Source organism: Ischnura elegans, chromosome 6 (assembly GCF_921293095.1).
Source record: "Ischnura elegans chromosome 6, ioIscEleg1.1, whole genome shotgun sequence".
NCBI lineage: Eukaryota > Metazoa > Arthropoda > Insecta > Odonata > Coenagrionidae > Ischnura > Ischnura elegans.
The window spans coordinates 88,737,412-88,881,590 of record NC_060251.1 but is presented as its reverse complement, the minus strand read 5'-3'; the positions used below and the strand labels follow the sequence as shown (position 1 = coordinate 88,881,590).

At 38.9% G+C, this 144,179-nt stretch overlaps 2 protein-coding genes across 4 annotated transcripts; both read right to left on the bottom strand.

Moving 5' to 3' along the window:
• Positions 1-23,452: 23,452 nt before the first annotated feature.
• LOC124161133 (carbohydrate sulfotransferase 11-like) lies at positions 23,453-96,636 on the bottom strand. Of its 3 annotated transcripts, none has more exons than XM_046537362.1 (6): positions 94,920-96,636; positions 49,910-50,394; positions 37,084-37,354; positions 36,380-36,469; positions 30,041-30,309; positions 23,453-25,427 (listed from the first exon to the last, which is right to left on the bottom strand). In XM_046537362.1, the coding sequence occupies exons 2-6, from the start codon at positions 50,276-50,278 to the stop codon at positions 24,975-24,977; spliced, it is 1,452 nt and encodes a 483-aa protein (XP_046393318.1). In that variant the 5' UTR covers positions 50,279-50,394; positions 94,920-96,636; the 3' UTR covers positions 23,453-24,974. The 3 variants fall into 3 exon arrangements, with proteins under 3 accessions (XP_046393318.1, XP_046393319.1, XP_046393320.1); XM_046537363.1 differs by having other exon boundaries at positions 94,924-96,636; XM_046537364.1 differs by lacking the exon at positions 36,380-36,469.
• A 34,067-nt stretch (positions 96,637-130,703) lies between these two features.
• LOC124161131 lies at positions 130,704-135,556 on the bottom strand. The gene is made up of 2 exons (XM_046537361.1): positions 135,490-135,556; positions 130,704-133,512 (listed from the first exon to the last, which is right to left on the bottom strand). The coding sequence occupies exons 1-2, from the start codon at positions 135,490-135,492 to the stop codon at positions 130,798-130,800; spliced, it is 2,718 nt and encodes a 905-aa protein (XP_046393317.1). The 5' UTR covers positions 135,493-135,556; the 3' UTR covers positions 130,704-130,797.
• Between the last annotated feature and the right edge of the window lie 8,623 nt (positions 135,557-144,179).

Below are 144,179 nucleotides of genomic sequence, written 5' to 3'. Positions count from 1 at the left end.
GAGAGAGAACTAAGCGGGGAGGGGATGTTGAAAATAGTGTTAGAGGGTTGAATGTTATAGGTAAACGAGGGAGAGGAAGGAAAAGATAGGATTATTAGATAGAATGAAAGGGAATAGGGCTTATTGAGAATTGGAGAGGGAAGACCATGAAGAGAGGAGAAACTGCCATAATACTTCGTAAGTACCCCATGGAAACCAACCTTATTCGGTGGAGTAGTTTTTATAAATAATAATGATAATGCAGATAGGGAGTAGATATAGATATCACCTCACATGTATATGAGTACGTCAAACTAGGTCGCTAATTCCTTCTCAATGACATAATTTCGTTTAGAGCTACAAACACATTAAAATGTGTGAGTGAAGGCACTATGCATGCAGGAGTGCTCTCATGCATTGGTAATAAGTTATCATCTATGGGTGCTTGCTTGGCTATGAGCTCGTCAAACCATAGTGCTCATGAATACGCTGCGATGATGGAGAGGCCAATTCATCAGCATTGGAACAGTCACATCCACATCGAGAAATCGTCTACATAAATGGTTCTCTAGTTGCAAAATAGTAGCATTTGCATTGGAACATTCGTTGAACAACATGAACCATCAATAGGTATGATCGAATGCTGAAGTTTCGTAATAATCCACAATCGCATATAAATGTGAACGAAATTCCGTCATTTCTGTAAATGAAATGCAACTTCCTATATGGGCTATTTCACCTCAATTCAACAAACGTATGTCCCTTACGGGTCTCAGATCTCAATGATAATTTCTGCATGGATCTATATCCGTCTAGCAAGCAATAACCCGAGACCGTTTTAAGATAAAAAAATATTTTGTGCGTTTTATTCGCGTCTTCATTTTTTCGCTCTTTGCCGAAAAAAATGTGCATACAAACGTATAATTCTTTCTAATTCTCCGCCAAATCGTCGTAGAGCAACGATTTATAGCTTAATCAAAAACTAAGACTTTCCGTAAGACACTAAGAGTAAAAAAATTCATTAAATTCCATTTCTTATTATTTTTATACTATAAGGTTTAAAATTTGTCAATTAACTTTTCTCAAATAATTCATTTCAGCATTAGCAAACACTATTATTTTATAATTACGACGTATATGATTTACAAATATAAAATTTGGGTCAACTCATTAATGGATTTTTATAAAACATTTAAACATATACTTTTTTCTCCCACGCAGTGTTCATTCTCCTCTATTGAAAATACATAACGTAGGCTTGAATTGCAATGCATTAGCTTTAAGCAAAGTCATAAATCGTGACAAATATTTGATCGGTAAATGTTATTGCTTTTTTTATGGAGAGAACGACATCCTCGCATTACAAAGCTTTTTTAAATTAAATTTAACCCATTCTTGGTTTTTCTATTCTACCACTACGGCGATTTCCGTCTCTTTGCTTTTCTTTTAAGTTAGAGGAGCAATATATACATTTCCTTAGATGAAAAGTTTAGAAATATTTTTTACATATAGCATACGTAACTTTGATATTATCTTTCTTTTCTACACCGCGGAAACTGAAATCTACCTTTCGGCTACATTAAAAAAATCAAAAAATGGGTAATATTTCAGTATTTATCGTTCTACCTTTTTCGCGCCGACAGTAGTAAAGTAATTAGCTGTCATTGTAACCTGATCGCAACCGTAAACTCAAATTATCCATTTTCTCTATTCAAGAGGTAAATGACCTAATTAAGGCGTGTTTTTCATTAGATCGTGCAGTAACGGCATAATATTTTCAAATTAAATGGAAAAGAAGGGGAAGTTGATTGATTACCTCGTTGTATGTGCTGATATCTGGGGAAAAATGGAAGTTCGCGAGAACTGGCGAGGAATTAATGCACGGAAAAATTAACTACAGATCAACATATTTGGCACTAATTGCAATTTTCTTAGATATAAGACCGTCACAATATTAAGTTTAATTAAAATTTCAATCACCCAATTATTAATAATTTATTTTTTGGGAAAAACTTGAGCAGGTTGAGCAGTTCAACCATTTAGGCAGTACGTTGGAGGAAAACGGATACAGTAGTAAGGACATTAGGAAGGGAATTGCATTAGCAAAGGAGGCGTTCATGAACAGGAAGGAGCTCCTGAGAGGATCGTTATGCAAGAGTTTAAAGAAAAGGTGAAGAGTTTGATCTGGAGTGTAGCTCTCTACGGTGCGGAAACGTGGAAGAAGACGAGAGAAGATTGGAGGCATTCGAGATGTGGGTATGGAGAAGAATGGAGAAGGTGAAATGGACGGAGAGGAAAAGGAACGAGGAAGTGCTGAATATGGTTGGCGAGGAGAGGAAGGTGAAACGAATGAAACGAAAAAGATGATGTACGGAGGAGACAGAATGTATGGATGGAGCGAATACTTAGCGGGGAGGGGATGTTGAAAAAAGTGTTAGAGGGTAGAATGTTAGGGAAACGAGGGAGGGGAAGGAAAAGAATAGAATTTTTAGATAGATTGAAAGGGAGTAGGCCTTACAGTGAATGGAAGAAGGCAGTGCTGGAAAGGGATGGGAAGCTCCCAGATCACTTCTTTAGTACTCCATGGAAACCTACCTCAATCGTTAGAATGCTATAATAATAATAATAATTTTTTGGGTAAATATATTAACTCGTCACGACACTAAATTCGTAAATGCATCCTCACCCGTGATTGTATATCCGTATGCGCTTGATGGATGTGCTGGTAACGCTACTATGTTTGTAACATAGTGTCTTCGCAAAAAAATTGTATTTTCAAACATTCATATGAATATGTGCGCGTTAATTTCTCATAGTTGAAATTGACGAGCTTATTCTTAATCGAGAGTGAACATGATCAGGAGAGTACCACTTTCCGCACATTACATAATTAATGTAGGCAATGAGAGACACCAGTCCTTAAGTGTGGCGGTGCTGTACGGACCCAAAATTAGCATAAAATGGGTATTGGAATTTACAAAACTCATTTAATTATCATATAATTGTAAGTGCTAAACATTCATGCTCATGAATACGAAAAATTAGGATTCAACTTCACATTTAATCTAAATATTCTAGACAGGTCATTAACTTTGTAGGCATCTCCTCACGCTGCCAATCATTTTCATCTATACTCTCATTAAAATGAAGTCGTCGCCGGGACTTTAGCCTTAAAACGTGTCTGTTTTCCACCATTTCGTACCAGTGGGATAGCCAGGAATTTTTTTCGGAGCGGTCCAAAATCAGGTTGTAAACTTTTTGAAAGACAGACAGGTTGTAAACTTCTACTATGTAGACGGTTTTTTACTAATTTTAACACCGGGTCTCAGATTTCAATGATAATTTCTGCATGGATCTATATCCGTCTAGCAAGAAATAACCCGAGACCGTTTTACGATTAAAAATATTTCGTGCGTTTTATTCGCGTCTTCATTTTTTCGCTTTTTGCCGAAAAAAATGTGCATACAAACGTATAATTCTTTCTAATTCTCCGCCAAATCGTCGCAGAGCAACGATGAAAGACAAGTCGTCTTCCGAAACGTCGGCTTGCATAAAAGCTTTAACCTGGATGCAAACCCGAGAAATATTTGTCAGAATTTTAACACTTTTCACAATTTAAAAACTACATTTGTCAAAAAAATTTATAAATTCATTGATTTCAATATTTTTTTTCTTTAGTGAAGGAAAATAATTGAGTTTTTCTATTTCGGGGTGGGTTGGGACCCCCCAGGACCTCCCCTCTCGCTGCACTACTGTATCGCACCGATCTACATTTGAATAGTGATGAACACGTCCCGCCATCTTTTCCAGCTTTGTGTGGGGATGTGTCCTTGCAGTGCTGATTGACTTTAGCATAAAGCTACATGTGAATGTTCTCATAATTCGCATGAATGACGAAACAAATGACAAAAGGCTACGGAAGGTTAGATGAACAGGAGAGTAGAAGCCTCTAAAAGCATTCGAGAGGATGATGGATACGCATTCCAATGATACAGCGATAGACGCAGGGGTATCACTCTCCTGTGTAACTAATGGTGCATGAACCCAACGTTGTTGCACCTTTGCATGAACTCCATTGCATTGCACGGCATAGTAGGGGGAAGAATGGAAAATATATTCGAAGCTTCAAATAGAACATGGAATATTTAAATTATGTAGCATGAAATTACAGCATTCATCTCATTGGACATGGGCAGGCTATGTCAGAATACCGTCCTCGCAAATGATTCCACATGATATATTACCATACTAAACGACTCTTTGATAAAAATAATCAAGTCAAGCCACCGTTTATTCAAAAACCTTTTAATACTATGATTTATCTACAGTAATGTGCATGAAAATATGCTAGTCAAACAGCACGACACATTCGTATGCATCAGTGGCGTAGTCAGGAATTTCGTTCGGGGGGGGTCCAAAACCAGGGGGGAAATTTTTTTTAAAACAGGGTACTAAGTAATGGGTTTGAAACTAATTTTAATACTTTTCATAATCGGAAAAACATCATTTGTTAAAGAAAATTCTTTAAAACTCATGATTTTTCAATATTTTGTTTTATTTTATGAAAGAAATTAATTGTTTTTATATTTCGGGGGGGGGGGGGGTCCGGACCCCTCGGACCCCCCCTGGCTACGCCACTGTTCCCATGTTCCCATTTTAAAGTTTCGCAATGATCTCCACTCAAATGGGAAGGTGAGTTTCAACTTATCATGTTTGTAAATGGAGAGTGCATATTCCAAATGTGTGAATATGGGAGTAGGTACTGCAGCTAAGGACCTCTCATTTTGCAGTCGACCACTAAATGCACTGTCACCCGCCAGGCATTTGAGTTAATTTCTAGAGTTTCCACACGCGACGCTGATGGTAGATTGATCCGAATTTCATGTAAAAAAAACTTTAATTAGAGCTGATTATGGAAATTTATATTTGAAATGATGTAATCCATTGAAATCATAACTTCATTGTGAAAAGTCACACCACTTCATCGAATCTTTATCGAATTTCCCTTCTTTATCGATACCTTTCGTCCCTCGGCTGTTTCTGTTGAACAAATCTCCCAGATACTCTTTCTACCTCTTCACTTTGTCCAAGTATCAATCATTAGTCTACAATTTCGGTCACCTAAGGAATTATCTACATCTTTCATTGAATTGCTTCCTCACTATCGCATCGGTGACTTCTACTTTTCACGTGCGAGATTTAACTGTACGTCCTCACAAATATTCTTTATCCACATTTCTCTTACCTACCTCGCTCATCGACCAATTTCATTCTTATTCTCTTTTAACCATTCTAATATTCCTCTGTTTTTACATTCGTTTACTTTCTTCTTCCTTCAATGAGATCTAAGACTTCCTGCGTGATCCATATTTTTTTCGCGACTAGTCTTCTGCTAAGAACCTCTTCAGCTGCTGACTTCAGTCCACTTCTAAAAGCCGCTATACACGGTGAATGATCATGCTGAATGAAATAATTTGCCGTGAATGACGGAAAAATTCGCGAATGAACCGTGATGCGCATGATCATTCAGTGAAAATTAGAACATGTTCTATTTTGCACGCATGATACTGTGGATGGTCACGTGATCATTCAGCATGTTCATTCACCGTTTATAGCGGCCTTGATATTTTCCAGCTCTCTTCCGCTGATTTCTTGGTCACATAATTTCCTAAGTTGTCCTCTCTTAGCTTCTTAAAATGCCCTAAGATGATTATTCTCCTTCCATTTCTTAGCAAACCAGACGTTTTTTTAACCGAGTTCTTCTGGACTGATTATCAGAATTTATGTTCAAGATGATGTAATCCATTGCAATCATATCATTATTGTAAAAATCCACAGCAATTAAAATATTTCATTGCAAACATTTAAAAAAATTGGATCGCTTTGCACTCATCACCGCGCTGCGGAAATTTTTAAATTAAAATGTGGCAATATAAATCAAGGTTCAACGGCATAGAATGGCGCCTTCACCGTGAAAAATTTCACTTGCCTCAATAGATGGAGACTAGTTGTTTCATGGTGCCGAAACGCGCCGGAACGCTTCTCCAGGCATTGGTTAACAAAAGACATAATACTAAAAGAACACTTTTATCAATGTTGGTGCCTAAAAATTTCTAATATATACATTCGTAATCAAAATAAAAGTTGTAAAAAAACGTAAATAATAACTTGTAATAAAAAACATGCACACTTCTAAAAAACAAAGTTGTAGATATATGAGATGAGATGCAGTGGCGCAGCGAGGGGGAGTTTTGTGGGATAACCCCCCCCCCCCCCCCCCCAGAGCTCAGAGAAATATTTAAGTTTAATCCCTTTTACTTAATTGGATCAGTATTACTTAAAGAATAGTGCTAGGATTAACCAAATAGCCCTCAGAAAGACGTAAAACAACTGCAAAACCCCGCAACTTCTGCTTACCCTGGCGGTTATGCAATACCCCCACACCCTTAAGTATTGGGTGCGCCTAAACCTCCCACCCCCAGCATTAATTCTTAGCTGCGCCCCTGATGAGATGTATTTTATTGCTGCTCATTTATCAATGTCTAAAGGAGCAATGAGTTCACGACAAATATTTTTTATTATTGCTATTAAAATAGATTTCGGCTTCATGAGCACAAGCCAATAAGATAGTAAATATGAGTGCAATCTCCTACAGCAAAGGCGTGTTTTTGTCAAAAATTTGCGACCGTAATCAACTCATTTCCGCCCACCGTAGCCTACTGTCTGTATATTACCGGCAAGTATCATAAAAGTAAATAGGTAATGGTATTGTATGGATTATTTTTTCTTTCCCCCATCCAAAAATATTTCGTCCCAGATTATCAGCAGGATAATCAAAAGGATTACTGATCCTTTCTATCAATGTCACTCGTAGAAATTGAACAACATTAGAGTCGGACCTCGCTACCCCCCAGTTTAGCTGTACGGCTACTGGTCATTCTGAAGAAACAAGTTGATGTAACACCAACATATTTCACTGCATAACCATAAAGTCGACTATAGGAGCAACGTAATTAAACCTCTTCTCAATCGCAAGCAGGTAGTATTCTGGGCGGAAATAGGTTAAGTATCTTTGCAACAATTTTTTATATATGAGCACTGGAATGGAGATCCCGTCTTCACGAGCGCATTTCTACGCGTTGGCGAGCACGAACGCTTTATGGAAGCTCATATTTCCTTGCATTCCAATCTGACTGACAGAAAGGGAGACAATGAGAGAGTCACCATTCCCTTTTGTGCCGGTGGTGTTGCATGCACCCAAGGTTGCTGCACCCGTCACGTGACTCTCGCACGCGCCCTAGGGCACGGCTCGAGGGGCGGAGGGGGGGTTAGGCGGGGGTGGAGGGAGGGGGGGAGGGAGAGAGGCGCGCGCAGTCGGATAATCAATGACACGAATTCCCCACACACGAGGAACACACACACAGAGCAGAGGGAGAAGAGGGGCCGTAATTAAAGGCGTCGTGTTTCCGCCAATTAGGCACGAACTCCCTATTTCCTCCATCCTCCAGCTGGAGGAGGTTGTAACGGCCGACCCTAGGGCGGCTGAGAAGAGATCGGGTTTTGAGAGGCCGGGACACGCCTCTCCCACCGTGACGGCAACATGCCGAGATGCCAATTTTTGAAAGATTTTCGCCCAAGCCTTGAGGAAACTTGAGATAACATACTAATGAGCCGGACCTTTCCTCCTAAATCGTTTTTCGGTGGACTCCATGCTACCAAGTCCAAGCAGTGGTGGATCAAGGTTTGTACCAAGGGGGAGGGTGAATTGGGAGTCTGGGGAATTCAGGAATTTTGGTTAACTTTTTTCTTCTTATCTTGACCTTCTTAAATTAATGGTTAAACAGTTCTTGGAGTATAGGTCCAATGTATATGATGCAAAAAAGTTCCTGATGATAGTTTAAAATAAACTGAAACGGTGGCTACAACTTTTTTGCATCATATACATTGGACCTATACTCCAATAACTATTTAACCATTAATTTAAGAAGGTCAAGATAATAAGAAATAAAATTAATTATCTAATCAACCAAGTAGGAAAATTAATCATCACTTTCATATCACCGTCATCTCATTCTACAATATAGAAGTACAAGGAGAAGAATCCGAAGAAGTAGCTGCATAACAACATAAAACCTTAACCGATTTTTTTGGACGTCGAGAGTTGAAAATTTAAGCGGTAATCCAAGAGGAAACTTAGAACATATTGAAGCCATGATGATAGTTTAAAATAAACTGAAACGTTGGCTACAACGTTTTTGCATCATATATATTGGGCCTATACTCCAAGAACTATTCGACCAGGAATTTTGGTTGTTTGGTAATTTCAAAGATCAAAAACAGATATTTTAAGCCAATTCTTTGACAAAAAAGACAAAAAATAAGCCCTTAGTATAAAAGTTATTTAGTTCCTAATCTTAGGAAAATTTAACGGAAAAATAAAACTAAATAATTTTGAGTTAAATGGCAAACTGGTTAAAGTTAGCCTCTGAAAACTGCATTTAAAGCACTATCCAAAACTAAAATTTATTTAAGCTTTTGATGTTTTTTTCATTGTTTTTGAATTTTCAGATTTTTTATTTTTTCGGAAAATAACCATTTACGTTGGAGAGGCCAGCCTCACCCTCCCCCTCTCCTAAACTTCGCCCATGGTACTATGTTACAAAAACAAAATAAATGACATAAAATATGCAGTGGCCCTTCAGAACATATTTCTCAAGAGGCTGACAAATGAAAAGGCCAACCACTCTCAAAATGGAAACGAAAAATGTTACCAACGCCTATTGTCTCACAAAAATGTGTTAATTGATAAAGAAACCGGAAACGGGAATGACAAGTTTCCCTTATTCAAAATGCAAGAATAGCTATCTTAAGATCCACTGAAAAAGTTTTTTTTAGGATGTTTCATTACTAACCCCGGTTAAATAATCTAATTACTGATTTATGAAAAACTATATATTTTAAGTCTTAGGAGTCTTAAACTACTCTCCTACCTAATAATGATAATAATAATAATACACCAACTGTAAAAAATGTGGATGAAGCTTCTGTCATTGTAAAGAACTCTAATTTATTTCGTGACTCAATGGAAAAAATTCTAATTGACGTTGTCAACTGGCTTCTCTAAGTCTAAAAAGCAACGAATGCCGGGTTGCTCTTTTCTATTTTCTTCTCTATGATTTATGATTCGAAAAGACTGTAGATGAGGTATTTTATCCTACATTCAAGGCCGTTTATCCTGAATTTTAGATTAGCTCCGCTTGAATATCGTAAATTCTGGATGCCTCGTTCATCCGAAAGTACTGCCGTATAAAATTCTGATCTTAAAGTTGGGGCTCCAATGCCATATTTATCGACTACTCCTTTTCCAATAGCTTTCGTTCTTCGACTGTTTCTGTGGAATTACTCCCCCAGATATTCTTTCCATCTCTCTTTAGCTCCGTTTTCAATCATTGATCTACCATTTTGGTTCCTTAGGAAATCACATGTTTCATGGAAGTGGTTCCTCACTATCAAATCGGTGAGTTTTACTTTTCCATTCACAAACTTTTTCTAGACGTCTTCATAAATATTCTTCAATAACGTTTCCCCAGCCTTTTTCGCTTAACAACAAATCTCGTCTCTTGCCCTCTTTTAACCATTGTCCTTCCACTGTTTTCACATTTGTGTACTTCCTTCTTTTTTTAATGAGATTTAAGACGTTCAGCGAGATCCATAAATTTTTCTTGACGACTATTCTTCTGCCAATAATTTCTTCAACTGCTGTCTTCAGTCCACTTCTAATATTTTCCCAGCTCTCTTCCACTTTTCTTGGTGATGTATTTTCCCTTTCTATTTTCCCTAGCTTCTTGAAATACTATTTGATGTTTTCTCTCCTTCAATTTCTCAACCTGCCAGATGTTATTTAGCGATTTATTCAGTTTCTTTTTTAATTTTCAGGTGGCAATTCATTTCACTAAGTTATGACCAGTGTCGATAGTATTATTGGGGTAGCTTTTGCAGTCGTTCACATATTTCCTGAATCTTTTTTTTTTACTGGAATGCACTCGATTTTGGAAACCTCTTAGGTCTCTTGGCATTTTCCACGTCTTTCATCTTTTTGACTTGGGATTATTTAATAGTGTTTAGTTAGAATACCCAGATATTCTTATAGCACAATCAATCCGCTCTTTATTTCATCACAACGGACAGTTTGACCAAAATACTTACTTGTTATTTTAAAAATTTCCGATGACATAACCATTTACCGTATACAAAGAAAAGGAAGTAAAATATTATAGCTGTGATGTAAACAGGTTAAGTAAAAAGCTCTTCCAGGCATTACATTCCGCTACGAGAAGAAATTGACAAAGCGAGGCACTCAAGTAACAATGCTAAATCCCTTTCCCTATCTCCTCCGAAAACTTCTTTTCATAAATTTTAGGTGGAATTTCATCATCGCTTCGTTATGACCATTGTCGACATCAACACCGGGGTAGCTTCTGTAGTCCTTCACCTTGATCCTGAATATTTGTTACAGGAATGTCGTCAAAGGTTTGGATGAAGCGAGTACTTAGCGGGGAGGGGATGTTGAAAATGGTGTTGGAAGGTAGAATGTTGGGGAAACGAGGGAGGGGAAGGAAAAGAATAGGATTGTAAGGTAGATTGAAAGGGAGTAGGCCTTACAGTGAATTGAAGAAGACAGCGCTGGAAGGAAAGAGAGGCTCCCAGATCACTTCTTTAGTACTCCATGGAAACCTACCTTAAGCGGTAGATTACTATAATAATAATAATAATAATAATAATAGTCGTTAATTTGGAATCATCTTAGGAATCCTGACATTGTCCACGTGTATCTTCTTCGCATGGGATTTTTGAATAGTGTGTTTCGACTACGGGATGGATTATTATTAAAGTATTCTACCGATCAAGGTAGGTCTCCATGGAGTTCTTACGAAGCATTCTGGCAGCCTCCCCTTCCTTCATGTACTTCCTTCTTCAATTCTCAATAAGTCCTACCTCCTTTATTTTATATCTAAAAATCCTATTCTCTTCCTCCCTCTCCCTTGTTTACCTAACATTTTACCCTCTTGTACTATCTTGAACTCGGGGCGAATAAGTAAAAAAATATATATTGTTGTAATATTGATACAGGTTTTCAAGTTTTTCCACGCATTTATTTCCGCCCCGAGAAATATATGGAACAAGTAAAGAGAGATGTGAAAGAGAAGAATTACGTAGGTGTGAAAAGATTAGCTGATAGGAGAACTGAGTGGAGAGCTGCGTCAAACCAATCCTAGGATTGTTGACCAGTGATTATGATGATGATGAGAAGAAATGGCAGATCGGGGCACCCTAGAAGCAATGCTTCTTCCCTTATCCTATCTCCCCTAAAAAATCTCAACTTTCTCCACCTTTTGTCCTCGCAGTGCCTAAAGAGTAACTTTAAAACTTATCTCTTAATTGTTTATCTGGGAACGAATGCATTCAGAATAGTTTTTTCCATTTAAAATTTTTCTCCAAAAACGCGCTACGTTTTTGAACACGAAAACTTTTAGGACGATCGCATTGGTTTGAATTTGGAATGAAAAATCTCTAATATACTCATTTTAGTATCAATTAGCGGCGCCAAATGATATGGCAGGTGTAAAAAATTCACAATGTAACGGGAAATAAAATTTAAAAAAATATAAGGTGGCATCGATACCCTTGGAGGGATTGGATTCTTGGAGATAATATTCAAGTGGTCATTGTTTGAAGGGAAGTTACCACTAGCCTGGAAAATTGCAAGCGCTAAACCGATATTTAAAAAGGGAAACAGACGTGACCCAAACAACTCTCGTACAATTTCATTAACGACGATTATAGGCAACATACTTCATATACAGTTACTTCATATTTGGAGCATATCGTCGTTAGCAATATCATGACTTTCTTGGACTGTCGTAACTTCCTCCATGACTGTCAGCACGGCTTCTGAAAAGGTAGATCATGCGGAACACAGCTCGCGCTCTTTCTTCACGACGTTCTCCAATCCGGTGATTCGAAAAGATCGCGGGTCTGCATCCCACCTGTATAGGTAACCTCTAACCGGGGCACGGTTGTTTGCGGTTGGTCAATGGTAATTTTTACAAACCCTTCTATGTTAAGGCCAAAAAGTGCTGCGTTTGAGGTGAAGGAAATATATAAATACTTACATAAATAATTTGACGCATTATTTCTAGATTTTAAGAAAGCTTTCGACAAGGTGCCCCGCAACAAACTTTTATACAAATTACAGTCATGAGCCCTTACACCCCCCTGCCACACGCCTCTTTAGGCAGATTGCGGGGTGGTACGTAGATGTAGATACAGATTATCAAGTTCTACCGCGCGTAACGTTTCACTCCGAGAAGAAATTGGCAAAGAGAGGAACCCGAGAGGCAATGCTTCTTCCCTTTCCTAATCTCCTCTGAAAACTCTCGACTCCTCCCCATATTAATCCGTCTCATATCTTTTGATGTATTTCATTCGTTATCGCTCGAGACGCCCCCTTTTCAATCCGATCCTCAATCACGCCGAGAAGACGTCAGTTGCCTCATTATTCCCCGCCAAGATTCTCGCCACTCCCGTGAGAACCAATTTTCCCCAAGATCTTTTGTTTATCCCCGTCATCAAGAATTTGGCTGCTGATCTCTCATCTCAATTCGCTTAACCTCCACTCGTAAATAGTACCTTCACATTAATTGCTATATATTACTTGTCTTATCCAATTTCCTCTATCTCTATAAGTGAAAAATCATAAAATTCGAAGCCAAAATATAGAGGATCAATGTTAACTGTCAGTATAAGAATTAATAAATAATATAGTATTTCTTAGAGTTTAGGTCGTTTATAAAATAAGTTTCAGCCAACGTTTCGATTGTGTATCGTTCTTTTCTCTGTATTTTATATTGTTCACACTTTTTCTTACATAGCCCTGAAGATGATTTTAAATAATAAATCGAAACGTTGGCTGAAACTTATTTTATAAATGACCTAAACTCCAAGAAATACTATATTATATATTAAACAAGGTCAAGAAAAGGGAGAAAAAAAAATAATTATATAAGAATTAATGCACTGCAGGAGAGGCATTTAAAAAAAGCATATTTACCCTTACTAAGGATAGTTAAATGTCTTATTTCTATTTGAGATTAAATAAGATACAGCATCACGCGGTCCCTTTCGAGTTTCAGACGATGCCTCACAACAAAGTGTTATTGACAGATCGTGGACTGTGATGAAAGATAATTTTTTCCTACCTTCAATTATAATTTTCACGCCATCAAATTCGCCCATATTAATATCTTCATTTGCACTGATCTATGTAACTGATCTTATATACATTAATGATGACATCTGGGTAACACTGTCTGTACGCCCGTAGAGATAAATTAAGAGAGATGTTTTGTCGAACGGATAGATATGGGAATTCGTTTTTCCCCCGAACCATAAAGGACTTTAATAAACGCTAGTCGCAACCTCGTTAGAGCACTTCTTTTTTTATAGTTGTAAAAGGCTGGTGTCCTAACACCCCCTGCCACACGCCTTTTAGGCGGCTCGCGGGGTATTATGTAGATGTAGATCTATTTTGATTTTTGGCGTTTACGAACAGAAAGAAAAATTCTATCGTAATTTATCCTGTCCATGTTACTATTCCACTATTTTTCCATTCAACAACTACTCTCTTACTATTTTCTATTTTTCTGTACTTTCCTTATGCATGTGACATCGCATTCGCAATTATTCGCCTCAAAACCTTCAGTTGTCAATTACTTTTTTTCTCTTTGAGCTCACTATTTTAATATTAACCAGTAATTACCTGCTTTCGTTTCCAAACATTAGCTCGTTGTTTCAAATGCGATATTTACATTCTATTAGCTCAATTAATCTGCTCTTTACCCTCTTACTACGCACAGCTTAGCATAAATATTTAGCCAACAAAGTTATTTCTATAATCCCGAAATTGTAATCATTTACCATTTACAAAGAACTGTAGTATTCAGAACAGAAGATAAAATTTGCTCGAAGACAATTCAGAGGCATTTTTTCACCACAAAAAGGGCATTTCCTTCCCATTTTAATCTCTAAAAAACTCAAAATAACCTTTCATTGATAAATATTTGACTTGATTTCAGATTAAAATAAAAAATACAATGGAAAATATGTATGGTTAATTCTTCTTCATCTCAAGATAATTAATCAGCAGACATTAATTATAGGCGTACATTTCAAGAAATACGTCTGCTGTATAATAATATAATTTTCAGTTGAAGCACACAATTATAAATTTTATGAAAATGAATTCGAAGGCCGATACTTTTTGCATTTACACTGTGATAATTGCATGAAATACATCGCCCTATTTTCCAGGTGTAACTTTTATTTTCCAAGTCAACATGTTTCACTGTACTCCAGTTCTTATGATGCACTTCTGGTGTTGCTATATTGCAGTGAATTATATAGAATTGGTAAATAAAATTAACTTGTAGAAATAGTGGACATTATTTCATAAGTCACACGACACTATATTTTAATTTCGCGTACCACTTGGATCGCTTTGCCGGCAGTGACACGGGTGGGGACTCAAAAAAAACTATTTAGATGAGCGGTGGGCGGCCAACACCTTCCTCACTCCAAGAACATATCTGCCGTTATTTTTGGCCTGAATTTCATATTTTCTGGTTAATTAGTTGTTAGAAAACAACATTAGCAACTTACGTGAATCATTCTTCTTTATGATGCTGTCATCTGTCAGGAAGCACTGAACTAGTTGAAATAACGGCATTTCATTTGGCCAAGCGGTGAAAAATTTTCAAACTTATTGTATACAATACACCAGGGCAGTGGAGGTTATTGTAACCATGGAGTTATTATTGGGCGCTTTCCATTCATGCGACTCACGCGTCGACTTGTGTCGACTCGCGGTAACTGTTTATAACTCTCCAATTCCTGCGCGTAATCGTTTTTTGACTAGTGTCACAACAGTCGGCGACACACATAGAATGGAACACGAAAACCGCGACGCAAGTCGACTTGTGTCGATGTATGTCAATGAATGGAAAGCACCTATTGTAGTCGACTTATGTTAGTAGTGACACATTTAGTGGCCTACTGGAGAATCTTTTATTGTGATATCCGTGGTCCCTTGACTCACAACTCTACTTCCATGTTTACGACTTTGACGGAAGCCTACCACACCCGTTTTATGGATAAGCACCCGGTTTATAGCTAAGTCTTGGTTTATTGGAATAGAGGATTCTCTTGCCGGCCTCTAGCTATGTTGCCAATCACCGCGCATTTAAAGGGTTCGAATTATCAGGACTGTAATACTACTACAGCTATTGTTAGGGTAGTCGACCAAAATTTATGTTCAAGATGATGCGATTTATCAAATTTACAACTTTTCAGTGCTGTTCCTCATAATACCTAACATTATATAGAAACATTCGAAACTCCATAGAGGAAAAATCATTCCGAAACCGGAATTCGATCCCGGATCTTTCACTTTCCAGCCGAGTGCTTTAGCCAGTAAATCTACCGAGGCGTCAATCTCCTCCGTGAAAATATGTGGACTTAATCGGGCAACTGTGGACCGGCTAGTCGCATAATATGCTCAGCGCTCCGGATCATCCTCTATGGTGAGTCCGCAAATTTCCACTGAACGGATGGATGCATCGGTTGGCCTAACTCAGGGTGTCCAGCCAATCAAAGCAGAAAGATTCATGCATATTTCCGTTTTTTCAGGGAAATTTTACATAATTCATGGTTAATCTAATGTGATTACAGCGATAGATAAAAATTAACAAACACTCAAAATTACTTCAACACTAAAAATATTATGTTTATGTATTTAGAAGGACAAGGAATAGGTTAGTTAACACTTATTGTACTTAAAATTTAAATTTATCCAATGAAAGCCATGAAGCTGTTTCGACCTCATAGGTAGATGTAGACGTCAACTGTCATTCTCTTCATCGTGATGTTGTATCTTACATAGGTCAAGAGTTGCTAGACATTTCGATTCTGTTGTCTCGTCTAACATTCCACGTTTTGGCTGTAAAATTTCTATAAAGCTGCTGCATTTAAAACAAGATGGACTGGGAGCTCCTCTATACTCCTCTTAAGAGAATATTCTACTGTAATATTCGTGGATTGGATCACTGCGGTAATACGGTTCACCGTTGAAGCTAGAAATCTTATGAAAGTTGATTTACAACATTTTTTTTCAATGCTCTATGATAGAAAGAATTTTAATTCGGAAAATTCTTCGACGCGATCTCAATGGTAACTTATCCCAACAATGCAAAAAATGTTATTTTTATTTTCAAGGGAGCAACTAAGAAAAACGAAATATACAATTATGCAATTCATCCTATATCTGTTTTCAGGTTTAATCCTTCCATGGGAATCACCACATCCGGTTTACAACCACGAATGAATTGAATGACTGAACTAATTTTGTGAAAAAACGAGAGCTAAGAATGTGAGACTTCAGATAGAAGTAGGCGGGCAAAAACTTAAGCTGATAGAGCAATTCAACTATTTGGGGAGCTTATTAATGGAAAACGGATATAGCAGTAGGGATATCAAGAAGAGAATTGCGTTAGGAAGGCTTTCATGAACAGGAAGGTGATTTTGAGAGGATCGTTAAGTAAGAGCTTAGAGAAAAGGCTAGTGAAGAGTCTCATCTGGAGCGTAGCGTATTATGGTGCGGGCACGTGGGCGATCAGAAAGGAGGAAGAGATGTGGGTGTAGAGGAGTGTGGAGAAGGTGAAGTGGACGGAGAGGAAGAGGAACGACAAAGTGATCGACATGGTGGGTGAGGAGAGGCAGGTTGTGGACGAGGTACGGAGGAGACAGAAGGTGTGGATGGAGCGAGTACTTAGCGTGGAGGGGAAGTTGAAAACAGTGTTAGAAGGTGGTATGTTAGTTAAACGAGGAAGAGGAAGGAAGAGAATAGGATTTTTTAGATAGAATGAAAATGAATGGGCCTTATAGTGAATTGAAGAGCTTGAAGGAAGGAGGTGCTGCCAAAATACTTCTTAAATACGCCAAGCAAACCAACCTTAATTACACCTTCATTAATACTTCAATAATACAGTACAATCTCTGTTATTCAGCCTTGTGGTAATCCGACACGTCCATGAATCCGGCGAGCAGGGCTAGTTACCTCCCTTCGGCTAATAAAATATCGACAGTATTGTAGAAAATATTTTTCTATTCATTGTATTTGTTTTTTATGATGTAATGTGTTCGTCGGTTCATAATTAGCATAACGTTTTTGGTATGTGACCCACTGAATACGGAAAGGAAATGTTATTTGCAGAATCAAAGTGGTGTCCACGATTTATTCTGCCGTTATCGATCATAATCGTTATTGTTAACTTGTTTATCTACCCTGACTCACCTCCTAAGCATTAGGGAGAGTTGGCGTCACTATACGTATTTAATTGCGAAATAATAATACCTTAAAAATATTTTCGTGCATTGTGCTTGTTTCGTATACGTTTCCAATAATTCAGCGTTTTCCTTAATTCGGCAATTCCACGTCTGCATATGTGTCCAATTACCGATGTGGCATTGTAATAGCATAGCGAATCGTAAGTGGTGTTTCCCCAGAAGCGCCACGTCGATGGTATCGGAAGAACGGAATCGTTTGGCACGGTGCAGGGGGCGTTGTCGTGTGTAGCACGCTCGTTTCGTGCAAGTTTTACTTGCTGCGGTAAGAGCTGTCCGGTGGTCAGAAAGCCTCTAGTTTGCTCGGAGAGACCGCAATCGTCGCCAGAAACTTCAAAGCCAATTCACAAGTGAGAGCTCAAACATCCAAAGCCACGATTTTGAAATTCTGCCTGTCGGTTCGAGGCGGACTTCAAAGCCAGGTTAAGGTAATTGGTCAATAAAACGGAGTAATCCATCGTTGAAGTTAGGGATCTCATGAGTGTTTATTTTATCAACACTTTTTTTCGGTACACACACTATGAAAGAGAATTTTTAAATTATTAGAAAAAACCTTTGAATCGGAAAATCTTTAACGCGAGCTAATCGTTAATTTTTGCCAACAATGTTAAAAAAAAATTTTCAAGGAAACAACGAGAAAAAAAACTAATTATAAAGTACTCACATGTTATTGTGTCAGTCAGCTTCTTTACATGGCATACGTTAGTTTGCTTTTGAGCGCTACATACCTAGTGAATTTCTACTTCTACTATATTCTCAAAAGGCTACAACTGATACTAATATGAGAATATTAAATACTTTATACTCCAAATGGAAACGTATACGATCTTCTTAAAACTGTTGACAGTTTGAAAATTTTTGAAATTGAGAAAATCTATTCTTTTCCAAATCAAAAATATGAAGAGATGTGACGTAAGGTAACTCTTAGTGAAAATGATAGCTCAGGATATAATCCATTAACGCTGACGCTGAATAAAATATTAGTACAGGAAATAACTTATTGGGGATCGTACTACTTGTTTAAATGCATAGATATTTTTGACCCGGAGTGAGTGAAAAGTGCATGATTGGAATTACATACAGTAATGTGGTGCTGGACATGGTGGGTGAGGAGAGGCAGCATTTAAATGAGATACAGATTACACAGAAGGTTTGGATGGAGGGAGTAATTAGCGGGTAGGGGATGTTGGAAACGGTGTTAGAGGATAAAATGCTAGGTAAAAAAGGGAGGGGAAGGAAGAATAATAAATAAGATAAAGAGAAGAAATGGATTTTTAGATAGATTGAAAGGGAGTAGGCCTTACAGTGAATTGCAGAAGGCAGTGCTCAAAGGAAAAGGAGGGTAGAATGTTAGGTAAACGATGGAGGGGAAGGAAAAGAATAGGATGTTTAGATAGAATGAAAGGGAGCAGGCCTTATAATTAATATAAGAGGGATGTGCCTGATGGAAGGGGAGGCTCCCAGAATTCTTCTTAAGTACTCCATGGAAACCTACTTTATCTTTAGAATACTTTAATAATAGTAATGTAGTAATTTGTATGATAAAATGCTCAGAAGCCATGGAAGCAAAGGTGTATATCTTGAGGTTTGAAATTAAAGCAGCTAAGGCATTGTATTTTGAGGAGGCGACCGACATTGGAGAGCATTGGCGCCATCAGGGAAGGGTTGGGAAAGAAGGGTGGAGAAAAACCCGGCGTCGGCCTGCTCATAACGAAAGGTGTCAATGGGATCACGGCTTAACGTCCCATTCAACAGACGGAGTGCAGTTCATAAAGTGCCATAAAAAAACACTCACGAAGGAATGGGGTCTCTTAAAAACGTACGCCCCCGCAAGGATTTGAAACCGTACCCACATGATGGGAAGTCAGCACTCCAGCCACCACACTAACCCGATCCACCTGAAATGATCGATTCAACAAAAGCTACACTAGAACTAAATCACCAGATAGATTGAAAGGGAGTAGGCCTCACAGTGAAGGGAAGAAACAGTGCTGGAAGGAAAGGGAGGCTCCCAGATTACATCTTTAGCACTCCATGGAAACCTACCTTAATCGGTAGACTGCTATAATATAATAATCCAGCGGTGATACATCGTAAAAAATAATAACAGCGCGTTTTACACGCCTAACAGTCATCTCTAGGTTACAATGCAACGGGTGTGTAGGCATTTGTAACCCAAGCATGACTTCCAACTTCGACCTCAAACCAGTGGATTGCATAGCATCTGGTTCTCATAAATAAACATGTTCAGTTAAATCTGATGAATTTAGTAGTAAAAATAACAAACCTATTGTGCAAAATAGGTTATTCATATGATTTAACTCTGAGAAAGTAAATTATTTCCAATGAAGCTTGGTCTAATAAATATTGCCTACTTTTAATAAAATCATCCATGTCCCATAAATTCAGCCGTTATTATCAAATAATGTGTTCATGAGAACAAATTCAGTAAATTCTAGTATATCTACTGTATTAACACTAGAACTACCGATGGAGTCATTTTGACTCCTCGCGATTTTTATTTCTCTCCCCTGACTATAATTTTCCGAATTCCGGCCTGCGATTCCGTGACTTTTATTCATTTTTGACACAAAATAAGGCTTTGCGATCAAAATAGTTCTAGAAAGTAAAATAGTACACATTTTTCAAAATTTACCTTTAACTACCAAACGGAGTCATTTTGACTCCCTAATGTATTTTGCTTGTCTTTTCGCCAAATAGTAATATTTGTTCAAGAGTTTATTTCTTCTTATGTAAATAATTAATTCAAATCTATCGATGGCTTAAATATATAATTATTTCGCTTTTAGGCCAATATTTGCGAGACTTTGAAGGCATTTCTAATTTTACGGGTCCGTCTTTGGAACTACAAACCATATGAATGTCCTCATATCATTTTATCTTGCGATAAAGTGGTGAATATGCCATTCATATTGAGTATTTTCAAATTCATGGGTTAAGAAGCCGTCGTGTCTGCCCATCCTCCCTTACCCCTCCCTTCTCCCCACCTGTAAGACTCGCACACACAATACTGTATACACCGTATTGTGCTGCAGTGCTTTTATTTCAGCCTTGACTACGTGGAAGTTGATTTTCAAACCTGAAGAAGTACCTTTGTATCCTTCCATTGACATAATGATGAACCAGGGAAATAAATCAGTAGAATGAAATAAAGTTACTGTCCTAGCATTGTCGGCTCTGACAGCGCTGGCTGTCGCGCGTCGTACAGGAAATCCGTGCGCTGTCCTTTGCATTAGTGAATCCAGTGAACTCTCGAGTGGACTGTAGAACTGTTGTGAAGTAAGGCTTCCATTTTTTCTGACTGGCAGTATGACCAGAAGAAGTAGGCTAAAGCGTGAATAAGTCCTTTCTATGCTGCATTCTATACCGGAAGGTGAATCGGAATGCGAAAAGGAAGAACATTTCGTCTCTGACGAAGTCGAAGATTTTATCCCTCAAAACGTTTCTAGCTAGTCTGAAGATTCAGACAAAACACGTGCGAAGGATATGCAGTAATTTACATTTACTTTCCCTTTCATAAGGAGTTACAAAACAAAGATATTATATACGATTATTTATTATTATTTATGCGATGTAAAATTGTGGAAGTACGCAAGCAAAATTATGAAGACTTTACTCTTTCCGATGGGGAGCTAGATGTATGAATACTATTCATTGAATAGCCATATTTTATATATCTCTCTATTGCAAGTATTTGGTCAAATGACTGGGGAATACCATTTTCTAAAATGAACGACTGGGAACCGGTTTGTAAAAATTTTGCACTATCTAAGATTTGATGAGAAATCAAATCGATTCCAGCAGCTCAAAGCTGTCAAGTTTGCCGTCTTTTCAATAGTGTAGGATAGATTCACAGATAATTACATTGATTGTTACAAACCTGATCCGTACATCACGGTTGTTGAACAAATTTTCCCCAGTAAAATCAGGTGTATTTCACTCATTACATTCCTCCTATGCCGGACATATACGGCCATGAATATTGGCTAGCTGTTGACAAGGATAGCAAATTTCTTGGAAATGCCTTCCCTTATGATGGAAAAGATAATTCACTTCATGCAGATTGCCGTTTAGTAATACTGAAAATAATGCAACCGTTTCTGAAAAAATGGAAAATTTTACTGTAGATAATTACATTACCTTAGTCAAACTCGCTGAACAGCAAAAAAGCTAGGGTACTAGTGTTGTGGGAGAGGTAAATAAATAGAAGAGAAGTACCAAAAGAAATGAAATCACAAATATACCACAAGAGCATATACTCAACGATGGCCTATCCACTCGTTGGAAAATACTTCCGACTTAGTAGGTATTCATGGATAGTGTACAAGGAGACTAGGTTCCAAAAACATTTCGCGCAAGACGCTTTTGAAAAAGCTCGATACAGAGTTGGCTAATACTCATATTAGATCTCGACAAAAGCGTGGCATGTCCAATGCTGCATATTCTTCTAACGGGATTCTGCAAAAAAAATATTTCCAGGCAAAACCAAGGAGCAAAAAGAATCGATCTGTTGTGAATTGTATGACCTGCCAAAAATCTTTGTGTGAGCAATTAAAATGAACGACAGTTCTTGAACTGTAAAACATCTTAGCCAAATGCGTGGCTTATCAAATGCAATTTTTACTGTATTTAATTATCTTCCCAACTTCCATTAAGCCTAGGTAATATTTTTAATCATTCAAACATGATTATAATGTGTTGAAATGTCTATGTTTGCTGTTTAATCCAATTCCTCTGAAAAAATCCTATTAAAACAACATAGCATGTAGGAAAAAGAATTTCAAAGCAATACTGTCGAATCTCGAATTTAAAAAGAAATATATAATTTTTTGTTAAAACCACGTCTGAAATATTTCAATAATAAACAAAATCGATAAACTAAAGCAATGTATGAATAAAAACAGAGATAAACTGGAAAAATAAACAATTATAAGGTAGGAGTCAAAATGACTCCATTTGGTAGTTCTAGGAGGGGTGTCATGTCCGGTATTTCTAGTGTTAAATGACGAAAATCCATGTACAGCCATGCAAATGGAACAGCACACGGATATATGAATAGACAAAGAAATTTCCGATGCACCAATGACGTGAGAAAACAATATTTATATTGTATGGCAATTAAACCGTAAAAAAAATACGACAAAAAAGTACTTCGCAACCTAAAAGTTGCTTTGAAAGTGGCTTTAGTTGAAAATTTGAACCTTTTCAAATTCGTTGGTGGTGGTTATCATCATGAAATTAATCACAAACTTGAGGGTAAACTGTTCTCGGGATTCCCACCGGATTAATATTTCCATGAAGGCCTACGTTTCAAGCTTCGAGTCTGGGCTCATCATCAGGGCTGAATGCTATTTTATTTGTTTGTGGTCGCTAAGTCTCATTGCTAAAATAATTTTAGTCAATTAAAATGTTTTAAAAAAACCAAAAAATGTAAAGCCAGTTAGCAAACACAAACAAATAAAACAGCATTCGGCCCTGAGGATGAGCCCCAAGTCGGAGCTTGAAACATTATTACGGATTATTACGGGCTATTACGGATAAATTAACTCGGTGGGGATCCCGAGAAGAGTTTACCCACATCATTCACCGGGAAAACATCAAATCATAAATCACAAACTTGTTAATGGTACTGGCATAGACTGAATAAATGTGAAAGGAGATGGCAAAAAAAGGAATATCGAAGAAATACAGCATGAAAGTAGAAAACGATAAACATAGTGGTTTGACCACGCCATGAGGATAGGCAATCACGTGAGAAACATAATGCAGTAGAAAATCGAAGAAAAAGTTCCAGGATAAGATGAAGAGATAGGTAAAATGGGCAAGTCTGTAAGAATATTGGGAAAATAACCACAGGGAAGAGAAGGAATCACACGAACAGGAATAAATGGAATGAATTTACCAATCCCAGGACGGTTGAGCTTATATATATCATTTCAACGAATCCCAAAACAAGTGGAGTAAAACGAGTCATTTTGAATAAAACTTGCTGGACCATGTCTTATCCACTTTATTGTAAAAATCAAACAATTAATTACGATTGATATAATAACAATTATTTATGCAATTATTGGTGTATTCACGAACAATATGAGCCGTTACGCCCCAAAAGTTCAGCCTTCCCTCCCAACATTTTCGGGCTTCAGATTTTTCCGCAGAGCTGGAAAAAAATGGATGTCATTTATTGAATCGAATCACAGGCGAATTTCCTGACAATACTTCGTACATCAGTCCTCCTCTCGTAATGCCATTAGGCAAGTGCACACAGTCGTGTGTAATCACAACGATAGGGCACAAACAGAAGGCACAAAGCAGGTGAAAAAACTTCACTTCTTGAACCATGAGCCACCTTAAATATACTATATATAGCGCCTTACATTCCAAGAGAAATGGTATCGTTAATATTCCACCGTAAAGAAAATACCGGATATATTAATTCCAATTCTTCACTATCCATGAGAGGAACATGCCTATTTAAGATCTCCTTGCAAGTTTCATAGGCGAATGAAAATACTCGATGGAAAAAATTACAAAATATGAATGCTAACTATATTTTATCACTGATGACGATATCTCATAAATCCTGAATGGAAAAAGAGGCCTATTGTGTAGCTATTGATGCTCATGAAATCAAATGTTAGGGAAGGTGCTTTAATATGCAAGCAGGTGAGTGATTTATATTCTGATATCTTTGTATTAATTATATGAAAGTCACTATATTAAGGCGTATGATCAAAAAGGACGACACAACCTAAATAAATACGTAATACTGAATATCCTGCAGAACGTAAATAGATACATAAATGGCTTACATATTTTGGTACCATTACGTTACACTAGTTACTTATTTAGTGTAAATGCATGTCTATTTTTATCACTTTGTACAAATCTGTTGTACTGAGATAATGCTAAGTCATACTTTGATACAAAGCACTCATTTATTTCATTAAAGCTATCTTCTTTGGGGTTATAATTGATTATTAGGCTTAATTTTTTTGATGTAATAAACTTACTCTCAGTTCACTCATATACATTAATGTGTACGAAAAAATGCTAGAATCATCTGCAATCTTCATGCAAGCGAGTGGGAGTGATACTAAGTGGAGAAATAACTTAGCTAAACGTACTATAACTGAACGATAGTCTTATTGTTTTAATACTTTCTGGGACCCTTCCCTAAAACTTGGCGCAGTGTTCTTAATTTACGTTACGGTTAACCCCTAAATAAAGTTAAATTACGCACCTGAATGCATGAATGAGAGTTACGAGTTCGCATGGACGATGGAATATACAAAATCAGGTCAAGGTGTCTTGGCACCGAGACCCAAAGTCCCAAAAATAACAACAAGAACAACAGCAAATAAAAATGCTAGCGTATAGAGCTTGCACTCCAAAACGAATAGGATGATGCGTTGACTCCTCATAACAGACAACCCTAATTATTTCGGAAAAAAATACAAAGTTACGCCATCCGCGGGCAGAAACTGTTAGTGCCACTTGAAAAACGAAAAGAACCATCAGGATGGTAGCATGTTGTAGTACTTGGACACGTCGTATCCAAACATTAAGAAGTCGATCTTGTAAATGTCGTACAGGGAATCTATCTGCTCCTTGTTGAGGGTTTGGAAGTATCTCGGCAGTACATCCTCCGTCCGTGCACCAATGGCGGCGTTGACGGCTTCCCTGGGTCTGTTGGACATGTCGAGGGCACCTGCTTTGCGGCCCAGGGCACCACCAATCCCGGACTTCTCGATGATATACGCCTCGTCCCTGGCCAGGGTCTCCATCTTGGCGACCACGCTGAAGTTGACGGCGCAAGGGGTACAGAAACGGTAGTATGGGGCCCAGTGTTCGTCGAACCCGGGTATTCCGCTGTAGCCACCGTCTTTGACTCCCTTGGCGTTGTTGGCGGACTCGATGACCCACGAGGCGAACTCAGAGAACGTTGGACTTTTCTCGTTGTTCAGACTCTGTAAAAAAAAGAGTAAAAAATTTTACAGGGCATGCCGGTTGATAGGAAATGGGGATGAGTCGATTACAAATACCGATTATAGATTCACCGATTATCGGACACGGAATCGAAATCGATAATCGATTTCCTACGGTCGATTCCGATTCCATCTATTTCATGAGGATAAATATTTTGAACATAGACTATAAACTTGGGTCAAGAATATTACAAAAGAGGATCCTCAAATCGGACTCTTAAATGTGTTGTTTTACCGCGCATTTAAATGGGTTTACAGTAGTCGCCACTCGCGTCACTGACAGACAAATTGATCGAAGGTTCACGGTGAAATTACGGATATTAATTTAAATTTACTTACATCATTGTTTCATATATCAAATTCATTACTTTTCAATGCAATTCCTCGCAATTACAAACATTATAGTGCGAAATAATTGGAAAAAAGTGGATCGCGTTGCACTCATCACCTCTGACTGACATTTTGACGCTGACATTTTTGAAAACCGATTAAAATGCGACGGAGGTTGCAACAGAAATCAGCCTTCTATGGGATAGGAAAGGGCCTTTCTCTATACAGTCCCCTTGACTTGGGCATTAAGATGGTCACACACGTGAATGGGGGCGTTGGCAGCCTAGCCCGCGTGAGCATATCCTCCGCTGTGAACACACCTAAGCGGCCACGTCTGTGTATTATTCCATTTAATTCTTAAATTTTAATGACAGAAATGCTCCATATAAATATCCCATATGTTAGTAGGAATAGTAACCTATTGGATAGGATCGGGAGTCGATTTGAAAGAATCGGAAAAAAGTGAAATCCACTCATCCCTAATAGGAATACACACGATTTTCCCCAATAAAGCGACTTCCCAATTCACGTGGGTTTTTTTCCGGTTTCCCTCACGACTTGGGTGAAAGCATCTCGGAAGAAAAAAAGTTACAGATTGTTTTGATTTATACCATTTCTGCTACAACCTCACAAACAATGTAAAACCCATGTAAATTGGGAATCCGATTTATTGGGGAAAATTGTGTGTATTTTATTAGGGATGAATCGATTCCACTTTTTTTCCGATTCTTTCAAATCGACTCCCGATCCTATCCAATAGATTCCTATTCCTACTAACAGGTGGGATATTTATCTGAGTTTTTTAATTGATTCTTCGTTGCAAAATAACCCTGATGAAGGTATACAGATACAACAAAACGTTGGCAAAAATTTTCATTGAAAATCTTGAAGACCTTAACTTCAAGACATTAATCAATGTATAATAAATAACTATAATGAGATAAGCACGGAAGGTAAATATTTCCTCTAACGGGGCCCTTACTGCGTATATATAAAACCACCTCACTATGTAAATATTCATGTAAACATGTAAAGATAGAAATCTCTTTTGACTTGAATTGGTCCGAAACATTCCATAAATACGCAATAATGGACGCTAAAATGTAAGAAAGATACATACAAAAAGTATACATTTCTCGGAATTCCGCGCGGGTAATATTTTGTTAGCGGAATCCCGATAAAAGTTTATACATTCTGTTCGCCGGGAAAGTGTAAAATCTTAAATGCATATTAAAAGATTAAAACGCATATATGATCGTCTATTTTTGAAATTGAACCAGAAAACACTAAAATTATAAATATTTACCACGAATTTTGAGAGTAGATTTAAAATTATGCATATTAATCTCAGTTTCAACGCATGAAAACAGGCGGTTATGACTTAGTTAGCAGTGACAGGGATAATGAAAGAGGATGTGTACTCAAGATTAGTTCAATAGGGAAATATCATCTTAAAATTTGATTTTTGGACCTATAAGTTGCATATCTTCATGTAAACAATGGCCAAATACAAATGACAAGAGGACCAATTACATAGACTGCTTTTTGGCCCAAATGACTGGAAAAATAACTTCGAGGGATTACTTTACTTGGAAATTTGGCGACCACCCCCCCAAATTTGAAAAATGACATGCCTGGAAATACATTTTACATCATTTTGGAACTAAAAATTTTACTTTTAGCATGTGCATTAAAATTTAACTTTAAGCAGATGCAGTTATTAAATGTCAAAACAAGACATTAGCTTCAAATATTTTTTTTATTTCTCTGAGGCTTTGGGGGGGGGGGGGGGGAATTGGGGGAATAATAGATTGAGGGAATTTTAGAATTGCACTTGAGCATGACACGACACAAGACAAACAAGCACGACTTTTCCTCAACGATTCCAATATAACGCTGCAAGTAGGCATACATATTTGCTAGGGAAAGGAAAAAAAACCCTTGCGGAAAGACCCGTCATAAAACGCGCGACCCTCCTCGGCGGGGATTGAAAAGGGAGGGTAAGGACAGAGAGTATAGGTTTCTGACTTACCCAGAAACTGTTTATTTCTCTCTCTTTCGCATACCGACTTAATCCCTTGACAATACTTCAATATCCGAAGCATACTGCTTTAACGCAGAATGGTTGGGACAAAAATCTAATCCTTACGAGTCAAGTCGTATAGTCAAGTCGATCGATCCATTATCCTGGTAATAGTGTTTTAGGTCAATACTGACAATGTGCCATGCTTCAAATGACGATTTTTAAGAACTGATTATTAAAAAAAATTGATAAATAGACCGCAATTACCGAACCTCAGGGTCCCGCTTCGCGTAGCTCAGACTGGACGCGCGATCGAAAAAACCATACTCTCATTTCCTTGGCCGCAAACTTTTTTCCAAGATTTCTTCGGAATATTCTTGAGAAATTTCTGCTTCACACTGTGATGTAAATTTCCCGTTTACCATATTTCGTAAACGAAAGATAATGTCTACTTTATTTAAAATTTCAGGCGAAAAATGGGTACGCCATTAGGTGTGTATTGTCAAACCATGCAGATGTGAACCAAAACCTTCAAAAATCATGAAAACTATAGCCTAAGGGGGCCTTCACAGTTCGGAGTTGCGTTGACGCCGCGGCTAGCGAGCCAATCAGAGCCCGTATTTGAGAATTGATGACGTCACGTCTCCAGCTCGCTGCGTCGTCGCAGAAAAACTGAACCTGTCGGATTTCTCTGCGTCAAGGCGGCAGTACGCCGACGATTTCGAATTGGTGTTTGTAACTGGGTATACAAATATGCAAGATTAGCTCTAATGGGAGTGGCAAATGCTATTTATTTCATTATTTACTATTATTTTGAAATGTTCAGCTTAGATATTTCGCATCTTTCCTAAACATAAGACAAATGTTAACCCTAAATTAGATTACAATCACTGAGGAGCATAGATTAGCGTAACTCATACCCGTAAATGGTATCAAAAGCTAAATACAGCGTGAGAGGTGCTTTTTGGTAGCTAAGGTAGTTAAAATTCCATTTTATATCCAATAATTGTGCCCTCGTGATCTACTCAGTTAGAGCTATTTAGATAACATGACTAGGACAATCTGTTTGAACAATAGATATCATTAATAAATATTCCTGATAACATTCCACGCTACTCATGTTCATTGAGTGTATGTAATTAGCTATTTTTCGAATATTCCGAGTTAGGAAATAAAATTTAAAGGCCTTAATAATGCATAGGCAAGGGCCATCACTACTTGCATTATTATCGACTTTATGGTCGCCATATTAACTTCAAATGCTATTTATAGTTAAGAAGAACATTTTATGAGATGAAATTGGGTAAACATGCAGAAAACAACAAATTCATTATGCGTTTGGTTCGAAATCATAAGATGATATGTTCACAGGCCGATTTTTAGGAGCCGACGCTTTTTGCCTTTCATTTGTTTTCGCAACGCAGACCTGTGAAGGGCTCCAACTTGCTGCGATGAGTTAGCTCCGCCCCCAAGTACGCAACGCCGAGCTATGAAGGCACCCTAAGCATCTTGTCAAAGGAATATTGTATTTTTATTCCATAAAAACCATACAACTGCAACACCACTCGTTTAAGTTCAAAGATTTTCGGAGAAAACGTTTGGCGTTTTGTTTGAAAACGTTCGACGAAAACGCGCGCGTTTTTGAAAGTTTGGTCATGTTTGAGCTGCTGTATCTCAGCAACGGATCAAATTTATGTAAAATGGCATGCAAATCCATAATTAGCCGTAATTTATGGCTATTTATGCAAAGTTTTAAGTCTCTATCTCAAAAAAGCTATTTTGAACCTTTGTCCGGCTTTTTCCGATTTCAGACCACTGTGCGACGCGTCGAAAAACAGTGCCCGCCATTTTATATCTGCACGGCAAGAATTTATCAAAGGTATTCGTTAAGATTACAGAAATCAAAAGAAAAAAAAATGCCATAATTACAGATTATATAGTTTTTTATTCCATAAGAATCCACCTTTTATGTTCGCCATGTACTTCATTTGGAAGATTTTCAGATAAAATTGAAGACGGACATTTTTATGGATATTTGCTCATGTTTGAGCCTCTGTATGTCATTGAGGGGTAAGAACTATGTAAAATCAAGTACACATCCATAAAGTTCAATCATTATTGATTTAACATGCGAAATTTCAAATTTATGACTCAAATAAAGCCATTTTGTAATTTTGTCCGGCTTTTTCCGATTTCCGCCCACTGTGCGACGGTTCCAAAGACCAAAAATAAAAACACTCACCCGATGCGTCCCTGGAGCGGGGGACGTTTTGAACCGAAACTTGGAGATCATTTCCCGGGCCATCTTCCGGTAGAATTTGTGCCGGAAGCCCTCGATCTTGTTCCGGTATGCGGACAGCAGTCTTTCGAATGGGTCTCTCACGATGAGGAAGGACAGGGAGTGCGGCAGAGCTGCCTTCAACTGTTCAACCGACGGCCGCGGAAACCGCTCTCGTGCCAGGGCCAGCGGAGATTTCCTGGATCGGCGGAGATACTGCTCCTTGTAGCCGCCTGGAGAGATGGAAGGCATACGGTTTCAGTGGACGCAAACATAGCTACAGCTGGCCTTTTTTTTACTATATTTCCAAGTATAGAGGACTATGTTCCAGCATCAGCAAAAATGAAAATCTAAGAAATAACCTCGAGAGAAATAGGAAAAGTTTAGTAAAAAAATCTAGAAGCCACTGTTCATTTTGCAACTAACAAGTCCGTAAGTTCTGTAAGTTCACAAAAGGGTTATTTTTTTCAACTATGATCGATCCATCCCATAGGTATATTTTACAGTAAGAACGTGGGTCACAGTTCTACCCAATTTGCTGCTTCTGCGTGTAAGTTTACAATTTGACTTGGAAACTAACATCTGCTTATCTCTTTTGCACTGAACTCAAAATGGTCGAGGGTTAGTGAAGAACCTTTTTAAGGAATTGGCAACGATACGTCTGAGAAACTTACACCAGTGTGATTACTCTTTCAACGTCTGCAAAGAGACAAATTACTCGCGGGAAAGTTCTTCAATTGGTTTTTGAGAATGAAATTCACTGGCTCAAACCAAAAATAGTTAAAGAATAAGAATGGTAGAAAACTGGAAAGAACAAAATTACTACGGTTCCATAATCACCATAGGGAAATCGAAACCACAATTCCTTCGATTTCCAGCTCGTCCTCATAAAAGAAAAATAATTGAAAGATAGTGCGAAAAATCCACAGAGGAAAAATCATTCGCCTTGAGCGGGATTCGAACCCGGATCCCTCGATTTAGCTACCGAGGCGTCATTCTCCCCTGTGGAAATTTGTGGACTATACCGGACAGTTCGGGCTTCGCTCTCCGGCTGTGGCGCCATGCGCACGACCTAGACTGCTAGTCGCAGCATATGCTCAGCAGTCCCTACCACCTTGTCCGGTATAGTGCACAAATTTCCACAGGGGAGAATGACGCCTCGGTAGCTTAACTGGCTAAAGCACTCGGCCGGAAATCGAGGGATCAGGGTTCGCATCCCGGTCAAGGCGAATTATTTTTCCTCTGTGGATTTTTCGCACTATTTGTGCATTGCGGGTGACTCCGTAAAAAGTTATCACCGTGGCTTGTCCCGGTATACTTAAATAATTGAAAGATAGCTTAAATACAGCTATTGCCCATGATAAAAATCATGTATACACTTCACTCAATCCGTGGCAATAAAACTCTAACGTTAATCGGTCTCGTCTCCACCAAGAGTTTTGCCACAAGTTGAAAAAATAACCCCCATATTTTGGTTACTGTGTTCAGGTATTTGCCATGAACGGCAGTCTGATGTATATTTGCTTAGTTGCACCATTAAAGTAAATAGTCCACACTCCGAGATCAAAAATAAATTTTTAGGCATAATGTGCGCAATTCATTGTGAAAATTAGTTTAATTCGTGCATACTAAGTACTAAAACAAACTTTAGATCAAAATCGGGACAAAAATTCACTGGAGTGCATTCTTTAAAAATGAAAATCAATGCCAAAAATGTCATGCGGAAAAATTCATTGACTCTCTTTCCCATTCCTTCTTCAAATAAAGTTCACAATCAAGCACCATGCCCGGCAGTATTCCTGTGAAAGGGCAAGAGAGGCATTCCGAAGGTCTTCCTCGAGCTAATTCTAATCAATCCACCACCCATGGAGACTTCGCCAATAGGGTGGTTTCCTATCATTTTTTTATTGCCTAAATCGAAAGATTATTACTCCTGGAGTACGTATTTCACGCTTTTAGATTTTTAAATGACGATATCTATTTTTCGCGACTAAATGAAAAGTGAAAAATTTCAAGCACGCGAAAACGCGAAGCGTAAGTAGGAATGATGGGAAAAAGTCCGTGCGACGCATTTCTGGTTCCCCCTCCCGCCTTGTGAGGTGATCTTGATCGAGGCTCTGAGCGCTGATAGGACGCAGGATGCTAGCGGGTAGCTGAGTACCTTGCTGGCTGGTAGCGCTTGGCTTAAAAAAGGTTTATTAATACCTTATCAAACGAAGAAAACTTTCCGACCTTAGCCAGTTTTAATAGGTGATTGTTAAGACATGTTTACCTGAGCTCTGTGCCTCATGCATGCATTGGTAACCTCAGACGATGTATAACTCCTATCCTCTCGTGTAGAAACTAGGTCTCTGTGACGTCACGTGGAGTGGAATCGCATGGGCGCCGATCTGGCCTTTTTCAAATGAGGATAAAATTTGACCCTTGCCATTCGTCTAAACCGGTATTTCAAAAACCAAATAATTTGTGTATTATGAATACACTAATGGTGGGTAAGGAATCGCAATCAATACCTTTCGTTTTCTTTGATGAAGGAAACTACCCTATTATCAATTTGCACAAATAGACAACTTTCTACTCGACATTACTTCTCAAAAAAGAGTTTAATATCTTTTGCTAAGAATCTTATAATTCCAAAGAATTACTATGCATTCGAATCATCTGTCAAATTTTTCTCTTATTAAAATTCAGGAATCAACAGCAAACTCATCGACTGTTTTTGCTCAATAATATTAAATTGATCTACCAGTATCTTACGACGATTTTGCCAGATGAAAACATTAGAACTTAGTTCCATTGCCCAGCACTCCGATTCTGAAAGTATGAGCAATATATAATTATCCATTATTTTCTCGCTTACAAAGCAAAATCTAATTATCGAGCCATAGGAGGATATGCAGTCAAATTTTCTTCCCAGAATAACGTTCATTGATATACAGAGAGGTATATGTTATGCCGGCGTATGCGTATGCGCCTTTATCGTTAACTGAGAAAGGGTGGTAAAGGAAAGAATAGGAACAAGCTAGGGTGTTCAGTAGAACTGATACATTATGCTTCGTGTCAATCTTAAACAGCACCTTAATATATTATCTGTAGTAGAATGGTTCATAGAGGATAAACATTAACCTATAAGCTAATATTCTGACGCATCCATCGAATTCAAACTGCACATTCGGATGAAACTGGGCTAGCTCATTCCAGAGTACGAATTCATGAGTGCCATCACGCATACATGATGTACATCTCCATTACGAAATTCGCAGCAAGAAGGATCATTAGGTCGAACATTTTTTTGTTAACAAAAGCGAAAACAGTTTCCTCTTCGAGCTTTTTTTTCGCTCTAGCGAGCCGAGTGCCTAATTTATTTAACCTTACAGTCTACCCGCCCTCTACAGTCTTTAGACCTCTCCTCCTCTCCCCAAACTCCTCTCTTCTCAGTCTCATGCCCTAATTATCCAATTATTCTCAATGGCCTGGAGGCAGCGTGCGACTCCCTTAACGACTACAGCTTCTATTATCAGGCCTGCTGCCAAGGATAAGCTGCCCCGCGCGCGCGCGCGGAGGGATGCGGGACAAAGGATTCCGGGAGAAAGAAAGAACTCCATCCAATAGAGTTCGAGACAAAAGACGTACGGAGAGGAAGGAGCGCTTCATCACATATTAATGCCCATCGCGAACGGACAGACGAGACGGAGGGAAGCTTGCATGAACTACTCGCTGTGAAACTCGCGAGAGGTAGTCCCAGCGAAACCAATCAGGGACTGCCGGAGGTGGAAAACACTCAGAAAAACCATGGCGATAGATTTTCCAGTCATTGTTATGAGCCATCTTTTTCCGACGAGATACGTAATATGAATTCCATGACCAAAACCATTACTAGTCTTTCAGGTATTCAACGATTTATGATAGTTTTGCATGCTACATTATGTTTTTGTGACCTTAACGTTAACTAAGAAAGGATAATCAAGGTTGGATGAGGAACAAGCTAGAGTGATCAGTAGAACTGATACATTATGTTCCATGTCAACCTATCTTAAACAATAAATTTCTTTATTATTTATAGCAGAGCGGTTCGAAGTAGATAAAAATTTGTCTAAAAGTTTATCTTCAAGTAATAAATAAAGGTACTGTTTAAGAAAGGTAATTTGGCATGAAACATAACATATCATTTCTTCTGATCATCCTCGCTTAGCATTCTGTTGAATCTAAATTGCGCATTCGGGTCAAATTCAACGACCTTACTCCAGAACAGGTGTTTATCCAACGGTGTGTTTACAAATCACTCCGGCCTGTCCCCCTCACGACGTTAAATTTTCTTCGTCAGTCCGGCATATTCTTCATTCTATTCATGATCCCGATTTCCCATCTCCCTGTCCCCATGATTACTCAACATTCTTCCCTCTATAACGGTATTCAGCATTGCCTTTGCATGGCATGACACTATCTATCCGGTGGAAATGAAAGTTCACATGGAATAAAACGCACCAATTTACCCAGAAATAAAACCTCCATTTACGATCCTCAATTACTTTTGGGTGTCTCTGGCTTACGGTCTATCATCGATATCTTCAGCAGAATCAATGATGGCCCTTACGGTAACACTCACTTATTGTAATCTCTCACAAACACATTGTCTTACATACATATTATTTGATGAAAGTTTTACCGGGGAAGAGAAATTCACTATGAAAGTATCCCTAGGCTTCACCAAGAGACTAATCCGGAACTCCGATTGAATTTATTGAGCCCGTTCCGTTACACCCCAGGTGAAATTCAGACACGCTTCGAAATACCAATGTCGTCTCATTTGTGTGAATAACTCCATTGGTGCTAGCCTGTTTCTTTCAGTACTTTGAAACATCAAAATTATACTGAACAGTACCATGGCCACCCCTTATAAGGACACTATCACCGCATTGGACTTTTTTTCAGTCCTTTCATTTGTTTTACAAATATTATTCTCTCTTAATAGGCTTGTTCTCCATCCTTTCCATCCAGTTAATATACACACTTCATTCTTGCTTCATATTCCATGATAATACAATGAAATCAAACACTCATATATCTATAGAAATATAAGATATTGTTCTTCGCTGTTTTGAACTTCGGAATAAACATTAACTGCATTTCTAATTTCACGATGACAATCTAAACTCTGTCAATTTCATTGAGTTGCATCATTCATCACGCCAAGTCACCGCGCAGCCCCAGTAATAGGACAAGAGAAATATAAAGAAATATGTGGTTTTGATGCTGATATTTTCATGGAATCCATTAAAAATTAAAAGCTTTTACAACTCCATTGACAGCCTCAAACGGTCTCTTAAATGCGAGTCCTCTATTCAATAGAAATTATTTTCACAATTGAAATAAATGATATCGCTACCGTACGTTGAATAATGACATGAATAACGTCCGTTCATCAGTGACCTTTCTTGTCAAGTTCAGGTCTAGCTGAGGTCCGGCTAAGTGACGTCCAGCTTTAAAATTCTGGAAGCACATCCAAAAGCCATCATGGTTGCTCTCTCTTATTCTACGTTCAAGAAATATAGAACAATACTATGAAATATCTCGGGGCTATCTGTGCACTAGGTTCAATATGCTAAATTTTCGCTACTTCAATTCAACAAGTGCGTAATCGAATAGCGTTATAATACCAAATTTTGGTGCGGATGACTTATATGAGCCTCGTAAAGTAAGCCTTGATCCTATCGATGCGTATATTATAGCGGTCACCGTAGAATGTTATAGTGGCGATTTCACTAGATGCAGATAGCAGGCAAAGGCAATGCAACAAGTTAGTAATAAAGAATTAATTACAAACTAAATTTATAGTACTCAGTCACCACTACACAGACAAGCAAATGTTAACCCAAGGCACAACCTTGAACAAAACAGAAACCTAACGCTGAACTCAATATTACGAAAAATAACGATAAAGAATAAGATATCTGCAAAATAAAATAAAAATCTTCAAACCAAACAGGCAATGAGAGTTAGTCGATCATTCACACCACAAAAGTAGCTACAAGACACTACAACATGAAAATAAGATAAAAAAAACCTTGTAAAGACCAAGACGGTTCCCGAAAATAGTTCACGCAGCACCTCCCATTAAGTGGAACACGAAATCATAAAAGTACGAATAAAAAAATGCGAGTTCTCAACGGTAAATCCTTTAAAACTATCAGACATATAGATGTTGATATCATGTAGCCTGCGAACTGCGGTCAAAAAGATAAAACGAGTCAAGAGAAGAGTTGTAGATGGATGGCATTGGGAAAAAAGGCTTTTGAGACTCACCGAACATTTTGAGGAAATTTGTCCACAGTTCACTCCTCGGCTTCCCTCCCTTCCTCCTCGAAGACGGTGGAGGAGTCACCAACGAGTCCCCTTAAAGTAACATTGACATCACCTATTACATGCACCAGCACAATGACTTAAAAAATAAATAAAAGATTTATGGAAAGAAATAACGACAAACAAACAAGTGGATGCCTGACATATTATCATGCCAAATTACAGCGTAAACTACAGTTACAGGAATTTTCAATCATCATCCAAGCAAGGTAACACAAACAATCACTGATAAATAAAAAAAAATCAAAGATTAAAATAACAGTTAACAACGTTAGTGATAGTCAAAACATTAAACTAAGTAAAACTACAGAAAAACTGAACAAATAAAAGGCAACGTTGTCACTCAAATGATTGTTAGTGTTCTCATACGAAAATTTTTAAACATAATTGATATAAAGATTGATTAATAGTAAAACTACGACAGCAAATAAACAAATGACAAACTAAACCACTACAGTTTAGCACACACACCAAAATCAAAACGATGCTTTCTCGTCGCGGAGTCGCCGAACGTAAAGTAAGTTGCGTTCAAATTTTTTTCGAATAAAAGGGCCATCAAGATGGCTGGTGAAACAAAAGTTATACTAGGTGAACAGGTAAAAGATGCAGCAGATGGATCGAAAATGGCTCTTGAGCAAGTAACATACCGAGGAGGTTGAAGTTGTACATCCACGAGGACGACGCTGCCTTGAATATGTTGCACCAGACGAGGTGATGGTGTTCGTCGACGAAGAATTCCCACGCGTTGGGCTCCACTTTCGAGGTGCCGTCGTCGGACACGAGGCCGCTGGAGCGGCACACCTGCCACACCCGCGCCCGGCGCCGTGCCATCTCCTCCTCCATCTCTCCGCGTTGCCCGGCCGCACCCGCGAAGAGCGACAAAGCGTGGTGGCGAATGTCGGACCCATCATCCGACACCTGGTATCGGAGAACAAAAAGACGACGGGTGTTGATGTTACCAACTTGGTGCGTGTGCCGGATTCAACATATTCTTCGGTCATCTCAGAAGGGACACAAAGAGGGATACAAAGAGATAGGATGTGAAAAGATTAATGAGGACAATGAAGCTCTACAAATCAGAGGATGGACATTGGAAAAGCTGACCGTAAAAGACTTGTAGCCTTAGAGGACTGGTGCTGGCAGCAAACGCTGAAGATCAAAACATTTTCCTTTTCAGTTTTCAGCAAAGATTGAATGTAAAATTTTCTCTGTTGGACATGGTATAGACCATTTATCATGATTCCGCTTAGAGGATACACAAAGATGAGGAAACATTTATGTGGTCAATGTATTCTACAAATCAGAACTGAGGGCCATTGGAAAAGCTGACAGTAAAAGTGTTGGGACCTTAGTTGGTGCTGGCAGCGAGTGTTGAAAATCAAATGTACGGATAGAGTAAGATACGAGGAAGTGAAGCGAAGAATAGGCGAATAGAGGGAACAGCTTTGACTAAAGGACGTGCTAGATAAGACATATTATAATATGTAGCAAATACGCGAGATACATCGTCGAGTGAAAAGTTTATTGAAATTTCCCCATAGGAGCCCCGAGGAGACCAAGTAATAAGTACTTGGCGCAGATAAAGAATGGCAAAGGAAGAAGAATATCTGAAACCGAAATAACTAGTACGGGGAAGGGAAAAATATAACATAGTCGTGATCTTCGGACTGCAATGCCATTAATGAATTATTATTATAGTATTCTACCGATTAAGGTAGGTTTCCATGGAGTACGCAAGAAGTGATCTGGGAGCCTCCCTTTCCTTCCAGCACTGCCTTCTTTAACTCACAGTAAGGCCTACTCTCTTTCAATCTATCTAGAAATCCTATTCTTTTCCTTCCCCTCCCTCGTTTCCCTAACATTCTACCCTCTAACACCATTTTCAACATCCCCTCACCGCTAAGCACTAACTCCATCCATACCTTCTGTCTCCTCCGTATCTCATCTAAAAGCTGTCTCTCCTCGCCAACCATATCCAGCACTTCGTCATTCCTTTTCCTCTCCGTCCATTTCACCCTCTCCATTCTTCTCCATACCCACATCTCGAATGCCTCCAATCTTCTCTCGTCTTCCTTCCTCAGTGTCCACGTTTCCGCACCGTAGAGAGCTACACTCCAGATCAAACTCTTCACTAACCTTTTCTTTAAACTCTTACATAACGATCCTCTTAGAAGCTCCTTCCTGTTCATGAACGCCTCCTTCGCTAATGCAATTCTCTTCCTGATGTCCTTACTACTGTATCCATTTTCCTCTAACGTACTGCCTAAATAGTTGAATTGCTCAACCTGCTCAAGTTTTTCACCACCCAACTTTATCTTAAGTCTCACATTCCTCGCTCGTGATGCTTTACAAAACCGCATTACCTTAGTTTTCTTGTGATTAATCCTCATCCCATACTCCTCGCAGCGCTCGTATAACGCATCCACTAGAGCCTGAAGCCCCCTCGCTGACTGGCTAATCAGCGCCTGATCATCCGCGAATCTCACTGATTTGAACATCATTCCTCCCACTTTTATTCCAGCTTCTAACTCATCCCACGCTTCCCTTACCATCTCCTCAGCGTACACGTTAAAGAGCAGCGGCGATAGAGGACAGCCTTGCCTCACACCTCGGCCAATGCTTGCCCACCCAGATTCTCCGTCCGCTACCCTCACTTGTGCAGTCTGGGCCATATACAGATTACGAATCAGTCGTCTATCCCTCCAATCTACACCTATTCTCTTGAGAATATCCATTAACTTTACCCAGTTCACCCTATCAAACGCTTTCTCAAAATCCACGAAACACGCATATACGTCCTGGTCATATTCTACGTTCCTCTCGACGAGGGACCTCATTATTGCTATTGCATCACGAGTTGACTTCCCTTTTCTGAAACCAAATTGATCTTCGCCCAAATATTCGTTTGCCCTCGCCTCCATTCGTCTGTTCAATATCCTCAGCACCACTTTCGCCGCATGCGATATTAAGCTGATAGTCCTATAATCTCCGCATTCCACAGCTTTCTTCTTTTTCGGAAGCGGAATTAAAACAGTCTTCACGAAATCTTCCGGCCAATATCCCTCCTCATAGATCCTGCGCACTAGTTCGAAAAACCTTTTCTTGCCTTCCCTCCCTAGATTCTTCAGAAGCTCACACGGGATATTGTCCACGCCGACTGCTTTCCTAGCCTTCATATCACGAAGTGCTCTCTCTATTTCCGAATCTAATATCTCCGGCCCAAGATTATCCTCCTCCACTGCACTTTCCTCCTCTAGAGTCAGTCTCTCTGGTCTGTTTATTCCGTCATACAGGTCCTCCACGTATTCCTTCCATCTACTCTGTACCTCTTCTCGCTCGGTTAGCATCCTTCCATCTTTAGCCTTAATTTTAGACATGGGTTGTCCTCTTTTACCGCCCGATAGCGACTTAACTTTGGCGTACAACGCGCCTACTTCTCCATCCTTCTGGAACTTTTCCATTTCCTCACACTGTCTTTTCCACCAAGCCTCCCTTGCCCTCTTAGTTTCACGTCGTAATCGATTATTCAATTCCCTATACATTCTTTTGCCCTGTTCTGTGTCCACGTTCTTCCACTTCCTCCTCTCCTCCATTTCATTTACCATTGCCTCCGTTATCCACGGCTTCTTTATCCTTCTACTGTCAACGTAACCAATTGACTTCTCCGCCGCTTTGACTATTCCCGTTTTTATATTATCCCATCTTTCCTCTACCGTCTTGGTACTTTCAATCTCCCGTATACTAGTGTCAACTAGTTCCTGATATTCTCTCCTCATACTTCCCTTCAGTGCTTCTACATTCCATTTCCTCACCCTCCTGCCTTTCATGAGCCTTTTGAATCTTAAATTGCATTTCATAAGTACTAAATTGTGGTCTGAATCCGCATCTGCTGCTGGGAAGCTGCGCGAGTTTTTCACACTATTCCTAAACCTCTGTCTTACCATAATGTAGTCTATTTGATATCTCCCCACATCCCCTGGACTTTTCCATGTGTACCTTCGCCCTTTATGATGTTTGAACCACGTGTTTGTGATGAATAACTTGTTTCTCTTGCAAAATTCTGCTACTTTCTCGCCCCTGTCGTTTCGAATTCCTAATCCAAATTCTCCTATTTCGTTTCCATCCCTACCTTCCCCGACTGACGCGTTCCAGTCCCCCATCACTATAGGAGACCTAATTCGCAGCTACTAATTAACTACTATCCTCCTATATCAGTGACTGGGTTTAAGGGAAAATTTATACTGTAGATGAATAACTACTGACTTTTTTTATTTATAACTGTTTTAAAAATTATAGGACCTAGGTCGCCGTCTATATTTTTTTCAAGACTTAATATTTTTTAGAAGACTTAATTCGCAGAACCTAAAAAAATAATACCCTCCCACATCAATGACTGGGTTTAAAGGAAAAATTAATACCATACATGAATATTTCTTCACCTCTTTATATTAATTATTGCATTTAATTTCCTTGAAATTACAGGAGATAGGTCACCATCTAGAGTTATTTTAATGAACCAATACCCTTACTAAAGTTTCGCAATTAACTTTTACAGTGCAACTTTAGCAATGAGCAAATAAATGAGAAATAGTAAAGTATAGAATAATGAAAAAGCTATTCTATTTCATTGGTCATTCCACACGCTGAAGAAAACTGAGCTTACGCGAAGAAGCCAAAGTATCTGTTGAAGATAAATTCCCAGGAGATAGCCAATTCAAACGAAATCACACCAGTGAGAGCCAGATTGACGCTAGTGTTATTTTAATGAACCAATACTCTTGCTAAAGTTTCGCAATAAACTTTTACAGAGCAAATTTGGTAATGAGCAAATAAATGAGAAATAGTAAAGTTTCAAGTAAATATTCCAGGGGGGTAAGTGTAATTTATTTTGGAGATAATAGCAGATAACGGTTGGTGGGGTACACAATATTTTTGTAACAAAGAGATACATGCAAATGAAAAAGCTCTTCTATTTTCATGGTCATTCCACACGCGGAAGAAAACTGAGCTTACGCGAAGAAGCCAAAGTAACCGTTAAAGATAAATTTCCAGGAGGTAGCCAATTCAAACGAAATTACGCCAGTGAGAGCCAGATTGATTCTGCCACTTCCTCATCGTTCCTCAACCTCTCTTCAGAGGCTTGCCAAGTTCACGGTTTTGTAAATACTAGATCAAGACGGAGTACGAGCTTCGCGGCCTTGTGTTCAATCTCCTTTCGCAGCCTGACTCAAACTCGTAAAATCCACGCCTTGAACGATTACAGCTGTCTCGGGGTCCATTCACAATACGGCGATAATTAAAGAATGCAGCTTAACTTTTCTCCTCCATCAATGGCAGGACGACGAACTCGACATCCTCTGTCAACTTTCACGTCTGTAAGATCATCGAACCGTTCTCCCCCGTCCAGAAAAACGCTTAGTTTAGGGCTAAGTGAAATCAATTCTTCCTCCAGTTATGGAATGTGTGCACTTATAAAACGGACGCAACTCCAATGAGCAACGCTCTATACATTAGTTTTATCAGAAAACCTATCCATAGTGTTAAATAAATTAAGAGGATTTCATGAACAAAATAAGCGTGGAAGTAATTATTTCGACACTTTTTCTGAAAATATTCTTAGAAAAGTTGGTTTGATACGTATTGGTGTATACCACCAAACTGATCCACTACCGATATGATATTGCCACACTGAGTGTCTACACCTTGCCAATCGTCAATCAAGTAGTTTACTGAAATACAAGGCAAAGAAATACCAATACAAAAAGCCACGATATTTGGCATGCATCTGGAGAGGATAGAGAAATTAAAAGTAGAATTAAGGAAAGAGTTGGTGTGATGGCTTGAGTGCTGGCTCCCTATCCAGTCGGTCCGGGCTCAAATCCCTGTGGTGACAGAGTTTTTCAGAGACTGCCCGAACCCTAATTGATTACCGTGTAGAGGACTCTTCAAGCGCAGCACTCCGTCCGTCGGATGGGACGTTAGGCGTGGCTCCCTTGGCGCCTTTCTTTAAGAGTAAGCTAATGCCGACACCGGGTTTCTCTCCACCCTTCTCTCCCTCCCTTTCCCTCATGACGAAAATGACGTAAGCTGTTGGTTGCCTTCTCCAAGTAACATAACATGCCAAGTATTATTTAGAGTATATAGAAAAACACACGTTACTAAAAAATTTAAAATTTACCAAATAAATTTTAAGTAGCGACTGTTTGAATCAAAGATCAATTGAGGCCCCTAGAATCCATGGGGGATGAGTGCAATTTATTTTGGAGATAATAGCAGATAACGGTTGGTGGGGTACACAATATTGTTGTAACAAAGAGAAACATCCAAATCAATTAATCTATATGTATATGCTTATTAGTGATTCAGTTTTATCCCTTTGCCACAACATTATAGTGTACCCCACCAACTATTATCTATATTTATCTGCAAAAAAAATGCACTCAGCCCCCCTGGCTCATAGTGTCCTTAATTGACACTGGGAGTTAAGCTCTTAGCTTAGAGATCACTTCTTCTTTTGCAAAGGCCAAGAACTCTACGAGAGGCATTCCATGCACCTTTCGCTAATGAACAAAAATGGGAGACGCTTCCTTCTACCATCGCTTGATTACTGTTTAGCACCAATTACCCACCAGCAGCATTAGGAGATAATGACCTCCTCAGAGGCGGTACTACATCCCTCGTTATCATTAGAGCCGCCAAGAAGCGAGGGGAGGAACCGCATCTACCCCATACGAAGAAGAAGGGTGAAGATCCGCTGAAGTACCTCTATGGAGACAACAGCCTCCGATTCTAATCCACACTCCCTCAGTGCTGGAAACCGACGTTTGATTTTTCATTTATTTATTAAATTATTCAAAACCAGCCACTTTGGCCTTGACATGGAATATTAAACTTAAAATTTACAGCTTAAACATATATTATTATTATTATTATGGTTATTTTTTTATATTTTCACAGCATTTTTGCTGCTTTTAGGCGAGGTACGGGTATCACCAAGTACTCTCGTCTCTTTACTCTGTTTTGAAAAATTTTCTGACAATTCGGCAAGTATTTAAATTGCTGCTTTTTGTATTGTAATAAACAAGTTTTCCGGCTGTCCAATAGTTTGAAGACCTTGATGGAGTGAATGAGGCACTACTCCTGTGGCGGAGATAATGATACATATTATGTGTACTTTATCTGATGTCCACAATCTCTTAATTTCATTTTTAAGTTCTTCATACTTTTCCATTTTGCTGGTGTAGGCTGTGGTGATATTATGCGAATTAGGTACGGCAATGTCTATCAAGTACGTTTCATTGTGAGTTTTATCTTGTACTACTAGATCAGGTCTATTGCTATGGACTGTTTTATCGGTAATAATTGAACGGTCATAATAAATCTTACAGTGGTCGTTTTCAAGGATGGTTTTAGGTGTGTACTTATTTATTATTATTATTATTAAAGTATACTACCTATTAAGGTAGCTTTCCATGGAGTGCTAAAGAAGAATTCCGAGAGCCTTCCCTTCCATCGTGCACTTCCCTCTTCAATTCACAATAAGATCAAATCACTTTCATTATACCTAAAAATACTATTCTTCTCCTTCCTTTCCCTCGTTTAACTAACATTCTTCCCACGTTTCTGCACCGTAAAGCGCTGCACTCTTCACGAACCTTTTCTTTAAATTCTTGCATAGCGAGCCTCTCAGAAGCTCCTTCCTGTTCATGAACGCCTCCTTTTCAAATGCAATTTGCTTCCTGTTGTCCATACTATTGTATCCGTTTTCCTCTAATGTGCTGCAGCTATTATTTATTTTAACGGGTTATACGGAGGATTTGGCTGGCTCGAGTACTGACTGCTATAGGATGCTGGAAATCGTTTGATGGAAGAATGATCGATGACGAAGATAGTGGGGTTTCTATAGAATGAAAGGGAATCGCCCTTGTTGTGACTACTAGAGGAAGGTTCAATTTGGGAAGGGAATCAGGCAAGGGTGATTTAAAATATGCTCGATGTACAACCACCTTCAACGGTAAAAAACTGTAATGAAGAAAATCCCGACCTATCGAGTGTAAGTACTTATTCTTTCATGAACCGAGCGGTTTCAGGGGTAATCGTGTGAAATATTTCCATGGTGGGTGGGTGGGTTTCCTATAAACACATCTAAACTATATAAATAGAAAAATTAAGATTCAGGAGGCTTTTCAAAGCTGCCTCTTGACTGCTCCGAATAGCGTTGAGAGATCCAAGGAAGGGTTGGTAGATGAAATGGTGTTGAACAGGGTAGGAAGTCTGTAAAAAGCCTATCTCTGAGATAGAAAAATACGGAAATTAGGTTGGTATGGTAGTTGGTCATTAGGAAAGTCGCGGTTGGGAATGTGGAGTGAAAAGAATGGGAGTATTTCACAAAATCGGTACTTACCAATTAAGGTATTGTAAATGACAGAAAGATCAAAAATATTCCTCTGGGTGGATAGTGGTACCAATGATAGAGCAGACATAATTTCAGAGCGAAAAGAATTACGTATGAGAGGAACGCGGTGTTGGACAACTTAAATGAGGAAATTAACTGGACGTTCAAGAGTCTTAAGGTTGGAGGGACAGGCAGTGAATTAGATAACTAAGCAGTATTCGAGGATTGAGGATTGGTTGTGTAAGCAATACGAATACAGGTCAATTATATTTCTAGAAACTAACTTGGGGTCGAAATTTAGCACTTTTCACAATATTTGCTCACTTTTCAGGTAGTAGTAACACTATGAGCGTGCATAAAAGGACGGGGTAGTACTTCTGCCAGAATCGCAGAACTCCTAAGGGTGCTTATTGATAAATACCATACTGCGTGATAAAAATAACTTTCATTTAAAGTATTATGAATAAAAATTGAGATAATATATTTTTAGTCTACATTTTTCATCGATCGAACACCAATTTTATTTGAGGAAAACAATCAAGACTCACCTTGGATTCGAACAATCAAAATTATCGCCACCATATCACTAGAAGAAGTGAATATGAAAAGTAAGCGAGGATAAAGTAAGGAATGCATTAACTACGGGGCAAATTGCAGTGCTCATTGTTGGTAATTCATTAATTCCTTCTTTCATTGAATATGAAGTATACGTTGAAAATAAAACATTTTTACGAGAGGAAATACAGGAATCCCCCCAAAAAGGCCATTTTAATGGAATTAATGAAGTCTAAAACTTGCGATAAATTGGAAGACATAAAATTCAATCTCCCCGTCACTAACTATACCTGTTTCTATCACATATCCAAACATAGCAGCGTGGAATAATATGCCTTAGACTGAGATGACAATCGAAAATATTCAATGCATATGGATGTGAATAGGACGGTGAGAATCGAATAAAAACATCATTAGTCCAACTGCTACAAATAAAACTGACTACCCTCATTTTAAATGGGCGTTTTCGAAGTCAATTTGTCACCGAAATTGCAACTGGATTCATTAAATGAACTTCAGTCACCGAAAGAGTGCTACCAGGACTTTAATGTACCTTCTCGTCATTTGACAGCAAGAAGATGCAATTAATCATCCATTTAAGACTTAATAAGGAGCCGTAAATCACAGACATTTTCACAGTAGTCTTCTCCATCCCAATTTCTAAGTTGATATCGAATTTCATTGAGGATGACTCGAAAGGATAGAATAGAATATATATTTATTATGCTCTGGGAAAAAAACCCTTGGAGCAAAAACACAATTTACAATAAAATGGCTCATCAAAGCAAAAAGTTCATGAAAAATGTCAAGTAAAGTTGTTTGATACACACATGTAAAAAAAAGAAATAACACGTAACAAGGATTGAAATTTGACATCATAGGCAGACAGAATATGTAGGCTGTATTTTTCTTGGGAGTTTATTTTAGCTCTCCACTGAGTAAATCCATGTATAATTTAATTTTAAAAGCATGGATGGAGACCTTCTGTCTAAGATCCTCAGGGAGAGAATTCCAAAATTTTGATCCCGTTACCAGAAATTATTTCTGGTAGATATTAGTACGTAGAGTTTGAAAAGTTTGCGTTGATCTATTTGTTTAAAATTCGTTTTATCTACCAAAGCTCATCTTCATCATTAGCCATAGTGACAATTTTTGTATAAATTTAAGTTTTACATTTAATTAAATTGTATCGTGATAATTTTATTAGGATTAAATAAAATAATTAGTTTTGCATTAATAGCTTGTGTAACTAGATTAAAATACTCAGCATGGCTACTATAAATTAGATTAATTCAAGTCTAACGATTATTAAAAAAAGAGTTCATAGATGGAAAAGGAATATAATTACACGTCCCTTTTTAATTAACTTCGTCACGTAACTTCCGGAGGAAAGTCAACAAAGTTCATAAATATACCACAATGTGAAGGAAATAAATTACTAGAAACGACGGTATTACTAACACTGGCTCGAAAATTTCCCTCATAATGTGGCGTTAATTACTGTTTGCACGTCATTAGCAAACCCTGTAAAATTATACTCTTTCCGCGCGCCTAACGAGAAATTTACTCCATTAAGCTGCACCAAATATTTCGCGTCACAAATATTTACGAGACAAACATGTTTTTTGTTGATTTTCTCCCATAATTTAATTTCCGAATATGAAAACGCTGCGCGATGCATTCCATTTAAATTATTCAAAGCATTTTGGAGGGATTGGCGAATTGCGCGGCAGGTATACTGGAAACGGTCAGCAAATTGAAAACCCTCCTCGTCCTAAGGGTTAACATTCTATGGGGCTTTGGCAATATCTCTAGCCTCACCGCCGCCTCGATCAATAGTGACAAACAAGGAAATGAGAGCCCTTGCCAAAAAATTTGCGTCCCCTCCTACTATTAGGCTTCTTCGTTTGAAACGTTAACCGCAGAGTCCAACATTAAAGACAAAGTCTTCGTTTTTTCGTAATCAGAAATCAAGAGGTTTTTATTTTACGTTGTGATTTTCGTAGACTTATTGACATTTTTTCATGGAAAACCTTTATCAAAATCATGATTAGCAATTCCTCCAATTTTTACATACATTTAATAAAATTAATCAGAATCTGTATTGGCATTGACAATAATTTAATTTTTTAACTCGATATTAAATCAAATTCCATATAATTGTAAGAATTAAGCATAAAAAACTGTTCATTATTTATAATACTACTTCTAGTAAACTAATACTACTTCCCAGTTCATCTCAAGAAGGAATTATGACGTGAATGCACTTTTCAGCAGCCTCCAATAAAATGTTTACGTCAGTATAAAAATACTAAAAAGTGCGTGGTACGATTTAAAATGAAAACTATGATTATTTTCCTTGGTAATCCGGCGTCGAAAAATGGAGGGATGAGGATTTTGAGGGACACTAAAAACAAATCTTTTGTTTCTTGACCAAAGGCAGCCATTGAATTATCAAACTTCTCTAAAATAATTATGCGTGATGTTGCCATTTTCCTGCTACCAAATAACTCATAAATAATTAGGTATTTTAAGACTAAGACAATAACGTAAGAAAAATAGACTCAACCCTCAGTTATTTCCAGTCATTTCCATTATTTCAGCCAAGATCTTCAGATTCGCCATGTGGCTATACACGAGTAACGAATTATTATCCTGTTATGATGGATTTTGCTTGAAAGAAATTCCTCACGCGATTGTATCTGTAGAATCAAGACATACCATCAAAACTTTCAGATCGCCCCATCGCAATAGAAGAAAGGGTGATCACTCCCTCAGTATCGTAGGAAAAGGCGCCGGGACAGACTGGCGCCTTTCTATGCGTAGCTATAGCTGGAATTTCAATTCAGGTCTTCGCGTGACCTCAAGCACATTGTTATTCATGGAAATGAATGCACGTAATGCTGAGTTATAACGGAAGTAAACTCATTATCGCTAATACATTTTAGACTTGACATAACTAGTTTTACAGTTAGATAGGATGTCTACATCATAATTAGGTAATCCACAGATAATTAAATACCAAAAACGTTAATAAGAATATTGTGAAAAATTTCATTTTTATGGTCAAGATTATATTACGTATGTATTTAGCAGAATCTTTTTAAACAAAACGGCTCCTTTTATGAGTTTTGTTGTAGCTGTGCAGAGACTCTTAAGAGGCTCCCTTAGCTCTCTTTTTTTCTGCACATCTCAAAATAGAGTGAATTTCTTATATGATTAATTACCAAAACAGAAAACCTTGTACGTAACTCATGTAAGATAAGATCATATTTGGTACTCCGCCTTAAGTAAAGAGCTAACAAATTTTTGTAGCAACCAACACTTCAATGAATGGGGACTTGTCGGGGAGTTTCGCCAAACTCTACACGCAAAAAAATCAATAATCAAGAGGATACCTATAAAATGATAGATATATAATTACAGATAGATAATTTTGAGATATACCGCAAATAAAATAAATCAATCATCCGCCAAATTTCCGCACATATTGGGATCGATAACTGTCCAAATATTAACAAAAATACCCAAAATTAATCGAAAACTTCCCGAGTTATTTTAATTAGAAACCAACGTGAATGTGTGAAACATTAACAAAGTTATTTTTTCATTGTAATTAGGTGCCTGTCTTTAAACCTCTAAGTGCCAGCAACTTGGAATGATACTGGCGAGAAATGCCAAAGGTATTCAAGTAAAATGTATCACCGACGAGAAAAAAATCTATTATTTTATTTTTTGGCGCGTCAACGTGCTGATTTTTTTATTTTTCCCCTGTAATACTGATTTTCAACGGCATAATTAATCGTGATTGTATTATTCAAGTTTTTATCTGCGACATACTCATTAATTTGAACAACAAAATATCTCCAACCCGATATTTCGGCTTCGGTGCCGGCTGGTTAAATTTATCGCCTGCCAAAAAAGAGGTCACGGGTTCGACTCCCGCCTGAGTAGGTTGCCTCTTTCTAGGACATGTCTGTTCGAGCACACGAAGTTGTTAAATTTATTAAACACCCTCATGACAAATGGCCAATATGTACTGTATTCGGTGGTATGGGAATAAAATAAAAATTAAAAAAAATAGATTTTCTTTTTTCGCTTGTCTTGACCTCTTTTAATTAATGATCAAAAATTCCTGGAATAAAGGTAATATAATGCAAAAAGTTTTTTGCCAACGTTTCGGTTTATTTAAATATTTATTTTAAAACGTTTCGGTTTATTTTCATTCATAGCCCTGAGGTTTTAAAATTTTAAAAAATAAACCGTAAAAATAAAAGGTTTTAAAATAAACCGAAACGTTGAAAAAAAAAAAATTTTGCATTATATGACCAATACTCCAGGAATTTTTGATGATTAAATAAAAAATTTCGCTTCGTAGCACTTTTCGGTAGAGAAGCAAAAGCCGATATATCCGCCCATGGCACTGAGAGGGTTGAAGCAGATGAAAGAATGGACAACAAAGATATGGGCAACTCAAATTTTCAACAAAACCTCATTTACCACCAGCGGTGATTTTCACTCACTCTGTGATTGGAAGCACTTGATAGGTTATCGCGCACGGCAGCCAGGTTACGCGTCCGGTTGCCGTGCACGAAGGCCGCCAGGGGCAGTGGCGGCGTCTGGTGCAGGAGTTGTGGGTGCACGAGGACGCAATAGGCGCCCGTCGCGAGCAGCACCAGAGCCAACAGGCGGTGCCGGGGCGGAGGCACCACGCAGCAGCGGAGCCGGAGGGCCCGCACCACGGATCCGCCGCAGCACCACTTGGGCCCCTTCTTGACCGACACGGTCCTCTTGAGACAGCGGTCCGCCTTGATCAGAGGCACCCGGATGTCACCGCCGCCCACGATGTTAGGACCTGCGGGGCCCATCATGTAAGCTCGGCCTCCCTCCATGCCTTGGGGTCGAGGGAACAAGGAGCTGGCGGAAGGCGAAGCACACTGATCGCTAATGCATCATTTCATCGGTCTCACTATTCTTGTAGTTTGGGCGGAGAAGAGAACTTGAGGACCTGGAATTGAATAACGAGAGATAATTTTAATTCAATGCAAATATAAACTTAATTTTAGGTCACCACGGTGATTCGAATGTAAAAATGTTTCGTTAAACTAAACATCTACAACAGTGCGATGGTGTTTGGCGTAACATGGTGAAACTCCTTCATGATGCACAAAGGTTAAGAAAAGACTTAGCTGTTTCACAAAATAAAATATATTTGCGACCGGTTTCGATACAGCGTATCATCATCTGCCAGCCAGATGATGATACGCTGTATCGAAACCGGTCGCAAATATATTTTATTTTGTGAAACAGCTAAGTCTTTTCTTAACCTTTGTGCATCTACAACAGTGACAAGGTACACCTGGTCAGATCGTTGTGCACTTCAGTTTACAAACAAATACTGCCACTTATTGCAGTATTATAAAGAGCCGGTGTATTTTAAATGCACATATTCCACAAATACTCTTATGTAGCACTGAAATGCAGTGAGTACCGATTCATTCACTACGAGATATTACAGGCATTGAGCGACAATGTATACAGGGTGTCCCATTTTAAGTTCCCACCCCGAATATCTCGAAATCTAAGCAAAATGAGAAAAAATGTTTCAGACAAAAGTTAAAGGGTTTAGAGGGGGACATACGATGGTGACTTTGAAAATGACCTTGAAGTCGATTTTCAAGGTCAAAGAGGGGGTAACTTCCATTTCTTAAATAGAAACCCATATTTTTTATTGCAGGATCGTATTCTACGGAAAAAAATACAAACTTCTTGTTCGAAACTTTTTATTGAAAAATGTATTTTTCCAGAGTTTTCTCACAAATTTCGCTCATCTTCGCGCAAATCTGGCCCCCACCGATCTGGTTCATTGGGTTCAATTTCATGAGCAGGGGGCTACGGGAGGAACCGTCGCGGATCGCGCCGCTCCCGGAACAGAGAAAAACACGGTAGTTTCACAGCAACCTAGAATCGGGTATTAGTTTTTGTGGTAAAATAATAGTCTAGATGTTCTCGTGGTCGCAATTTTCTTTGGTGAAATATTTATTCAGGTGTTACCTTCGTCGTTTCGAACTACTATCGTCACAAAAAAGGTAGAAGCTGAACTTTAAGCAAGAGCATAAAATCGTATCGAAGTTCGATAGGGTCTCGTCATATTTCTGTTTACTAATTGTTTATTCAACTACAACAATGAATCATGGAACATTGTTTAAAAGTAAACATTTAGCTTCTACGGTCGAAAGAGTGAATAGGAACACGAGAAAAACAATGGAAACAGCGAAACGGTCGTCTCCTTCATCTCGTCACGGGAAAAATATTTGATTGGTGATTTTCGTAGTAATTTTTATAGACAGAGCAACGTCTTCGCATTACGAACAGCTTTTTAAAATTAAATGTTACCCATTCCTTTATTTGAAAAATGGCAGAAAGGTAGATTTCAATTTCCGAGGTGTGGAGATGAAAATGAATATCGCAGTTGCATATGAAATATGTAAAAAAAAGTTCTAAACTTTTCATGTAAGGAAATGTTTATACGGCTGCTGAAAAATATTAACACTTTTTCCTGAAAAGAAGTGCATAAAATAACTTGTAACTTATTTGAAGTAGGCAAAATACAGTTCTGAGATTGGTCTCTTAAATTGTCCTGATGGGGTTTGTACGGTCACCATTCTCACTAAACAGTGTGAACCTGGGTGAATTTCTTTAATTATTGCAACCTTACAAATCATTGGTGGCACATAGTCTTCCTTCATTACACAAACATTGCTCTTCTTACTTAAAATAAACCAAAAAGGCGAAAAAGGTCTTTTTAGTATGGATAGCCGAGAGGTGATTTCCGTCTTTCTGGTTTATTTTAAAAAAGAGGAATTATAAAAATTTCCTTACATGAAAAGTTTAGAACTTTTTTTTACATATTTCATATGCAACTGCGATATTCATTTTCATCTCCACACCTCGGAAATTGAAATCTACCTTTCTGCCATTTTTCAAATAAAGGAATGGGTAACATTTAATTTTAAAAAGCTGTTCGTAATGCGAAGACGTTGCTCTGTCTATAAAAATTACTACGAAAATCACCAATCAAATATTTTTCCCGTGACGAGATGAAGGAGACGACCGTTTCGCTGTTTCCATTGTTTTTCGCGTGTTCCTATTCACTAGTGATGGGTCGATCATGAACGATTCGATCAAAAAGATTGAATCACTAGGTGAATCAAATGACTCATGATTCATTTCGTTAAACAAGTCGATCATCAATCATCAATCACTCCGACTTCCGGTTTCATATCAATCATCTCGGTTTCCGGTTTGATTCAAAATTTGGAACGACCGATGCATGAACATACGTATGTTCATGGACTGATGCTTAATCTCTTTTCGTCAGGGCAGAAATAGTTGTGATAAAATTAAATACTATGTTATGAAGAACTGAATACTTGTGTAATCTTTTTCTTAAATGTTTTCCAGCAGTTATCAGTATTAATAACACCAATACACGTAAAAGGAAAATATTAAGATGACTCCTGTAGGAGAACGTTAAGAAGTAGAAGTTAAAGCTGGTTATATTTTATTGTGCCGTTCATAAAATTATCCTGCAGATCAGATTCATGCATTGTGTGGTGTATTTTGTGTTATATTTTGATCAACTATAGTTAGAAATTATTTTATTAGTGTTAAGAAACTGTGGCAGTTTCGCCTTCCCAAATATTTTCATGACACTGCTTCCTTCATTTTTTCAATCTAATTTACTCATCTAGGAATTCACAATTAAAATAGTATATGAAATGATAATATGGATAGCAATCAGCGTTACCAATGCTCTTCGCAGATGAGGCAGTATTTATTCGATTATTCAAAGTGATTTATTACATCCATTGATTGAGTCTTTTCGATCTTGATTCCTTTTGAGTCTTTTCGATCATGATTCCTTTTGAGTCTTTTCAATCATGACTCCTTTGAGTCTTTTCGATCTTGATTCCTTTGAGTCTTTTCGATCTTGATTCATTTGAGTCTTTTCGATCATAATGATTGAATCAATTGATTGAATCATTTATGTGACTCGAGTCAAAATGATTGAATCACTAAAATGATCGACTTTGCCCATCACTACTATTCACTCTTTCGACCGTAGAAGCTAAATGTTTACTTTTAAACAATGTTCCATGATTCATTGTTGTAGTTGAATAAACAATTAGTAAACAGAAATATGACGAGACCCTATCGAACTTCGATACGATTTTATGCTCTTGCTTAAAGTTCAGCTTCTACCTTTTTTGTGACGATAGTAGTTCGAAACGACGAAGGTAACACCTGAATAAATATTTCACCAAAGAAAATTGCGACCACGAGAACATCTAGACTATTATTTTACCACAAAAACTAATACCCGATTCTAGGTTGCTGTGAAACTACCGTGTTTTTCTCTGTTCCGGGAGCGGCGCGATCCGCGACGGTTCCTCCCGTAGCCCCCTGCTCATGAAATTGAACCCAATGAACCAGATCGGTGGGGGCCAGATTTGCGCGAAGATGAGCGAAATTTGTGAGAAAACTCTGGAAAAATACATTTTTCAATAAAAAGTTTCGAACAAGAAGTTTGTATTTTTTTCCGTAGAATACGATCCTGCAATAAAAAATATGGGTTTCTATTTAAGAAATGGAAGTTACCCCCTCTTTGACCTTGAAAATCGACTTCAAGGTCATTTTCAAAGTCACCATCGTATGTCCCCCTCTAAACCCTTTAACTTTTGTCTGAAACATTTTTTCTCATTTTGCTTAGATTTCGAGATATTCGGGGTGGGAACTTAAAATGGGACACCCTGTATAAACTAAACACCCAGACAATTGTCGCCGGTCAAAATTACTAAAAATTGAAGAATTTTCTCAGACCATCACGACAAGCTAAATTGCATTCATTGAAAACGAAGGAAATCATACTAAGTAGTAGAATTCATTTTCAAGTTTGTGCAAATTTCACCTAAATCCCCTGGCGAAAATTTCACTCTCGCAAAAAAATTGTTTGGTAGCAAATCTATAACTTCGAAAGAAGTACCTACTATCAAAGAGCAGTCACCCTTATGACTCACAAAAACATGATCCTGGTGCACAATGTAGATAAAATATGCTGCGTTTGATTTAGAATATTTAATCCATTACAAATGTGTAATATCACATGAAGCAAAAACGTTTTCAGTGCCTTAATTGCAGTTATTACAAGATATCTACCAGTCTCAACACAGTGAAATTACCATAACTTTCCAGTGTTACGTATTCAAAACATACAATTAATAAAATTTAAGCTTTTTATTGCCTATTTTTAGCACCATTAAGCCTTAAAACTATGATACTATGAGTGGTATAGTAAAAACTATTTGGAGAGTAAAAGTGAAATGACATATACACATTGAGATAGGTAAAACTTTGGCTTATTTTAACGTTATACATGAAATTAAACATCAACAAAAATAGCCAAATATGCTATGTAATCAAAAGCACAACTTATAAAATAAAGAATCAAGTCGTGAATTGGCTTAAACTTTAAATACCACCTACATTAGAATATAAAATATTTGAGGACATCACAAGAGGATAACATTCTTTGTTATAACTTGGGCATGGTTCTACGGGACGAAGTTAGAGCTGTGGAAATTGTTTTACGCTTCTAAAAGTTTTTACGGGCCGCATGATTATTTACCGCTCCTTGGTGACCCCCCGACGTAGTTCATGGCTCTACTGAATTAAAAAAGGGGAATTGTTACAGAATCTGAGATATATTTGAACATCTAAGCCTCTAGTGCGCTCTGTAGACTCACCAAACAACTTGAAGAGAACAAACGACACGACGGGGCTTCGCATTCGAGATCATTGTTCCATTTCTTTTTACAACATCCTCTTCTCTCGGCGGCGCGGCCGTAAACATTTTTCACGGTCGACTTCCTGAGCGGCTTCCATATCCGAGTTGCACGCGGAACGATTCCGTAAAAAAAGACCCATAAGGAAAACGACAGTCCGACACTACGTCCTAATCTGTATAAATTGAATACCACTGTCTCGGTGCACAGAGCAGAGTTTATAGTTAAGACTCTTCTTTTGCTCGCTCTGGTCACTCCGCCAGTTCAAAGAATTTTCGCCACCGCTTTTTCCTTATGGATCGTTTTATTTCGGTGGTACGAATCTACTTAAATTGAATCCTAGGAATACCAAACAATTCTTGGCTTCAAGGCTTTCTGACTGTCACAAGGTGTGGACTAATGACTGACACGATGACATTGGTGTAATTAACAAGCTTCTCCGTGATGTTAAAGTTCCTCATTACCGTCGAATGCTGACCTCCCGCAAAAAGAAGAATAGAGACAAATGGCAACACTGTAAAATATAGAAAATGTAGCGTTTCGACACTTTTTGCCACGGATTTCAGATGATTTTAGAGGGGGTTAACTCCTCGACGTTCAAATTCCTCATTACCAACGATTTTTTGACCCCCAAATGCCTCCAAAAAGTAGATGGATAGAGGCTGTTGGTAACACAGTAATAGATAGAAAATTTAGCATTTAGACAATTTTTTCTAGGGTTTCAGGCACATTTATCTATTAATTCTTTCGCATATTGTCTCGTTCGCCCCAAACATTTGTATGAGTTAGTCCATTAGTGATCGGAAGTGGGTTTTTATAGCGTATAGAGTAGAAGCTTCCTGTGAGTGCAATTATTAAAGTGAGGCCTTTGAGTGCGTGTACCTGTATTTTATAATTTACATTCAACATAAACCGCATGATTTTAAGTATAAATTCGAAAACGTTTGGGAAATGAAAAACATTACGACAAATAATTATCCTCCGCTTCTACATGACGCACATGTCACGGCAACTTCCTGCATTATTGTTGCCTACAATTTTGGAAATGTTTGTAATACTCTCACTCGGTTCCTTAAGAATTAATTCATTCTGTTTGAACTCTGAGACCATGTACATCATTATCGAAATAGTTTTTCTACTTCTGCAACTTTTGAAGGTAAAATTAGCCTTTGCGTATTCTGAAGCGAAGTTTTTATTGACAGTAGATAAATACATTTCACTCTAGCACAGATATACGATTGGATATAAGTACTAACCTGTGGAGATAGACGGTTGAAATAAAAGCACTTAAAATATCATCCAGAATCTCATGCTCATCTCTCGTCAAAATTACTGAGATTGGTTTAACGCACTTCTGCACTTAATATTCTCTCTGAGTATTTCATAGTCGCAAAAACTTTTCTCTCACTATTTGCACATAAAATTGCACCCTTACCAACTCAATCATTCGACCCATAGGTTTTCGATGCCTCCGCTGCACAAACGCTCCACAATCCCCCACCGAATCAAATGCGCTCATCTAGCGAGCACGAGCTCAAGGGGTTAAGGATCAAAATTTGCTCCATTTTTACGTCTGCTCAACAGTTTTTCAGAAATGCAACACTTTTCCGCCAATTAGAGCCGCGCGCCACACCTCTGACAGCGAGATGGTCGCTGGTAGGTCGCATTCACAGTCAGCTGATAAGTCCTGCGCCCCTCATATCCTTACGCTCCCCTCGCGCCTACCCTAACGAGAGTCGGCAAAAGAAAAGAGGAGTCAAATACTATTATGTTGACGTTTTCCACACCGTGCGTATGCTGTAGTTTATCCCTTAAAATGACTGCAGCACTGTTCTTCGAATCTAATATATGATAAAAAAAGAAATTTTCAGGTTGAAAATCCCAAAAAATATGATAGACTGAGAATCTTAGATATGAAAACAGCTAGTTACCTGTATTAAAGCTTGCCTAATCAATTGAAAATGCTTTAATTATGCTCTCTAATCCCCTCTCCCCAACGCAGTCATGAGCAATCTCAAAAGTGGCCCGCCCACTGGCAGTTTCAGTGAGTTGTGGAATCCGTAATGTTGTTTTTCTTTTGCCAATCGGCCATGAGATTTATAAAAACGATTTAATGACGTAATATGCAAAATAATATTAAAATTACTTCATTCAACGAATGGGAAAAAAATTCCTTCAGTATTCAGTAAATTCAGTATCCATATACATCGTACATATATACTAAATTCTAGAAATTGCACTCCTTTCCCTTGGCTTCTAGGGTCCTCAAAGAGCTTAGAGGAAGAGGCGACCTCACGGAGGGTCAAACTTCGAAACAGCGCAGGGGGTCAACCCTCGAAGAGGGATGATGGGGGGGTAGCTACAGTGCAGACATAGAGAGGACCTTAAAAGAGGAGAGAGGAGGTCTTTGAAGGCGAGGACAGAGAGGTTGGGTGCTACTCCCACTTGTGGAGTCTGGGAGACACCCTTCCCTCCAAGCAAGAAGGAATCGATGCGGCCAATCGGGGGTCGGGAGAGGACGGGTCTCCGGAGCAGTTGAGTGGTCTGGGAGGTGGTGGGTGGGAGAGGGGGGTGGGACGCTGAAATCAGCGTTTACGGAATAGCGATGGACACGTGTTGGCTTGGGAAAACCAGGAGACTCTCACGGGGAAGTGGGCTGAAGTGGAAAAGGTCACATCGTGTGGAGTTTTTAGAAGGTGGGTGCAATGCGGTGGTGTGAGAGGGAAGATAGGAATGAAAAAACTATATACATTCTTTAAGAATTCAACAAAACAATAAGCAGATACTTCCGAAGCTGTGGTCATCATTTATCTTCGGTTTCTCAAACTGAGAATTTAATGTTGCATATGGTCTGGGAGATCGTTCAATATAGAACGATTAATCTTCGCAACTATTTTGAATTTTCCGTTGAAATATTTAACTGGCGCAAATATTCGATGCTTGATCGAAAACTTTCCATTTACCGAATCATGATTTTCTATTTTTCGAATGTTAATTTTCGATTTACCACATTTTAAATTTATATTTATGCAAACTATACGTCGATGGAGTCGAAAATATATCAACATTAAGAAAAAGTTCACTGAAATGATGCCTAGTCACCCGGATTAAGAAATAGTGACGAATTTCAGGATTTTATCATACCCGGGAAAAAATTCAGATTACGATTGGTAGAATTTTCAGAAACATGTCAAAATAATATCAAATGTTAGTGAGTTGGTAAAATATGAAATCAGTAGTGTCAAATTTACATATGGAATTGTGAGAGGTAATCTGAGCTAAGAAATTATTGAAAACATCTCTAAGTAATGAAATTACTATATTCATCAAAGAAAAGTTAAGGACTTTAAGACAAGGTGGCCCGATAGCAGTAGAATTATTTGAAAAGAATAAATCTCGCATTCATTCCATGTGCGAAGCCTAAGAAGCATTTGCTAACGCTTTCATGGAATTTAATCCAACTGTAATTTCTGATTTATCGATAAACTAAATCAATCGAGTTGAAAATACCACCAGTCGTAAGTAGTGGCAGGGAAGTATAGCCTAATCAGAACTCATTTAACAAAACACGACGTCTGAATACAACTAGAGCACGATGTTGTTTTCAACTTGGGAAAATATGAAACAAGATTACTTTATTCCGTCGAGAAATGATGAAAATTTAGCTTGCAGGACTTAATGACGTGTGACGGTAAGTAAAATATTGCGTAGCCTAATCTCGCGGAATTTACCAAAACACGGCATCTGAGTAAAACTTAGACCGCGATATTGTTTTGAACAAGCGAAAATGTAAGAGTTCGGCTAGTTTATTCCGTCGATAAATGAGGAAAATTTAGATTTCAGGAGCAAAAAGGTTTCTCGGGTTTTCGACCGGGTAATTTGCTCCAGGTCTTCCAAGGGGGAAAAGCGGAGGAAAAGGTTTTGAATTCTCCACGAAGGATATTGCTTTCCGAGTTCAAATCTCAACAATAAGAGACAAGGGAGACATTACCCGGCTTAAAACCCGAGAAAACTTTCTACACTCGATACGCCGGGAGAATATTATATCTCACATAGATTACAGGACATTAAGACAAGGTGGATCGAACGTTAGTAAAATATTTTATTGCCTAATAACGTGGAATTTAGCAATTTTTTCCTGCTCCCTCCTCTAGGCATGATAGATAACATCGTAGCAGCTGCGGCGGGACTCGCTTGTAATTTCTATTTGACCTGATGTTGACGCTAAGCGTCGAAACTTGTCGTTATTATTAATAAACCAGTGGACAGTACAATAATTTATATCATTTTACTTAGCAAAACACGGTGCCTGATTAAAAAACTAAAACGCGAATTTCTTTTTGTACAAGCGAAAATGTGAAAATTTGACTACTTTATTCCGCTGACAAATGAATAATATTTAGCATTCATGACTTTATGATGTGCGATCGTTAGTAAAATACTGTATTGCTTAATAACACGGAATTTAAGCAAAACACACGGCATCAGAGTAAAACTAGAGCGCGATATTATTTTTAATTGCTGAAACGTGTAAATTCGACTACTTAATTCCGTCGAGAAATGAATAAAATTTAGCTTTCAGGACTTAATAACGTGCGATCGTCAATAAAATTTTGTTTTGCCCAATCATGCAAAATTTATCAAAACACGGCATCTGAGTAAAACTAGAACGCGATATTGTTTTTAACAAGCCAATATGTTCGGCTACTTTATTCCATCGAGAAATGATGAAAATTTAGCTTTCAGGACTTTATGCCGTGCAATCGTTAGTAAAATATTGTATTGCCTAGTCACACGGAATTCAGCAAAACACGGCATCTGAGTGAAACTAGAACGCGATATCGTTTTTAACTACCTAGCCAAAACGTGAGAGTTCGACTACTTTAATCCGACGAGAAATTAGTAAAATTAAGCTTTCGGGAGCAGAAAGATTTATTGGGTTTTCCACCGGGTTGAATTTGTAGGAGACTACGGAGGCATTACCCGATGGAAAACTGAGAAACCTTTCTGCATCTGACACGCCGGGAGAATCTTAGATCTAACAATGTTTTGAGGACTTTATGACGAGGGAGATCGATCGCTAGAGAAAGAAAAGCAGAAAAAGTTGGCTTACACCCCACCTGGATAGAGCGACGGACGACCCTTGAGACGAAGAAGCCTGGTGTTTGGTGGGCGGGGTGTCGTAGGGGCGGAAGTGTCAAGCTCCTCTCTCACGACCCATCCCGAGACTGCGGTATTCGGGAGCGCGCGACTTGCCTTCAACTTTTCCAAAAAGTTTACCTCCCCCTCCCCCCTCTCACCCGGCCACGCCTCTAAGGAAGAATAATAAAACAACCTCGCAAGCCGGGGCCCATAAAATTCAATTACCTCCTCCAAGAGTTTCAAGGGAGCACGCAGGATAGTTTTCTCTCCCCATTCATTCTCTTAAGTTGTTGAAAAAAAATAACTTTCACGGGTCGAACGCATTGAAAAGCGGGGGGAAAAAAAGTTTTGAATTCCCCACGAACGATATCGCTTTCCGAGCTCAAATCTCCACAGTGGCTATATAATGAATGTTCTGTTTTCTTGTGCACTTAACCGACAATTCAAAATAATCCCCAATGTGATAAATATTCAGTGCGAGAAATATATAATTTGAATAACATGAATTATTTACGGTTTCCACAATTTTTCAAAATCTGGCAATGGTGACGATTTTGCACTTCAATACTCGAACTTCTTAATACAATTCTCATCCGAAATAATACGAATAGGCGAAGGGCAGCATTCCACGAAAGCATAGCATAGATGGCAGACTGTGCACATAAAAATGACGAACTAGACAAAATAAGATTTACAAAATGAAAAATAAAATAGATAAAATAGCGTACAAGAGTAAACTTTCAGCAGACTTTCCTGACTGCGCAAACCCTTGAGGAGCATGCCTAGAAGAGCCTAACCTTCACGGAACAACAGAAAGAGGCTTCAAATACATGAGAAGGGTATTTCATCTTAATGAGAATTTAAAAAAGTATCCTTACCTCGAAATTTATTTACTGAATAAAAATTAGGCGCTGCAGGATTATAGCTTTGCAAAGTCAGCTAAAAATAAAAAAACTACCTCACACTAACTTGGCACTTATGTAATTAATGACTATAGCAGTATAAAATTTCTCCCAACTGCAATAACAAGATATGTAGCAACGCCACATTTAAATAATTGGACTAATATTATTTTAACACTCCTTTACAATGAAGGAAAAGAGTAAATCATGCTGTAAAAACATCTTTAAAACTGAGTTTTTGAATCAAGAACAATTCGAGTGTTTAAGATGAACTAAAGCATTGGCTGTATTTTAAAATAATACATCTAAACAGGATATCAATTTTTCCATAAATGACTTCAGCACGATCTTTTCCCTACATCCAGAGATAACAAATGCCATTCACTAATGAAACGTATCCCCCAGAATATATCCATTTTTTCGATCATAATTATTTTACCAATCGGCAGCGCAAACGCGTATATACTTCTACTAGGCTGCTCCATTACTATGTTGAACCTAGGAAAAAGAAAAAACTTCCACGGAATGATTTATCGCACAACCATGGGTTCATTGAGCACTCATCATCAGCAGTTCATCTTTTTTTCTAGTTGGTTGAACAGGAATTTTACATTCCACATATTTACGCCAGATACCATCTTATACTCTGAAAGTATACCTTTCTATGTGTTACTTTATCAATCTATTCTATTATCAACCATCTTTTCCATCTAGTTTATAAATATTGTCTATCTTATATGCTTTATTATCGCTCAATGATACCCTTCAACCATCAGCTCTTATTTTATCCGATGATGGTCGTATTTAGAAGTTTCACTATTACTAGCTATAATCATCGTATGGGCCAAAAATATAGGAGTATATATGAAAGTGTGGTATTAACTCAAGTAAACACCCTTACCATTAACTCTGAGTTATAAATACTCGAGTACCTATTTAACATACTTTTTATAGCTACTAATGCATTCTCAGATCATTCCTGTTTTTAAGCTTTAACATCATTCACGTGTAATCAAAAGCTTATTCTCCTCCGGCGAAACAAAATATTGACGAGTTAGGTTAACTGGAGGGGAGGTTGACGATGATGCGCTCCTCCACGGAGGACGCGGAGGCCAAGAGGAGGAAGAAACTATTACCATAAAGCAAAGAAACGCGGAGAACGAGTCAACATGATATCGCCCCGGGCTGGAAGGATTTCAATTTGGGCCATTTATTGGATTTCGCGTTGCCAGCCAGCACACTGGCCCGTTTTTTCATCTCCTCGAGGAGGACAAAGGATTTTTAAAAAATATGATCTAATCTCATACCAAGGAATCTACTTATTCTTTGAAAATATTTTCCTGCTACCCTGGAGGCACCAAATACCCATTAACTCACTAATAGTAGACTCCGCGGTTTGCGGCAATATTTTAGCAGGGAAAATAAGATCACATGAAACTAGATTAAGGCCAAAAGAGACTCCAAAACTGATATTACATCTAAATGACGACGATAACTTTCCACCGATCAATATGCCCGCAAGCAGTTGAACTTCCCCTTAAAAATGAATTGATTAAGAGTGATAGAGGTTTATCCTGATATACAAATAAGATGCGGTAGAAATTGAGTTGATAACATATAAAAAGAATATTTTCCTCTGAGCAGATTGAGCAGTGAAAATATAAATTACTTTCAAGCAGCGACACTGATTGAGCACAATCATGATCAACCCACGGTGGTGTTGGGAGTCAATCACCACTGGTTAACTCAAAAGTTGCAATTTTTCTATGATCCGAAAATACATGATTTTTATGTAGTATAGATTATATATGGGCATTACAAAAATACGCAGGAGCGAATGAATGCTGCGTTGCCACGTCTTGCACGGGAAACTTTGCTTCCTGTTGACCGGCACTGGCCCGGCTAAGCCCCGTGTGGCAACATGACATTAGTAGAAGTTATTAACATTCACAAATATCAATATTTTTATAAATTATGGATCAAAGAAAATTTTCAAGTAAATTAAAAAGTGTTTCTATCAATTTTATTTTTTTCGGGGTAAACTGCAGGACTAGTTAGTACTTACACATTTTCGTTATTTTACAACAAAATGTGCGTTCTAAAAATACGCAAAAGCCATTTTATTAATATACATTAATATTTGCAACTGATTGTGGAAGATAAATTCTTTAGACGTAGAATTTTTCCCTAGGTTGAGTTACAAAGTTTATGAAGTTGACAAAACGGCTAATTTTATGGTGCGCGGAGTCATTTATTGCACGCGCCTGTCTACATTTTTGAAATTTTCATAAAAAAATCAGAATTGAAAATAAAATATACTTTAAAATTATGTATTGTTCATTATTATGGCATGCACTGAAGTCCAGATATAAAATTGCAAAGAACAGCGGCACATCATTTTGACGCCGACAGTAGGATTGGTTTGACGCAGCTCTCCACTCAATTCTCCTTTCAGATAATCTTTTCACACACACAAAATCTTCTCTTTCACATCCTTTTCCTGTTCCATATATTTTGTTAGAGGTCTTCCTCTTTCGTTCAACTTGCCTTCCACTTGTCCCTCGACGATTGTCTTCATCAGGCAATCATGTATCAAGATGTGGCCCATATGGTTGTTCCGTCTTCATATTAAGGTTTTCATGAGACTTCTCTTCTCACCAACTCTTCTCAGGACTTTCCCATAACTATCTTGGTCGATTCATTGGATGCTCATCCTACTTCTGTAGCACCACATTTCGAAGGCCTCTATCCTTGCTTTTTCCTCTGCTGTCATTGTCCATGCCTCACTTCCATATAGGATCATACTCCAAATGTAGGTTCTTATAAACTGTTTCCTTACTTCAAGTTTCCCGCTGTAAGCAGATCTCTCTTTCGGTGGAATGCTCTCTTCGCTTGGGCCATTCTGCTGACAATTTCTTTCTTGCTTTTCCCGTCGCTAGTGATCCTGCTCCCCAAGTAACAGTATTCATCCACCTCCACCACTGTTCGCTTCCCTAAAATAGGCAGTGAAAAACGGATAAAAGAGCTACGCGAAAAATTAAAGTTGTGATTTGATGATTAAGATTCAACATCTATGGCCTCCGTGAGATCAATGGCGCGAGTATTTTCGAGAAATCAATATTAAAGAGAAGCATATCAGAGCAGAGGAACCCGTGTAGCTGGTGACTGAATAAATAGTATTGTTTTCAAATAATTGATATTTGCGTCTAATTGCATGTTGTCCCATTTATTTTTGACGTAGATATCACATTTCCTCTCCATAATAATCTCTCTATAATTCTTATTATACATCCCTTCAATTAGAGGTGTAACCATTAATTGAAAACGACTCTAAGATTATGATAATATAAAAATAGTTTTGTATGAAAAGGTATGTGTAACAGGCGAGGGGGAGTAAATCAATTAAAATTGGGTGATCCATAACAAAAATAGCAATATCATCGAATAACTTATCCGGAAGAATTTCCAATTTTCATTCCAACCAAGGAGCAAATATATCTTTATCTTTGCCCCTTTGTTAGAATGATGAAAAAAGGTAGCGTAAAATTACTAAAATTATTAAAATCACAAAAGATTCTAAAAACATTTATCGCCAAACTTCATAAAATAGACCTTTGATCTAAACAAACTAATGAACAACAAGTATGCAGCATAAATTATATAAACTTGTAATTTATGTGATATCTTTTCAATGAAAATGTTTTCATTAATAGCCATACAGCACATTGATAATAACTAATTCGTCATTATATGGCTTTATAATGAATAATTACAGCCGATAGATTTACTTTGAATTGATTGAAACTGAGGGGAAATTGCTTCAGGCAAGTTCAACAAGCACATTTCGCTGCCTCTAGAAATCCACTCTCATGGTATTTCCATCAACAACGCCCAATCTTAGAATTTTAATGTTAAAATTATTTTCATCTAAATGATATTCATATTTTATTTTTTTGAAAATATATATAATTTTTTTCTATTTGATCTAAGTATTTCTTATAGAGCTTGGCGAGGAGTAAAACCATGCCTAAGACTTTACATCTATTGCCTCTACCAGTATTCTCAGCTTATTTTTTATGTTAAATATTATCTAAAAGGTTGGCTGCTAATATAGCTCAAATAAAAATATAGCTCAATGGCTGATTTATAACCTTAATAATGAAAAATGACGAATACAATTTTTCAAAAAGCAAAGTATGAATTTGTGATGAACATATAGTATTAGGATTCAAATCCAAAAGGAAAAGGTTTTTGGCAAAGGAATCAGAACTACGAAAAGAAAAACAGAACTAAAAGTGACCTAAATTAAATATTTACTCAAAAGGTAAACGCCATGCAAAAAATGATTCAGTGATTATAAGTTTCTCTATAATAACGCAAGTTCCCCGATGGCTATCGCGGATCCAAAATCATAGCCAGTGGGTCGGATATGAATTGCAATTGTTTTTCACATTCGATGCTCTCTGAACGTTTCAAATACAACCACACAACGTAGAAGGCTAGGGATCTGATATGCCACACCAATTAGGCAAAGTTTGAGGAGATCTTGGTAAGTGGAAGCGAGATTGTTATGACCGTATATCAAAAACTTCACAATAGCGCTTTCTTTGTAAATATAAGCCAAATGAACTCAAATTGACCTATGCTACTCTCTATAGGGCATCTTTCACGTAATAGCTTACATTAAAGCCACTAGGTCGAAGCACTTGCCTATAGTTCCTTGTGTTCCTAGGCGAAACGTCAAATAATGTGAACCATTTGACCCGTTGAAAATTGTGAAAATTGTGACTTCAGAACAATCCACTCACTACGGACATTATTTTATTGTTATCTCTAAGAGAGGGAGGTTAAATACGCAATCAAGATGTATGAGAGTGCTATAGAATTTGACGCAAACATTTAATTATAATAGAATATTCATTGCATGGGTAACTTCCTCCAATTAATCTTGAGCCATAAAATGACCATCGCCGCCATACCAGGGACAGCAAATGAAAATAAAAAAACTATATTTCTTTTTAATTTTCAATTTCTACGCACACTCCTTCGAGATCTTTTCATTTGTTTGGTGCTAAAGGTTAAATTTTTGAGCGCGTGAAAGCAAAGGTAAGGTCCTAAATATTAGGGAAAATGAAAAGGAATAACTCTCTCACACGTTTTTTAATAACGGAAAGCATGGGAAATATGCTTTTCGGAGATTCTCGCACTGCCCTACAGTTCCGAAAAATTTCTACGATCTCAATTTTTTTGGTCGGAACCGAAGGAAAGGGCAATACCCATCCCTTCCTTACCCCCCTTATCCCCCTCAGTACTCGTATCTCAGCGGACACGGACCCCCAAGGGGGGGGGGGGGGGTCTCCAAATGAACAAAGCGGGGTGAAAGGGAGGTAGGGAGTCTCAATGCGACCTTTGTCTCAATGTCGGCGGTTGGGAGAATTAATCCCCAGAGACTGAATTCGAAAAAAAAAACACGCATTCGAAAGGCGCGCGATATTTTTCGCACGTGAGGCACGCAATTCCTAATGAAATTCTGCCTGATTAAAAAACAGAAAGACCCTCTGTGACCGGGGAATTAAAAATTCGGACCTTTCACCCCCTTGGAGGCGGCGCATGGTCAGGTCAACTGACCGGTCGGTCGGGAAAATTCCCACTGGATGCCAGCTTCTAACACGATATAAAAGTACCTTACACGCATGAAATAACACAAGTCGAGCCCAAAAGAATTCGTTCATTTTAGCAACTGCTCACAAAAATTTTTTCCTCATTATCTAGGAAGATATTTTTCAGAGCAATTCGACAATATATAAGTTTTGATGAATTTAATTTTTATTATCTGTCAACTTGTATAGCATGTGACATGATGGGGTGGAAGTTATAACTTACAATAGGAAACAATTTTTTAACGCATTTTCTGTTGACTTCATTTTTTGATCTGCTTCGGCGTAAAATAGGCAAGCTGATTTCATTACGGTAGTTATCTTCTACCGCATCGAGTGTTCTCACTATTACTTGTGTGATTATGACCACACTCTGCTTGATTGAGCATCGATCACAAGAGGTATCATTGCCCTCCAATCGGCTGACATTAACCTTATGGGAATGGCGCCGTAGGGGGCCAGCGACAGGTGCATAGATGCCTGATTATGCAGGAAATACTAAACATAGACGCAGGCAGGCAGTACAAAATTTGCTTCGTGGAGAGCTTCAGTGTTGAACGGGTCTGTATACCGTAGGGTAGCGCACGGGCCGGCCAGCTACCTGACTCGGTCCATTCCTCCCCTAGCCCTCGCGGCTCAGGTAGCTGGCGGGTCTGTGTGCGTATATATGTCTACGGTATACAGACTATAGTTAATATTTGATTTTCAATCAACGTGAATTGATACACCATTCATTCATCGGTAATAAATCGGTATGGGCAGCATATAAGGCATATTTTCCTTTGAATTCATTCATATGCACATTTTGTGTGACATATGATACAAAAAAGGGTATCGTGTAGTTTAAAAAGTTGACGTGATGAATAAAAACTGCGGTCATTTTCTTATCTAAGGAGCTTAGTCAAAAGCAAGTCTCAGATCTATGAAAATAAATTGGTTATTCCCCAATGTTATTATTAAAGTATTCTACCGATTAAGGCAGGTTTCCATGGAGTACTTAAGAAGCATTTTGAGATCCTTCCTTTCTTCGAGCTCTTCCCTCTTCAATTCATTATAAGGCTTACTCCCTTTCATTCTATTTAAAAATCCTATTCTTTTCCTTCCTTTCCCTCGTTTACCCGACATTTTACCCTCTTACACGGTTTTCAACATCCCCTTCCTGCTAAGTAGTCCCTCCATCCATACCTTCTGTCTCCTCCATATGTAACCTAGATGCTGCTTATCCACACACACTATATCCAGCACTTCGTCGTTCAAAGTTACAAATATTAGTTTAGTTATAGGTATTAATTTAATTTAATTTAATTTAATTTAATTATACTTGGAAAATAATTTAGGGGAAATATTTTAATTTATAATTTAGCTAATAAATTCAGAAACGCAGAAACTTATAACTTGAAGTTGAAGTAAAACTTAGTTTTAAGTTCGTAAGCACGGCAAAAAGAATGGAAAATTAGTTATTCCTTGTGATCTATCCGTGTCTTTACTTTTCAAACAACGTTTCTTCGACCTGAGCATGCATTTCGACTTGAAGAAGCCCGGCAGAAATGGCCATCTTGACCCGCCTGATTACCCGAGAAGACTTCACCAAAAATATCCGCCGGAAAATCAAATCTTTCATTTCCAGTAATAGTGATGAAACAAAGAGAACTTTTCTGTTGGAATATTTTATGACAAAAGTAGCCTACCATGGACGCGTACATGCTTTCATAGATTTATCGTCCGCAGAAAAAAAATCATGAAGCGAAAGAAATTCTACTATATTCATCAGCTAGTAAACCCGCTCCGTTTCACACCTGGGGCTACGAACAATATTTCACTGACATCGATTTTTTTAACTTATGTACCATAAGATAAAGTCCTTCCAACTCGAATGACGTATTCCGTGTACCGGTGACGGTGATGTATAGGAATATTTGGATGTGACCTTTCTGCTCGTAAAATTTATCGGATGGATGAGTCCGTGACGGAAGGAAATTATGAGGGTCGCGCTGGAAAAGTTTTCCGAAAATACGTTGCCGCGGGCATTACGTATCCTTCACCATGTACCAACCCGGCGTTCTAAATACATAACCCTTGGAACGAAACGTCCCAGCATTTCTCAGAATCTGGAGAGACCATGTAAACACTCCCACACGCCGGATGCCTTCCGGCCAAACAAGCTCTGACCAACATGTCACCACGGCAATCGATACGCGAAATCCTCGACGGATAGGGTAAACTCCAAAGAGAAAAATGAATTTTAAAGCGAACACAAAATTCAGTAGAAGATAACGCGATATAGTATACCAAACGTATAATCTTGTATTTAAACGGGAAAACGGGAAAAAAAAAGACACTGAAAAAAAAGAAGCAGGTTTCATGAGTGTAAAGAAGACCCAAAGAGTTCCCTAAGTATTAGGGGCACCCGGCTGTTTTATTTCAAAGTTTAAACTCCTGAATCAATGCAAAGCGATTGATCCCAATGAAATCTTCGTCCATCATGAAGTAGTTAGCATTTAGAATGTGTAACATTGGTTATTATAATGAGTACTATTGAATAGCAATATATATTTATTGAAGGGTGGACCACCCTTCACATTTTTGCCTCGCGTATTTTGATACATTGACAATTTCACTCGGTATAAGGTCGAAGACCTAGAAGGTTACCGAATTAAACTTTTGTCATCATGTCCGCCATGGACACCAAAAAGAGGGTCAAGCCTCCATTCAAGATCCGCGGGAACAAATGCCGCACTACAACATGGTTCGTACATTTCTTACTAAGTTTTTATCTCTGCGTAGCATCATTGTCTTCTACACATTCCTAGGGGTATTTAAGTAGGAAAGATTAGTTTAATCAACAGGATTTACTTTAAAATACTATGTTGTATTAGGCGAATCTTTGCTTCTAATGCAGGCATAAAACATTAAAAATGATCAGTTATATGGTTGCAAGTTAAGTGCGGGAAAGTGTCTGACAGGATCCCGATTGAAACTGTGGTCAGCATATCAAAATGTGCACGGCAGGAATCTGAAAGATGGTCAACCTTTCGATAGTATTTTGCTTAATGCTATCATAAACAGCGTTACACTTTCAATAGGCTAACGATTTATTCACAGATAGTAATTAAAGGGAAAATCCTTTTTATAATTGTATCCAGTGCAATATGCTGGTGAATGAAGGTAATTAACTTCTGAATGAGTCATCGTTTTTCAAATGGAAGCATATTTGGATATTAATGAATTAGAGTATCAAAAAATAATTAATAAATTTGCATGAAGCGCTTGTATACTTCGTATTACAATTAATATTTTCATAACACACCTGATTCCCAAAATACTACATTCCTGTGATCACATAAATTGCAGTCATAAATCTCATCCGGCAGGCTATTTCTGTTTTAGGCTATCATTAGACACGAGAATAAAATAAATCTCGACTTATTTTTATTTATTACGGCAATGCTTTATCAATTAGGCGAAGAAAAGATCACGGAAAATAATTTTTCGTACGCACTCAATTGCTCTCCGACACCTTAGAAAGATATTTTCTCTCATAACACAAGCTTCTTCCGCTTAAAAATGATGATGTATCAAAACGAGATGCACAAAAGAGCTCCCATTCATCTAGAGATATTGTCACATCTTAGTATTGGTATAAGTCTCGAAAAAGACTTCGACATGGTTGACCCGAAAACCACGGAGAGAACTGCAATCCAGAACTTCGAAATCCTCAAGTAGGTTTTCACATAATCCCTAAAACCACTAAGATTCTGTAAAATTTACTTTTCACAGAAAAAACAATTTGCTTCATCAAAGCTTTTCTGAGAACAATAATTTTTGGTTAAAAACGTTCGTTTCCGTCGATTTAAAATTAAGACATTTCCAAAAAAAGGATGCACCACATGTTAATTGCGGCAGAAATAACTTCACCAACTCTTTACGGCTATTTTGAGCCGCCATAAAATAAAAGAGATTGCAGAGTTAAGTAACTCGTTTCCTCAGACAGGGGCGTATCCAACATTTCGAGCGTGGTATTCGGGGAACCACTTTTATACGGCAGCCGAAAAACTTTTTAAAGCCCAATCCGCGGCAATCGCATTAGACAATGTCTGCCTCGGGGACTCCTTTAACCCCTTTCATTTGGTTGCCACCGCGACGAAAATCTCCCTTCCCCCAACCACCAGGGCGCGCTCTACCTCACACCCTCAACACCCCAGCGACATCTGCGTCGTAACGAACGCCATTTACATGCTAATTTCAATTCTTTTTCCCTCCGCAGGAGCACACGGGCATGTACGTGTGTGTTTGTGCAAGCCGAAAGGAAGCATTTTCCCCTCTCCGAGACTCAATTTTCAACTCCAGTTTCTCCGCCTGGAAAGCCCCCTTCCTACCTCTCTCTCTCTCTCTCTGGAATTCCAGACAGCCTTAAAATCCACGAACAAAAACCGCGAGCAACCCTTCGACGAGCTGTATTTCGAGTGCTTCCAGCGTACTCTGCGCTCCCCTTACCCCGGTATCTCACCGTAAAAACCACCGACCAATATATATATTTTTTTCTTTTTCGTACGCCATTTTTTTGTTTTTTTTTTTCTTCCAGCGTAGTCTACGCTCCCCTTACCCTGGTATCTCACCGTAAAAACCACCGACCAATATATTTTTTGTTCTTTTTCGTTCGCCATTTTTTGTTTTTTTATCAACTTTTTTTTTCCTCCCGGTCGTCACGCAAAGTAATTACCGGGCACCAATTTTACTGCGTTCGTGTTCTTTATTATTTTCTTTTTCCTTTCTACACACGGACTCGCGTTTTCAAAAATTGATTTGTTCCATCGGCGCGGAAAGTGGAAAACACGCGGAAAAGGTGGCGAGGCTGCGAGGGGGCTCAGGAACCGGAAGTCGAGCTCCAAACGTGCATTCGCGGCGTTTAGGCATTTGAAAATTTCATCCTCGCGAACGCCGAGGCCGACGCATCGATATCCCGAGCAGATAATCGAAATAAAAGGTCGGATGGAGCTGATCCTAATTAGACGATGAAGTCTATTTTAAACGGAATTTTAATATTTCTTGATAAAAGATTTCGCGGCTCATGGTGATTAAAGAGAGTAGGGGTGCCGACTTACAAAAAGTATTGGGGGGGCCCAAACCAGGGATCTTGCCCCGGGGAATTTTATAAGCATTGAGTTTAAAGTTTTTTGAGAATTTTAGAAGAGTCATATCATCAACATTAGAACCCTGATAACTCGAATCTCGATATCTGGACACTCAGAGGAAAATCGACAAGCCTGACACATTTTTTTCTCACACCCATAACGTATTTTTGAGAGGGCTCGGGCCCCCTCAGGCCCCATGGAGTCGGAAAGAGAATTCGGGTGTATCACGCGGGATGTATCGGAATTGCCCGGAATTCGTGAGCAACTGCTGGCCACTTCTTCAAGGAAATGGTGCTGGAGTTTTGTTCTGCTGCCTTTTTATTTCAGGTGGGCGGAGGGGGTGAGGACCTCACCTCCTCCGCCCGGTGAGGTGTGAGGACTGGAGGGGGAAGATGAAGAAATGTTGTGGATGACTGGGTTCCATTTATTACTAATTCTCAATCCGGCATCTCTGTTATAATCATTTTTGTTTTTCTTTATCTCTATGGCTTCGCGGATGAGTCGGGTTTTGAAATATTTCACCCTCACGATAATTCTAGAATTTCAAAAATTTATCGCGTATCCCGTGGCTTCGTGCTCCGCTACGGCTTACTTCGTAGAGTAACACATTCAAATGGCCCGCTTATGCTCTTCTTTAAATATATTTTCAGGGCTCAAGGAATATCCGCGGACAACTCAGCCGCGTACCTTTACACAGTCAACCGCAAAGTTACCTGAAGTGCGAAAATTCTACAGAGGAAAAATTATTTGCTTTGACCGGGATTCGAACCAGGATCTCCCGATGCGTAGCAAGGTTTCCCGGTTGTCTTTCGCGTCGATTCATCTTCATGACGACAGTTTCGCCGGCGTTGCAGCTGGCGTCTTAAGGTTGGAAGTGTTTGATGCGGATTTGTGCCCGTCTCACATAGGCCTTGGTTTTGGCTAGGTGCGTTCTAATTGGTCCGTTTGGGTAAGAGTCTCTTCCAGGCGTTTGAGAGCGAATAGCTGTTCTCCCTGTTGAATGTGGATGTTTTCGCGAGGAATATACGAAGTTAAGTGTTTGTCAGGTAGTATATACTTGAAAGATGACCTCCTGGGACTGAATTCATCACGCATATTTTTTTAATATCTCTCACCCACACAATGATTCATTTTCAGATGGCCCAAGTTATGCGGTTTTGGAAAGCATTGCGAGAAAAGAATGAGGGGCTTAGGATAATAAGATTTGGACACAAAATAAGCTGGCAAAGCAACCCATCTATTAGGGTAGCATTTATGAAGAAAATGGACACAGCACCGAGGATGTTAAGAAGAGAATTACGTTAGAAAAGGAAGCACTCATGAATAGAAAAGAGCTGACGTAGGGAATGGCTACGTAATATTTTAGAGAATCGTCTCATCAGGAGTGCAGCGCTTAACATTGTGGAAATATGGATACTTTTGAGGGAGGATGAGAAAATACTGGATTACTCACTTTACAAAGTCTCTCTTTACGGTAAAGTGAGACTCTGGCTAAAGTACGTTGCAAAGTCGTCTCAAGAATCTCACTTTATAAAGTTGAACTTTAGTTGCTAAAGTCTCGAATAATGTATTGAAATTTTGAGTGTTGGCAATGAACGCTGCGAAAAAGTGAAGAAAAAGTTGACACACGATAGTAAAGGAATATTTAACGGAACAACAAAGCATTCACATCAACTTCGGCGCTGTTTAATGACAGATCTCTCCCTTTATGCTGCTTTTATTTTGCAGGCATGAATTTAAATGCATACGCCAAACGATAAGAGAAGAGAAGATATGGAAGGTATTGAAGGAGCGAGTATTCAGCGGTTGGACGTTGAAAACAGTGTTAAAATGTAGAATGCTGGGGAAACGAGGAAGAGAGAGGAAGAGAAAAGAATTTTTAGATAAGATGAAAAGACTTTCGATGGTACAAGTATTTAGCAGAGAGGGAAAGGCAGTGAATTACATTTTTTTAATTATTTAAGAGTTTAGGACTTATTACTAATTTAATGGAGACTTTCAATTAAAAAGGGTATACAGGCCGGAGTAATTCGCCAAGGGTACTACGTTAACTGGCCGGTATTAAAAAGCACATAATGAATTCATTCCTTGAACTTCCTCAGAGTACACGCAACTTTTTACAAACAAATAACCCTCCATAACAATGTTTTAAACCACAACGAGATTGAAAGGAAAGGATATCATCGCACGCATTAAACAGAAAGGTCGTTAGCTCTCAAGGCTTTCAGTCGAGATCAATAATTTTCTTCTTTAGGCCGTTGACATGCATGGGCCATGAACGACACGATTATCTTGCACCACTGGGGCAGAATAAATATTTTTCGTTGCCATGGCACGCTGAGGGATCCCCGTTTCATTTTCAAAAATCGATGACCGCTACCGTAGAAAAAACTGATGATCCACTACGTTATTTTTAATGACATCCCTCAAGCTCACCCAGTGGTTCAAACTCCATGGGACAATTCCAGAAATTTAAAATTCCGATGCGCTTAGAGTAGAAAAGAACGTGAAAACTATTATTTTAGGATGTATGTGACCTTAATTATTCTAATTATTGTATGTAATATAGAGTGATTTTTTTATGACACCTCAAAAATTTAAGTTATATCATATAAAATTTACTGCTGGAATGAACCCTAAGTCTAAAAAAAATTCTCGTGTTAATAATGTGCATTTTTTATGTAAATAAAAATCAAACAAAATTTGGGCAATAAATACTACAGAAATTAAATATTTAACGGAATAACAAAGCATTCACATCAACTGTCGCGCTGGTTAATGATATATCTCTCCCTTTATGCAACTTCTCTTTTGCAGGCATATCTGAATTTCAATTCATACGTAAAACGATAAGATTTCAATCCGACGATCCATATTTTAGACAAATAGCATGGCAAACTTAAAATATGTAACCGTCGTGCCGCGGCATCGTTAAATTTTTCATGATGTGGTACACAGGTTATAATTCACGAGGCATTATCGGGCTCCAATAATTCCAACTGCGATTAATTTATGCTGAAAACGTAAATAGCATAGGATTAGGTAGGATAAACCCTCCACGAAGAATTAAACGCAAGACCGATAGAAAGTTAAAAGTTCCAGAACCTACATCTGCCGAAACAGTGCGATCGTAGATTGGGCTGCGATATCTTGATGACATATTCATCATCTGGTCACTAGGTGCAGAAGAATTAGAAATATATCTGATACACCGAAACAGGTAACACCGAAGGATCCGCTTTACCATGCATTGGATTGGAATGCAAAATGAGAGAGATGACAAGTCATCCCTTCTACTGTCAGTATAAAAAAGCAAGACAACCCTTGAGCTCTAGACCCTTGCAAGTGATAGTTAATGTAAATTTTACATGCACCAGCATTGCCTTCGTGGTACAACATACATCAGTACTGATCGATTTCCAATTCTCCCATTGGTCTCGAAGTTAACAGAGATTTGAGTTGTTTACAACAAACCAATCAATTTTAGTGGATAAACAATTTGCTTTCTGCAATTTTTTAATACTAGATTTGGCTTTCTTATATCAAAATTACAAGTTAATGAAACAGAAACTAAAATAAAACCAAGCGTTCAAATTTGGGAATTTGAACGCTTGGTCGCTTGAACGCTTGGGCCGAAGATTTTTTAAACTACGTGATCCAACGCAGAAATAAATTTTATTTTGCATGCTTTTTCATGCATTAAAATTGATTTCTTCGTTTACCGCTAGAACTCTTCAAACTCGGGTGTCTTGCTTTTATTACAGATAGTAGATGTAAGGACAAAGAGGAAATACGATGGCAGTCTTAGACATGCCGTATATGAGAAGACTACACACACTGACCGATACCTAAACGTGGCACAATACCACCATCCTGCTCTAAAGACGGCGATGGAAATCTCTCTACTCCACAGAGCCTTTGCTATTTCGGACGCCGAATAATTACATACCAACACGAAGCACCTGACCGTAGTGCCACTCAAGTATGGCCATAACAAGAGAATGGTCCTCAGAAGGGCCTTTGAGGTGGATAAGAAACGCTAACGACCGTTTCCAGGATACCATGCCACTAACTCACAATTTCTAGGCTGCAAAAAGATCACCCAATATCAATCAGAAAGATGCAGAAGCGTAAAAGTCAAGCCGATTTAATTCTTATTGAAAAAAAGCAATTGAAAACAGTCGCGATGATGATACGAAATTCCGTTTTGATATTTTAGAGATAGTTTTTAAGTACACTGAGACTAACCACGGTGATAAATTTTACGGGAGTCACCCGCAATGCACAATTTGTGCGAAAAATCCACAAGGAAAAAAATCATTCACCTTGACCAGGATTCGAACTCGAATCCCCGATTTCCGGTCGAGTGCTTTAGCCAGTTAAGCTACCGCCATTCACTAGCTACCGAGGCGTCATATCCGCAGGTTGGAATGAAGCCTCGGTAGCTGAACTGGCTAAAGCACTCGACCGGAAATCGTGGTATCCGGGTTCGAATCCTGGTCAAGGCGAATAATTTTTCTCTGAGGATTTTTCGCGCATTACAGACATAATTTACTTGAAGTGACGCCAAAAAGAGTCAATGACCCCGATAAATTCAACGCGACACTTAACGCTACGCCCATTATGACGCTGGAGATCATCTAATTACGGGAAAAATTAATGGTGTCACACAGCACGATCCGAATATCTTTCGTGACGCATTCTTTATGCATCCCACGCGGGCTGTATCCGCGGAACGAGACACTACATACATCCCCGCGGGGCGTGGATGCAGAAGAAAGCCTTATAGGGGGAGTATCCGACGATCCCGTTCTCTGCCTCCTCCTTCCCCCGCCTTAAATGTCGGCGAAGAAGCAATTTCGTGTTTCATAGTCCAAGAGAGGCCTCGAACATTTAACCTCCGCGGGGATTAATTACGTCCGCAGAGTTTAAGCGTCGCGTCGCCGACTGAATCATTTAAGGGACGAACGACGCGCGGCATTATCTCTCGTTTACCCGTGCCTCGAAAGATAGCTCCATCAATCCAGATGGGACAACATATCGTTCTTCATCCTTTCGAACCGGGAGCTTCAATCCCTAAACACGAGCACGAATGTTACAAATGAGGATCCTCAAGTCTGCCTCTAAATTTGTAGTCCACCTTAGCGCATGTCTTTACAAAAGACGCCACTCGCTTCTCTGCGGGACGAATCCGAGTTTTTCGGGTAAATAAGGTATAATTAGGGGTGTTAACGAAATTTTATATGCATAATGATGTGATCTATCCGATTAATAACTTTCCAATGCTATTCCTCGCAATTAAAAATATCACACTGCAGATTATTGGAAAAAAGTGTATCGCACTCATCACAGCGCCGAGGACATTTTTGAAAATCGATTAAAATGTGAACGAAGTGGCAACGGAAATCAGCATTCTATGGGATGGAATCGGGCCACCTCTTTGCAATCCCCTTGAGTACGAGGGTAACTCAATTACAATACGCAATTTAGTTATACCTTTGTTTGTGTTGTTAATACTGTCGTTTTACGAAGATAAGGCATGCTTTGTTCATTAATTGTTATGTCTTATCAAGTTTCATTCTGCTAGGTCAGTTTCGCTATCGCTGTCGTGCTGTTACTCATGGCTGATCCTTTTCTATTTGCACCCATGAAGAGCAACGCTCAGTGATCCATTTTTGCGGTCGGAAGCCGTAAAAGGGGCCGAAATTTAACAAAGACTTTCTATACAATACGGGAACAGTGTTTTGCCACAACGTAATTTCTATGAATGGATTGAAAAATTCCAATATTGAAGCAGGGGCACGCCAATATTGAAGATCGTGGACGCGGCGGTAGACCCAATAATGCACACACACATCTCATTGTTCAGCGCTTCGAGTCAGAGTTTTACCGAACAGAAATACACTATGTATACTACTAAACAAGTGACATGGTGTTCCAATAGGATATGTTAGAATACTGTAAAAATTAAAAATGCCGAGGATAAAAGTTCAGGTGTAAGAAAATTTGGGTGCATTAATTATGGAGTTACCCTCGTATGTATTAAATTTCATGACTAGATTGCGGAAAATAACTGGCTTACCCTCGCAGCTCGACAATGCAGCGCGAGCATAGCTGTCTTTCCGCTCCGATTCGTATAAGGAGATCGTTCAAAAACGCAGCCGCCGGTTTCAGTTAGTAATGGGTACATGATCGTTCCGGGAGCAAAATACTCAAGAGTCATCTTGCCATCTCTTGCAAAATGACGAGTATTTTCAGCCGTCAACTTCGAGTCACCAACTTCATAAACCACCGCAATCAGTTAAAACTGCTAGTTTGACGTAAAGCGAGTTTCAAGCGCTAGTATTCTCACTAGCGTCTTTGTTATTTAAGTCTCAACGGTATTATTGTGATTTCTCTTTGAGGTCACACACAGTGACAGGCTTAAAAGCATAAAGAGAGATTATTTGAGCGACAAGAGAACAATTTTAATGATACCCCATACCCCAGTCGACATCTTATTATTTGAGTCACATTTCTATGCGTAATGTTTATCGCTACATTCTTTCCGTGAACTTGGGTAAGTCATACGCCATATCTCATTGTAATTTAAGGTTCTCTATGCTTTCTAACCAAGAGATTCCTCCTCTGAGAGTACTGGCAATGCAGTAGGAGTTCCCCTACTTAGAAGGAAAGGAGCTTTTTCAAAAAGTGCATTCTGATTTCGCTCGCAATTGGAGCAAGATCATTCTAAAAGCTAATTACGAGTAAAACAACCCATACTTGAAAAAAATTAAGTATAAACTTGAAACCATTTACTTAAAATATTTTGCATGATTTAGAACCTCAATCGACGAAAACCATTCCTTAAGTGTCTTCGATACCTTAGTATCCAAATAAGAGATGCCGTTTTTTTAAAACACTTATTGATGACTTTACTTCGGATTCCTTTTAAAATTGCATAAATAACAGACATAGACACTTAATAAATCTAAGACCCGGTCTCCGGCGTTACTTTGCGGAACTGCTTCATGATAAAATAAAAATACTTTGTTCTATTCCACACTTTATTTTAAATAGAACGACCCGGGATTCTGCATGTCATGCTATCATCAAGTTTGATGTGAATTGTGTTGTCGGTTTACAAGCATTCGACAACACAAATCATTCGCCATCTAATAAAATCAGGAAAATTCGCATTATAGAGTTCGTCAATGTGGGAGGTCTGGTCTTGGTGCTTCTCCGTAACAGGGTGCCCGTTTAAATTTCAATCTTACCGCTTTTTTCGCTCGTAATTAGAACAAGAGTACTAGTAAAATACACTGAGCGGACATTAGCTCTCAAGCGAAAACATCACGAGGCATTGGCGGATACAGAGAAAACTCAAGGGGGGGGGGGCGCAAAAGACATCTTGAGTTACCTTTACTTTTATCGCAATAAAAAATAATCAAGTCACATGCAGAGCTTCAGAAATTTTTAACTAAAGTGATTATACACACATTCAAGACAATGCCATCTTATGATATAAAAAAGTTACAATTATGGTTCTGCTATGTTTGGCAATACGGGTGGCCCCGCAAAGGGCCCCCTGCGCCCGCTACGCCCCCCATCTGTATCCGCCACTGTTACGAGGACTTTCAATCATGAACTTAAAATCCCTGACTCGAGCACCACGATCACCGGAAATCCTACGCCGTAAAGGGCTTATTAAGCGTTGCCAATTAGGCTTCGTTGTGCCTTTTAAAAGCATATGAAATTACAAACGCAACCATAGGAAAATAGAAAGAGCCGGTAACTCTATTTTCACAACATTTTTTTATATCCAGGTACACGGCCTGAAAGAAATTAACAGACCTTGTAATAAAGTGTAACAAGAAATACACTTTGAGAACGGCCTGGTAAGTATGTTTAACAATATCGGCATGATACCACTTATGCATACCTACTTTAATCCCGGTATTTCCAAAATAGATAGAAAAAATCCTGATTTTACAAAATTCTGAATAATGCATATCTTGCTGCGTAAAAATAATATAATAAACAGTTTATAGAGGGAGACGAAAAACCACTACAGTATACAATGAGAGTGATGATATTCACTTTTTTCTAACAGTCATTTTATAGTTTTTGGTAAAAACATACAGATTTTTGGATCTTCATTCAATACGAGGGCTGAATTCAGCTATTTTTAACGATAAAATACATATAAAACAATAAATAAAACACATAATTTAAAGCAGAGTTAATTATGTACTTCCAACTACTGACTATAAATGCCTGTCCTCAGCACCAAAACCACTGCCAGTTTAATGTCACATACCGTATTTAAAAGCATTACCTTCTCAATTCGATTGATATAGTGGCTTTAATGAGGAGGACCAAAGGGTAGAGTCTAAAAAGTTTTTTAGCATTCAAACTCTTTCTAAAGTATACGTAACTGTTCGTGTGATCAATGATAAGAGGATCTGAGGTGGTAAAAAGACCAAAACTAGCGTTCTTCGTTAACAGAACCAAGGTAATCACGGAAAGGTAAGGTAAAACAATGTTTGACGAATGACTTCAGGCAACTACTAGTTCTTGACTTCAAGATGTAACCAAGTCGCATCTTGAAAAACCTTTTCTCTTTCTTCAACGCCTTTATCAGCAATTTTAGTAATTGGATCAGCGAAAAAGCAGGTCCGATGCCCTTTTCTTAAGACCATGGACGGGATTGAAGACCAGGGAAGTGCGTAAAACATACCTATGGTTTCCTCCGCACAGTTTAAGCACAAGTGGACTCTGGGACATTTCAACTTTCCATTAGCTATGTGTTTACGTCATCGCGAATAATCCATAGTTATATGATTTCATGCCATTTGCATTAATACAAGATAATGAAATACGTACTACGTAACAACCCCTTGACTGATCAACGGTAATGACACATTTTGGGAGAGCTAAATTGCATGAACGAACATAGTTATTCAATACTATGAATCTTTTTAGGCTTATTAAGTATACCCTAATGACACAGGCACAGTTTCCAAAATAATGGAACATGATGATCGGTTTCCGAGTGAATTCCGCATCGACTCTATTTTTTTCTTTTAATGGTGATGCCTGAGTGTGTATTGTGAGGAATTTGATGATAGAATAGATGAGAGGAGCATTTATGTGGAACGATGCCAGTATCAAACAAAATGAGTCGATATCAAATAAACATTTATCAACTAAATATAAACTAAAACTTGTTCAGAGACATCACAGTCAAAAAGATTTTCAAAACTACGAAAGTCATAGCTTCAACTTTTACCCGTGAAAAGATATTATTCTATGTGAGAACCGCGATTTCTGCGTCATGCGATGAAATTCACCCGGAAATCAATCACCAATTTAATCACCGTGGAAGTCTCCTTAATAATTACAATGGAACGTAGTTATGCTTTCAGGCCCACACTAACGATGTCGTCAAACAAGAACCACATTACATAAAACACTACGGCTTCTCCTGCGATATATATTTTTCCTCTCAACCAGTTTCGGCCTTCTCAAAATGGCACAAGGCTCCTTGGCATGAATTTGGGAATATTTTGTACACAGGGTGAGATTGCGCTATCGTACTGTTGATAGTCGCTAATCTGTCATTTAATTAAGCTCAAATATTGATGATTTCAGACGATTATAATCGCACATTTTCGTCCAATTCTAATTATATAATTCCCTTAAGCCGGGGAAGAGCGTCTTCTTTTTTGAGTGCTGTCTGATACCGTCATTATTCCACACAAATCTATGATATCATCAATTTTCTCCTCACAGTAAATACTCAAGCACACCATTACCTGAGGTCGTCATGTTGCTAAGTATACGAGACGTTGTTCGTCCTAATAAGTCCATATTGTAGAACTGTTTACAAGCATTCAACATCATAAATCATTCTTAATCTTATAGAACCGAGAGGGTTGGCTTTAGAGAATTTGTCTATTAATCCGGAAGACTTTGGTCTTCGTGCTTCTCCCTACAGAGAAAGTGGTTGGTCACAACACTCGAATTATGTACTCTGTTTTGTATAAATAATTCAAAAATATAGCCTGAAAATCTGGATAAACAGCAGCTATCTAAACTGTCACGTCCGATATGCTATTGAGAGTGTTGAACGAGTTTGTGTATCGGATTGATATCGCTCTAGTGACTGAAGGGTTATGTTAACATTTGTGAACTTGTTTACAAGTGGAAAAAAAAAATTTTTAAATACTCTTCATAATGGCCGTTTTACACGGGGCACGTCTTCACGCAGGTTAGCACTGGAAGAATGTGTTCAAATTGCGAGAAAGCAAATTCGGAATTTGAGCAGGGGCTATTTTTCTGTGTCTCATCCATGCATTCTCGCATGCGTTCTGGCAATTCACCGCTTTAAATGACGAAATTTTGATTTCGTTATGGCGTGCCCCGTGTAAAACGGCCATAGGTAATGATGAATAACACAAGGTTCTATAATTTATCTCTGATTAGATACAAATTTTTACAGTTGTGGTTAGGGATGTGCGAGAACTCGAAAATTCGAGTCGAGTAGTTGGTACTTGACTCTAGTAATTCGAGTAGCGTTACAAATGTCGAGTCGAGTAGTTTCGGTTACAGAGCAGTCGAGTGTCGAGAAAGTTCAGAAATCTGCCGACAAAAGGCGCTATCATGAAACATTATTACAATGATGCAAATGCTTTTACTCAGGGCTTTTTCCGGTAGTTTGGATGCATATATAAAAATTAAATCGACCATATATTACTAGAATTTATTCATTTCAATGGTGCTTATGGAACTTTTCACGATACGTTCATTTTCATTCATCTCCTAATACTGACACAATTACCATCAACATTCGTCATTACCTTTTCCTTTTTATACCAAGCTAAGCAGAGAGTATGAGGGTTCAAGGCGAACCCTTCAGGGATATAACACACCGGGGCCGAGAACAAAGCCCATGCCTTTTACGCCCGATCACCCGGGGAGGGGCTGGAGAGAAGGGGAAAAGGAAAGAGGCGCCGCCGCGATAGGAGCCCGACGACGCCTCTGGGGAAGGATAGGAGATGAAGGAACGGGACGGGGAAAACACCTCAACGCTATAGGAGCGAAGAGGGCCCTACTGTAAGCGATACCAAGCAAAGCCATCAATGTTCTAACGACTGTGGAGGATCATTCTATGACGAAGAATGATCCAACGATTATATCGTTAGATACCAAGCTAAGCATTCAGAAAAGAAAATTCAGAAAGGGATTTGAAACTGATAATAAGTTGTGGCATATATATTATCATATTGCCAGATCCAGAAATGGCCAAACTCGACTCGACTCGATACTCGCGAGTATTTTACAACTCGACTCGAGATCAATAAGCTCTACTCGCACATCCCTAGCAGTGGTATTCTATTTTAATCGCCATGTACTAAATAGGGTGGTTTCCTATTTTTTTAGTTGCATAAATCGAAAGATGCCTTGGAGTACGTATTCCTGGAGTACGTATTTCACGCTTTTTCGATTTTTAAATGACAATATCTATTTTTCGCGATTAAATGAAAAGTGAAACTTTTCAAGCCCGCGAAAATACGACGGCTAAGTATGAATGCTGGAAAAAGCCCGTGGGACGTATTTCACGTTCCAGCTGCCTCCGTGTTAGACCTCCTTGATGCGAGGCTATGAGCGCCATCACGATGCAGGCTGCTAGCAGGTAGCAGAGTACCGTGCTTGCATATAGCGCTTAGTTTAAATAAGGATTATTAAAACCCTATCAAAGGAAGGAAACTTTCCGACCATAGGCAATTTTAATAGATGATTATTGAGAGATGTTACCCTGAGCTTTGTGCCTCGTGCATGCATTGGTAATCTCAGACGATGTAAAACTCCTGACTACTCGTATAGAATCTAGGTCCCTGTGACGTCACGTGGAGTGGCATTGCATGGGCGCCAATCTGGCCTCTATCAAATGAGGATAAAATTGACCATTGCCATTCGTCTAAACCGGTATTTCTAAAACCAAATAATTTGTATATTATGAATACACTAATGGTGGGTAACGGATCGCAATCAATGCCTTTCGTTTCCTTTGATGAAGGAAAATACCCAATTGTTAGTGGTAAAGAGTTAATACATCAGGGAATGACATCGGTCGCCCTCTTAAGGTTTCTCAATTGTCGCCGCGTGGCATTCAAATCCTGCTCGTTTCCTTGGATGCGACTGACTGTCCGCCGCGCCGGCTGCTCCCCTCGTGTCGTCATCGGAAAAAGCGAGAAGCGAGTCAAGGGCGCGCGGAATCGACTCCGCGCCTCCGGCCGAGACGACACTCTCAATCGATACATCTCGCCGGTAATCGAATTCACTCATGCGTCCACACCATATCACCACCCCATTCCCTTAGATTTTAATCGCCCAGCATCCAAGAGAAATTCTCACGCGAAATCTGAGTATACGGATGCTCAATATGAATGCTAACTAAAATGAAAATTCACCCCTTTAATTGTCATTTATTTTTTATTCATTTATTATATTGCTATTCATCATATCCTTGTAATTTGAAGCAGGGGCGCAGCTAGGAATTAAGTCTAGGGGGGTTTTAGGCGCAACTATACCTGGGGGGTGTGGTATACCCGCCAGGATAAGCGAGCGGTGCGGGGGCCCTCCCCTAGAAATGTTTTATGATAAATGGTTCAAAATGGTGAGTTTTATGTCTTTCTGAGGGAAATTTTATTAATATTTACACTCTTCTATTAGTATATTAATCAAATGAAGTAAAATGGATTAAACTTAAAAGTTTCTCTGAGCTCTGTGGGGGTTTTATCCCCCAAAACCCTCCCTCGCTGTGCCACTGTTTTAAAGAGCCCTTTTTCGGGAGTGATATCGTAGAACAGCATGGTGAAAATGCACTCAAATATACGTATTGTCCACAGGCGGATATAGGAGGTGTGGTACGGGGGCACGCGCCTCCCCCTTACGCTTGAAAAATAGACAAGATAGGGTTATGATTACGTTCGTTTTATTTTGTCTATTACGGAACCTCAATTATTTGATATTTATAACTTTAGTGGAGGGTTGTTCAACTGTTTGGATGTGTAATACGCGATCCACAGCTTTGCATTCTCTCTCGCATATTTGAAATCATTATCCTGTTGAAATATACATTTGTTTCTCAGTCTCATTTTCTCAGCATTAGCTTAAACATTTTGCTTTAGTATTCAAATGTACATCTTGTGGTTCATGATCCCTTCCACAAAGTGCAAATTACCCACTCCGGACGAGCCCATTCATCCCCCACACCATTGCAGAACCAACCAATATTTCACTAATACTTTTAAGTTCTTGGGATCAAGATCGGTATTTCTCTCATGCCATACCATTTGATGAACATCGAAGCAGAATATGTTGCACTTGCTTTCGCTTGTGAAATTCACGCGATCCCTCACCTCTAGAGGCTCAGATAGATGTTCCCGCACGAAATCTACCTGCCTCTTGCGATTGATCATGCTGATTCACGGCTTCCTCCTTGTTACTCGGCCGTGGTGACCGTTTTGCTTAAACACATTCCAGACGGTACTCGCAGATACGTAAACACCACACTCCTCTAAGTCAGCAGTTAACTTGGGAGCGCTTGTTTTTGGGTCCTTCTTGATCTCTCGCACGATGAATCAGTTGTAATTGTCAGTCAATTGCCATGGGCGTCCGCTTCGGCCGTTTTACACAGGGCACGTACTTGCACAATCTGACGTGTGTACGAAGGCGCAGTCAAAATTGCGTCGTGTAAAGCGGTGAATTGCATGAACACATGCTAGAATGCGTGGACGTGAGATGGCAAAATATTCCCTGTTCTAATTTCGTTCGTGAATTCGCGCATTTCCATGCCTGGTGTAAAACGGCCTTCAGTACAGTATTGGTCTTCCTGAACCGATGCACTTATTGTTAGTCGCACACAGTTGACAGGTCGTCCGACAAGTCCAGCTATTTGATTTAGTGACTTGCATTGATTATAGTGTCAGATAATGAGCTTTCTTTTAGTTTTAGACGTCTCAGTTGCCTTTCGTCCCACAAGTGTCAACACTTCAGGTGGCTGTTCGGTCAAAGGTGCGTCTCGCCTCGCTATAGGCAAGGGGAACCATATGCACCCACATCTGGACAGCAAGGACACCCTCAGGCTCCCACAAACGCATGTAAATCGACGTACAACGTGTGTCCGAATACTTGTGCATATTCGTCTATTGGACTCAATTAGACCATAGTAATATCAAATTCTCGTTCTTTCAATTTGTAAGCATTTACCGGAAGAGTAAATAATAATACTACATTCATGTCGAGTCCGAGGAACAAGCGTAAAAGAGTCAAAAGGGTAGTAGTGGTTGGAAACAAGTATTGTTAGAATACTTTTTGCACACATTGTATATGCACATCATTTGCATACAACCATGCTAATCTTTCAGCCTAGCTGGTCAACCTAGCCTCAGCGCTGTTTCCCCATGCGATCCGGCCGGACGTCTTCGCTTGCCTACTCATCGACCCCAACACTCACACTACTCCCTACAACTGCGAATCCCTTTCTCACCGCCCACCCTCCGACGACACCACTTCGCCCGCCCGTCCCTCTTCAGAGAGCGCCCACTACCCTCCCCCCAGGGGGAAACACATAGAGGGAGCCGGGCGAATGGATACTCTCTCCAGTGGGAGAAATGCGAGGCCCATTCCGCGTGTCTCCCGAGACCTGCATATCCATCACGCCTCGAATATCTCTCCTCCTCCGCTGGAATGCATGCATCTTCGCTCGCCCTCGCCCGAAAATTCCGAACGGGGTTCTCTCCAGAACGTACCGAATCCTTGCATACGGATTCTGGAGCACTTTGGCAAAGCATTGTTCTCGCTCTTTGGAAAAGTCTAGCGGAAGAATTTATGAAGGAGAAATGGATACTTCTGGGCCTTTCCACGTCGACTCGATGAAAAAATTTACGTTCAAGCCCACCCTATCCGATTGCATTCAAAGTTGTTGGGAAAATTTTTTGAGCCGTCGTAAAAGTCAACAAATGTTATTTTTTCATCTCTTTCAAAGATCCTTTTGACCAACTTTGAAATCAATTGGATAAAGCCGAGAAGAGTGGGCCGACCCTATCCGATTGCTTTCGAAGTTGACATATAGAACCCTTGCAAGATATGAAAAAATGACATTGTTGATTTTTACTATGACTCGAAAAAGTTTCCCAATAAATATGGTGGTGCCACTTATTCTCTCAGAAAAAAATTTTAATTTACTTATTTACGCATACCAGTTAATTCCAAGAACTTGAAGATCGAAATAGTTTACAATTCTAAATTTATATTCCACAAAATTGCTAGGATTTGGTTACTCTGATAGAATGATTAACTCTGATATTAATGGTATCGTGCGACCCACTAATTTTCTTTATCAGCTCACAACACGTGTTTCGATTGCCTTGCAATCGTCATTAGGTACCTGATGATTGCGAGGATATCGTGATAGAAGAAATATCGTGGAACAGCATATCGAAAGAGAAATATATCATACTGCCCACTTATTATATCTTACCGCTCACAACAATTTTTGCCGCCTTGCAATCTACATCAGGTATATGATGTTTAGATACCTGATAGGTTTAGGCAAATTTAAAAGTGATCGGAGAGGCTTGCACTGAGCTGTGCGGGGAAATGAGATGGAATCGCACGACTGAAGAATCCATGTAGACCTTCCAGAAATTCCATTATTCTTAGGTAGAACAGCCAAGGAATTCAGTCCGCAAAGGGCATAAAGTAGATTGTATACACCCTAACGAATGGATTACAACCGGAATTAGGTGAAAGCAGTTCGCTCTAACAGTAGAATTCTGCAGAAAAAAAATCACCTAGTAAACGGGTAACTGCGGTAGGCAGTCTAACAAAGTTTAAGTATTGACTAGAAAAAAGGATTACATTATTTGTAGGTAACTTCTTAGAATGCTGAAAAGATTTTCCAAGAATTGAACATAAAAAATTGCTAGTCAAATTTTGTATGTTGTGCTATGGAACCAATGCTGATTATAAAACAGCAATCATAACTGAACCAAGAATATAATATGTCTTAGATCACGAAAGAAGTGCAGGAAAAAGCTTAAAGGAACTTGGAAACTAACAAAATGAATTTGAGAAAAATTGAGGATGTCAAGGCTGAGGACATGAAATGTTGAAGGCGGCGATTAACGACGCAATCGAAAGAGATTCATAAGAACGCTTCCGAAAATTATGACGATATCATACAAACTGGTCACGTGGAAAGAAACATTCTTTGCAAGGCACATGAATCCATACACAAGCGTAAAGATTTTTCAAATCGAAACAATTAAATAAGTGGTTTGTAGAAAAAAATACGTGATTTTTCTACATATTATTCCTAAGAACAATGCGCTTATCAAGCTATCACCATTTATTGATCAAAAGTTATTAAAAATGAGGAGGAAGATGATGAAAACGAAGAGGAGGAAGATGAACAAGGACCAAAATCTGCGTGATGAATGCTTGATAATATTCCGAAGGACTAGGCGGATCACGTTCATTAAAAATGCAAACTTCAGTTTGATGATTTTATGACAAAAAGGAGAGCTCTCAAGAACAATCGTTCTACATGGCGACCAAAAGCTGACAAGCTCCTTACGGCAAAGGAACGCGTGGGGCAGTAACACAATTTGACTTACTCATTACAAAAGAATAACGAATCACCTTTGGTGAGAATTCAAAATGGATTACAAAGACTTCAAACACATCACAATACATGAAATACCACAGTAAATTTAGCCTTAGGCATAAATTGAATGGCGACCCAGTCTTATTACAGTCTTTATTACATTACACTACCTGTACTCCATGCTGCATTCAATGCAAATCTAAAAACGCGTCACCGGTAAAAATCAGCTATTAATTTTACGGTCAGCCATGTTAAATGAAACGGCTAGGAAAGGAATTCATATTGAGTTCAAACGAGATGAAGAAAAAATGCGATCCAGGGCATTAATTTTTTCCAAAGAGATGAAAAACTTGCAAAAAAAAAAGAAACAGTTCCTCCGAGTTCTCCCGAAATCTTTCTGAGAATGGCAAGAATAAGAATCCACTCCAAAGAGATGGATTTTTATTTTACGAATAAAAAATTCATATTTTGTGTCTCCATGTAGAGGAAATGAATCTGCTCGAAAGCAAAGACGCATGATTCTTTCAGTAAGCTGTAAATCGAATGATAACTCTAAAATTTGTTCCTAAAAACTACTACAAAATTTACTTTCAAGCAATTTTGAAATATAGAAGTACTTTTATACTTTAAATAAGAATTCCGAATGCATTTTATTAGCATTAGCCAATTAGGGAGATATTTTTATTCGATAATTCCCAATTTTTCATTGCACATAGGGAATAAAAAATAAAAGTGAGAGGAAGGATTTAGCCGTATGACCACCACGATAAACATTTTAACTGCTTGGGAGGAACAAGGCGCCTGGAAAAAAGTGACATCGCTTGCAATGAATGCACATTAGAAACTTTATTTTTTTAAACTTAAAATTGATAGACTTAAAAAAGAGAGAGTAAAAAAATACTAACACAACGACATCTCATTGAGAGGCCAATTTCTGAAAAAGCAAGCATAGTGAACAAACTGGTAATAAGAGTAAAAATTCCAGGAATAATTACAACAGATAAGGGATGCATGGGTGATCATGACTGAAATTCAAGCCTAGATCGATACGAAACATGGAATTTATTGCAAACGGAAGGAAGTTCGAAAAAAAATAGGGAAGATTTAATAATTGATAGCAAAGCGAATGATTACATATACGATGAGTTACGTCTAACTGAGACTCAGTAAAAAAAAACATCAGTTGCTCAAAAATGTCGAATTTCATTCAAAATCAATGCATGTACAGTAAGTTTAGAATAGGAATAACAATAATTGAAACAATAATAAGCGTATTTCATTGCTAATATGCTATTTTTAATGAGATATTTGGGGAAAACCGTCAAATCATGCTTCACTAAGTGAGAGGTATTTATTCACTACAAGAATGTACTATTACACGGATATTTTATTCCATTTGAATTTATAACCGAATCAATTCCACCTTAATACATGGTAAAATATTCGATGAAAAATGAAACATAACACAATGAAAAATATGCGGTATGAATAGCGTTAGGTTCGTAGCATGTATGAGCTTTTTGGCGTTCATCCAATTGAAAATTTCTCGCAACAATAACAATAACGGCCGAGTTTTCATCGCATTGAGGAAATGACAAATTGGAGCTTATAACCGCAATCTTCTCATTGAAACTCGACGGTAGTTGTGAACGAAGAACCCATAATCACACGAGAACCATTCGGATATTTCAGGAATGCGATGTTGCACCAAAAATACTGCTCCTGCTCTCACAAATCAAAGAATGAAAAGCGAGTATCGCATTCATAATTCGACTGACTCATGAAAGGTAGGAGAGATACTGAAGAAACCTTTTTCGAGGAACAATTCAATAAACATAAGCGTTGCATCCTCTCCATTCAAATCACGCGGCAAAAACCTTGATTTCATAAAAGCTTTATGAGGCTCTACAAATTCATTTTTAGACATTGATGTAGTCCAGGGAACTCCAAAGTCTTCAATATACGGGCCACATTATATATTTCCCACAGTTACGACGGCCGAAGGAATAAAAATATTAATAACAAAACAAATCAGTGCAAGTAGTTCAATTTCCTCAAACATTAAAGTATAAGAATTAAAATATACCTTGTTGGAAAAATCAGGGTAAAGTGAATAGATTCCTGCCTTTCGCTTTTTGCAATGAAATGAGTGTGACGAATGATGCTGTCGTTTTGCCTTCAAATTTTTATTAAAATCAGTATCCAGATTAGATGAGCCAGTTGTAAATAAACACACGCGGATTTGTTTGGCGGACCAGATGAAATTATCGATACCCCTCCACTGCTTAATCGCGCAACGATCTCCCACCGAATCAAATCCGCTCATAAAGTAGCCCTAGTAGTACTAGATTAGAGGATTTGATTCGGAGGGCGATTGTCGAGCGTTTGTGCAGTGGAGGTATCGTTATCAGCCGGGCCGGGATGTGGTCCGCGGGCCATAGTTCGGAGACCGCTGATGTAGGCTTCCGCGGTGGGATTGAAATGGCGCATAAAGGTTTCCGGGTTTCCTCCGCGTCCATTTACTTTCGTGACGACCAAGCAAGCGTCTACAGGTTTGAAGTTCAAGTCTGAAGACGCGTGCTGCAACGACGGCAAAACTGTCGTCATTAAGTCTAGTCGACGCGGAGGACAACCCGGAAACCTTAATGCACACATTGTTTTTTCTTACTGAATCCCATTTTAATCTTGACGACCACCTGAAGACGCCTTCTACAACGCCGGCGAAATGATCGCAACGAAAATGAATCGACGCGGTGAACAACTAGAAAATCGTGCTGCGAATTTTTAGCTGATTGTATCCCATTATATTTTTGAGGACCAAACTCCAACTTAGAAGGATGAGAGTACCTGAATGGTAATAAAAATAATAAGTCGTCTTTTTTGGGCGAGATTGGTACTAGTAGAGGTCCCATATCCCATTTGAACAAGGGGTCTTCAGCCTTTTAAAACGCCAAAAATCGATTTCACATCGTCCGGAGGGTCACAATGTTACAAGTAGCTTTACCACCACATCAATAAACTTAAAAAAACATAATTTAAAATAGCAATAATCTTCATTGGTTAAAAAGTTCAATCAATCAATGCGATTTTCGACATTTTATTTTTGGCAAGTGTGTCGATATATATTTCATATTGTGGGGCGCGATATATTATATTTTCTTGGGCGTCTAGGGGCCGCAAGAAATTAGCCGGCGCGGTGGGCCGCGAGTTGAAGACCCTTGATATAGACAATAGATAAAATGGCATGGAGGATTTTGGAGAAGGTGAGATGGACCAAGGAGAATAAATGCTCCTACGTTCCTCGATACGCTGAGAGTGGAAAGTGCTTGATGAAATAAAAAGGAGGCGGAAGGTATATATGGAGCGTGCGCTGAAGGGCGAGGGTAGATAACGCAGGGCAAATGGGACAAGGGTTGGAAAAGAACTGGGTTTATAGATATGACCAAAGGGAGGCTGGCAAAGTGGTATATCGAAATAAAGAGAAACGTATAAACTCCAATTCAAGGCCGTACTGAGTGAAGGCCATAGAAAATACGTACAAGAACACACTGGGTTGCTAAGCGGTGACCAACAGCCGAGGCTAAAATTTAGCGAAAAAAATACTCTTTGATGCAAAAATTTAGCAATTCAAAAAATTTGGATTTATAAACAAACTTCGGTATTAGAAACTATGCAAAGAATTTACACCACCTATTTTTCCTATTTAACTACGCAACCTCGTAGGTTCTTAGCTAAAGAATTAAAGTTCAATGAAATGTATGTATACGTTATTGTAACATCGATTTCTTAGCCACAATAAACATTCTGGTATTCCTTAGTCAGCATTAATTTTTAGGTAAATAATAATTTCAATAGAAATAAGAAAACATGTAAACAAAGGCTACCATCAGAACCAGACAGCCAGATTAATCAAACTGACGTGTGCGGGGATTTATCATTTTATTTCATCTTCGTCGCATGCCCGGAAGCCCATGTAACCAATCTGGTTCCTATTTTAATTCTTGAGGTGAAGGACTGGCCGTTGACTACCATGCTAAACTATCTTAAACGTAATATCAATCTTAAGGCCGCATTTTTCGTTATAATTTTGTATTTTTCGTATTTCGTAATGATCTAAATACATGGACTGATTGCATTGTCTGTACAGTAAATTCTCCAAACATTGCTATGACGACAATAATGATTTTATGTGGAGTGAGAAGTGACGTTGTTTACACATTATGATGAAATCGACTTATCCGAGCTTTCACGTAAAAATTAATAAATACGTTACTTATATGTATTTAGTTACATTTCGTAAAATTTTATAAACAATTAAAAAGGAATCCATGGATCTCAAAATCAAGCGATTTTAAGAATTAAAAGTCAACTATATTTTAGAAAATTACGAGACATAGTCGAGATATTTTACATCCTCATTGACATCGGCATTTTAACCTACATTATGTCTGGGCTTAAATGCCTGTTTGCACGACATACCAACACGTACGTACGAGTTAATGCCTGATTGCATTGCACAAAACATGTACAAATTTTGAATCAGATAAGAACAGGTTCTATTTTTTATCCACACATTTGGACATTAATTGGTACGAGCTGAGAGGCATTAGCTTGTGTACGAATGTACCGTGTAAACAGGCCTTAAGAATTAACAATACGGAAATCCCAAAACATAGAGAGTTTTAGTTCAACGCCCGCAGTCAGATGAATATTTCACAATTATCTAATAAATTATGGCAAGCCCTACTTGGGCATAACCTCAGCGTAAGTGAGTACACTGACCTGCGGAGTCCCTCGTGTTCCTTACGACGCGAAACGGTAAAGCAACGAATGCGAGGAATCTTTTAACAGTGAGACCTCTTAGAATCAATTCCCTAGACTCATCTCCTTGCATCTCATGAACGAAACATAAGTCCCGGTTCTCGGCGCTGTTCCTCGTAACTCATTCATATTTAAGAATTACGTCCGAAATTTGCAATTCTGTGTCCACGAAAAATTGGTCTCGCTCTGACTTGCGGACGCCAAACTGAGTATGCCCCCCTTTGCGAACACAAGACTTTTTTATTTACCGAATACATAAAATAAAAGTGGGCATAACAGAAAAAAAATTCTTCTCTCTCAGGACAGAATCTTGTAAGTTATGAGCGCTCTCGCAAAGTTTGAAGCAGGTATTTTTATTTCCCAAAAAATTACTAAGCAAATGAAATTAAAGCAAGGGGCAAATAAAAGCGTGGAATTAATGGCGGGTATTCCATTGACATTAATACATTCAAATAAATAAAACAATTACATAATTAATAATAATAAGCAGAGCATCCAATGAAAAGATCGATGCAAATTTTCACAAAAACTTGTAAAACGTAATAAATGGTAAGTTAGTTACCGAATTGGAATGAAAAATTGAAAGTAAAGAAAGCGTAAAATAAGGAATTCATGTGATCGTGTAAAACTCAGTAACTTGTTGGAACTAGCCAGTTACTGAAGAAAATTCCATAAATGTAGTAATTCGGCTGAGATAAATCATAAAAACATTCATGAAGATTAGAAAAAACTTCGACGTGATTGCAAAAAGCTTGCAAGCGGAAACTACTGACTTCATTTTTTTTAATAAAGGAGGAAATTAAAAGGATTTTTGTTGTCACTTTCTATTATGATGGATTCCCAAAACAGAGATTAAACGAGGGAAAAATGTCGATGATATGATAGTCAATCACCCAACGGATAAGAACCTAGTGAAACGCACTAAATCACTGAGAAGCTAGCGTGTTAACCGAAAAAGGAGAATGATTTCGAATCACACACCTGAGTCGAAAGTTTCAAACGCCTCCGAAAATGTGCGTCCCATGACCTTACACAACCTCCCGGCCTTGTCAGTGCCATCACGACGAACACGCGAGAGGAAGCGGCCAATGAAAGAGATGCCCCCGGCATAATGAGGCGGCCCGAAACGCTTCACTCGCTCGCTCAAAAGCCTTTAATTCGCGTAGGCAGAGCTCGCCGTCGACAAATATTGACCCCTTGCAGATATCAGCGGCCTCGCCGCCGCCAAGACGCGACTGCCGGCGAGCGCACGCCCCCGAGCGCGAATTTGCGAAAAGCGCAATCGTTTGCGGAGAGAGAGCGAGCAATTTCACACCGAAGAACATTTGCAGGAGTCGAGGATACGTGCAATTTAATGAGAGCATAAACAAGACTTACCCACCGAAAGCTCCTTATCAGTTGTCGAAGGGATAAAGGCTCCGGAAGTGGGGAAGACGTGAATGAAAGACTTCCGCTCTTGTGCAAAGAATTCCCACCGCAATTCCGAACGACGAAATCGCCGCTGTGGACTGGATGACTTCAGAAAATACGCCCACGAGAAGTCTTCACTTTGTTGATTGCTGGTAAGGGACACTGCTGACGTTTCTACTGCCTTCAGCCGGCTTTCTTCACCTTCCAGCAGCCGATGTCACGATATCTATAGGCAGATTCTAGGCGTGAATTGGTGCTTCATAAAAAACAACCCTAGTGAAGTTGTCACGCCGTGAACTGTTTCTGTAGTCAACCACAGACGTTTCGGCAACCTCCAGAGAATCTTCTTCCGTTCCCAACAATTGATGGCACAAGAACTATTAGAGGCTGGGGTACAGGCTGTGCCTCAGAGATTCTCGTAGGGAACGTTCAGACTTAAAAGAGTCACTGAAAGAATAATATATCCAGGAGAAACGGGTGGTCGCAGGTGGAACTTCCGAGCGATATCTTCAGCGGCGCACTTCGACCGAAATTTACGACGGTTTTCACCCCGTTTTACCGCAGAAAAAACCGATCAAGGGACGGAGTCCTCCCGTACCTCTTCTGGAAACAGTTTAAGGTGAAAGAATGCTTTATTCCTTTACTGTTCGTGGACTGCTTCTGTGATCCATTTACAACGTTTACACTGCTTTCTGCCAATTATCATCCACTCACAACAACCGATGCCACAAGAAATAGAGAAAGAAACTAGATGCCGCCGATCTAGAATGTTTTTTTGCAAAAAAACAATCAGGGAGCCTTGCCTTGTGAAATACTTCCGTGATGCACGATTAACGTTTTCAAAACAATATAGCAGTCTCCACCTCCAGTAATTTTTCATTACACAATCAATCACAAACGGAATGCAGCTGCCGACTTAGTGGACTGGTCACTTGCAGGAAAAATTTCTTCAGGTCTTCACGTAAATTGCTTTTGTGATCCACCATCGAAGTTTCTACAGTCTTCGGCGGAAGGACAATGGGGAGACGTACTCCCGAAGGGATTGCCGTGGTGAGGAACAGGGATCCTGCAATTCCGTGTGGACAAGCGACCGAAGCAGCGTGCCTCTTCAAGCGGTAGGTCCGTCGAGGAGCGAGACCCAGAAGACATTCACACACTTAGCTTGGCCGTGACGGGAGAGGACGCGCCCGCGCGCGTGACAATATCGGATGGCGGGAAGAAAGGAAAGGGCATAATGCGTGAAGGAGCCAGCGAGACACACGCACTCGAAGGAAAAGATGATGGCGAGACAGACAGAGAGAGGCTATTATCACGCACAAGCCGGGGGTTAGCTCATCCTCTGGCGTCGGCGGTTCACCCCCGTTCCTCCGACCACCGCCTCCTGTCGTCCCGCCTCGTCGACTGACTAGTGCAGCGAAACGACACACGGCAGAACATCATTTCACGCCCACAGCGAATGCGTTCGTGTGTATACCTTCCAGTCCCTTTCGTTTGCGGTCGCTATTACCACCGCGGTCGCCTTCCGTCCCCGCTGGCTCCAAGCATGGCACAGTCGGAACGCTTAGAACACGGGAGGAAGAGATGCCACGAGAATATGGCGCTCGTGCTGGTTGTGGTCGCGGTTGAATTCTTCCTCGTGTGCCGGCCCAGAAAGGACCACTATAGGGACTACCCGCTTGGGGAAGAAGCGATGAGGGTCCTACACAACCCACCCCTCCCTATAAACCCTCCCCCATGTAACCCGAATTCCGACACCTCCCCCATCCCCCCCGCCTCGTCGGACGCAAAGGGTCCCCACACCCTTTGTACCGGAGTGGAAAGGGGAATGGAGGGGTTTGAGGGGAGGGCGCGCATGCTCTATGGCCTTCCTCCGAGGCAATGTGTTACGTAACACTGTGGTGTGAGGGGAAGGGAGACAAGAGGAGGATGAGAGAGGAGGGGGGACAATGATAATGGGATGGAAAAGGAGGAGGGGGGACGGAGGGGAAAAGAGCAAATAGCTCACACATATATACAATGGGCCTTGCACGGGGGTAAACTGGTGGACCCGTGTTTCGGATCACAGCATCATCACGAACGATTCATCGCCAATATCACATTGTATCGCGGTGTAACAGTCCGAGAATAACTCCTTACGCCGCCGCAATCAAATTTTGTATCCCTAACCGAGATCCTTTATCACAAAGGGATCGTTTAATTCGCCACGCATTCCAGATATAATTCGTAAATTACATGGATTGTTGGCACTAGAATAGCAGAGCATGCTTTGTACAATGGGACGCTAGTGGTCTAATTGGATCCTTTATTTAATTAATTGCTCTCGAAAATATTGGGTTAAGATTCAGTAATATTTTCCCCAAAAAGAAAACAATGCTTGTAACGAAACGTGTCATTTTTTGACGCAAAGTGAAATTTTGTTCCATCTTTTGGGAGCAATAATTTTCGTAGACATTTTGCCGCCATGAAAAATAATTTTTGTCACTGTTCCCAATTTAAATGGGCTATAATGTTTTATCACTTGCATTTAATTTATTTCATGTAAATTGGTCTTGTATCTTGAATTTCACGTACTTGTTTCATCATAAATTCAATGGGGTGCTCTCATAAAATTAAAATAGCTATTTTTTTTACATATATCGATAAGTAAGTTGAAGTTATTAAGGTTTGCAAAATATGACTTTATAATTCTCAATATTCTTGTTATTACGGAGCTTCAAAGTTCGCGAAAATCACTAAATTCTTTCGCGATACAAAAACGTCCTGTGACGTCAGAGTGCTAGTAAGCAGATTCGCTCCATGGCAATAACAAACAGTAACGACCATAACAAACAGCTACGACGATACTGAGACATAACATTAAGCGTGTGTCAAAAACAGTTGCGAATGGTTTTTAAGACTTTACGATGCACGTATTACGCGATGGCTGAATCCGACTTCATGAAGGCGCATTCTAGGAACATTTTGAAGGTAGATTAATTCATGGTCGCTTATTTCTTCTCCGGCAGTGAAGATTTCGCGGAGTTGAGAAGCCGGGAAATTGAAACGTAAGATAAATTAAATGAACTGTCTCGTTCGATAGTAATCTAGAGCTCGTTATGTATCTCATTTACCTACTGTCATTTACTCATTGCTTTGAGATGCATAGATTTATATGCTATGAGAGATACATAGATTTTTGTAAAACTGGGGCAAACAGTCTACTGGCACCACGTTAACGTTTTGTTTACTGGACTCTGACGTCACGCTCAGCCAACATGGCGATGGGTCGTTTGAAGCGCAAGATTACTCTACAATTTTCAAAGTGGAATTATGCGAATAATACGCATGTTGGAGAAGAACTGCTTTCACTATAATTTTTAGCGTGGAGGATATTTTTTTATGGCGTAATCACCCATTTTCAGTGGAATTCCCCATTGTTGCACTCATGGCACTTATGCCATCATTATCGTGCTGCATGAATGTCTTGGGGGAGGCATGCATTAAAGAGTCATGCTCTGAGATGTCCTTCAGGAATAATTTTCATTTTTATGAAATTCTCTCTTTCTTATTATTCTCTATCTCAGTGGCGGATGAATATGGGGGGGGGCGAAGGGGGCGCGCGCCCTCATTACCACACATTGCAGGACCACCATTGAAACTTTTTTATATGGTAAAATGGTATTTTATTTTATACATTCATAATCAGTTTAAATAAAATTTCTTCGACTTTGCTCGTGACTTATAAATGGTTTAAGGAATATTTTAAATAAAAAATGGGTACACATGGCTTAAAGAAAACATATATTACCTTATACAATATATTATTATTATTATTTTTGTTGTTGTTCTTTAATTTTCTTCAGTTTTCACTGAGTAGCTTTAGTGTTAAGAGCACGGGTTCTCACCAAGGTAACTCTTTACTGTTGAATTGGGTTGAGAAATTTTCTCGTGATATGACAGGTTGAAATTATTACAGCCTTTTGCAACTTGATGTATGTATTTGGATGGAGGTTGAGTATTTTGAAACTATTTTGTATATGTTTTGGGATGATACCGGTAGCTGAGATGACAATTGGAGCTATATAAACCTGTTCCATATTCCATATTCTTTTTATTTCTATTGCCAATTCTTGGTACTTGTTAATTTTTCCTGTAATTGTCTTTTCGATAATTGTCTTTTATTATTATTATATTTTGTTCTTTAATTTTCTTCAGTTTTCACTGAGTGGCTTTAGTGTTAAGAGTACGGGTTCTCACTGTTGAATTGGGTTGAGAAATTTTCTCGTGATATGACAGGTTGAAATTATTACAGCCTTTTGCAACTTGATGTATGTATTTGGATGGAGGTTGAGTATTTTGAAACTATTTTGTATATGTTTTGGAATGATACCGGTAGGTGAGATGACAATTGGAGCTATATAAACCTGTTCCATATTCCATATTCTTTTTATTTTTTATTGCCAATTCTTAGTACTTGTTAATTTTTCCTGTAATTGTCTTTTCGATGTTATGCGACAGTGGCACGGCAATATCAACTATGTAGCAAGTTCTATATTTCTTGTCAATCAACACTATATCTGGTCTATTATTAACTATAGTTTTATCTGTTTGAATAGGCAGATCGTAATAGATTTTAAATGCGCCGTTTTCAAGCACTGTTTCAGGGTGGTACACATAATATGGGGTCGTAGTATCTATTAAATTGTGTTGGTAGGCCAGTTTTTTATTACTATTATTATTATTATTATTATTATTATTACATAAATTGTTACAAGTCGACCATAATGTCGGGTGGTAACATAAAATCAGGAAGTACATAATAAAAAGTAACAGAAACAAATAGATATCCGTGGTAAAAATAATACACAAATTCTAATCTCATACAACTAAGAATTTAACATTGTCCCAATAAACAATTTAAAACAATCCATTAAACACATTAATTCTAATATAATACAACTAAAAAATGAGCATTGACCCAACTTCACACACCCTTTTTAAACCACTATGTAATTAATCAATAGGTAAGTGATTCACACTTATTCCTAAAACTTTTGGCATTTGAAGGGAAGATCTTAGAAATCACTTCAGGTAAGTCATTCCACTCCTTTATTCCTCTATGTAAGAAGGATTTTCTCTAAATGTCTGTTTTCTGTTTTTTTTAATTTAATTTTAAATTTATGGTCTTTCCTTCCTATGTAGCAGGGTGAGTCCAGCATCAGACCTAATTCTTTCCAACCCTGCTCTTTTGTAAATGCTTTGTATAGATTAATTTTTTATTACTATAAAAGTAAAAGTTGTTCAAGATCTCTTTTGCGCCCCTCCCCCTTGATTTTTTCATGCATCCGTTACTGCTCTATCTACATTTAAACCTTAAATTTGAAATAAAATTTTAAAGCAACGATGTAGAGACATCAAAAAAAGGTAGAGAAGCTAAAACGGATAAACATGAATGTTTCTGAGATATTTTTAGAGCTCAAAATAAAAATACAAGGTTAAAAAATTACCTTATCCCATTCAATCAGGCTAAAATGAAGGTATTGTTCAACCAATTATAAAGGCGAAAAATACTACGGGAGAAATTTCTTCCGTAAATAATAACACCCGTGCCGTAAAAAAATCAAAAGTCACCGTTTACTGGGATATTCCACTACAGAGAAATTGTGTAACAGGCAGTGGCGGATCTATGGGGGACCAGAACTACGAGGGCTATAGCTCCCTCCCCCTTGGCTATCCAATTTATACTAGAAAGAATGGTAATTTTGTTCGGACCAGCACGACTGCTGGAATTTTACCCCCACTTAACCCCCTCCCCCCTTTGTCCTTATCCAGGTTCCACCACTGGTAACAGTTGAACAGAAAATTTTGAAAAAGGATCCCCTACTATCCCTCAAGGTGATAAACCATAAGATAAGGTTTATAGTCACAAAAAGGAAAAGTTAAAGGATCTGTGACGGAGAAGAGAGCTGAGGCAAGAACCGACACCGCGAAACTTTACATTCATGATATGGTATTTGGAGGAAGCCACTGACAGCAGGTAGGTCATTTTAGCCATCAGAGTAGGCTACGGAAGGTAAAGTTGAGAGAAACCCGGCGTTGGTATTATCCTCCTCGTAACGGAAGGTGCCAACGGGACCACGGCTTAACGTCCCATCCGAAAGACGGCATTCGGTGCATGAAGTGCCCTCCACAATGCACTCAAGGAGGGTACTCTGAAGGCCGTTTTACACGGGGCACGGAATTGCGCAGGTTAGAACTGCATTATCTAAAATTGCGTGCAATTGCGCGAATGTATGGACGAAGTTAGAACAGGGGCTATTATGCCATCTCACGTCCACGCATTTTCGCATGTATTCTAGCAATTCACCGCTTTACACGACACAATTTTGACTGCGCCTTCGTACACACGTCAGATTGTGCAAGTACGTGCCCCGCGTAAAACGGCCTTAATAGAAAGCATTGCCAATACAGCGATTTTAACCCACGGGATGAGAAGCCAGCACTCTATTTACCACAACGACCCGATTCATTTTTAAATCACTCCGATAGCGTAACGTTAGATAGCGATAATTCTGTGGCCGTCTCAATAGCAGAGGTGAATACATTTTGAAAATGCTAATAATTTTATATAAAAATATTTTTTATATCTAATCGCAATTCTTGCGCTTACAAAGAAATGAAATATCATTCATCATAGCAGTGAAAACCGGAAGAATACTTTCATACCGCGTAGCTAAGCGAACTTTTCTCGGGTCTTACACAGGGTGAGTCACTCCAACTCTCTCGACGTTCCGATCACCAATGCCATCATCGCCAATAGGAACTTCCGGGGAATGGATTTTCGGGAGAAAAAAATTCTGCTAGCATAACCTAGCAACGTGATAATGAAGACAAAAATTGAAAATTTGAATGAAAACTAAAGAATTAACTAAGCTACAAGGCGGAAAATGTATAAATACTGAAGCGCTAAATACGAATGGATAGTTACTTCGGTCATTCGCGTAGAAATAATGAAGACATAAATTGAAAATTTGACTGAAAACTAAATAATTAAATAAGCTACAAGGCGGAAAAATGTATAAATACTGAAGCGATAAATACGAATGGATAGTTACTTCGGTCATTCGCGTAGTAAAGGAAGTTTCCAGGAGATTGGATAGAGTGAATCGATTCAAATATGTGGCCGCATTGGAATGAGCAGATAGAGATAAATGAAGTAAATGAACGATATCGCTCTCTGAGTTACTCTTGTCGTTCCTATTCGAAATCAAATGACCGGGAGGTCGCTTGTCCCGAAATAGAGTCGTACAGCGGATACGGACCGTGTGATTTAATTTAAAATGCTCTCACAGAGGGATAGAGATGGCGAGTGGAATTGGCCCATTGGATTGATTTGAATGGTTCGTCGCATCGTCCGAAAGTTAGAACACGCCTGTCCCACCGAAAAATCGAATCAGTATTTCACTGATCCTGGCCCTCTGCCCAAAGTTAATACACCACATTGTCCTGCCGTATTGCTGGGAAAATTTCATTTTTAAACTTTAAATTATCCCTACCGGCATTGGAGAGCGTCGTATCCTAGTTGTCAAAACCCTTAAAGTGTCCCGGGTTTTAATCCCGACATGCCTTCCATCGAACCCAAAAACACCCGTGGAAACCTAAGCCCGCGAATACAGCAAAGTCTTCATACACACTATCTTGTGAAAATTTCGTTAGGTCTACACTCATGCCCACCCACTTTAAACAAATTATTCATACTGTTATTTTTCGCTGGGGGATTACTTTACTCCAGAGTCACCAGATATAAGTACTACATTTAGCTCTGTTTTGTTTTATTTATGTCAATATTGCGGTGTTCTGCATATTTTTCGACATAATACCTAGTATCATAGAGGAGAATAACTAACTATGAATTCAAATGGTATGAATACCACACGGTCAAGAATACCACCTAACGGCGAACACCACAATGCATGGCACAAATGTGTTATTCGAGATTTTTAGCCTACGTAAAAGAATTAATATCAATCAAGAATAATGCAAGTCAATGGTGCGGAATAGGTGCGAACTTCAATGAAGTATTGAGTTGCTGGCGTGGTTGTCAATCTGTGTAAGAAGTTATATAAGCGAATTTTCCACCACTATGTTACAAACTTACGGAGGTAAAAAGTCTTTGCACCTACCACTATCATGGCCTATCTGAATTGAGGACGCAAATGTTCTTCATCTCCTTATAAGCTCGTTTACAAACGAAACTTTCCATTTCCAACGGCAAGTATGAGTCATTCCCTTTTCCTTTGAAGATGTATCGAATCATAAGTATTTCCCCTGTTTGCTATGCCAGGAAAAACATGTTTACGTACATGTTCATCCTGAGATTAACCCTGAATGACTAATTTCGGTCTGTGTTGATTTTCAACACGCACATATTCAAATATGCTTCCTTGGGGTCTCCTCGCTACCTCCAACGCGATTCGTCATAGCCTCTTCAGACCCACGAGTCTCTGAGATATTTTATTCATGTTTTAGGCTCCTTTCATAATCAGGACAGATGGAAAAAATATAATCGCAGTAAAATTTAAAAGAAATATTCATTGACAAATGTTTTACAGTAAGGTACACATATGTGCACCTCGACATTTTACGAAAATATTTTTATGCTCTACGGTAATACAAAGAAATTATTCCCATCAAGAATACTTTATTATAATTCATTATTTTTTCAGTTGATATAATATTTATAAGCATTGTTTATTAGTTTTAAACAACTGAATACAAAGCTTAAAAGTGGCGTAACTAGGAATATGCCGTGGGGGATAGATGGGCATGGGAGGGGGACCCGTCCCCAGGCAACGGGGGTTCCGGGAAAATCATTATTAAATCATCAAACCATCATTTTGGCACTAAAAGTGTAACTCTAAGCAGATGCAGTGATTATATGTCAAAAATAGACAATAGTTTCAATAAATTATATTGTCAGAGGCTTTGGGGGGGGGGTCTATGCCCCCCATTATTACGCCATTATAGCTTATTAAAACACTTGAAACTCGACGACGTATACTCATCTTGATTGCCAATGTATCATCCATCTTGTTTTACGAATTGAAAACAATACACATGTTGCGTGTAGTGGCAGAATCGTGTACGATAAGGTGCAAAGAAGAGCAGTAGCGGGTAGAAACGACTTTTTTTCGATGACGAGGAAAATTCACACTAAAAGGATTATATAAACAAAAACATGGAGGTGGACGTGTATCCAACTTTGGTCTGAAGAGGATAGGGTTCCTAATATCCTGCAGCGCATACGTACTTTAGAGTAAATTCACTCTCGATTTGTGGGTATGAAAAATGTAACGGAATGTATTTCATCCGATACTACATTTCGTAAAAAGGACATAACAAAAATACCCTAAATTATTCACAAATGGTACGTCATGATAGAGTGTCATTACTAAATCTATCCACGCAAAAAAACCTGACAAGAAAATTTTCTCTTTCTCTACGATCCATGAAACGTTTTGCAGGTGGAACCACATCCCTGCGAATGGGAAAAAGGACCACAATAACTTATTGAGAAGACAACATAGAGATACCTTGCACGTCAGTATTTATGAAAAACTGTTACACGAAATGGAAATTACGTCATTTTTATGAAAGCCGGAACTTTTGCTCCTCTAGTTATACCTTATCTTCTAATGTCATAAAAAATAGGCTTGGTTAAGATATTTTCAGGAAATTGATTTTGAAAAATCCGCTGCGTAACATGTATTAGCTTGTAAAACATGATGAATAATGCTTAAATAATTATCATCGGATATTTCAAAGAATTTATCATAAAAATAAGCTCTCAAACATGTGATTACGATTATTTCTTCCCAACAAATGTGATAACGAAAATTTCGTATACGCGAAAAACGGGCATTTCGATAATACATTCATTAAGATCTATTTTGGATATTCGCTAAACGCTTCAAAATGGTAATAAATGTTTGAGAAGGTAATGCGAACCAATTTTGGTAAAAAAATCTATGAGATCAAGGATCAACTTCAGTCCGAGATGGCGTGGGATGACCTCTTCGCCATTTTGACAATAACTAAAATATAATGCTCGTTATGCCTAAACAAATAGCAAAAATAAAAATTAGGCTCATCTCTGAACTACTCTTGAGTCTTTAGCCTATGCGCCAAATCACATTAGTTACAAAAAATTGACGCAACGATCGGCTCAAGTATATGGAGAATCGTTTAAATAATTAAGTGCAAGGTTGAATTATCCACAATCAGTGCACCATGGTTTTGCATTTAACACAGCTAGATGTCATCTATGGTGGCAAAAACGCATGTGAAAAAATTTCATCATGAATTGCGCAGAGGCAGACCTAACTCAGTTGGAAAGCGCACTAAACAATTATACGAATAATATGGATGGAAATTATCAAGACCAACATGAACTCTGTTCTCTTCGTGCAGCTTCACCGGCAACCCAGCTCACTTCCCATCATCACAGGCCTCAAGAATCCCCACCAATATAATCCTTAGCTCTTAGTTAAAAAGCGTATGGACAAAGGCAAATACATCTTGAGCGAACATTAAGTCCACATTACTTCAGACTGAGATTCTACAGTTATAAAACTCGATGAAATCCCGCAGTGTTTGTAGAGAAGGGTCTCTAAATAGCACATATAATCCGTCGGAGGGAGGAGGAGATGGGAGCTAATGACGACCAGGGGCTTCTTAATACGTCCTGCTCAAACTTCTCTCGTCCCCCACATGCCCTTCAGCCACGAGGGTAAACGGAAGGACCTGGAGGAGAAACAGTCGAGATTAGAGCGAATGACTGTCCAAACACATTTGGAGAACACGCCCAAAGGGGGGAGAAGCATTACATGCCCAGATAAGTATCTCCATCTTATTCCGACCGCATTTGCTTAGCAGTTACGCATATGCGAAGGTGGAGGGTAACATTCATCAGAAGGGATCCTCGTAAAGGGAAACGCATGTAGGGAAACGGAAGAGAACAAATCAGACAGAATGAATCGTTCACTTTGGATCAAACAGACGTAACTACAAAAACGCTGTTTTGAGATAGATCAATTTAAATGTTTTGTGATGACCAGTGGCGTAGCGAGAGGGAAGGTCCGGAGGGTCCGGACCCCCCTCCCTTCCGAAATATGAAAACACAATTACTTTCCTTCATTAAGGAAAACAAAATATTGATAAATAGTGAATTTACAAAAGACTTCTTTGACAAATGTGTTTTTTTCGATAATGAAAAGTATTACAAATAGTTAAAAACCCTCTTATTAGTACCCTGTTCTCAAAAGACTTCTCCTTGGTTTTGGACCTCCCCTCCGAAGGAAATTCCTGGCTACCTCACTGGTAATGACAAATGACAAATTTCAAATAGTTTTTCACAACTCTTTCAAATGAAAAGTTGCGAAAAACTATTTATGAAAAAGCATTAGTCATTATCACGAAACCTTTAAACTTATTAATCTTAAAAGAGTGGTTTATTAAAATTTAACCTTTGATCAATTTAATTTTTAATCCTTTTCAACAATGCAAACCTTTAAATTGATTTGTTTCGTAAAAGGAAACGTATAAACGCAAACAAAAGAGAACGAGTCACACAGAATGAATCGTCTCTTTAGGATCAAACAAACGTTGCCACTAAAACCCCTCTTTGGTATAAATCAATTAGGCCTCTTCAAATCCATGGTACACTCACGTACACCTCGACGTTTTTATTATTATAATCCCTCAAGTACCAATTATATTGTCGTTTAAACCCGTCTTTGTACCTTGTGGTACACGATTTTGTCACTACATGCCACACGTGTTTTGTTTTGCATTCGTGAAACAAAAATGATGACACAACAACAATCAAGGTGAGTGAACGTCGTCATTTGTTTTCATTAAGCTATGTATCCAGTTGTTTGAAACTATTAAATAATATTTATTAAGATATTTATCAATTGAAAATAATGGATGATAATAAAGTATTCTCGATGGGAGTAATTTCTTTGCATTATCGTTGTGCATGAACATATTTTCGTAAAATCCTAAGTGCACATGAGTTTACCATGCTGTAAAATATTTGTTAATAAATATTTCTTTCAAATTTCACTGTGATGTTATTTTTTCCATCCATCCTGATTACCAATGGAACCTGAAACACTAATTAAGTATTTTAGAGACTCTTGGGTCTGAAGAGGTTAATGGTTTAGTGATAATTACTGACAAAGGGCTTTGAATATACCTTCATTCGCTCTGTTTTGAATATTCGCTCAGCGCTTCAAATGGTATTTATTATTTGAGGAGGCAAACATATGAGCCAATTTACATAAAAATCTGAGATATCAAGGATCAACTTCAGTCCGAGATGACGCGGAATGATCCCTTTTAGAAACAATTGTGAAAAACTATTATAAAGTAGTCAGTTATCATCGCAAAATCTTCACATTAATTTATCTCAATACAGTATTTTTGTAGTTACGTATGTTTGATCCTAAATAGGCGGAGTGTGAGTAGAAATTCATTTCCTTTTTCTCGTTTCATTCTCAATCCTTGTAGTGCTTTACGGTGCGGAAACATGGGCACTCAGGAAGGAGGATGAGAGAGGGCTGAAGGAATTCGAGGTGCGGGTGTGAAGAAGAATGGAGAAGGTAAAGTGGACGGAGAGGATGAGGAACGGCGAAGTGTGGAACATGTTGACCGAGGAGAGGTAGCTTCTAGATAGCTGTAACGTTTATACAAAGGTGGTTAGCATTAAACGGAAGGGATCCACGTAAAAGCAAACGCTCACAGACACGAAAGAAAACAGATGAATAAAAACTATGTCGCCGCGTCAATTTTTGGGTGGCTCGAAGAAAGAAAACAGATCGCACAGAATGAGCGTGCGCGGAAATTCATTTGTTTTTATTTTTTTCGTTTAAATTCTTGCTCAAAATAGTAATTTTCGGTGCGGAAACATGAATACTTAGAGAGGAGTACGAGAGAAGACCGGAGACGTTCGATGTGGTGCTGAACATGGTGGATGAGGAGAGGCAGCTTCTAGATGAGATACGGAGGCGATAGAAGTAATGGAGGCGTTCTAGCTTATGAGAGGATCGTGATGCAAGAGATTAAAGAAAAGGATAGTGAAGAGTCTGGTTTGTAATTTAGCTCCTTACGGCGCGGAAACGTGGATACTTAGGAAGGAGGACGAGAGAGTACTGTAGGAATTCGAGATGTGGGTGTGATAAGATTGGAGAAAGTGAAGTGGACGGAGAGGAGGAGAAACGATGAAGTGCTGGGCATGGTGGGAGAGGAGAGGTAGCTTCTAGACGAAATACGGAGGAGACAGATGGTGTGGATGGAGCGAGTACTTAGCGGGGAGGGGATGTTGAAAACAGTGTTAGAGGGTAGAACTTTCAGTAAACGAGGGAGAAGAAGGAAGGGAATAGGAATTTTTAGAAAGAATGAAAGGGAGTAGGCCTTATTATGAATTGAATAGGGAAGTGCTTGATGGTAGGGGAGGCTCCCAGAGTACTCCTTAAATAACTCCTGCGAACATACCTCAATCGATATAATACTTAGATAATAATTCTCATCGCGAAATAAGAGATTTGAAGCCATCCCTAGCTCATCTCATATCATAGAGGTAAAGCTCATCCATCCATTTCTTATGCTGCATATACATGAGTGGACCCTGTTTTCCGATACTTACAATTAGCCGTCTAACTTATGCGTCATTTAAAAAATAGTAAAGCTCATCCATTGAGGCAGCACATTCCATTACTGAACTTCTTATGCTGCATATACATGAGTGGACCCTGTTTTCCGATACTTACAATTAGCCGTCTAACTTATGCGTCATTTAAAAAATAGTAAAGCTCTTCCATTGAGGCAGCATTACTGAACTCCATGAGAAGAACTTGTAAAGATCCTTAATTATAGCCGAGAATGACTAAACAGCAGATAAAGCCCATTCATCAGAGTTCAGAGACGACCCACTTCCTCTGCACTTCTTCACTGATAACAAAGCCATCACTTCGGCTTTTCCCCAAGGGTACCTACATATGTTACTACACTTGCTCTATTTTTAAAAAAAGGGAAGCTGCAGCTCCAGCAACCCCAATTGACCTGTTCAAATAGTGCGTCTCATATTCATGCCTTTTGTAACCTTCCGAAAATAGCGCTTTTAATTTTCCCACCAAAATAACTGTATCAATGTGTACAACGGTGAAATTGAAATAATATACATATCAGATCCATTTCATTCGCCAGAGAAATTGGCTGTTAAAGATACGTCCATATTTACCACGACTCTCACATCAGTGAAGGACATAATAGATACTCTGATAAAATTCACGATGCTCAGTGAAAAAGATTCGCCTTAAATTAAAATCTACTAATAAGATTCCTTACCTAAAGATGAACACAGTTAGTACGAAAAGTAATTGTATACCCGGTTAGTAGGTATACACCGTTAATTTTTATCATACAGTTCTCATGCAAAAGCTCTCTTCGAATTTAATTTAATTATGATTGAGGAAATTATCCAACTCTTTCCACCCTCCAATCTGTACTAATTTTCTCAGACCTTTAATTAAAATAGCCCAAAATAGCCTAATTTCGAGCAACAGGAAGCATATATATGAATTTTATTACATGAAAATAAATTTTTATTCCTTACATAGGCGGAGAGATTGGATGAAGAGAAGCAGGAATGTCCTCATCCCTCGATAGAGATACAGAACATGCAATAAAGAGTACCAAAGCACTTCATCCCCCGCGGTAATGCTGTATACCATCAGATATTAACATTCATTCTTTCTTCTGAAATCGATAAGGCTTTCGATACGGCATCTCACCTCTATAATGGCGAAATGGAAATAATAAAGCCACTCACTTAGAACTTTAAATTTTTTCACTTTCAACCTTTCACACAGGGCTAAAAACCTTCAAAAATTATGGTAGGGATACGGAAAAGTTGTTAGTGGTTGCTCCGCGCGCGAATAAATAAAAACAAATTTAAAAATTCCAAATTATACGTGTCCAACTCTACTCCGGTCTTTCAGAGACCAATGAGCTGTTGATTCATAAAATTGGTTTGATTAGGCACGTTGGTTTATTTCGAAAGAAACATTATTCCCACAAATTTTAAGGCCAACGAGTAAGAATAGATTTTGGACATTGTACTGAAAATATAGAAAAAATAAACTTTATCTGGCGCTACATTTGAATGAATACTTTATAAATTTCCTAAAAAAAAGCAAAATTGACCAAAATTCCTTAACTTCAGACCATAAGAAATGATCAAAGTAGCGTCAAATTATTCTAATAATAGAAAATGATGTGATTATATCGTTTTAAAAGATGATTATAGCCACTACGAGACAAATTAATTAATGATTGAAATTTTATTTATTTTAATTTTATTCCCAAACAACCGAATACAGCTCATATTGGCCATTTTATGTCGGGGTGTTCAACAAATTCAGCAATTACAAGTGCGCTTACAACCATGCCCTGGATAGGCGAAAGCTACTCAGACGGGACTCGAACCCGCAACCACTTCTTAAGCAGGCGAGGAATATACCTCACCGCCACCGAGACCAGCAAATGAAAAGTTAGCCACGTCATTCCACACAAAATAAAATGTATTAACATCCACGGTTTCAAATCGTGCCTCTCTTTATATGTACTTCGATACCTGGGTCGTATCCTTGTATGTAATTCTACTACGACGTTAACACGTTTCGTACGAATGATGAGAATTCTCGTCATTTTTTCCCGAGCGTTTCGAACGAAAGACGTATATTCTCGTCATTTAGGCGCGTCAACTTGAACAATTTTAAAGCATACTATAGGTATTTGGTAGTACGTTTTAATTTTTTGTTCGTTACTTATTATGAATGAAAGTATCATAATATTTCATCAGTTAATTTTTTTTAACATTAGCTACAATCTACAAGCTAAATCTGTTGATTATATTAGCTACATATCTCAACATATCATATCTTTAACATATCTCAACACTTCTATCCAGGTACATCATTTCTCTACATTTCAATACCCCGGTACGCGACGCGTTAACAAGGTTGAAGGCTAAAATTAATAAAAAAATAAGTATTGATAATGTTGGTAAACTCTTCTCGGGTTTCCCACCGCGTTAATTTTTCTATAATGGCCAACGTTTCAAGCTCAGACTCGGGACTCATCCTCAAGGCTAAATATTGTTTTTTTAAACAAATAAAACAACATTTAAAGTGAAGAGTTTACTACAGCAGTTTGTACCTTATTACAATGACTTTCCACAAATTGATCTCGTCAATTATAGATGCTTCAACCAGCACCTTTCTTTTATGATAACTCCGTATTTACTCTGAGCGAGTGCACAAGCTCATTGTACTCCAGGAGCGGATTCAGTATCACATTTGGGCGGGGGGTAATGACCTGGTTTCGGGGAGTATTGAATACCCCCCTAGAGAAGGGACGTTCTCCAGTATAAAATATTTAAAAATACCTATTTTCACGCATTTTGGTGCCTAAAACATCGTTTTCCTTCTTAATAGCAGAGGAAAATTGACCACTATTAGACAATTAGGGATGCAAAAACTATTAAACTAAGCAGTGACATAACTATTGGGGGGGATGAGGGGATGAATCCCCCCAAAATCCTCAGAGAAATCAAAATATTATTTCAAAATTTTGTCTGGATTTGATGTATAATAACTGCATCGGCTTGAGGTTAAATTTTAAGTGCCAAAATGATTAGTAATGCATTTCCAGTCATGTTATTTTTCAAACATTTACTTACACTCCCCGTTTTCTGGGGGGGTAGCCCCCACTAACCCCCCTCATTACCCTCCAAAGCCCCCTCATCCCCCAAAGCATATTCCTAGCTACGCCACTGAAACTAAGTAATAAAAATTAAAAGGTTTAGATGAAATTTGGGGGGAGGTCATGACCCCTGTGACCCCCGTCACTGAGTCGCTCAAGAGCTTCGAGCAATACATAAGTATAGGACGAAGGTTCAGCGTCAGTAGCTTGCAGTCGTGCGAAACTGCGAACGGGTCGCCCCCATTTGATTCTTCTCTTCATGGATCTTCACTCCACCGCCGCCGCTGCCGCCGCGGCGCGCCGTTCCAAATGCCTCGCCAGCACTCTCCCCCATTTGACTCGTCGCAAGTCCTCCTTTTTTTTATTTCCGCAGACGACGCATTTCCGCTACCGAGCCCCATGTCGTCCCAGAGAGGGCGCCCTTCTCGCTGCATGACGAGAGCGCGCGAGGGGCACGGAGAACAGTTGAACGGAGATGGGCGTACAGCGAGAGAAAAAAAGCACAGCCTACCCTAGAATGCGTCTTTTAAATTTTTTCCTCGCCTGTATAATAATAATAATGATGTGCGCCACGCTGAATTTTCGCGAGTATTCGCAATAATGAATCGTACAGGCATGCACTAACTTCAGGTATTTCGGCCCGTAATGATTAGCGAGTAAATGAATGAATTCCAAACTTATTCCGCGAAATTCCAAACGCATTAGAGTCATTGAACCCTAAATTTGTTTCACTTCTCCAGCGTTTCGTCATGGATATATACTTCGAATTTTTGCAGCACAAGCATAGCCCATCGCTGATATTGTTGAGCCACTATGAGCCGAGAGCATATATCTCAATTAGTAATATTTAGTTATAATTTATCATTAAAATATACCGATTAAGGTAGGTTTCCAGTAGGCTATGGAGTTCTTAAGAAGCATTCAAACAGCCTCCCCTTTCTTCATGTACTTCCCTCTTCAATTCACCAAGAGCCTAATCCCTTTCATTCTATCTGAAAATCCCTTTCTTTTCCTTCCTCTCCCTCGTATAGCTAACATTCTACCCTCTCATGGGCGTACCCAGCGAGGGGCAGTAGGGGGCAGCTGCCCCCCCCCCCCCCCCTAGAAGCAAAAGTAAATTTAGTTTTAAACGAATATATTTTTTTATACCCAAGAAAAGTGATATTAGTAGTAGTAGTGTTTCTTTTATAGGGTGCGTCGGCGGCCAAGGCCATTTTGCACCACTCACTGACTGGTATCGATAAAGGGGATTAGGCCCGTTCTGAAATTAACGTGTCAATAATTTACAAGAGGTATCATTTATATTTTATTGAAAAGTCGAGTTGAGTGTAGGAATGCTATCAGTCGGGAAATGTTTTCGGGAGAGTCTCCTAGTACCTCAGCTAGGTTGACTCCGAGGTTGTGATTCACCCGTGCAGTACGATATCTTGCACAGTCCGTAAGGATATGTCGCACTGTTAGTGGAGTGATATTAGTACATGTAAAAAATGTAATAGTAATAAAAATATTTTTTCAAGCAAATAATTAAAAAACTAATAAAGCACTGTTACAATTATCTTCTGGTTTCCTAACATTTTCCGTGTTACATGTTGAACGACCACGGCTCGCCCCTTATAGATTTGGTCCTGGGAACGCCCTTGTACCCTCTAACACTGTTTTCAACACTCCTTTCCTGCTGAGAACTCGCTCCATCCATACCTTCTGCCTCCGACGCATTTCATCTAGAAGCTGCCTCTCCTCACCCACCATTCCCAGCACTTCGTTGTCTCCCCTCCTCTCCGTCCACTTCACCTTCTCCATTCTTCGCCACAGACACATCTCGTACGACGCCAGTCTTCTCTCGTCCTCCTTCCAAAGTGTCCACGTTTCCGCGAATGAGTAAAACCATTGAGATGCCAAAATAAATGGAGTAATTTCATCCTGAAGCGTTATATCCTCTTCGTGTACCTGCAGGGCTCACATTAAATCATTTAATTGTCCTCCATGAGCACACGCGTCGGTTCAAATAAAAAAACTCATATATTTTATCCGTACACGTGGGAATATAACCGCAGACATTTATTCCACCTATTCAATAAATAACGACGAATACAATGAAAGGCCACGATAATCCGAACGCATTTCCACCACGGCACGTTCAAATTTTTTTTAAATCCTCCACGAGTATTTCAATAGCAGCGATCGCATTAAACCATTTCATTTTCCTCCATTTGGAAAATAAAAAAAAGATATCTCTCGTGAGGTAACGATGAGCAGGCTAAACCTCTCATGCAGATGGGCTGTGCAATTAACGGTTTTATAATTCCATTGCCCCATTCAAGCAGGAATTTAGAATTTCAGTTGAAAAAAAGCGCTGCATTTTTGCGAGAAAAAGTTTTTTTTTATTTACGTCCCACATTCTCAGATACCTTAAAGAGGGAAACGATAAAACATTTATATGAGAACACCAGCGTTAATCAGAGTTAAATTATATAAATAAGGAAGACATTTAAATGTATCTTATTACAAATTAAAACTCATTTTCATAAACGTGGATTCGACTCGATATGCAACTTATGTGATTGAGGATGGGTAAATTGTTTTTTTCGAAATGATCGGTTCGTGGAAGATAATTTCCAAGGGCAAGACAATACCTACCCAAATAGTTTCTGCCAATGATAAATTTACCTTAAATTCAATAGCTCTTCCTTTTAAATGATCAAGTATGAATAACTTCATTCTTAGAAAATTTAATAAACTGCAAACTGTATGTTTCATTATTATGGGAAGAAGATATGTTACGGCATAATATACTCCAGAATGTCAAAGGAGGTGGATTCCTTCTGAAGATCATTGGACCCATTATAACTCATATATAAAATATAGATATCTGATGCGTGTGGTGGTTATAATATTATTCACCCGTTCCCGATTCAAGCCCCGGAAAAGCGGATATTTTTCAAAGGGTTTCCGATATCCGATATCTGCTTGTGTGGAGGAAACTCCATCAGTCAGTGAGACGTATCCTGCAAGGCAGATTATTAAAAAATAGGCATACCTATGTGATTGTTCCGATTATTGTACCAACATACTGAAATAGGTCGTTGGTAAGTTTAAAATATAATCAAAATGTTAATAAGTACCTAATATGTAACGTCATGAAATAATTCATATCCATTTCACCGAACTCATCTACCTCAAATCTAAAAACAAAATGTCAAACTTGAACTTTAATTCAAAATTACTTCCATTTGATTTCACGATTTATTTAATAAATTTTACAATTTCATTTTCGACACTAATTATCTCAATCTTATTTTTGAAGGATCGATTTAACTGGAGTGAAACTTAATTACATCCAGCAGGTACTATGCACTGATTAAAACAATCGCGAACATGCACAGAAGTCGAAAATTGGTCAACATATTACGCCACCATTGTTAAACATGAACTCCACAAGGCAATAATGACTTTAATTGTACGTCAATGAGATGCGTGACAATGCATTCGAGAGCAAACAATGGGAGGGAAGAGTGGAGGAGGAGAGGTTAATAATGAGACTTGTGTCGCGAACCACTCGGAGAGAAGGGCGGGAACACGGGAGCGCGCGTATCGTACGTTCCTCGAGAGAGTTTACCTTGGAAATCGCTTCACGCGTGCTCAAGCGGAAGAGGGAAACGAACGGAACTGGTTCGCGAACGTAGGGGGGGAAAAAAAAAACAAAAGAATCACGAGTGAACACGAGCGCACGTATGTGTACTCAGCGAGATTACTTCTCACATAAAACTCGGTCGCGTTGAAGAGTTATTGACTTCCCTCGGTCGTCACGGGCGACGACAACTACCCACCCCCCACTGCCACAAATACTATATCCCCTCCCGATGGAGAGGAAACGGAAATAGTCTTATGACAAAAGGAGAGTTTTCCCTTGAAATCAAAAGAGAGAGGGAGAGACAGACAGGAATGGTGCATACCGGGCTAACGGTGAGGTATTCCTTGAATGACGAGTGCACGAAACCTATTCTTGTCGTCACTCACACACTAAACATACGGAACGTCTCATCCCCAGAATTTCTTTCGCCGAGGCAGCGGAAATATCATTCGCGTCATCGCTGCTCTTTTGTCGGGCAGCGAGGAAAATTCGCGAGCGGTCAAGGTTTATCCGTGCCCTACTCAACTTAAATGAAAGTTCACAGTCTCACCAATGAATCGTATTAGAAAATTTTTGTAGCGATCATAGAATTATCAAGTAGCTTCTTCTCAAGAAAAACGATTATCATCACAATTTTCAAATTAATATTCTCCTCCTTACATGCTCCATGCAAAAGCATAATTATCAGAAGGTTTAAAGAATGCAATTAATAAACAGCAATGGAGCGAATAAAATTTTGAAGCCGTAAACATAAAGAAAACAGGATTAAAGTTATTATCTGTGCAGGAATTCAACCGCAGATTATAGATACAGTATTTAAATTTTAAAATACCAAGGAAAAATCAGGTTGAAACATACACTGAGCATTGCAGAATCTGACGAAAACATTTCGCGACGTCATTGAAACACTAAACACGAGGAACGTTTCATCCCTATGATTTCGTTCACGGAAGCAGCGGAAATATCATTCGCGTCATCGCTGCTCTTCTGTCAGGTAGCGAGGGAAAACTATGCGCGTTCAATATTCCTTCGTGCACTATTCAATTCATATGAAACTTTACTGTATCAACAACGTATGGCACATTACTGACAATAAAATGACAGCAAAATATTTCTAAATATTTTCTTCTTCGGAAAAAAACTATTTTTACGCACATTTGTATAAAATGGACACCACTTCCCTCAGGGACGTATATGAAGGGGCAGCACCCCCCCCCCCTCTTCCAATTATGATGAGAGTATTAATCGTCAAAGCCTTCCTCCGCCATCTGCATTAAGCTAGCATAGGACTTACAATTCATTGACTAGTACTGTTGTACTTCCATAATTTTATTTTTTAATTTAATTGGTTAATCCATTAAAAAATTCTTCATCTAACATTTATTGATCACTAGCCCACCCCCAATTCATAATACAAAAACATTATTTCCTTCCGCATTCTATGCTTAATATAAAATCTATATTATCACAATATAGAGTCTAACTAAGAAAATCAATAGGATAACATTTATAAGCTAAAAAATAAAGAGAATATCAATGATATCAGAATCTGTGTATACAATTCATGACAAAGGAAAAAAAAGATTTGAAGGATTCATAACATCAAGGAAAACATCATATTTAAATGTCCGCTGAACATCTCAAATTTCCACAAAAAATTTATTATCGGCGTCACTCTAACACAAAAAACCTGAATCGTTTCATTCCATGAATTTCTCTCGCAAAGGTAACGAAAATTTCAATCGCATCACCGATGCTCTTTCGTCAGATTCTTGCGTATGCTTAATGTTTTTCGTGAAAAACCCAAATCAAATTAATGTTTTAGAGATTTACAAGCATAGAAAATTTCATTGGCAACATTAATCTATGCTTCATAAATGACCAACCAAGCAGGACACCTATAGAGGATATTCAAAAAGACGTAAAAGAATTAAATTTGTATGACCTCAAGTATTAAAATAATGGAGTTCAAATTAGTATCCAAGACAATATTCAGAGCCTTAGAAAAAAATCAGAATTCATTTTTGAATGACTTCACAACTTAATGACTTCAACGAAAATATCAAGTTTAGATACAGAATGAACGTGGCGTATTCAAATGGAACCTTTTCTAGACATCACTCATGTACGAGATACATAAAACCGTGTGATATTCTGATTTTTACGTCAAAGCAGCGGAAAATTCATCCTCGTACGTTTGGCTTATTTTGTCAAGCTACGAGAGAAGCTTGATCGTATCATGATTTTTGCTTTCCATTCAAATGAAACTTCCTTGTCAACCACGTACTACATAGGGGAGGAGATAATACCAAAGCCGGGCTATAACAAATCTATCGATCTTCTCGATACATTTCAAACTGCCAAATAAGAATCTCGAGTTGGCTGGGAAAAAGTAGATTTCCAAAGAAGCTAACACCACGTTTCATCCGTCTCGCACCTAAGGCAAAGTTTAATTCAAAGATTGAAAAGTCAAAAGCGAGATACAAATGGTCCTAATACTGACATTCTACGACGATAGCGCTTTTTTCATATTGATCATTTGGGTAGGATATTTTATTTCCAATAAATAAAGCATTCAAAAAGGAAAATAATCTGGATTTTGATGCAAATAACTCACACGCATACCATTTTCCAACCTTTCCTGTGTCTGATAATTATGCTTAAGTTGGGGTTTCATTTTTGGTTGATTTTGTTTCAATGCTTTTGGTTACCACGTAGCAACTTTGAGCGGTCTATTAAATATTTACTAGGAGCATTAAATTGCAATGTTGAATGTGGAAATCCTTATCTCACCCCTCGACCTTTGCCCTTTCAGTATTAATACAAGCTTCATTAATTCAATTTTATATTATAGGTTAAGGTAGGATTACGTGGAGCGTTACCAGGATCCCATCAGTCAGTAATACCCAAATGGAACTTTCCGTTCCGATTCCCAATAAAGCTTATTCCCTTTCATCCAATCCATAAATCCTTTTCTCTTCCTCCCTCTTCCCCGCTTACGTAACATACTTCCGTCGAACATGGCTGTTAACATTCCCTTCCCACTCAGTAGATACATGATCGTTCCAAATCCTCTGCCTCCTACGCACCTCATCTGTAAATTTACTCTCCTCATACACCAGTGGCGTATCCAGGACTTTTGTTCGGAGGTGGGTACTAAAGCCAGGGGGGGGGGGGGGGGGAATAAAAAGAAAACAAAAAAAAATAAATGAAAGGTTTAAACTAATTTTAACACTTTTCATAATCGATAAAACACTTCATTTTTCAAAGATCTCATTTGCAAATTCATGATTTTTAAATATTTTGTTTCCTTTTATGAAGCGACGTAATTTTGTTTTTTATATTTCGTAGCGAAAGGGGGAGTCCGTACCCCCGATAACCCCCCTTCGCTACGCCACTTTCATCCATCTTGTCCAGCATACCGTCATTCATCTTCCTCTCCATTGCATGTTAAATAATTGTTCTAATTTATAATTGACATTGTATGGAATCGTTAGTTAACTTATTAAATTATTCTTACGATTAAGGTAGGTAGGCATGGAGTATGTGTAAGGTGTTCTGGCAGCCTCCCATTTAGGTGCCTCCTACTCACAAAACGGCTATATAAAAAACGGCTATATATTTCTATATAAAAATCCTATTCTTTTCACGGGTTATTTCCCTCTAAAACTGTTTTCAACATTCCCTTCCCGCTGACTACTCGCTTCATCCAAATTTCTTCTCTCCAACTTACCCCTTCTATAGCCCTTCTTCTCCTCATTCACTAAATCTAGCACCTCCTCACAGACGCGCAGCTAGGAAGGCTGAGGGGGGTTTTGGGCGCAACTAATACTGGGGGTCTGTAATACCTGCCAGGGTAACTGGGAGGTACGGGTACCCTCCCCCATAAATTTTTTGAAGATAAATGGTTCAAAATTTTGAATTTTACGGCTTTCTGAGGGGTATTTTATCAACCTCTACACTATTCGATAAGTAGAGATGCGTGAACATCGCAAATGTGATAAATGCGATATAGATGCGATGTGCGCAAATAAATGCGACATAGATGCGTTGACTGGACTTTTATGGTATTTTTACGCAAATTTGCCTTTTCGACGGCAAAATTCGTACATTTTGTGCCGAGGCACTATAAATGCTCCGGCGACACTCACCGTTTAAAGCATGTTAGCGACTGGCCAGCTGCTAGTTGGCTGGGACTCTACGAGGCCGCGAACTGTAAGTGGGCGCGGGCATGCTACACCTCCGCCACTATATTTCTTATACCTTAATTTATTACTGTTCTACAATAATTATTTTAAATACTCTGTATTTTGTCATATAACTGTGTTTCACTACATTTTATCGTCATCTACCTCATTATGAAAATAAAAAATGGACGCCACAAAATGTGACGAACTGTTATTGAACTGATAAAATAAAAATGAAAGTGCGATTTACACGCATCTCTATCGATAAGTAATATTTATCCAGCTAAGTAAAATGGATTTAATAAAAAAAATTTCTCTCAGTTCTGGGGGAGGGGTTTATCCCCAAAACCTTCGCTGCGCCACTGCCTCCTCATTAGTATTCCTATTCTTCCATCTAACGCTCACAAGTCTACTTCACAACGACAAGTCAAATATTCCCTCCACTTTCCTCAGAGGGTCCACATTTCAGGACCGCAAAGCACTACACAATGAACACGTTCGTAATTCTAATAACCTTAAACCTTAGAAGCTGCCTCACGGACCCCACCCACCAAGAAAACACACGATTTAATATATAAAATCAACAAAGTCACGAAGTCACAGCTCAAATTTACGATCCGCAACGAAAAGAGAAGGCAAATACAAGAGATAGGGTCACTCCTCTACTTTATTTTCGGCCTGGGGATAAGAGGAGGCGGGAGGCGTTTCGTAGCCGCGGCCTCGGGGTCGGAGTAGTGGGTTCTTGACCCACTCAGGAGCTTACTATTTATTCACTTATACGGCGCCCGACCAATGGGGTCTCGCCCACACAGAGCGAACACACAGAGATTCAAAAGCCTCGGGAGGAGGAAGTGCATGGTCCTTCGAGAAAGGGCGGATTACGGACGCCCCGGCGGCTTTTCGGGGGGATCAATGCTCTAGCCGCACCGCGTCGCCAGGAAACCAAGATCCACTCGGACCCCTTCCCCTAAGGGTTCAACCGCAGACGACGCCGAAATACTCCGTAGAAAGGGACATGGAAGAGAGTTTGCGCTCATACATAACCAAAGCCCACACAGACCTATCTCCCATTCACTCCCGTCAGGTCAATATGTTGACATTCTAACCCTAAAGCCCGGGCCAAGAACGTGGGATTTTACGTGCGGTAGGGTTAGGTACTGAGGAAGGAAATTTACATTATTAGCACTTTCAGAGGGCAGCATCCTAAAATTGTGGTTACAGCCATGGGCTGTCGCAGTGTTCTGGGTTCCAATCTTGTTTTAACTCTGTACACGAAAAAAGATAGTGATGTAACATAACATAACTTTTTATAGTGTTTTCAGTGGCCTAGAGAAGTAACTCCGAGGGCAGCATCCTAAAATTGTAGTTACAGCCACGGGCTGTCGCAGTGATCTGGGTTCCAATCTATTTTTAGCTTTGTACAAAAAAGAAAAAATAGGTCGATATGGTTTACAAAACTTTTTAAAGTTTTGTATTGTTTTTTATTTTTATTTTGTTTAAAGTGTTTTCAGTGGCCTAGAGAAGTAACTCCTAGGGTAGCATCTTAAAATTGTAGTTACAGCCATGGGCTGTCGCAGTTTTCTGGGTTTCAATCTGGTTTTACCTTTGTACAAAAAAGAAAAAATAGGTCAATATGGTTTACAAAACTTTTTAAAGTGTTTTCAGTGGCCTAGAGAAAGTAACTCCGACGTAAGCATCGTAAAATTGTGGTTGCAGCCATGGGCTGTCGCAGTGTTCTCGGTACCAATCTGGTTTTAGCTTTGTACACAAAAAAAGATAGTGATGTGGTTTTCATAACTTTTCATAGTGTTTTCAGTGCTCTAGAGAAGTAAATCCGAGGGCAGCATCCTAACACGATAGTTACTGCCATTCTGTACAGTGTTCTGGGTCCCAATCTAGTTTTAGCTTTGTACAGAAACTAAAAGATAGGTCGATATGGTTTACAAAACTTAGTATAGTGTTTTCTGGAGGTCTACAGAAAGAAACTAGACCTTCTCAATTTTTGTCAGACTATTAAGTGGTCTACAGAAGTTAGCTTTCTTTATATATACCCAATCTTTCAATCACTCGAATCAGATCAATATGTTGACATTCTAACCCCAAAGCCCAAACTCCGCTCCAAAGCCCAGGCCCAGAACGTGGGATTTTACGTGCGGTAGGGTTAGGTACTGAGGAAGGAAATTTACATTATTAGCACTTTCGGAAGGTAGCATCCTAAAATCGTGGTTACAGCCATGGGATATCGCAGTGTTCTGAGTTCAAATCTGGTTTTAGCTTTGTGCACGAAAGAAAAGATAGAGCGATATGGTTTTCAAAACTTTTCATAGCGTGCTCGAGAGGCATAGAGAAAGTAACTTGACCTTCTCAATTTTTCCAGAGTATTAATTGCTGTAAGGAAGTTAACTAGCTCATCTATCCTAAATTCATGAACTGCAAACGACCTACTCGAGTGCGAGCTTTGGCCTCAACTATGAAAAGCAAGTAAAAAAAACACGTGTAAACGGTGAGTAGTGGTAGCATACAATCACATTGTAAACTGGAACGAATACAAAAGAAATGCACATATTCAATTCAAATAGTTTAATCAACTATGAAAATTGAATATATGTATTCAAATACAAGATCAGAGTTCGATAAATGCCTCGCTTAAGAATTCAACTGTCACATGTTTAATTCATTCACCAAAGACTCACTGCTGCTTACAATTTGACTTACTACATTGAAGGCTTCATTTTCGGGGTTTTACCGCGTCGTAGTTGTGGTGTCGACGCGGTGAAACCCAAAAAATGTAGGCTTCATTATCATCACATCGTTGAATCATTGGCTACAGCATCAAAACCTTACATTTTAGTGAGCGGTATTACCACTTAAAAAGAGGAAAAACAAGCAAATCGTAACAACAGGTAATTGTAGTATCACTTACCGCAATTTATTTGAGAGTAACGTCAAAGCGAGGCATCATGACTTCAAATAAGAATAAATCAGCAGAGTTAACGTTGTCTGTTGAGTGCATGCACAAAACGAAGATTATCTCGTTCCAGCACACAAACTGTGCACTGTACTTCAATCAACGCTAGGGAATGAACTTCGAACTCGCTTGAGTCTACTCGTGAGTGTAACTGCAAATGAGAATTCTGAGAGCAAGCGGGAAATGAAGTCGTGACATCATTGGCACTATCCCACAGGGAAAGTGAACAAAGTTAACTAGTTCTCTCGTTGAGCTTCCGTGTTGTTCAAATATTGCTCGGGAAATAAAAACATTGCGACCGGCATGGTAGTTGTAAAAACTTCTTAGAGTTTCATAGATGACCCATGAAAATACTAAAATTCTCAATCCAAAATGCAGGAATGTCTCGCACATACCGCTTTATTCAGGGAGACATAAAAATGCCCAACAGGATTGATTTGAAATAAAAATACGTTCACTAGCAACGTAACAACTAAATTTATCAAGCAGGCTCAAATCCTATTCTAAATAACAAGTTGGCAGGGGCCTCCAAAAAACAGCTCGAGCGAGAATGCGAAATGATTTTTAAGCTTTGTAAAGTTTGCAAAATATAACTTATTATAAGATCATACATAGTTTATTAAGTAGTGCGAAATGAATTTTAATTGATTATAATATGACTGTAAAACTGTATCTTAATTAGAACCTGTTCATCGGAATGTCAATTATTTATTGGAAGAGGTTTCCAAACATAATTTGAAGATATTATTCTGGTCTCGTACTTCAATGATAAATTATTTCGTAAAAATATATTAATGGTATTTGCATTGCATATTCGATGAAATAACCTCATTTGATCTTGTAGTGTTAGAAAATTTAGTCGCACATTACGGTGAACCAGGTTTTAGAACCTTTTAATTTGTCAGATATAAAAAGTCGAAATAAACTAATAACATGAACAGAGTTTATCCTAATTCCAGTTTTTCGATGAACTCACGAAATTAGGACGGGAAATGAAAACTTTCGCAGACATCAAAATGAAAGCAATCCAATTTCTAGAATCCCATTCAATTTCTCCAATAAAAAAAACCCGTTTTAAAAATCATTTGCTCTTTTATTGGATAGATTAAAAAAGGATATTGGGAGCTTAAAGCTATTGCAGAGAAAATATATCTGCAAATTATATAATGCGAATGCCAAGATTTAATAGCGGGATAAACGTTTGATCAAACGGACATCTTAATTTTCGAGTTCGAGATTGAAACTTTACTTCGTTTTGGGATCTCAAAAAACCTGATTGGCTCTTAAGAGGTAATAAAAGGGGATTACGGTGAGAACTAATCACGAAGATAATCATGAGAGTTTTATTCTTCGATGAGTCTAAGTATTTGCCAGACTTTGAGAAAATGACAACATTTATGTAAGAAAAGCTACTACCAAGTCACGTGATAATTTATAATTTTTACCTTTTAGCCCTAATTAAATATTACAATAATTTATTTCATAAATGGAGACGCGAACATCGTTTTTATAACTGCACATATTAACGCGTATCACCTTCCGAGCAACTTCAAATCTAACACAGTGTATAATTTAATTAACTATTTATAAAGCAGTACTTAGAGAATTTTTTTCCAAATTAATTAAATAGTATTCTACCGAATAAGGTAGGTTCCATGGAGCACTAAAGAAGTAATCTGGGAGCCTCCCTTTCCTTCCAGCACTGCCTTCTTCAATTCACTGTAATGCCTACTTTCTTTCCATCTATCTAAAAATCCTATTCTCTTCTTTCCCCTCCTTCGTTTACCTGTCCAAATAAGGGTTGTAAAAGTAGCGAGTAAATGAAATTTTGAATAGCATCTAAATGAATCGAATAAGTTGCATGGAAAATACTGCATTGCGTGATAGAAGTTTTTTTTTCATTCGCTAGTTTTTACCAGAGCCGAAATATATTAGGTCAGGAACTGCACATTGCACAAAGAGATGATCCTCCCTAATTCAGACATCCCTAACCTCATTACGAGGAGGCTATTCCTGAAATAAACGTGCCTGTAGGGTACCATACCCAGATCGACATGCGACCTCTTGGATTCCAAGTGCCTGTGAGCACCGGTGGCGTCACAAAATAACGCACTGGAAGGGCCTCTCACTTCACATAATTTGATTGGAATCCTTACGATCGAACTCTCGATCGGAATATACGCCAAATAAGATTGGAGAAAAATATTGGCTTTTGAGGGTAGTATGCCACGCCAGGCAGAATTCGTACTTCCTATTTACCCTCGATCAATTAGATTACCGACCATTATTGAGTGAACGAGTAGGATTTCAGATTTCATTTGCAGGATTCAATTTCAAAAAGTCAATCTGAATCCTTCTTTGGACACATGCAACTGATTACAAGGGTTGCCATTTTACTGTATACTTGCTTAATGCAGTTATTACATCATTTTTCCACTTGTTTGCATAAAGGACATTGCGTTTGAATTCAAGGATTATCATTTGGAGAAGTGATACAAAAAATAGCATAAACTCGAAAATACGCCGAGCCCCTATAATATCTAGAAGATTTTTAAATCTTAAATAGAGTTCTATTCGACGTTTTACAAGTAAAGTCAATCGAGTGTTTCACTAAAGTGTATATCCTATATTTATTTCTTGCTACAATATTTATTTACCCTAAAACATATTTCCAAATTTTTTGTTGTTTTGAAAATTTTATATATTTAAATGCTCAAAGATCGAAACTATACGAATCGCGCGGTACAATAAGAAATGATAAGAAATTTAGTCATGACTCGTGCTATTCAAACTGACTTGACGGCTGAAAATCTTTATCCCTAAATTGGACGTTATTCTGCATCCGTCTTCACTTTCATAATGCTTCGTGACGACCTAAGGACAAACAAATATAATCACAATTTACCCTGATATTCCACATCATTCTTTCGCTCCGTTCGGATGATATATTTGATGTTCAAAACATGTATTTAGAAAGTGAATTTTGCATATTTTATAGTTTGAGATGAATTGACTATCAAACTTGAAGAACTCAAACCTTTGACCTGATGCCAATCTAAACGGAGACATACTTGCACGGCATGTGTTTCTTCGTCCCATCAAAAAATCGTCTTCTCTTCCCACTCCTTCCACGTTTACCTAACATTCTACCCTAAATTTTTCTTCAGATCCCCTCACTTCACAGTGCACGTTTCACCCACCCTTTTTTCATCCCATTAGTTAATACGTTTTACTCAACTATCAAACATAGAATTTTCTAATCCCTTTCCCTCTCTATATATTTCCCCAATGCCCTTTTTAGCGCCGCAAAATGCTGTTCTATATTGTATCCTAAAATCGAATTTAATTTACACTCGAATACAAAGCTGGCGTTGTGTACACTTTTCCAAAAATATTTATTCAGGGAAACATCTTCTTGCCTCCTATTTCTTCTAAAATCTAAGCCGAAAGATGGAGGGAAACCTGAAGGAATTATACAACGGAAGTTTAAAGTACACCGGGACTAGCCGCGGTGATAACTTTTACGGGAGTCACCCGCAATGCACAATCGTGCGAAAGATCCACAGAGAAAAATATCCACAGGGAAGAATGACGCGTCGGTAGCTTAACAGGCTAAAGCACTCGACCGGAAATCGGGGGATCCGGGTTCGAATCCCGGTCAAGGCGAATGATTTTTTCTCTGTGGATCTTTCGCACGATTATACAATGGAAGCAAATTTAGCTAAAACATTATCGTGAAGGAAAGCGAGGTTGAAAAGGATGACATGAAAGCTAGGTTGAAAAGGATGACATGGAAGCGAGCATCTTAAGATCGGATTTTGACGCTGCAATAAGAGCCCTGCGAAGGAATAAGGCCCCTCGATTAGATGATATTCCAGCAGAGCCAACCAAAAATGCAAGAGAAAAGGTCTTAACTTAACTGTATAAAACTATCTGCGATATGTACTGAACTGGAGTTTTACCTCGTGACTTCGAGAAGAACGTATAAAATCGTATTCGGCTCGATTTTGTGGAAGTTCTTTATATCCATGATAAAAAGAATAACACAATGGTAATTTCCACACTTTTAATGTCACAACTCAGCAACCGACCATGGTTTCAACACGTAAGTGTTATTTTCAAGGTGAAAAATGTTTTCGTCCTTCACTCACTTGTTCACCAAAACCGTTTCCCCTCCCACTCCCCCACACCTAATTCCATATGCCCCCACCTCCTACCTTGGCCTGGGTATATATTCCGAGAGAGTACTGGATTTTTCACCTTGAAAATTACACTAACGTGTTGAAACCATGGTCGGTTGCTGAGTTGTGACATTAAAAGTGTGGAAATTACCATTGTGTTCTTCTTTTTATCATAAACTTCGAGAAGAATATCATCATTCCAATGCCCAAAAAGAAGAGAGCAGAAAAGTGCAAAGATTTTGGGACCATAAGCCGGACGACACATGCGTCGCAAATTCTGACAATCATTTACAGGAGAATAGAACGAAGAGCAGAAGAATTCCTGGACGAGGACCAATTCGGATTTACGAAAATCAAGGGCTCAAGAGAAGCAATTTGGCTCTTAGGTAGATGGTAGAGAGGAGAATGGAGAAGAACAAATCGACTTTCATAGCATTTGTCGATTTAGAGAAGGTATTTGATAAAACGGAATGAAATTCCATACTTAGAATTCTGAAGGAAATAGGAGTGCTCCACAAAGATCGTATTACTGTTCATAGTTTGCATAAAAACCAAGTTACTGTGCTCAAATGTGGACCCAACTTTGCAGAAACAAGAATAGGAAAAGGGGTGAGACAAGGGTGTGCACTTTCCCCCATAATTTTTTATGTTTACATCGAAAAAACCATCGATAAAATCAAGGAGAAGGCTTTGGGTGTCAATATCCACGTATAAAAAATTAGTGTGCTGCGATTTTCTGGAGCATGTTTCTCTACGGAAGCGAGGCTTGGACGTTGACAGCAGCAGTGAAATCAAAAGTGAGAGCATTCGAAATGTGGTGATACCAAATAATGATGAAAATAAAGTGGGTCGACCGAGGTAACTAACGAGGAAGTGCTAAGAAGAGTGGGAGAATAGAGAAGTCTCCTAAAAACATTAACCAGAAGAAGGGACAACTTAGTTGGCCATATCATGAGACATGATGGCCCGATGAAAACAATCTTAGAAGGACAAGTGGAAGAGAAAAAGGGCCAGGGACGGCCCCGAATGAGTTATATAGGACAGAAGGTTATAAATAATGCAAATGAGAAAAAATACGTCGCTATGAAAAGGCTAGAGGATAGGAGAGAGGAATGGAGAGCTGCGTCAAACCAATCTTAGGATTGTTGACTAATGATGGTGATGACGACCATACATCTTAATTGAGTTGCTTTGCTGTATTTCGGCTAATCATAGTTCAAGCATTAAATTTTATAGTTTCCTAATAATTTTTTATTAATTCTGTACATTTTTATTTATTCAAAAACGCTCATTTTAAATATATACCACTATTACCAATGTCAACTGCTCTATTTTCATATTTGTTTAGCACATTTTGGCATATTTGAAAATAAATATCAATGTTCAAGGCCTAAATTTGATGAATTAAATAAAGTATATATTTTATTTTACAAATAATCCATGTATTTTAACGAAAACAAAGGCTTTATATCAGTATTGTACAACTCACTCGAGAACTTCGCGTTTGCTTAGGGGACTTCAAATTAAAACTGATCCAAAGCGCTGGTTTATAACGGAATCAGGTCTCTCTAAATGGAATTACAAACTATCTTAATTAAAATTCGCAGAAATAGTAGCTGAATGAAAAATGTCGCATATAAAAAAAAACTCATAGCCTTATTTCATTCCTCAATTTTTTCGATATAAATTTTTTGCTAGGCATTAAAGTATTCCACGTCTCAGCAACTCACTAACAGTTTTGAACTGCTTAAAGCCTCTATATAATTTCTTTGAATTTCCTCTAGTTAACCCTTAACCAGTGACGTGAAATATTTGTTACAATACCAGTAACGTGCGGTCTTGGAGACCGCAATAAATCAAAAATTCATAAAATGTTGCAACGCCATTGTTATTGTTTTGTTTAATTTTTATTTTGAATGCATCTATTCTTAAACTTATATTAAAATTTTTACACTCCCAATACGAACCAATTTGTCATTAAAAACTGTGATTTGAAGCAGGCTCAAAAAACTGATGCCCAAAACACTTGAGTTATAATTATTCTATTTATGCATCAATATGTCGCCAGATTAAAAAAGCCTTAAATGTTAAAGTTGGAAGGGTAATTAGTAAGTAGGTATAAAATTTATCCAGCTTATTCCTTTCTTGATGCTTTCTTATGCTATTGACGTACGGTCTCACAGACCGCTAATCGAATTGAAATTCAAATTTACAAAAGTTAATAAAAGGAACATTAATTTTTAAGAGTGGGATGTCCTTGTTATGCAAAAATATGAAGCCAACGAGAATTATAGATATTTTGAAGCATTAATTTTGAAAATATTCATAATTTTATAAACGCAGCGGTCTCTCAGACCGCACGTCACCGGTTAAGGGTTAATTTCAATTTCCTCTATCATTCCTAAAACTCGTTTTCCTTCATACCTGTCTACGCCACTTGACTACGGCACGAGGCTGAACTACTACAACTGTTTCCTTTTTCATACCGTCACTAAAAGCTGGAAATACCACAGCCCACAGAGGACCTTGTCTGATGACTGAGAACTTTCGAGTGTTGAGTAAACACTTCACTCGGTTGAGAGGAGCTTCTTCAATTGAGTGCTCTCAACCTGAAGCCACCTTATTTCAGATGCGGACTCCGTATAGGCCACAGTAGCGGCCATGAGAATTCATGCAGGAAAGGGGAAACAAAGTATGATCCCAACTTTAAAGATACGAGCATAAAGCGAAGATTTAATACAAGCTGGAAATTTTAAAAAATTTAAAAAGAAGAATAAACTCATTCCTCTTATAAAAAGTCGTAAAAAAATGACAGCAGCAGGAAACAAAAAATTTAAAGTTAAATATAATTTTAAAGGTATCGCACAGCGACGTAACCGGTCGATATTAAACATTTTTATGTTAAATCTACGAGGTATTTTGATTCAATATAAATTTCATCCTTTTACTGCGGAAGTATGATTATTTTACACTAAAAATAAATTACTTGTCGATTGGCTTTGTTTTTATAAAATGTCTATGGTAGACAAGGAGTGACTTAGTAGTTATTACCATCGCAAACTTGTACCAGTTGATGGCTCTGCTAGCCGAAACGCATCCTACGCATTAAATTACTGTGGAAAAATGCAAATAAAATTAATTTCAATTTGTCAAACTTCCACTATATTACGCCTGAATCGGTTGAAATTATTCGGAATACTGCACACAAATCCTAATTTATCCCCGGCCGGTTTCAGAGACTAATATATACAGAATCTTCACAAAAGAATGGTGCAGTTTTGAACATATATTTAATGAATACAGAATTATTTGCGGTTTGCGTTTTTTTATTTTTTTATTTTCGTCTCGTGCTGTTTTTTCATAATTAATAAATGTCAATATGAGCGCCCTTAACTACTCGAAAAAATTGCCACACGATAGCAACTCAACTTTTTTCCAAATATTAGTAAATATTTCGTCGCTAATGGTTTACATTGCTCCAATAATCCTGTTAATTAAGTGGTTTAAATTGCGAATGTTTTATCTATGAACAACGCTTTTGATTTATCCCCACAAGAAAAAATATGTAGGTATATGTGTGGCGGAAATAAACCACATTTTCAGACAGTATAGTTTTAATACAAAATTGAAAGTTCAACACAATTATAACACAATGGGTGAGCCGAAGGACCAGCTCAAGTTAAAGTTCCACACAATTATAACACAATAGGTGAGCCCGAAGGACCAGCAGTTGGCAGGCCGTTGCGACGTGTCCAGTGCCCGGCAACCGCAGAGAGAGTACAGCAGGGCAGGTGCGAGGAGTTTCTCCGCCGGTGACGAACGAGAGAGAGAGAGAGAGAGAGAGCCAAGTCGCTCCGTCGATCCGGCCCGCACGAGACGAGAGGAAGTGGGGGAGGGCGAAGGCAGCGCCGCTCGGGTCGTAACTCAGACAAAACGAGAGCGTTTGGCGCAAAACCGAACATTCCGCCCCCCTTGAACACCTTGTTCAATAAAAAGAGAAAAAAGAAAACTCATAATACATAACACAAAAAATTATAAACCGTTCCTGTAAATGTACGTCAGTCAACAAATGTCAATCGTCAATTGGGAGGGGAAATACTCGGGTGGCAGGACGGGTAAGAGTGCCCTTGGGGGTACGCAGCTGCACCACTCTAACTATTCCATCATCACCTGGTATGGCTTTAGTTATGCGTGCCAAACACCACTGAAGAGGAGGAGTTTTCGGGGAGTGCACCGCAACTAAATCTCCCACCTTAAGATTTTGCCTGCGCCGAGTCCATTTTGACCTCTGCTGAAGAGTGTGGAGGTACTCTTGATGCCATCGGCGCCAGATGCGCTGTGAGAAGGCTTGAACAGTCTGCCATCTGCTGAGCCTATTGGTGGGTAGAGCGGCGAAATCGTTCTCTGGAATGGCTGTCATTGAGGTTCCGATGAGAAAGTGTCCCGGGGTCAGCGCCGATACATCAGCAGGATCCGTGGAAAGAGGTGTAAGAGGACGAGAATTCAGCATGGCTTCTACCTTGGTGACAAGCGTAATAAATTCCTGCAAAGTGAGAAGAGTTTGGCCAATGGAACGAATTAAGAGTGTTTTGGCGCTTTTAATGGCTCTTTCCCATAGCCCTCCTTGGTGGGGCGCGGCAGGGGGAATAAAATGGAAGTTGATGCAGTTTTCAGTAGCGAAATAAGAAATGGCCTCTTGAGTTTCCGGTGATGAATAGAAGTTCTTTATTGTCCTTTTCAACTGCGTGGATGCACCAACGAAGTTTGTTCCGCAATCGGAGTATAGATCACTACAAAGTCCTCTCCTTGATACAAATCGGGTTAGTGCTGCAATGAAGGCGTTCGATGAGAGATCAGTGACTACTTCTAGATGAACAGCCTTGATACACATGCAAATAAAAAGACACAAATAGACCTTTAATGGAACAGTTCTTCTTAGAGCATGGCTCCTAATAGTGAAGGGTCCAGCATAATCCATTCCGGTCTTCTGAAATGGTCTTATTGAGGAGCAAACGTTGAATATTGGTTGTTTCACTTCTGGTAGATCCTCGTCCAAAGGAGCGAATGGAGAACACGGCCAGTCTTCTGGCGGGAGAGAGAGCCAGCGAGGGCCAGACCACCACAAGGAATTCTTCGCGAAGAGAGGAGTGGGTAATCCACGAGAGGCACAATCAGCGGGGTTGTGTTGCGACGATACATGAAACCAACGTTCAGGAGGTACCCATTCTTGAATCTGGGCTACTCGATTTGCTACAAACACCTTAAGGCGATAGGGAGGGGTGCGGATCCATGAGAGAGCAATGGTTGAATCACACCAGGCAGTGACAAATTCCATTTTACAGTAATTGGACACCAAGTTTGAACTATAATGAATGAGTTTAGCCAGTAAATGCGCCCCACAAAGTTCCAATCGGGGTAAAGAGATACGTTTGAGAGGTGCGACACGGGATTTAGCCATGAGCAATGCTATCTTGGTGTTGTTGTCAGCAGAAGCACATCTTAAATAAATGACTGCGGCATATCCCAACTCAGATGCGTCGCAAAAACCAAGCAGTTGAACACTGCTTGTTCTTTCGATAAATAAAGATCGAGGTAGCGTAATTTCCTTTACTCTAGCAAGATTCTTCAAAATTTCTTCCCACCGGAAGGCAACATTAGAAGACAATTGATCATCCCATTGAAGACCAAGGGTCCATAAGTATTGTATGAATGACTTAGCTAAAAATACCACGGGAGCCAACCAACCGCAGGGGTCATATATTCTTGCGATAGCGGAGAGTACTGAGCGTTTAGTATGAGGTACATTGGATATTTTCACAGCATAAGAAAACTCATCGGATGTGGAATTCCATTGCAGACCCAATATATTAAAAATAGGTTGCTCCGAATATTGGAAAGAGAGAGGAATTTCTCTATCATCTTCTGAGATGTGGGATATCAAAATATCCGAATTACTGCACCATTTTCTCAACTGGAAGCCACCTAATGAGAGGAGTTTTGTTAAATCATGTTGAAGTGTGAGGGCTTCTTGCACATTATCTGCACCAGCAATGATATCGTCAACAAACGTTTGAGACTTTAGGACACGAGCAGCTTGCGGAAACTGAGCACCTTCATCTTCAGCCAGTTGATGAAGAGTGCGGATGGCTAGAAACGGTGCGCTCGTCACTCCATAAGTGACTGTTGTCAATTTGAAAACTTTGAGAAGATCCGTAGGGGTTTCACGCCAATATATCAACTGGAAGTGCTGGTCATCAGGATGAATTTTAATTTGACGATACATCTGACGAATGTCACATGCAAATACAACTGAATGGCACCGAAATCGCAGAATAACTTCACAAAGATCATTTTGTAATTTGGGTCCTGACAATAAAATGTCATTAAGTGAGACATTCGTTGAGGTCTTTGAACTAGCATCAAATACAACCCGCAGGCTTGAATTTGGATCTTGATTTTTAAAAACTCCATGGTGCGGCAAAAAATAATGCTTAACTCTAGGGAAATTATCACAAGGTGTCATGTGACCTAGGGTGAGGTACTCCGACATAAACTTAATATACTTCTCTCTCAGGAGAGGTTGCGCTGACAGTCTTCTTTCCAGACCAAAAAATCTTCTTTTGGCACACAGCGCTGAGTCTCCAAGAGGAGGGTGAAGGTCCTTGAACGGCAGCCGAGTGATGTAACGACCAGTTTCATCTCTGGAATGCGTTGATTGGAAATGCTCTTCACATTGTCGGTCTTGAGGAGTAAGCGAAAAATGAGGTACTTCCTCAAGTTTCCAAAACTGTTGAATAGAAGTATTGAGATTAGCATCATGGGTTGAAATTAAAGCGACGGAAGGCTTGTGATTAATTTCAGACACTGGAGTAATTGGAGTTGAGCCCATTAAAACAAATCCGAAAATAGTACCAAGGGCCAGTGGATAATTTTCTCCAAGGAAACAGCGAATTCCCGTAAATACATGAGGGAAGAGGTCAGCTCCAATTAAAACATCAACAGGAGAGGGCACATCAAAGGTTGGGTCAGCCAAGACAAATGATTTCATCTTCTCTTTCACTTCAGGCGAAATAGTTGCGAGAGGCAAATTGGAAGTGATATTTTGTAAAATCATCATAGGATGTGAATAAGCGAGCACTTTTCCACCGACAGATGATAAACTAAGAAAAGTTAATCCATTACATTTGACATGAGATTGTGATAGTCCATTAATCTCATTATTTACTCGTCGGCGTGTAACGTTCAAAACTTGAGCACAGCGTTCCGAGATGATACTGCATTGAGATGCTGAGTCTAAAATTCCTCTAACTACATGAGAGAAGCCACTTGGTGTAGTTAAACGAATCAAAGTTGTTGCCAATAAAATTGACGTATTAGGTTTTGACGACGATAGTCCCACAAAGTGTTTTTCTGTAGTTAATTCCGGTTGTGATTTACCAGAAATTGATAGTGAGGGCAATTGCGCATTAGCTGCAGCGGTACCCGGGCGATTATTCAGCGATGAAGAGGAGTTCATGTCGAGGTGCAGGAGCGAATGATGCCTCTTAGCGCAACGGTTACATCTCCGAGATGAGTTGCATGACTTGACAGTGTGAGATGTTCCGAGACAATTATAACACCATTTCTTCTCCCCCACTATCACTTTCCTTTCTTGCGGCGATTTATCTTTAAAAGCAGAGCACGAATAAATGGCATGACTTGGGTCTTGACAGAATGCACAGAAGTTCCCCGTGGTAGTGGTAATCAGAGCCGTTTTATTAATTCTGATCTGAGGACCCTTTACTGTTCTCCTTCCATCAATTATTGCGTCTTCAAAATGGACGCATTCGGCTTCCAAAAAATTAATCAAGTCAGAGACGGCCGGAATTTCATGATTGACGCCTCGCGTATCTTCAAAACGCTTCCGAGTTTCGAAGTCCAATTTTCTTATGAGAATGGAAAGGAGCAAAATGTTTTCTTGAGTAATATCATATTGGAACGCAGACAATGCTTGCGTATTTTCAAAGTACGTTGATAAAAAAGAACGAATGCTCGAAAGTGAGCCGTTCATTACCGGAGGCATGTCCAGAATCTTGCTTACATGAAGAGACACTAATTTCCGCACGTTGTGATAACGCTGATGCAACAAATCCCAAGCAATCTTATAATTTTCTCCGGTAATGGGCAATCCGGAAACTAATTGCAGAGCTTCACCGCGAAGAGAACTTAGCAAGTACTGGAACTTTTCTACTGAGGATAACACTTGATTCTTATGGATTGTTACGTCAAACGCGTTGTAGTAGTGCATCCATTTAATGGGTTCGCCCGAAAATTGCGGCAGCTCAAGCTTTGGCAATCGAACAGAGGATCGCGGGAGCGGATTTTCACCAAGAGTTCCGGCGAGGTAGTCTGGTTTAACGTTTGCCATCGGCAGCAATGCAGAAATAATGCAATTTGCGTCGACACAGAGATCTAACATTTCTTCGCGTAATTTCACCAAAAGTTCGTCATCTTGTAGCCCCGAGGGAGTCTCTGTATCGGTGAAACGATTCACTAAATCATTGAATTCACTTATCGTATTATCAATCTCATTTTTCCAGCAAGTCAAACGCCTAATTTGGATGTCTGAAAGAGGGGACTCTTTCGATGAGGCTTCCGTTGAGAGCACGGAACCATGAACCTTTTCAAGCCTCTTCTTCAAGAGATTTGACTTTCGAGTAAAAGTTGCAAAATTCATTTTTAAGAGTATTCACACACACTAAGAAGATACAAAAAATATCCATACCATTTTCCCGTGGGCAGCCGCGAGGTAGAAAATAGGAGAGGAGAGGAGTAGGATAACGTACGCTCGTCAGTGTGCTCGTCAAATCCAACGATGAGTCAGGAGCACGTGTCGTCACCCGTCAGCAGAGTACAACTTGATTGTAGATGCAGCGAAACAAAAAACTTAAAAAATGAGCAGAAAAGAGCAACATTTAGCGATGATACTACTTGACTGTATCTTACAAGCACTGGGTACAATAAACTCATGCACTGATTGCGAATACAATGAATCCGGCCCGAAGGACCAAAATAAATGTGGCGGAAATAAACCACATTTTCAGACAGTATAGTTTTAATACAAAATTGAAAGTTCAACACAATTATAACACAATGGGTGAGCCGAAGGACCAGCTCAAGTTAAAGTTCCACACAATTATAACACAATAGGTGAGCCCGAAGGACCAGCAGTTGGCAGGCCGTTGCGACGTGTCCAGTGCCCGGCAACCGCAGAGAGAGTACAGCAGGGCAGGTGCGAGGAGTTTCTCCGCCGGTGACGAACGAGAGAGAGAGAGAGAGAGAGCCAAGTCGCTCCGTCGATCCGGCCCGCACGAGACGAGAGGAAGTGGGGGAGGGCGAAGGCAGCGCCGCTCGGGTCGTAACTCAGACAAAACGAGAGCGTTTGGCGCAAAACCGAACAATATGATTCCGCGTTTCCTATTCTTAATACTTACGAAACACAGTAATTAATGAATGATAATAATACAGGGATTAATAAATAATAATAATAATAGAATAAGAAACCCTGTATTATCAAGTCGTTAAACAAAATTAATTTTTTATACCAGTCTAGAACAAATGAACTGCGTAGTATCGCATGAAATACTACTATTTTTTTCTTAATCTGTCTATTTCACGCACGGATACTACAGCAGAGGATTTTCTCGTCGGCCTGATGTACTATCACATACCGCGCATTTATACAGGTTTACTAAAATCTTCACTCGCGTCGATGGTGGGTAGAGTAATCCGAATTACGGGTAAAAAAAAGTTGTAAGAAGGCCTTTTAACCAAAATTTATTTATATTTGGGAAGATGTGATATTTTAAATTCATAACTTTTCAATGCTTTTTTCTCACGATTTTACGCGTCACTCGGCGAAAATTGAGAATAAATGGATCGTAATCACCTCATCGTCGCACTGCGGACATTCGTAAAATCCGATTACAATGATACCAAAAAGGCAAAACAATCAAGTTTCAACGGGATGGACTGGTGCTTCCTCATTATAGTCCCTTAGATAACACGTTAGTTTGTGTGACTCTTTCCGCTAAGGTTGAACTTTCGTATCTGCAATACCATTGAATCAAACTTCATTGTTCAACGTGCTTATGCGTTTTTCGCAAATACATACTGATAAAGTCACGGAAATGGTACATAAAAAATATGCATTTTTGCGAGGCGGGATTCGGGATTCACGTTATTCGGGCACTTCTGGTTTCCGACTTCAAGCACAAGATCCCGCACTTCTAGAAAACGGACACCGCCAAGATGCCTTGAAGAGATTGGAAACTGCCAGGAGGAGGAGGAAGAGTTTGACCCTGCTCAGCAACACTGCCTTTGAATATGTCACTTTCCGATCCATTCTCAGTCCCGGGCTCTTCTCGAACCCCTACACTACTCTCAAGGATCTCTCTGAACATTTCCTAATTATATTAACCCATTCCCTGATCCTAGAATCCCCAATGAATCTTAAAAATCATTGTCCGAACCGTACCCGCTAACCCTCTACTGCTTAACATATTCGTTAAGTTTTGATTAAAACGATTTAAATTAGGATACCGAGGCATTTTTACATGCTGGTTACTTTCACCTTATCGTCATTGTTTGAACTTCATGAGGCTGATCGTATTTCAAGCCATAAATGCTGTTTCACGTTGGATTTTTTGTCCAACTTTAACAGGGCCACGTTCGAAAGCGTTTTACCTTAAGAATATTTCCTTAATTCAGTCAAGAAAGTACATATTTCCTTGCATTTATAATCAAAGTAAATAAATAGTCTTGATTGAGAGTTCATTCTCAATTTGATTGATTTGAGAAAATATTTAATTCGCTAGCATATTTTATGGCAAAACTTACTTAACTATTTACAAAATTAATGCTAGTTTATAGCAGAAAAAATTACGAGGGTCATGTCAGCACACTTACTGTGGGAGAACTTTACACCGCATAACGCCATATCATTCTTAAAAATTAATGTGAATTTTCCACGAATATAGGCTAAATTTTGTTAAGTTCCATTATAACTATTGATAGTAACTTTTATTACAGCTACATGGTGCAACATACGAATTTAAAGGATAGTATTCAGAAAATACTTCACAAATGACCATTAAGGTGATTTTTAGGCCCACATAAGAGTTTTATTATTTAATTAGCAAACTATTTCTGTGCAGAATTACTTATTTTATACTAAATTTCCAAAAAATACAATTTCTAAACGTAACTTTGGGTAATTTAATGTTCCAAAACTTTATTTTAAAGATGTTTATATAGGCGCCAGGTTATTGTCCCATTCTGGGAGCTAATTTACCCACTTGACTCTGCCTAACTAGCATTATTTATAGAGACTACTGAAAATCATGAATAAAATTAAATAAACCAAAAGATAGTTTAGGTAGCGGTGAATTCTTCTCGGGTTTCCATCCGGGTGAGCTCCATCTCCATCGCTGCCGACGTTTCGATAGAATCCTTTTCTATCGTCATCAGGGCCGATGATGCCAGTAGGAAAATGCCAGGTTTATATATCCTCGGTCGTTATGTTGGGTCGTTCTGATTGGCGGAGAAAGAGTACGCTTTTCCCGCCACTTTCAAAATCGGGTTCCTTCTTCTCTCACCTTCCTTCTGAGATGCCGGGATGAAGGAGTAATTCCAACTTTCGCCAGATTAAAATCCTCGGTTATGTCGCCAAAAGCAGAACGGATCCTTGAGCGTGCTAGCAAAGGCATGGAACCCGATTTTGAAAGTGGCGGGAAAAGCGTACTCTTTCTCCGCCAATCAGAACGACCCAACATAACAACCGAGGATATATAAACCTGGCATTTTCCTACTGGCATCATCGGCCCTGATGACGATAGAAAAGGATTCTATCGAAACGTCGGCAGCGATGGAGATGGAGCTCACCCGGATGGAAACCCGAGAAGAATTCACCGCCATCATACGCCGGGAAAAAGTGAAATCTTACATAGTTTAGGTACTTGCGCCATTAGGGAAGGATAGGAAAGGAAGGGTGGAGAAAAACTTGGCGTCGGCATTAGCCTGATCTTAAATAAATTCGCCAAAGGGCTTAATAACTCATCCAACGGACTAAATACCTTGCTCAAAGTGCTCTCCACTCAACATTAAAGCACGTATCGGACAGTTCCTGAAAACTCTCTGCCACTGCCAAGATTTGAACCCAGGCCGACGGGGTGGAAAGCCGCAAATCAAGCCACCGCATCAACTCGATCTCCCTCAGTGAACATGGTTGTTCTAATGGGAAAAAATTAAACATTTAAACCGATATCCTACGCATCATAATATTATAAAACGCACTTCCGACCACCGACTGACGGACTGATTATTACAAATGCTTGGGGTCATCGAGACGGGATAAGACAAAAAGTCATAGAATCGACCCCATCTAGAATCGTCTGAAACGCTGAGAAAATTTTCCAAAACATTAAATGCTTTATCTATTACAGTGTTTCTTACTGCCCCTGTGTGTCTACTTTGTGAGGGGATTGTCAAGGGGTCAGGGAGTGGTCAAAACATTAATGGTAATGAGGAATTTAAAAATCGCTGAGAAGCTTGCTAATGACACCAAAGTAATTGTGGTACACATTCAGAAAGCCTTGAAGCCAAGAGCTGTAAGAATTTCTAGTATTCAATTTAAGTATGTTTGATATCACAAAAAAAACAATTCTTAAGGAACAGACGACAGAAAAAAATTGTGAGAACTCTCAGAGTAACTCGAAAAGGTCGCAGGCCATTTACGAGGGGCCTGGAAGCGAGTTATATACTTAAAATCGTGAAAAATACATTCAAACAAATAATGTAAAAGCGTAGAAACTACGCCGATTTGGAGGAAGCACATACACTACAGTTTGCCCGCAGTCGGGCATCACTGAAACCTCTGTGACGCCCGCCTACGACGTAGAGTTGCGGTAGCTGACAGTGGGCACAGGGCACTCGTCTGACAGTTGGAATTAAGTGGCAAGGGAGATGAGATCACGTCTGGGATGTGTGCCAACGGACTGAGGGATGATCCACACGGTCACCGCAGGCGGTGCAGCGCAGCCGAAGTAATCCGAGGTTTGTGCTCTGACCCGAGGGAGCTGCAACTGAAGTTAGACGCGCTACTTGATCAAGGGATTGCACAGCTAGATGAGACAAGATTCCAACAAGATGAGCACTTACCTACATTGTCACATCACAATGGGATTTATCGAATAAATAAGTGATTTCAAACGGGCAAATGAATGACTCAAAAATACATATACGAGTATAATACGGTGTGAAAGTTGTAGTGAGTATACCGTAAGTTGGCGCACGGGCCCGCGAAGTACCTGAGCTGCGAGCAAAGGAGGCGAAGAAAGGACCGGCAAAAAACCTGTATGGGACCGACTCAGGTAGCTGGCGTGTCTAGCACCTCTAATAGAATTATTAACAGTTTGTTATTTTTTCATAATAGCTCAATCCAAATAACATATTTGTAAGGCACTAAAAAAGCTAAGAAGAATGTTATAAAACACGAAGTGCTCCGATCATAAATAACGAAATGGTCGAAAGTTATTTTTTAGCCGTTATACTGTATGTTTTGTTTTAACCATAGAGTTTAGTTTTAACTTTCGACCATTTCGTTTTTTATGATCGGAGCACTTAATGTTTCATATCATTCTTTATAGCTTTTTTAGTGCCTTACAAATATGTTATTTGGATTGAGCTATTATGAAAAAATAACAAACTGTTAATAATTCTATTAGAGGTGCTAGTAGCCTTCGTCGGGGGGAGGAAAGGGACGGGCGAACGGACCCGCCAGCTACCTGTGTCGGTCCCATACAGTTCTTTTGTCGGTCCTTTCCTCCCCTCCTTTGCTCGCGGCTCAGGTACTTCGCGGGCCCGTGCGCCATCTTACGGTTTACACACTATAGTTACACGTTAAACGAGAATTTTGCAGCATTTTTCGAAAATTCGAAATAGCGCGTTTACTGCTAATTGATTACTGGTGGCACACTTTGGTATTCTATTTCTACACTTTTTCCTCGGCCAAGAGCATTATCGCCTGCAATTCATTAGAAAAATATTATTCCAAGTATTTATGAAGACATCTGCACATTAATATGCTTTGCATACGTCTATAAATGAAAGAAAAAATACATAAAGTGCTTTTAATATTAGAAGTTATCCGAATGCGTTAAAATACCCTAAAAAATTTTAATGTATATTTAGGAAAACCAAAAATATCAAAGTGCGGCAAAAAAGCCACAACCATGCATTGGCGCTGTCGTCGCGGGCGCGTGTAGCTAAGGCTTAAGCATAGAAAAGGAAAACAATATCAGCAATTACACTTTAAGTATACTTCTCTACAGAAGTGAGGCATGTACAATGACAGCAACGGAAAATCAAGGATAGAGGCCATCCAAATGTGAAGCTACACAAAAATAATGAGGATCAAATAGATCGACCAAGTAAGAAATGAGGAGTACCTAAAAGAGTAGGATAGAAGAGAAACCCCATGAAAACCTTAATAAGAAGACAAAAATACCTAATAGGCCACATTATGGGGCATCCATTAATTAGTTGAGGCGTGGAGGCGGTGGAGCCGATTCTCACCCAATCTCGAGTGGTCCTGGCAAGTATCAAATAATTATTTTCCGCAAGAAACAGCGTAAAAAATGACTGATATTCAGACTGATATTTTTAGTAATCATCAATACTAGTCTTAGCTAATCTCAAATAAATATAATTAAAGAAATTGATTTTTTATAAATTTAACGCAATTAAGCATAGATTAACGTACGAGGGCGTTTTTACAACCCCCGATGGGTCACGAACAGAAGAAGAAGTGATTGATAAAAAATTATTTTATTGCTAAATGTTGAGCACACTTGTGTAATCCTTTAGACATAATGGCCGCGTCGATTGAGGAATTGGTCACGCCTGTGAAGAAACTTTAATATACTTTCTTCATAGGATGTTGCCGCTAATGACTTCCATTGAATTTTGCCTTGGTCCTGAGGTTCATCGTCCGTTTGAAAACGCTTCCCTCCCAGCCACATCTTCATTTTCGCGTGTACATGGAAGTCACATGGTACTAGGTCGGCATTGATCGAAAGTGGTCGGGTGATCAAAAATGTCCCATTGAAATTGCTCAAGGAGCGGCTGGGCTGCATCAGCGCTGAGATGACGGGCGTTGTCATGAATCACTTCCAGAAGTCAGCATGTCTCCTAATTTGTTTTGAATACTAATGGGCGTAATGTTTTAGACTATTTCACATTCTAGCCACAGGGCATTAAAAAATTCTCATTTATCGCCATAAAGGTCATGACATGTCAATGTGAAACCAATACGCGAGTTTTTTTCTGGCTTTTTCCCCTCAGTCCACACTTGGCGGGAAAATCAATTGAGGAAGTGTAGTTGATGAGAATGGTACTAAGCTTAAATTAAAAACTTACTGTCAGAAATTACTTGAACGTGTGGTGCGGAGGATGGGCAGTTGCCCTATCCGCACAGTACCTGCCTGTCGCTTGTATGGTGTTTTTGCTGTGCGATCGGAGGTTGGAAAAAAACCGCCCTCGTGTTTGCACTGAAAATACGCATTTTGAGCAATCTCACGAGAGATTAGAGGGAGGGGGGGGAGTAGGGTTTCAAAAAATAGCCAAAATGACCTTAATGTATGGACGCCCTCTTAAAGACATGATCGCATGATGAAGACAATCGTCGAGGGACAAGTAGATGGAGAGACAAGAGCGGAAAAGGAAGACTTCGAACAAAATATATGGAACAGGTAAAGAAACATGTGAAAGAGAAGAAATATGTAGGTGTGAAAAAATTAGCTTACAGGAGAACTGATTGGACTGCTACATGTTGAAATATAACATTTTATTACGAAAAAGAATGCCATCATTACTATGCCGATGAAGTACGACTGGTATTGTCTTCAACCAAAAGATAACTTCAGGTAATAAGTAAGCTGTCAACGAACTTACCTTTTTATAACTATACCTCCACTGCAAAAACTCTCAACAATCGCCCACCGTATCAAATTCGCTCATCTAGTAGCCCAACAATACGAATCCGCTCAGCTGGCAGAATCCGAAGCATAAACGCTCATCTCCTATTCTCCAAGATTGGAGGTGAGCGTTTATGCTCCGAACACAGCCAACTGAGCGGATTCGTATTGTTGGGCTACTAGATGAACGGATTTGATCCGGTGGGCGATTGTGGAGAGTTTTTGCAGTGGATGTATCGATAAGGATTCTACCGATTAGCCAATCATTCATGGCAACTAACAAATTTTGCAATCCAGAGGACCCTGAAGAATCTGCGACCACGTGCTCCATGTTTGAGTTGTAAGTAGCATACCACTCAGGATGACGTATCGTGCAAGTTTGGTTACTGCGCCAGTAAAAATCCGTATAACTTCCCGAATGATTTAAATCCACTATGATAACCTTTAACCATGAAACTAATAGAAACTTAACAAATTCAAAAATTTATGAATCGAAATTGGAGCGGATAGCCAAGGTGAATTCAGATAAAATAATGTTTAGATATAAAAATAAGAATTCAGATAAAATAATACAAAAAATTAATAATAAAAATGTTAAAATAATATAAAAACATGTTTGATCTCTAAGATTACTGTTATAGAGCAAATATAAAAAAGTCGATAGGGTACGAGTAATATTACATATCAATCCCAAAAAATACACCAGTCTATGCCTCTATCAATCGATCTATACGGGAGAAGAAATAACCCGAATTACCTGATTAAGAAATAACCTGTTTCCGAACCTCAAATATATTTCAAAAAAGGTCTTCCCAATGCCTTAGGAAGCGTGACTTATTATGCAATTCAAAATTTTCCAGGTTAATTCACAAAATTTTCTGATGCTTTCCATAACCTAAAACCCTATGTTATTTACAGGTTAGCGAATACAATGCTTCTAGCACGATTAAAAAGCAAAAATTGGGAATCATACCTAATGATCACAACTTTGAAAATACAATTTCGGCCATTTTTTCCAATTGCAAAGAACGGGTATCTCTTGGCAGAAATGAACTCTTCCGCAAAAATCTGCAGCGTCTGGAGGTCATTTTCTGAGCTGGTTGGGGATGCTTAACATGGGTCTTCACTGCGGTGCTGGGCGATATTGTGGATATAGCACAATAAAAAGAGGGCACAAAAAAGCCTTCTGGACTTGTACACAACCGCAAAAAGTCATGAGCGCCAAGATACGACGAAACGGGTATTTAGTTCAGTGATCAATTTTTCGTAATTTGACATGTGAGATGGAAGACGATGACACAGACTTGGATGTTTTTGTCGCTGGGTTTCCACGTCAATTGGCGAAAGCCACGGAGCCAACTTCTGGAGAGGCAAAACCGATGCCACCAAATTTATGGAGGTTGTCATCTGCTCAAAATGATGAGAATAAATGGAAGAGTAA

Excerpts from the sequence above, each read along its gene's own strand:
- LOC124161133 (XM_046537362.1), bottom strand. The coding sequence starts at position 50,278 with ATGGAGGGAGGCCGAGCTTACATGATGGGCCCCGCAGGTCCTAACATC. Across the intron at positions 36,470-37,083 it reads GTACAACTTCAACCTCCTCG|GGGACTCGTTGGTGACTCCT; the intron begins GTATGTTACTTG and ends TGTTACTTTAAG. Across the intron at positions 25,428-30,040 it reads CCGCTCCAGGGACGCATCGG|AGTCTGAACAACGAGAAAAG; the intron begins GTGAGTGTTTTT and ends TTTTTTTTACAG.